The following is a 135,324-nucleotide window of genomic DNA, read 5'->3' on the forward strand; positions in this document are numbered from 1 at the left end:
CTGTAGCCCAGGTGTTAACTGTTCTCAAATTATTAAATGAATTAATCTATTTATAGCTGACATATTTCTCTCTCCCCATATATTCCCAGTTTTCCTGCCTTACATTCTTTTTGTTTTTCACTAACCACTTACGTTGCAGTAGTCATAACAATGTCCAGCCTAACCAGTACCCTTATGAAGCCTTCCCTCAGCATTCCAGTGAGTGGGAAGTAATCTTCCCGTAAGCTGCACTGTCTTGGTACCTTAACTACCCATTAGCACTATGCTAGTTTGTAATCCCCTTATGGAAGCTATTTACCCAAGACCAACTAGACTATTACCTGACATATCTGTTAGACAAACATACACAGGATTTTTAAAAATGGTCTAAGATTTAATAACCTATTAAGAGTGTTTAATTTTTTTTCTTGAGTATGAAAGTGTAGCATTTGAGGTACATTTTATGAGATCTAAGTGTGATCAAGTAAGGTATGTGGCAGTATTTTGGTAATTATAACTTGGACTGAGACGATGTACACTGTAGTTAGTATTTTCACTTTACTCACAGTATGAAAAGTGCCTGAGAGGCTTCAGTTCCCACAGTAATGATGGTTGTGGAATCTGCAGAATAACTTGCTTTTCAAGTTTGCTCTACTCAGCAGGCTAGAACAACACAACTCTGAGAAAAGTGGAACTAGCCAGGTTTCGGCACTTTCACATCAGTAACTTTGGAAGACTGAGAGAGATCTGATCAATAATGTTAACCACCACCCTGAATTTGGCCACGATTGCTGCTCCATTCTGCATCAGGATACACCCTCGGAGTCCTGAGCCTGGTGAGGCATGAGCTGTCTGGAGAAAGAAAGATAGCATGTGGGTCATGCTGATCTTCTGGAAATCCCACAGCAGCCCTTTTGGTCTAGCATATGTGATGATTTGGATTATAAAGTAACAGCTAACTCCCTAGTCCAGATTTTCCTCGAGGCAGTCTCACTGGGACTCAGTTAGGCTTGAGACTTCCTGGTGTTCAACAAATGGCATCTCTCCAAAAGCTAACACTCATGTAGGACTTGTGTTGGGCCTTCAGATGGCTTAGTGGTCTGGCTGCTCTAGAACAATTGTCTGCATCTCTAACGGGATCTAAGATTCTAATTCACAGTGACGACTGAGTTCTGATCTTTTGAACATCATTAGAGCTTGATCTTATACAGTCTAATGTTGCTGTTGACTTCCACTGATGCGCTTATTCCTCACGCCAGTAGAAAGATACGTTTAAACGCAAGCTGCTGAAATTCCAAGGCGGAGGAGGAAGGATCTCTAGGCAGGCTTCCCAGTGGCCTCACTCTGCTCATGCACATAGCGCTGCAATATGGCAGTGTTCTTCCTCAGATTCTACCACTGGATCATCTTTGAGAAAATTTTGTAACTGGCACATAGGCCATCATTGAAATTGAGCAAATATCTTAAAAGAAACTGAGATGTGGCCTCTAATAACACCCACAATGAAAATTAAATCCAAGATTTTATTTGGTACCGGGGATTGAACTAATAACCTCGTAGGCAGGCAGGTAAGGCTTATACCACTGAGCTAAACCCGTGGCCCAAGGAGATTTTACTTATCCTATAAAGGTCAGAACTGTGTGATGAAAATTGTAAGGATGAGGACATATGAAGAAAGGAGTATCACAAGCTTGAGAAATCAATTTTAGAAGTTGACTTTTCAAGCCCTGTGCACTCATTTTGTATGTAAATCAGTAAACTACAAAGCTAGAGTAACACTAGATTAATAGTTTCACTTTCTATTTTTTTTGTGATGAAATTTGGCCCAGGCTGGCCAGAAACTCCTGGACTCAAGGAACCATCTTGTCTCAGTCTAGCCCAGTAGCTGGGCCTACATTGTGCACTACTGCTCCTGTGTTTTTCCTTTTTTTGTGCTGGGGAGTGAACCCAGAGCCTCATACATGCTAGGCATGCACCCTACCTTTGAGATACATCTCTGGTGCTCTTCATTTTTATTTTCAGTAGAGACAGTCTTGCTAAGTTGCCTGGGCCACTTTTGAATTACAGACCCTTTTGTTTTAGCCCCTCAAGTAGCTGGAACTATAGGCATATGCCACCATACCTGGCTAGTTTCACTTTTTAAAATAGTTTTATGCATCAGAACTGTTGTTTAGTAATTTTATGTAAGTAAAATTTGCTTGGAGTTCTCCAAACAGTACTTCCAGTATGGCACAGATCATAGCTGGATTGTCTGGATGATGTTTTGGCTTCTAACAGTGTCACAGTAGCTTGGAAATAAGATCATTTAGTTTGGGAATTTATTAAAATATGACAGTAAAACTTAACATCTTCTCAGGATCATGTTTTATTAGTAACTGACTTTGTAACTGTCTGTGGCGGTATTAAGCCTACTAGTTCAGGGCTTTATTTATAGTTTTTGCCTGTATTATAGTAGTCTGTTTGTGTGGGTGTCTGTGGCAATGTTAGGGATCCAACCAGGAGTCTCACATGCATTCCACCATCCCTAATCACAGCCTCCCTCAGCCTTTTGGAATAGCTGTGACTATAGGCATGAGCCACTGGGCCCGATTCTCACTTGACTTTTAATTCAGTACATTTTTAACTCAGAAAATGGCTTACTGGAAGTTTCTCGTTACTAAAATAGAGACCAAACGTCAGCAGTTTAAAGTGGAACATGGATGACACCTATGATAGGAACCCTGCCAGAGCCTTAAGTATTAGTATATGTAGCACCTCGGAGCCAAAGGTCCCTAGATGAAGAGGCACAATATTATACCCGAAAGGTACAGTTTTTCCTTTGGTGCTAGGGATTGCATCTAGGGTTTCAAGCACATAAGGTGCATGCTCTGTCACTCTATTATATCCCAAATCACAAGCTTTGGTTTTGAAATGGTATCTTTGATCACTGTATTTTGTACTAAATAAGAGAAACAATTTCAATCCCTCAAAACTAGTATTCTACCAATGTAAAGAAATTACATACAGCAAAACAAAAATTTTCAGATTTGCTTCAACAAAATTTATGTGTATCAATAATTGAAGACACACACCAGAGTATTTTCAAAGATAATCTATTTCTTATTAAAATCTATTTCTTATTCAAAGTTTTGCACTTCCACTTAAATTTATAAATCTTTTTAACAAAACATTATGTAATACTTTTCACTAAGTACTCTATGTTGAAAACCATGAGAGAATGAATAGAGAAATAAAACCAAAGGTAACTCCAAAACCCATGTCATGTAAATCTGTTTCCTCTGTACTGTTAACACGTAGTAAAGTCAATTAAGGATGAAGTGGATACAATTCTGCTTAGACACTGCTACTGATGAGGATGATATACCTGAAGAGTACACCTATGAAGTTCAAACTGTATCTATATTTTGTTTGAAATGCCACCCCTAACTTTAGGAAGTAAAACTAACTTTACATCTGCCTACCAATTGGTTCTATCACTTCACTTCTAGTTCTTATTCTACTGGGAAACTGGTAAGACAAAAGTTTTAAATTTTATCAACTGCTAAGAACAACAAGGAAGAGTTTAAGGAAAGAATATATTTGAACCACATAAACAAAAAGATATTACATAAGAAAAAATAATGTAACAATTTATGTAAGTACCTAACATAAGTATGCTCTTACAACTAAACAAAGGCAACATTGGTATTGTATCTATCTATCTATCTATATATATATATATATCTGACAAGTGTGCATTAAATCTCTCATATAAAACATTTAAATTGTGGAGAATACTTTTTCAAGATACAGGAAATAACTGTTAAGACAGGCACACTTACAATTCTTATAAAAACATGCTTGCAAAGATAAAGTTCATCTGAGTATTCGTTTCTCATGTATGAAAGCTACGAAATTGTTAATCATTGGATACTGCCTTTTGTTTTTGTATAAGTTTCAACACTGATTGGTATGAATTCTGACTTACAAAATTACTATTATTTTTCAGTGTCATGCTCCATAGAGAATACATCTATTTAACATGAGATCTTAAAACAGCAATATTATTTCTATTACAGTCACTTTCTTACTTTGTTTTTTAAGGCAATATGAAAACAAGTTATTACAACAAATAGTGCTTTGGGAGATCTGAAACTTCAAATCAATGTACTCCCCATTAATCATAACTAGATTTAAGAAGCCCTAACTGCAAAGAACACAAATGTAAAAAGCTGATAAATTTAAAGATTATAAAATTGGTTTATTGTAAAAGCAATTCAAGAATAACCAGTTAAAATCTTATCCCCATGCTACCCAATACAACCAAGAAGCATTAAAACACTTTTACATTAGGAAAAAGGACATAAAGCAAGAAAGACCACATTAAGGCTGTGATTCAAACTCAAAAGGAGAAAGGACTTTTAGGTCTCTTTCAGGTCAGTACAAAGGACATTACAAGATCAAAGCACTGTGTCAGGAACAGAGTGCTGCTACAACACTGAGGTATAAATTGAGCAATAAGTCCATGGGTAATGAAGATAATATATTCTTTGCTTAATGGGTGTGTTTAAGTGACTGAAATTTTAGGAACAACTGCCTTTAATGACAGCAAGATGCAAGACAAGTATTTACTAAGGAGACAGATGTTTATAGTTTTCTATCAAGGTCCCATTAACTCTGCACAACCCACACCCACCTTCCCACCCTCCTGTTAAACTAAAGCTACTCTGCTGGATATATAAGATGCGATCTTAATTTGTATCTTACTGGCAAACTGTAGACACTCTTAAGTAGCTTTGATCTTCTGCACATTAACAACCATCACAACATTCTGTATCACTCATGTGCTCAATTTTGTATTCTACGCAGAATTTCATTATTGTTCTAAAACTCAATACATCTGCACAGTGGCCATATCCCCCTAGACTTAATTTAAGAGAAAATCTTTTTGCTGTTTTTAAAACAAATTCTGTAGAGTCAATTAGGATGAATGATGAACTTATGAATCATTATATACAATACAGTGATTGCATTATTTTTGAGCACTGTAAGTATTTAAAATAAAACTTCTTTCTTCCACTTTTGTACTCTTCCAAACTGAAGTCAAAATAATTAGATTTTATAACTGGAAAAAAAAAAAAAAAACCCACCCAAATCCCAAAAACCCTATCTTCCCAAGCTGAGGCTTTTCATAGCAGCTTTAGCCAGGAAAAGAGAATTTGTCTGTTACAAACCCTTGAAAATAAGGGCTTATTTTAGAAGCACGGAAAGACCTTTAAATCATAGAGGGGCTAGCTGGTGCCACTATAATTCACAACCAACTACTACTTCATAGCTTATATTGAAGAGTTAATTCATACTCATTTTGTTCCTTTTAAAAAATACTCTTTGGAAGCCATTATTACTTCTGTAGACACATACTCTAGTTATATCTCTTCCTGTAAAAATAAAGGTATAATCATGATTATCTCTATCTTTGCTAAATTCAGCTACCAATATACATTTATGAATCTGATTGCTTCACCAGCTAACTCATGATCTTACAGTATTCTACATGCTACCTAGGGTCAATTTTTAGCATACAAAAGTAGGAGCAAGTCTTATAAAGTCTCATCTCAACCTACTAGTATTTATTGTGTTCATTACAAATCAGAACTAAAGCTTAGAATTTACTTCCAAAACTAAGGTAAAACTTTCAGAGCCAATAGAAGGAGAACCACTATAAAGCTTACTTCTGCCATGTACATTATAAAACTGCTCAGTATTTCTATCAATTCAAATGAGTCTAAGGGGAGATTAAGCCATTTCTTGTTTGCTCCTTTTCAATTCATCAGATAATATTTATCATGGGTCCAGAGAGTGTCAAGTACTCTTCTAGACACTATCCATAGTAATACCTTTTCTAGAATACTAAACTACCTCAAACATCTGTAGATTTCCCCAACCAGTATTAAACTACTTGTGAAATATAAACTACTAGCCATGTATTCTAAATGGATACTTTCAAAGCTACCACTTAAAAAATAAATTGGAAAGTAGGGAAGCCTAAAAAAGATACATTCTGCTATCACACTATTATAAACATTATAAGTGTGTGTGAATATATAGAAAAAGCAGGTAATCAAGATTTAAATAAGATGGCAAAAATCAGGAAATATAGGTTTTACTGAACTACAATAACTTCCTCAAGCTACAACTATAAACAGATTCACTAATATAATAATTTGCCTAGGTTCTGGAAAAAAAAAATTAAAACACTCCCCAAAAGAAATCAAACAAAAAAATAAAACACCCACAAAAATGTCCACCCAAACCTATACTAGAGTATGTGGCAATAATTAATATATTTCTATGGAAATTGACTCATGCCTTATAAGTTCCTAAAATAAAATCAAGGTCACTATGTGACTAATGATAGTAATAAGAAAAACAAAAACAAAAACAAAAACAAAACAAAACAAAAACCTACTGAAATAAAACAGTCTTCAGCCTTGGTTTAAGCTATCTCTTCAAATTAGCATTAAGTATGAAAATACCAGATACAACATTTTTGGCTTGTCAGACCAGAAGGCACGTCTGCCACTAGCCAAAGGCAGCTGAAGAAACAGCTACTTGAACAAACAAAATGTTGTGACATGAAGCATTCTGAATAGCGTACAATGAACAGCGAACATCTAATTGGGCAAAAGGAATGACATCCATCATCCAAACAGGCTCATTTCCCCCAGCCTCCAAAACAAACAGTAGTTATAGTAGCAAAAGAAACAAAAAAACATCTTTTTGATTCTTTAGGGCCAACTGTGAAAGAGGTCAGCAATATATTAACAGCAGCAATGGACAAGGAAGAGCAAAATAATGGATGAGAGAATCTTGCTGGACGTTTGTTCATCTTTTTCTGTATTAGCCAGAAAAATTTTACGGGCTTATTTGGAAATTTCAGGTATACATGTCTTATCTCCTTAGATCCTTCACAGATTTAGATTCAGTCTACCTGAGGGGTCTATAACCATGTAAGAAAGCTTTCTTTATCTAGCTTGGTGGCAGCCAAAACAGACTCCATGTCATTAAGGATGTCAGAACTCAAAGCTTCTTGCAGACTGGGCATCAGCTCCTCTCCTTCTATGTTCATTCCATCTCCTTCCAGTGTTCCAAGGTCCACATTGGTTCCAGGAATGGCTTCAAGGTAGTCTGGGAATCGGTTCTGCTGTGAGGGCAGAGTGCTTTGGTTGATAGTATCACCTATTTGGGACAGATAGAGGACAAGGTAATTTTTTGAAAACCTAACATCAGAGCAGCATCATATGAGCATACAGACATGGAAAGATAAAGAAAGCATCCCTGACTCATATGGACTGATACTCAGAACCTGTTTTAGAAAACAATGCACAGATAATCAAACAACAATGTTAAATTTACTTTAACACTGCTTAGATATTCAATGTACAGCCTGCTTATTGTGTGAGGCAATGAAGTGAGTTGTGGAAAAAAAATTTCTCAAAAAAGCATATGCAGCAGGGGAAAAATGAGCCTCATACAACAGTAACACTACACTATTGACTTGCAAATATATACTACCACAATAACATTACATGTTTCATAAATGGTATAGACTTTTCTCTTATATATACTTCAGAGAACACTAAAATAAAATATTCTAATCACAGAGCTTCGCATTTACAATAACAAAACAAGCTGGCTAGAAATCCTTGAATAAATCTATCTAACCTTGTTTCTAGATTTCCAAAACTGGCTACAGAATCTTTTTGTATACTATATTAACATTTCTCAGAACAAGAGAATATGTGTTCAGAAAAACTAACTTTTTAATAAGGGTTTGGAGAACATTTTAGTAAGGATTTGGGGAAGAAACAAAGATGTGAGGAGTAAAGATAAGTTGAAGTGTCTTCTAAGAATGATTTAAATTCTCAGTGAACAGAGGAACAGTGGAAGTATCACTGTCACGAGCTGGATAAGCACAGAGACAAAAGACTTGTCAACCATTTTCAGAAGACAAGTCGTCAGCTATAGACCTAGATAGCCAAAAAGTTGCCTGCCAATTTCTATGTGGACAGTTGTCAAACCCAGGGGATCATCACCAAGCCTTTCCCACCAGTTTCCTGAGCCTTGTAACACCTAAATTTAACCAAAAATCCTTAGAAGAAAAGAATGGGGCAGACAATGTCTCACATGGAAATTAAGAATACAAATGAAAGTTAAGAACATGAACCTACAATGAAAAAAGGAGATAAAGAACTCAATTATCTTGCCAATTCACATGTTAAAATGTTATCAGTTTTATCCAAATAGAACATAACTAACCCATGATATGTAAAAACTAGGAAAAGACTTAAATTACAAATCACTATATAGAAAACAAAGAAGTTTCAATTTGTACTGAAGTTTACATAATTTCAAATCGTTTTCTTCTGATTAACCTTTGCTTCCAATATGTTGGTGGTAATATGTGACTGAATGTCAGGTTTCTAAGAGGAATTAAAAATACTAACCTGTATCCATTTCATCGACACTGTTTAGGAAGTCATCTGGAGTCCGAGGAACACTGTAACTGCTCATGCTTAGCCCACTGTCTGTACTTTCATCTCGAGAGTGATAGGTGCCACTACAACAACAATAACCGCAACAAAAGTTAAAGACCAGTGCTGGAGTGGGGAGGGAAGGGTTATAAAAAGATGTGCAATGCATATGCAACAACTCCCCATAACGAATGTAATCATTAGGTACTGCAAACTCATACTGATAAAAACTAAAATTAAAAATGAACAATAAAGACTTCAATAATAAAAAAAATGCTAAAAAATTTAAATCAATTCAAGGAAAAATAAGTATCTGCTGAGTATTAAGATTCTTTAAAAGGATTAGTAAAATTCTTAGCCTGCATTGCCTAAAACAAGTATTCTCCTTCTGGGCTCTACACAGCCCTGAACTATGAAATAAAATAGACAAGTTAATCCTACTTCAAGCTGGCAGCTCTAAGGGGCCAAGAGCACTCCAAGGTTTTTTATTTTGTGGCAGTGACAGAAAAATGACAAATCCAGTTAGTTTCCCCAGTTGACAAGAAGTTGTCTGCACAGGTACTCTCTCTGGATATCATCGGTGGGTGGGGTAAGAATGAGCAGTAGTATGGGGTTTAACAAGCTCCACTTATACCTTGTTGATTCCAATGTCTCACTGCCCAGATGATGGTAGCCCTGGCAGAGGTCAAACCTAAGTTCCTGATGGGCAGTCAGACAGGCCTGTACCAGATTCTTATTGTAATTCCTAGCTTTTGTACAGAGAACTTAAGCCAAAGAAGAACCAACCCAAAATAAAGAACCAGAATTTCTTTTTGGACTGGGCCAAAACAGATGAGTCACTGCCACTGAGATAAGAATGCCTGCAGCTTGATTTCCTTGCTTCTGTTGCTGTGGGGATGAGAACCCAGAATCCTCAGCCATACAGTTCCATTTGTAGGAAAGATCGACAAAACCAGACACTTTGTAAAAAGAAAAACATAAACCAATCCAGATTTCTGCTTTAGGCTAAGTAAAATCCCAGATTTAAATATAGCTGCAATAAATATCCTGAGAACAGTACTTCACAAATAAAATACCTTCCTCAAAGTACAAAGACATTAGCTGACATTGAGTATAAAACTGAATTTTACAAAAATCTTGGGCAATTATTTTTCTTAATGGTTTCTGACTGAACTTTAACTTTCCCTATATCACAGATGTTTAAGCAACTGTTAAACTTATAACAAAAGTTTAAGGACAACAACAAACATAAGCTTTAAAAACAAGCTTTAATTGTTCCAGATTAAAAGTTGAGTGTTCCAGTTTTCCTTTGTGAATTGTTCAATGCATTTGCCTTGTCTTCCCATGCCCTTCACTGCATATGTAACATGAGTTTACCATAAGCTTCTGCCAGATTTAGGCAAGATTCAAAAGGTTTATATACATCCAAGAAAGCACAAACTTGTGTCAGAGACCATGTGTACATCACACAGCCATGCATTAAATGCCTCAGGAAGTGGTTTGTTTCTATTTTCAAGTGTCCTGAGCTGGAAAGCAGGCCTTGACCAAATCATCTCTCTCTGCTCACTGCTTTCCAGCACAGAACACACATTAGACATCTAAGTTCATTACAGAGAAGCTGAATGTACAGTTGTGCAGAGTTTGGTCCACAGGAGATTCACAGGACATTCCTGAGGAGCATTTACAGTACCATTTTCCTGCCTAGGAATTATTCCCTCCAGATACCTACAGCTCCTGCAGGGCCCACTCACTCAGCAAGCATTCAGAGTATCTGCTACTTGATCACAGAGGCCAACAACAACAAACTACAAATGGTACTTTTAAAGAAGCTCACAACTCTGGTGAGGAAAGTGAACAAATACACCAATAAGTTATATACAGGTCTGCAGGAATTATATGTGTAAAAGGGAAAGGTTTCATAGAAGGGGAATCTGAGCTGATCTTGAAGGGTCTCAGAACAGAGGGAAGTAAAGGAACATTGCATCGATAAAGAGTTAATTCCCTGCGAAGTTAGGGGAACAAAAATGCTCATAACCTAAGGAGTAAGTGTAAGTCAACTGGTTAAGTCAAAAAGAAATTATCAAGAGTACTTTTTAAGCAAAAAATATGCCACAGTTACATGTATGCTTTAGAAACTGGGAGTACTAACAGAAATTAACTGCACAAGCTGCTCCTCCAAACAGTAAATTGACTATTTGCTACACTCTGATCTTACCCAAAAAAGCCTAACTAGTTCAGCTCTTGTTAAAAGTTTTAATAAAGAATTTGCACAAACGATTGGCAAAAGGATACTTAGCCTATTTTAAAAAGTTTAACTTCATCCTGAATCCACACAGGCCTTCATTAAAAAGGGTTTACCCTGATTTGAAATGTTCCTTGAGAAGGGAAAACAAAACAAAACAAAGTTTCACACCCATGGTTGTTCCTTATAAGCTACAGTTACCTTCAGAATTACAAGTTTATATAAATACTCTCAGTTGTAGGCCAAACTTTTAAGTATTGTGTGCACATGTCTGTCAGAAGATTAAATACAAACTTAAAATATATTTGGGAAGACTTTCAAAATAAACATTCGAAGTAGGGCACCAGTACAAGACTGGGAGACCAATAGGACACACATTCCATTGTTCTAAATATTTTTAACAGGATAAAATATTTGTTTTTCTTAGAATCATTAAGTTTTAGTTTAACTGGAAAGAAATAAAAAGGTGACACAATAGCCTTTCTAAATCAAAGTATGCTCTAAAAAATATGTTGCTTAGAAATTGGTTAAGCGGTGGCGGGGGGGGGGATCAAAACCACAAAGTATTCCATATTTTGAATGGATATTTTATAACCTAGAAGAGTGAATTTTAATCAGTATTAGATGGCTTTCAAAGCCATAAATACTGTATTTCAGACTACAATTGTCAACATAGCAGTTTACATGTAGTCTGTATGAAACCCAACTGTGATAACTTACTAAGAAGCATCCTAAGCTATGTTATTTTCAAATACTGCCAATAATTTTGATGAATTTATGAAAAAGGCACAACTTTGTATTTCATCTCCCTGAACTACAGCCCATAAGAAAACATGAGGCCTTATAGTCAGGCCTCTTATGCTGAATGGTTATGTGGAAAATTTATGCCAATGATTTTAAAATGAAATAATAAGGCTTACGATACAGTTTATTTGCTTTAACAAAAAGTTTTTCACATGTTTTCACGATTGATTTTAAGTAACAGTTAGTCAACAGTACAGGCAGAAGCAAATACGTTGTGACCAAATAAGTACCCCCTCTGCAAGTCTAAATAACTCATTTTCTCTTATAAGAGATGGCTTTTAATTCTCAACTTTTATTGTACTTGCCATTTATGGAGACATTCTAGTTTTTTTGACCCCAAATCTATTTTATTTCAAGAAGAAGAGAAAAAGGAGGAGGAATGAAGAAAAGAAAAGAAGCAAAGAATGAAAAAAGGGAAAGAAAGAAAGAAAAGAAAAGAAAAGAAAAGAAAAGAAAAGAAAAGAAAAGAAAAGAAAAGAAAAGAAAACTAAGTTTCCAAACACATCAAATCAGGGGGCAACAACAATACATACATTTAGCATTATCATCCCCAAATCATTCACCCAGACCACAAGCCATCTGCTTTTGTCCCAACAATACCAGCACAACCTTTTTCTTCACTGAGCTCAGAGAAACCCGATATCTTTTTTAATAATATACACACATTGTTACTTTCAGCTTCTTGCACTAGTGAAACAATATGATGTTTACATATGCATGTCGTATTTATGGAGAGATTCATTTAGAGCTATGGTTTCTGAATCATACAAATATTCAAAACAGCCTATGACAAACTATTGAGAAGAATAATCTCACAGCCATGAACTTTTTGAGATATTGGTCAGTAGCATTCTCACCCACCTGTTAAGAAAGGGATCTGAACTATTGGTCGTCATTGTTCGTAATTCCTGAGACATGCCGGGAGAAGACACTGGATTTTGAGTCCCACTATCCTGCTCCAGGGTGGGCAACTGGCTACGGAGCGCTAATTCCTTAAATAAACAACAAATACAAAGTGAATCAATCTATGAATTAACAAATTTATCGTCAGATTTAAAAAATAAAATGCACATTAGAGTTAAGTAAATACAAAGTTTAAGTATTAACATTTAGTTTAAGCATTAACATTTACTTTAAAGTTAATACATCTCCCAATCAGAATCAAATTCTTCTTTTTGAGACAGGGTCTCGCTATGCAGTTCAGGCTGGCCTTGACCTCACTTTGTAGTCTAGGCTGGTCTCGAACTTGCAATGACCTTCTTGCCTCAGTCTCCCAAGTGCTGAGATTACAGGTATGCATCATCACACCTGCCTTCTTCTATAGATTTCAAGTAACTGAAAATTATATTAATTGGAAGTCTGTGTAGTTTATTAAGCCAAAAATATACATATTTTGCTAGTTTTACTTTGTTATTTTCCTTACTCTGTCATATAGTCCTAAGTTCTCTCTTGGAATAAAATGGCAAGTATAGTCTTGATAATTTACTGTAAGACACCAACCTTTCCCTCCATCCCCAAAACTGTGTTGTACTTTGTTATCAAGTGTCTCACTTCAATTTCAGGTTTTTGTATCTTGAGTTGAACACAGTATGTTTTATCATCTAGCAGGGACAAAAGAGGAAAAAAAGGGGGACCAGAAGTAAAAATATGAACCCAAAGTTCCTTCACCATAATCATGTTTAAAATGTTTCAAGGGTACCCAACAATTGCTCGGGAGATTTCTACCTAGAAATGTGAGTAAGTTATGGGGCTGCTACTTTGATGATTTTCCTGCTACTTTGATGATGTTCCTCAGTGTGCATTCAGCCAGAGCCTCTACAATGGTTCCTATCACTCTGGAAAACCCTAACACCTTTACTACTACTGTGTCCTTATTCTTTACTTTTCATCTGTTTATTGCTCACTACTCTGGTAAGAATTTTCACTGTGCCTATCAGTTTCTTCTCCCTACACTTTTTTGGTTTGATCTCAAATCAGCCTTTTAAAAAAAATCACAAAGCACACTGGCCCGGCACACTTCCCTGTCCTAAGCCAGGACTGCTCCCTGCTGTACAGTCTCACCATCTCCACCTGACTCACTACCACGTTCACCACAGCATCCCAGTGTGGAGATAACCTCCTAGCTCTTTCCTGCCATTCCAAAAATTCAATGTCTCTCACGCAAAACCTGCTATTTTTGTTCAGATTTATGTTCTTCTGGACATTCCACCTCTTAAAAATAGGATTTCTTCACTGGAATGAGAGAATTCAAAGGTCTGTGAATTTGGATGAGGGAAAAAAGTTAAGAATTTAACTTTGTTAAATTTTACCTGAATTTTCATCAATAGAACAGAATGTAGATGGTGCAAATACCTTAAAACACCATACATATTCACTGTGATTGCACCATTAGTTAAGACATGCTTTCAGATAATGTCATTCATACACTGATTAAGAAGTACATGTCAAAATTTTTTATTTAGTATTCTGAAAAAGGTACCAATAACATTCCTTTTCTCCAAAATGTTATATATTTTATTCTCTCTATATATTTTTAAAAGCTTGAAATTCTAAGAATGGTTCCACAGTCCCCTTGCCCTAACAAAGTAAAGTGCTTTTCTTAAGTTATTGCATCTTACATATGAGAGAATTCTGGAACTTGGACCAGGGCCTCCTGTCATTGAACATACGTGTATGTGTTACGCCTCCAAACACGGTTTGGTATACCTTCTAGACTCCAAAGGTCTCCATTTACATCTATCTCCATCACTCTATATATACAGTTGCCAAGATCTTATTACTTGAAACCAAACTAACTGTAAAATCTTAAATCATGTTCAGGCCAATCATGTCTCATTTTCATGAACAGCATCTATCTTCTCAGAACTGTCAACACCAAGTACAAACTCGTCATAAACCAAAGCTGAAATTGCTGAATATCAAACAGTAATGATGTTGACCACTTCATTAATACATTTTAATTATTAACTTCTTCAGTCACATCCTACCAACGGGCTCAGAAATTCTCTCCCACAAATTTCATGACTTTGTTTTCTACTTCCTTTATGACTCTTTTCTAGTTAACCTTCCAAACTCAGAAGCTCCCAGACTCTTCTCTTTACTATTTTATTCTTTTAGTTTGCCTCTGATTTCTTTTCTTTTCCTTATTTCTTTTCTCTTTTTCTTTTTCCTTCTCTACAAAACTGAACTCATAATTGATCATCTGAAACACATACCGTATCTTTCAGATTCCTGATATACATACCATATAATTCTATCTCAGCCCCATCAAACTGCAACCTGAATTAATGCTAAAATGTGCCTGCCTCATTTTGATACTGAGACTGCTGAGAAATTTGGGGTGATGGAGAGCATACAACTATTCAGAGTGGAATCATTACAAATTAATGGTCTTTGGCATTGGGTGGGGCCCTGAGGAGAACTCACTGACTTTTGGAATGATGGTTCTTCTCATGTCATTAAGGTCCAATAATCCAAAGATGGCTCAGTGGAGCTCCTAAGTCAAATTTATTCCCATTTCCTACCCATGTTAAACTAAGGACAGAGATCTTTATGTACAATCTGTAACCCTGACAGTCCCTGCCACCTCTTCCTGCTCCCTTCAAAGGTATCTTCATCCACACTCATCTTTGTAACTTTTTCTGGTCTCAGACAGTAAATTTAAGAACAATTTACTTTCTTAGTGCTTGCAGAGATGCTATCCTTTTCTCTATTCTCTACTTTTGAGCATTTCCATTTTCATCTTACAAAGTTATGAGAAATGACTTTAGAACAAAGCAAGTACATTTACTAACCTATAAATCATTACTGACTTAAGTGAACTGACTATAGTTAAACTCTGTTTTTGCTACCTTAATTTTGGCACTATACTTGTTTAAAGCTTTTTTTTGAGGCAGGGGGATAGTCTCACTTTGTTGTCTATGCTGGCCTTAAACATAGTGCTCTCATCTCAGCCTCTTGAGTAGCTAGGATACAGGTGTGTGCAAGTGCACCCAGTTTTAATCTTTACTTTTTGCTTGATTTAACTACTAAACATACACTGTCAAGAGATACTGCAGAACCACCTATTCCAATTCACAGAAGAAAAGCAACTTAAGAGTGTGAATAAGAAGGCAAACTATTCCAAGTTAACTAAGGAGATACTCAAGCTCCAGCAGGACTATAGAAACATCTCCACCAGTAGGGGAGAGAACTAGGCCTCACCAGGAGGTGATCTCCACTTGGAAACCAGCACATGTACAGGACAGCCACATCCACGCCTCTCTCTGTGAGTCAGTGCCATTTGCAGACAGCAGCAGGGCCTAGGCTTTACCAGGAAGTGATCCCGGCCTCGAAATCTTTTTTGAGCTAGGTTTTATTCATGTTAAATCTGATGGCATGAAAAGCTACTTAAAAGATAGCAAGACATATCATGGTAGTCATTTTGGATTTACTATTGGCTTGTTTTGAAGTCCTTTATTGCATTGATTGTTTTGTTTTTACTGTTTCTGTTCTATACTGTTCTGTTCAATTTTTACTATGTCTAAAGATTTCTGCAGCTATTTTGAGGACAACAAGAGGCATTATGGCTAACTGTTGCTGATTGCATAAGGTTTTGAAGTCCTGTATCACTTATACTAGTTTATCTTGATTAATTTTATTTTCCTTGGTTTTATTCTCTTTAAAATTTTTTAAAATGCAAAAAAAAAAAAAAAGAAAGAAAGAAAGAAAGAAAAGAGAAGAGAAAAAAGAAACATCTTGACCAAAGATTCATACAGACTGGATTTGAGAGAATAAAAAAAAATTGCTCCTTTGTTGGTGGTGATAGGTATTAGCAACAAATCTGATGATAAAATATTATAGATATCACACTCAAGGCATTAATGTTCAGCTGACATTTGAAACATCTCATGACTATAATAAACACATCATTGCTTACACACTCTCATCAACTTCTTAACAGTTTTCCTAAGATTTGAGTAACAAAGTTGCATATGTTATACACTGATTACATGTGTACACTTCTGAAACTCCTACTACAATAATCATTTCTTAAATGTTTTCCTCCTGCTTTTTATCCCCTCTGCTCCCGTCCTTAAAAACTAATTGTGTTTTTTTGTCACTAAAGATTAGATGGTGTTTTGTATTATTAAAGTTTTCTGTAAATGGAATTACATAGCTTGTTCCTTTCTACTTAGCAATTATTCTGATGTTATTTCATGTTATAGTTCATTCCTTTATATCACTTTGTACCATAAAAATATACAATTGATTAATTACTTGCTGAAAAGATATTTTAGTTATTTCTAAACTTCAGTTTTGTGTAGAACTGTGTTCATTTCTTTTCGATACCCTAAGAATTTAAAAACCTAGAACTACTGTTAAAGTGTTTTCAAACTTCTGATTACCCATTCCCTTTCCCTTTATTATTTTTCTAAATGATAAGCATCAATTTTGTCTGAAGCTAAAATACATATTATCTTAATGTTTTCTGTTTTGGTTTGGTTTTTTAAAAGACAGGGTCTCCTTATGTTGCCAAGGATGGCCTCGAACTTTCAATCTCCTGCTTCAGCTTTGGAAAGTTAGGTCTGCAGGTGTGTGTCACACTGCACCTGGCTTTTCAAGTCTTGGCAAGGGATGCTGGGAATCAAATCTAGGGCTTTGTACATGCTAGGAAAGTTCTCTCTACCACTAAGCTAAAGATTACCAAATGTGACACAGATTATCAAAGATTTACACACTCAATGGGAAAAGTCACTACGTTTTTGTATTACAGAAGAAAATGAGCCTAAAAATACTTACTTTATTTAAAAAAAGTCAAATCTAGAAGAACCATCTGACCTTTGAAATACAGAACAGAAGCATGATTAAGTTTTGGCTGTATTTCCTGTAACTTGCTTATTTCCCCATTTTTTGAAAGACTTTCAAACTATACTAACTACCTTTGGGAAAAGAGCGGTTTAACAAACTTGTATTTTTAAATCAGTATTCTAATTTTAGATACTGTGTTAATGATAAAATAATCCAAAAACTTCTTAGAGTTACTTCATGTAATTTTAAACATGAAACATTTCAACTAAAATCAGTTTTGTTTTAGACAATCCAATTATCTCCTAAAGTTTAAGACAGCTATACTAGTTGAGCTATACTCAACTACAAAATAGGTTTTCTTATTCATACAAAATATTTTGATAAAACTATGTTTTAAGATCAGCAGCAAAAGGTCTAAACTGTTATAAAACATTCAGTATTTTATATGTATAGTTCTTAGCTTTATGTAGTAACTCACTTTCACATTGTATTACTTGACTAAGAATACAATGAATTATAAAGCTTATTCACAAGGAATCTGACAATTCATCTGTTCTTCACTATAAACAGGACAGTTTATAGGAGAATTCATTTAAAAATTATTTCTCATGTCATTCCCACTGTTTCTTCAAAATCTAAGTAAAATCTGAAGTAGGATACATCCCCAAATTACCATTCCATGTTTAAAATCTGCCTTCTTAAATATTTACCCAAGTTTGGTGTGGCGGCATACACTTGTAATTCCAGAACTAGAGGCTGAGGCAGATTGCAAATTCAAGCATAGCCTAGACAACCGAGCTGAACACTTTGAGACTCTGTCTCAAAAATAGACAGATGATGTAGCTCTGTGTAAAGGCCCTGGTTCAATCCCAGTACCGCAAAACTCTGAACAAATTAAAACAGACAACAGTTAGCCAATTATGGAATTTTGTTTTGCTTTGTTTTTTACTGTTTGGACAATTTCTAAAGGATCAAAATATCTATATATATTTATTTATTTATTTTTTGCTTCAAAAATGCACACATGGGGGCTGGGGATTTAGCTCAGTGGCATAAGCACCTGCCTTGCAAGTGTGCGGTCATGAGTTCAATCCCTGGTACCGATAAAAATGAAAAAGACAAAAAAAAAAAAAAAAAAATGCACACATGGACTTAGAAATAGTTATGAGACTTAATACAGTAATCCTTAAGATTCGGAAAAGTAATGGTGATTAGTACAATTGTTTTCAAATTCAGCGTACATGGATGTGAGTGTACATTTAACGAGGAAGAAGAGGTTACTACTGTTCTTATCCTCTAATAATTCCAAAGACATACATGAGCTAAAAAGGGACGATCTGGGGATAACGGGGTACACCTATAATCCCAGCACTGGTGGGGGGCTGAGACAGGAGGATTGCTGTGAGTTTGAGGATAGTCTGCACTACATAGTAACACCCTGCCTAAAAAACCAAAACCAAAAACAAAAACAAAAAATGGAAGACAGGGGCCAAGGATTTAGCTTAAGTTGAGTAAGACCCTGCTTGGAAAACACAAGGTCATGAGTTCAAATCCCCAGTAGCAAAAACAAAACAAAACAAAACAAAAAAACAAAAAACGGGGAGTGGGGTGGGGAGAAAAAGTTGGCCTGTTTTTCTACACACAGAGATATAATTTTCCTCCCACATTTTAAAAAGCTTCTCTACATAGCAACTATAAATATATATTTTTTTTGTCTTTTTCCTTTTTATTGATACCAGGGATTGAACTCACGACTGAGTGCTTGCAAGGCAGGCCCTTATGCCGCTGAGCTAAATCCCCAGGCCCATAGCAACTATAATTTAAAAGTCTTTCAAAGAGAACACAATGTAACAAAGTATGCTCATTGCATATGAAAATATTAACAAGAATTAATAACTGGGGAAGGGACTGTCAAGTCAACCTTAACTACTTCCTTAAAAACATTTTTATTTTTAGTAAACATCAAGCTATTTGAGAATCTATATTTATCAAGGGATAATACATGGCACACAAGTGAAGTAGATGATAACCAATTTAAGGAAGATTATCTTAGAAAATTTGAAAGCCAAATTTAGAAATGGAGAATAACTTCAGAAATATATAGCTTGTCAACAGTTTGTCTTACAATTTATGTCAGTACTAAAAATATGAGAATAGAGATTTCTTCCAGCTATTCAAGATAGGGTCCTGCCATACCACATTTTTCAAGACAGCGTTCTTTCTTTCAAGATGACAGAAAACAGAAAGACAGCTATGTGGAAATGGGAAGGGGATCTCTGAATGGGGAAAAATGGAAGGGAGGCAAAATAAAAAGGATTTAAATGTGATATGTATATGCAACAACTCCTCACAATGAATATATTCACTATATACCACAAACATATGTCAACCAAAAAATTAACAAGGTTTTTGTAATTAATAAAGTTATGTAAACATCTGGCTAATGCTTAAAAGTCTACATGCTTGTTTGAATTTCTGGTGCTGAAGAATGAACCCAGAGCCTCAGGCATGCCAGGCAAACACTCCCACTGAGCTATACACCTGGGCCCTGCTTCTTAGTGTTCTTACGTCATTTATCATATTAGCTTGCGCTTCAGGATAAAAAAAAATTTTTTTAATTGAAAAAAGTATACATGTATAGATTTCAAACAATCAGATGAACTGTGAAAAGTAACTAACATTCAAAACATGAATTGCAGTTTGGTGTTTCCAGCATTATTGAGAGTCAACACTGTTCCTAAAGATTTCTGGAATTAGAACTTTTATAATTATCTCTCAAAGTAATAATGTTACTATACCATCAGTCAAATAACAAGGACAAGCAAATTTTAATTAATAAAACAAAATAACCTATTGGGATACACAAAGAATAAAGATTAATCTTCCCTGTCTCATTTTACACAAAAAATTTTTAACATAACAATCAAAAATAAAATATATTCATGGAGAAATACTCAAGTGAGTTTAGATTTATTTTAAATAAAGACTTCAAAAGGGAGAGAGAATGTTGAAAAAAGTATTAAAAAGATTCTGAAAATAGCTTTTTTGGCATAAGCTAAAATGAAACACAGTTTAAATAGAAAAAGGAAAAAAAAACTCCAATTCTTTGCGAACTCTAAATTCAAGGGGAAAATGATGTTTGGCAGTTGTTTTTACATAGCTCTGAACAGTAGCACTACTTTGCTCTATTTGACACCTGAATCTCTTCACTACTGAGGGACAATGATGCAGCCCAAAATCCTCAACAGTAATACTGAGTTCAATCATTCATTAAACCAGTCAGTAATGACCACAATACCTACTTTTTAGTGCCCCTAAGAATGGCAACTTCATAATATTCAGAAGCTGTCAAATACTGATACAGTAATTTCTATTAAGAGAGAAACAATTTACACAGAAAGAAAAACAAGTTTGTATCATACCTTTGACCATCTAAAATTGAATTCCATTGGCTGCCTTAGATATATGTACTATTTTTATTTTGTGCCTAATTTCAAGACTTACGATGAGGACACTTGGGATGCAGTTCTGATCTAGGCTTACAAGAGAAAGTGGAGAACCTTATTTGGGAAGCGTCAAGGGAGATAGTAAAGGTTCTTGCTAGTGGGAGAGCTGCTTACCGAGAATCACTAAGAGAGGACTACTGACACACACCACGAGCCAAGCTGTACAGGTTAGACCTGATCTTTTGGTACAGTAGAAGGCAATACTAAATATTAAACACTGTTCTTCAACACAAGAAAGCAAAATCATTCACACTCAAGAGTGACTATCTTCAACCTTCAAAGAATTGGAGTTTCTCTCCAACTAACAGGCTGGAAATGTGTTCCTAAACCCACTCCAAAGGTTTCTCCAATTTATAGAGTTTGGATGTGTAAGAAAAGACATGACTAGGAAATTAAGCATGAAATGTTCACTGTCACAAAGATATTTATAGTTTCAAAGTTACTTTTGAGAACAGAAGTTGTTTTTGATATATAAAAATCATGAATTAAAATCTTAAGCTTTTATAAGAACAAATCCCAAAATTCTATAAACACATTGTAAAAAAAGTAATGAATTTCCACATTTACCTAAGAAGATACATTAAATGTCTAGGATTTTTCCTCTTTGTCCTGGGGATTGAACTAAACCATCTGCACTAAACTAAAATGCTCAATCCTTTAAAATTTTTTTTTTTTTTTTGTCTTTTTCCTTTTTATCGGTACCAGGAATCAAACTCACGACTGCCTGCTTGCCAAGCAGGCGCTTATGCCACTAAGCTAAATCCCCAGCACCTTATCCTTTAAAATTTTTAAAAATTTTATTTATTTTAAATTTTATTTTGTCTTACACTGCACTAGAACTTGTAAACCTCCTCCCACAGCTTCTTAGCATACTGGGATTACAGGTGTGCTACCACACAAGGTTTAAAGCTTTCTTTATTTTTCAGTTTTACTTTTAAGTTGCATCTCAGGATTGTTCAGGAATCTCATTCATACTGTATATGGTATAAATGATTACACAATCCCACAACAAATTTATTAATCTTACCACAGTATTTAACAGTTTTAATTCAAAATCATTTTGAAATTGGTATGTTCCCACATTCCACCATATATGAGGTCTATAAATAAAATAACAGCTTTGATAAAAGTGGCTGCTTATTAACTCAACTGTACTAAACTTCTCCTGGAAAGATTCAAAAAACAAAAATTTGGAAAACAGTGCCTGGTATTCAAATATCAAGTTATGCCTTTACACATTTTGTTCTTTTAGACCGGAAGGTGTTTTAAGATTATCCTTGAAAATCCTATTTAAAGTTTTCAATAAATGAATAAATGAGTGAATGAATGAATCAATCAACGCTTTCCTGACACTGCTAGGACTCAGAAAACAACATCCTAAAGCATGTTGCTTTGGCATGCAGAGCATTAAGGGTTTTAGAAACAAGTCTCCCACTCTCTCCTGACCTTTTTCTTACTTTCCCTTTCTCCACAAAGGTAGAGCAGAGCAAAGAGGATTCCTTTTCCTCATGGTGAGCCATAACAAATAGAACCCCTTACCCAAAAAACAAACCATAAATCTAGAAATATTAATTCTAACCTAAACCCTGCTTTTCTATAAGTGGCTACAAAGAAATTCTCTCTGACCTATCTTTATCTTGTCTGTTAGATCTTAAGAACTCAGTTCCGAATGAGGTGCTCTATAGAGCAAAAGAAGGGATCCCACTCTATATGCGGGGCATGGGAAGTGGGGTGGGGGGAGATACTACCCTGAGAACCAGATGAATCTGTCAGGTATTGCTGGGTTTCCATACCATCTAACGTTAGGTCATACTATTTTGTCCAATCAGATTCTACACGCTGCCCATTTTTCATTACGCTTAAAGCTCAGCTTAATAATTTCGTTTCTGGGGACGTTTGAGTTTTCATTTCTGAAGATTCCCAGATCACAAAATTTTAATCACATTTATTATGCTTTTCTTTTGTTACTGTTTTTTCTTATAGGGATGTCAGCCGTGATACTTAAGATGGTTGGGGAAAGTTGTCACACTTTTCTATCCTACGAAATCTACCTTAAGATACCATAGAAAACACACACAATAAGAAAAACACATACAGCTTCTTTAAATACCACCAGATTCCATGAACGCAAACTACTTCAAATTTAATATTACATTGAAAGTTCATACTTTGAACAGCATTTTCACAACCATATCAACTGAGTATGTTGACAATTAAAACTTGCTGAGCATATAGGTCAGTGGTAGAACACTTATCTAGCATGTCCTAACCCTGGCTTCAATCCCCAGCACCACAAAGCAAAATAAAAGTTACACAACAAATCGGTATTTTAACCTCCACCATACGCAACATGAATTTTAAAAAATGTTATCTCTCACTTGGTATGGTGGTGCACACCTATAATCCCATGGGAGGCTGAGGGAAGATGATCATAAATTTTAGCCTGGCACAGGCAACTTAGCAAACCTGGCCTCAAAATTTTACAAAAATTAATAAAGAGGGTGTAAGGATTTAGCTCGGTAATAAAGCACATGCACAAGCCCTTGGTACTGCAAACAACGTAAAGCAAAACAAAACAATAACAACAACAACAACAAGAAGCACAGGATTTTTACTCTAAGTTAACAAATCTGCAAATTTACTATGTTAAAATTTTATTACTTATAAGCTTCATCTTTTTCATCTTTGGGAGGTGCTGGGCTAGGGAATGAACCAAAGGCCTTGCACATGCTGAATTCACATTCTACTAATAAGCCACAACTCTGGCTTCATCTTTTCTATAGTTTTATTATTTTAAAAAAAACTTCCTGGTGATAGTTTTAATGATAGCAATTATTTTCAAATGCTAGATAATCTAAAAAGATTTATCTGCAAATTTAAGGTGTAAGATCTGAATGGGATGAAGATGATATTTTAACTTCTATCTTTGGCTTGCAGGACCTTGAATTCAAATCTCACTGGAATTAATTTCTGCTTCTAGATTAGTTTTCATTTATCATTAATAATTGCCTCCTTTGAGATATAATTGAGAAAAAAAGCAAAGAAAAAATGTCTTAAACTCCAATATTATGTTGCTCTTCTTAGTCAAATGGGTATTACTACCCCTCATTACAATATCTATGTTCTACTTTAGTGAAAATAACTCGAGTTACTTCCTTACATGGTTTTTTGATGAAACAGATGCAATCATAAGACACATAAAAAAGCTTCTTACAAAGCAAACTGATCTTTGAAGATTACATTGAACTTTATTAGCATGGTGTACCAATGGACAAATCGAATTCTGCCAAATTCCACTGATCAATTATAAAGCAATGCTCTTACTTAGTTTACAGTGGAAACAGCTACACAGAATATAAAGTGCTCTATGATTACATCTAGCTATCCAAGAAAAGAACAATTTCTTGAAATCTTTGCTCCCTATTTTTTTGTATCTTTTGGACTCTACAGATAGTTTTTTTTAAAAAAAAATCTTTAAGAATGCAATTCTTATGAGTCATACAGGAGAATCTGTGTTAGAAAGGAAAAATGGCCACAATCTTTCCATCTGTAACAAATGCCTTTACAACCCATGCTCTCTGGTATTTATCTGAGAAAAATGCCATCAAGAAACCTGAAACACCATCCAAGTGGAACTTTCCCTCTTCTGAGTTTTGGTAGTCTTCTTTTGGATTGCCCAATAGAAACAATTTCCTCAGTCTCATGACTCTGAGAAAGATTTCCAAAATTAGTCTACCCAAGTAAATAATCTGTACTATCTTTTTGCTACTGTTCAATTTATTAATTTCTTTATAACATTAAAAATGTTAAACTATACACATAAAAATTAAGACACACTTTGACACTGACAGGATGTACAGTTGAGACACTTCAAATATGGAGTAAAAAGACCTCCACACTGTCAAACTGAATACTAAAAACTCTGGGAGGAGTGGAAAGGGAGGAGACAGTGCAGATTCTATAGGACGAGTAATGTTAAGTGTCTTGGTAGAAAGATGACTCAAAGTTATACTCTGGCTAATCTTCAGTGAAGACAGGATCTTGGAATACAAGTTTCTTGCTTTCCTAATGTATTTTTTTTCCCAAATGCTAAAACATCACATAAGAGCCTACCTGACATTTTGGAGAATTTGCTGTGCTGGGATTGATATTCCGCATTGCCTAAGAGTAAAAAATAAGATGGATAAAAATTACTTTAAGCCACATGGTTTGGCTATGTAGGCTGAGTTACAAATTGTATCCAGACATATCACCATAGCACAGAATTCCCAAGCTACCCAAGAAGCAGCAGACTGAGGAAGACAAAAGCCAATGGAGTCACCATGTAACAAAACTGAAACCTCAGCAGTGAGGATAGGACAGCATAGAACTAAAAATTTGGTAACAGTCAGGTAGGTTCTTTGCATCTAAGTATTAGATGAAATAAGTAACATTTTGATGTCTCACTGATAAGAAATACTGTCAAGGGGAGAAGTTCAGAGGAAGCCAAACAATTTAAGGTGTACTGAAATTACATTGACTGCTAAAACAAAAACAAAAGCAAAAATTCTTAAAACTAGATGATTAGTATGAAATAGAGCAGACCTGTCACTTCAATATAAAAGACAACACAATAGGCAATAAAGAAGAAACAAAGAGGTTACCTTTAAAGAAAGTGAAGCTATTCTGTCCAGGACCCATCACCCAGAGTAAGAATGAGAATAAGATTTAGAAAAATTCTTTAGAATGAAGAGTTTTACAAGTAGCAGCATTTTGCCCACCAAAAACAAACAAATGAAAACTAAACAAGCTGATCCATGGTATAGAACAAATTTTAAATCACTTTAAAAACATCAAGACCTTAATGTTGCCAATTAAATAACTTTTCTTCTTAAGGTTTCTTGATTTGGGTAGTTTTGAAATTGAGTCCTGAATTTTCTTAAATCAACTTAGTCACAACAAAATGAAAGGCAAACAATGAAAACAGGTCTGTATAAACATATTTTTAAATGCTTTATTTTTTTCTAGTAGCCACATAACTAAATTACTGATGGTGCTTTCTTATTCTGACAATAGTTTTATCTAAGTAAAAAATACCTTTCCTCTTCATTTGTTAGAAAGTCAGTCAGATGTACAATAAACTGTAATAACTATGCTGCCACTTTCCATCTTCTTTATTCAGATGAAGAACCCTCTCTTTCATGTATCCTGGCATCACAGGCTAACACACATCTCCTCCACCAGAGCTGACATCACCCACACTAGAATTACACTGACAGTGCACAAACAATTTGAAGGTGAGCCTGTTTGAGATTCCATGAATGTATTTAATGTTCATATTCCAAATCAGAGTTAAAAGACATTAATGATTTTGTGTACATTCAAATGACACTTTTAAAAAGTCTTAAAAAATGCATCAAATGTAGAGTACAACTGATTTTTATGTTTTGTTTTATTTTTTTTTGTCTTTTTGGAGAGGGTCTCACTATGCAGTTCAGCATGGCCTTGAGCTCACTTTGTAGCCCAAGCTGGTCTCAAACTTGCAACGATCCTCCTGCCTCAGCCTCTTAAGTGCTAGGATTATAGGCTTATGCCACCACGCCCGGCACAATTTTTAAATGTCTATATTCACTATATTAAGATTCAATGGGGTAAATAGTATAGATGCACATTATTTTTGTCTGTCCACAATATTTCTAGGGAGGAAAAATGAGGTAAATAGGAAAAAGGACATCTTATTTTCTTCCAGTATACTTTGACTACTGTTTGTTTCTATTATCTATTCAAATGTTTTTATATAAAAATTGAGAAGTATGTAAGATCACATCCTTAATGTCTGAACATTATCTTAAATATTCTGAAACAAGATAAAACAAAAATGTTTAGATGACAGATCATCTATTTTTATTTAACATAACGACTAATGAACAGTACTTTCTAAAAGAAAAGGTCTTTACTGACTCTTAAGATACTCCCCTTGCCTGTAAGAATAAATACTTATAAGGAAGTAACGCTGCTCACCATGCTAACCATGCTGGGGTCTGAACTCAGGACCTTGCACAAGTCATGCAGGTAATTTCAAGATGGCATCACTTAAATTTGGGTATAACTCATATTATTTGGGTATAACTCATATTTTGAGAATTAAGATTCAGCAATACTAAAACATATTTGCTACTGAAGAAAAATCATACTGGTAGATCCGTCCCATACACAAATAGTATTTAAAGGTGTTTTTCCCCCAAATGATGCTTTAGAATATCCCCACTAGCAAGATACTCAGAAACATACGATTTCACGTACATTTGAAGCAGCATTCTTGCTTCCTTCAATTGTGTTCAACTGCCATGACCTTGAGTAAAACAGCTCTTTAACCTATGGATTTTATAAGCGATAGCCCACATGATCAATAGCCAATCAATCAGACAGAATGCTTGTGTCACTCTACTTTCAGAAAAACAACAGTCCTCTTTAACTAATAAGTGCTAAAAGAAATTTATGCAACTAGACAAAGGAAAATAAACCCCCAAAAGTAGAAGGCTGGTTTCTAACCTGTGGCCTCACCTGCCGAAGCAGCTCTTGCTGTTTCAACCGAAGTCTTTCCTTCTCCATCTGCAGTTGTTGGAGACGCATCTGCTGTTGTTGGTTGGAGTTGCTACTACCCATAACACCTCCCTGTGGGCTCTGGGGGGCTAAGGGGGGTGGCTGTTTTACTGGAGCACTTTGACTGATTCTCTGGTTCATGGCTGAAATGAAACAAAGAGTCATCTTTAAAATCTAGTTAAAAAGAGGGATGATTTAGTTATTAGGAAGCATGTTTCATGCAGGTTTTTGATAATATGACTAAATATAACCTAAAAAATCCACCATCAGTATGATGGTTACTTAACTTCTTGTCATCACTGTTAGAGGATGAAAAGCAGTAATAAAAGGAAAAGCTACAAGAAGTATGAAGTGAATAAATATCAAGAAAACTAATACCAATTGGCTTTGAAGGAAGGTGGGAAACCGAGTGACAGAAAGACTGAGTTCAAAACAGATGTTCCTAACTTTTGAGGTGTGAATTATGTAAACAGAGTGGTACGTCAGTACTTATTGATTCTACAAGGTGCTAAAACCAAAAAACCATGACTATCAAATTATTTTGACTGGAAGGGATATACAGTCATGAGGCAATTGACAGCAATAAGGTCTAGCTTCTACCAGGATAAGATTTTCATGTCAAACACATCAAGTACCAATTAAGAGTTTCAAAGCAACTGAAAAGAAGGTAATGACAGTACATTATTTTTTTTCAAATTACATACATGACTTCATCTCCAAAAACAACTGCAGATATATTCTGACTTTCTAACAAATGTGCAGGAAAGGTATTTTTTTCCTTGGATAAAACTATTGTCAGAATAAGATAGCACGATCAATAATTTAGTTATGTGGTTACTAGAAAGAATATATAAAATATTGAGTAGGAAAACTCATTAAAACAACCCTTAGTACTCCATCTTAGTATTACTTTAATACAGCAAGAATTATAATACAACTTAATTAAAATGATCTGATGTATGTCTATATCGAATGAGTCCACAAGCATCTGATACTTGTCTCATTCAACACTACTACATACAACATACAGTCTGGGTAGTCAGTTCTTTTTATTTGAACATATAATATACTATCTTCATACGAGAAATGGAGTAATTTTTATACTACTGATCTTTGACCACTGATACAATTTAAGAATCTCACATCAGACACATTCACCATTTTAAGTTGAAAATTCTGGTCACCATTTCTCCTAAAATTTTCAAACAATACACACTGACATACTGCGTATTTTTTAAAAAAAACCTAGGCTCAAAAATGTCTTCACATAAATTTAAGGAAGAAATAGCATCAATCTTGCAATACTAAAGTACAACAAAGAAGAAATACTCCCAACACTTAGGAAGCCAGACTAAACTTCGTAATTTACACAAGGACATCTCTCTCATAAACCTTGTTAAGTAGTACTATATTGACAGTATTTTAAATTACTGGCAATCCTTGTGATTTTTTACATTTCTCCTTTGTAAAAATGGTGGCTGCTTCCTGATGGCTACAACTTACTGAGCAAACATATAAGTCTTTCCTAATCAATGTTAACCACCTCCTTGGGCTGAAAACACCACCCAGCGATACAGTGTGCCTAGTAAGCACAAGGCACAAGCACCTTAAAACAGCAAGAAAGGATTCTTCTTGCCTTAGAGCACTGCCTCAAAATATTTCTTCTTTGTCTGCTGAATTTCTTAGATTGTAACCTTAGACACACAGACAATACCTTACTGATTTATAAATCCTCAGTGCCTAGCACCATGTCTGATAAGAACTGTTCTGAAAAACACTTCACTGTTTTTATTTTGAATATTCACTCAGGCAGAAAATTAAGACCAATACATCCAATCCTGGCCCACAGACTGCAAGCAGCCTTGGACAGCTGATAATATGATTCTTTCTACAAGACGATATACTTTTTAACATCATTAAATGATTTCTCATGGTATTTTTCACAATTTGAATGCATGGTGCTCAAGCAAAGACCAAACAGGTAACCATGGAATGCTTGCAGGGGAAGGAGGGTACAGGGCAATGCTAACTCTGCCTCCCACAGATGAAACCAGCATTATTCCAACATGTCATGTGCTTGCATTTAACTTTTGTCACCATATCTAATATAGCCACTAGTGGTAATCTGGTGTTGGTTGGTTTAAAAAAAAAAAAAAGAGAGAGAGAGAGAGAGACCTATATTACTGGGAACTTACATTTGGTGAAGTATCAGTCCATCTACCTCAAGAAAATTTAAGCACAAAAGATTTAAAAAATTATCTTCTGAGGTGTGAATTACACAAGGCTCAAGGAGTGGAATCATTGTCAATTTAGCAGTTCCTTAAAAGTATGGCTAAAATGTTGAAAAGATTTTATAATTTGTGAAATAAAAATCAACGTACTTATCCAGTTAGAAGAAAAATTTGTGTCAGAACTTTAAAATGAAAAACAGCTCACAGATTAATCATTTTTGTGGTTTGATTCATTTAAATAAGTTAAATATACATCTTCAAGGTTAAAATCAACATACCTGTTCTGTTTCATACCATAACAATGCTAGAAATGAAACAAGTTAGGATGATTTCAAAATACGGCAAGTATTTTATGTATTTTGGTACACTGGCTAACCACAATTCTGTAAATACAAAAAAAAAAAAAAAAAAAAAAAACCCACAAAAAACAGCTTTGTCTTCCACTGTAATACAGGAATCTGAAAATAGGTTTCAATACTTCCCCCCAAAATCATTAATTCTTGGTATATATGCAACTCCAACTCCATTTTATTTGACAAAAATACAGTCCTTGCAGATTTTCAAATGGGATGGCAATCAGACAAATGCTTTTTGGCAGTTGTTTGTGAACAACTACTTTCAAGGAAGACACACATGAAGAATAAAATTATAGACACAATTTCTGAAGAGCGACTTGAAAACTAAAAATCACAACATCTACAGAACTAGACATTGACATATTAACTTCACAAAAACAAGGTAAACAAAAAACCCCACTAGATTTATATTTATTTTCTTCTAAAAACGCTGATAAAAAATAAAGGATTTTTGTGATCAGCATGTATTAACTCTGTATTAACTCTATGCAGCCCTAGACAATTTCTCTTCACTCAGGGGATCTCAGACAAGCCAAAATACTGAACATGGGCTTTATGATAATACAAATAGGTAGGTATCCTATTTCTCTTTAGATTGCCCAACTCAGCCGAGAGTGGTGGCACATGCCCGTAATTCTCGCACTTGGGAGGCAGAGGCAAGAGGATCACAGTGAATTTGAGGCCAGCCTGGGATACATAGTAAGTTCAAGGTCAGTCTGAACTGCACAGCAAGACTCTGTCTCAAAAACAAAAAAACAGAAACAAAACCAAAGACAGACTGTCCAACTCTTCTATGAGGTCAGCATAACACTGAGACAAAACCATTAAGAAAGAAAAATTACAAATCTCTGTCAGAAGGCCTTAGTTTAATTCAACCCAATCTACTCATTAAGATAAAATGATGGAATTATCAAGCACCTCCTTTTTGTTCTTAGCTTTTCCCCTTCTGGTTTTCTTTAAATTTCTTTTTCTGACTTTTAGGTTGAACTGACTTAGTTTAAATCCCACCAGGGAGGATTTAAATCATGTTTACCTTTAAACCTTGCTTTACCAACACACGACATATTCTGAAATATTGTAATTCATGAATGTCCTATTCCAAAATTGATATTAAACAGTACCAATTTTGCTTTATTTTTATTCTCATTCACTTTTTCCTCCAATTGCTTGCAAATTATTTTCCAATATTATAGCCTTTTGCCCATAATTTCAATGTATCCTACAAAACCATTACAGTATCTTTATTGTCAGTATTTGCCAATTCATTAATATCAAATGTCCACCCCGTTTATAATTCTATTATTAATGGAATTACTTTTTACTGTGGTTTAACACAAAATCCAAACAAGGCCCCTAAAATGTATTTGATTCAAGATCTAAGTCTCTTCAGAGGATACTATAATATCACAATGGGGGCTGGGTATTCAGCTCAGTGGCATGGCGCCTGGTTGTAAGTTTGTGAGTTTGATCCCCATACTGATTTAAAACAAAGCAAACAAACAAACAAAAAAATCACACCAACAAAATAAAAGACCTATTCAAAAAGGGTAACTGGAATGAATAGATACACTTGTACAAATGGTCAATAAACACATGTTCAACATCTCTAGTCATTAGAGAAATACAAATTAAGGCAACACAAGAAAGGTTATCATGAAGCAATCAAAGAACAAATACTGACAAATACTGTCCCTATAATGTCTCAAGTAGTTGGGTGGGACTTCTTCACAGGTGGCTCAATCTGATCATGGTACAATGCTAAGATTAAAAGGTGCTAGGATTATAGAGGGATGATTACTAAATCAGTCCCCTGACTGGATTGGCATTCCGTTTGTGGGGGAAAATTTTCCTTTTACACTGTCAGCAGGAATGTAAAACTAGACCAACCACTATGGAAATCAGTACGGAAGTCCCTCAAAAAACTAAAATCCGAAAGTCTTAAATTCAGGTATTCTGCTTCTAGGTATCTTTCAGAGTTAAAGAAACCATACTACATCGATACATGTATACTCATATTTATAATAGTACAACTCATAATATGTAAATCACGGAAGTGTTCTCTATGCCCATCGCAGAAGAATGGGTCAAGAAAATGTAGCATTTAGACACAATGGAGTACCACTTTGTCATTAAGGAGGATCAAATGAGTCATTTGCAGGAAAATATATGCACCTTAGGAACACAATCCGAAGTGAAATAAATGACACAAAAGCCTAGATATTGCATGGTTTCTCTTACATGAAAAATCTAAAACACAAAGAACAAAATAAAAGACAACAGGAAATAGGCACATAGATCTTTTGCAAAAGGGAAGATAAAGAGATGGGAAGGGAGAGGAAGAGAAGGGAAGAAGGTGAAAAAAAGTTTAAGATGTCTTATATACATGTAACAAATCTCCATGAGGAATTTAGTCACTATATATTGCACACATGTACCAATAAAAGATGGTGTAAGTTAGTAGCATGTGGCAACTCTTTAGAAATGCAAAACTGTGGGCCCTACCCCAAGGTAAAGAAACTGAGGATGGAATCTATTAATCATGTGTTTGTGTGTGTGCCAGTGCGCGTGCAAGCATGTCAAAGTCACTAAAGACTGAACCCAAGGCCTTCACACTGAACTACATCCAGCCCTGCTGATTTTTAAAATTTTGAGACAGTCTCACTAAGTCCCTAAGTTGCCCAGACTGGGCTCTAAATTTGTGATTCTCCTACCTCAGCCTCTCAAAATGCTGGGAGTTCAGGCATTTACCATCACACCTGGCCTAATTTTGAAAGTAGATCTTTGTAGTACATAATGACATTCATCATAGGAAGCTGGTATATGTATATAACACATCTTAATTCTTTGTCATTCCACTTCCCTCCCCTCCTTCCATTTCTTGGTCTCCTTCCCTTATTAAGGTGAAAGGCTCATCTCCCTTTTTCCTATTATCTACTTTTCTTTTGCCAGTTTATTTATATTTGGGGTTTCTCCAATGAAACAAACTATATTATATTTAAGCTTGTATATTGGTTGATTTCATGTACCAGTATGGTGACTTTCTTGCGAACGACCCAAATTTATCCTTCTTTATAGCAGAATGTTTATGTACAGATACCCCATTTTATTTATCCATTCTTGTGTTGTTGGACGGGCCACTTTGAAGAGGTAAGCTTTTGAGTTGTGCTGCTATAAACATGCACACCTGGCCTCATGTGTTTCATAAGAGCTCCAATAATTTCTGATCAACTTTCAAGTATTTGAGAATCTTTGTTTCTCCCTTGTTTTTTTTTTCCCCCATTTGCTACTTATTTGTCCCAACAGAATAAGTCAGAATTTGCTGATTACATCTTCATTGTACCAATCAAAATGTTTCTGTGTACCTCAATGTATCTTTAGCAATTTAAATATACAGACGGGTGACCAAAACTTCTGGCAAGAATGCTACATTGACAGTTCTGTTAAGTGATGCACAAGGTATCTAGTCTTCAAGGATGGATCAGTGTGTACAGATGTGGTAAATCTATTATATCCACTTTAAGTTGCCTTTACCAAGGATTTTTTAGCAGCTACTGACACACCTCCTCAACCCACTGCTTATTAGGGACTCCAAAATGGTGTGATTCTATCAACCCTTCACAGGTTTTACATTTAGTTCTACAGGAACTATCTTACTCTCTTTTCTTGTACTGCAACAAAATACCCAACATTCAAACTTAAATGGGGAAAGATTTATTTGGCTTACAATTCATAGATTTCAGCCCATAATCAGCTAGCTCCAAGGCAGGGTGGCATATGGCAGAGGGATACTAGTTCAAAGTTGCTAAGCAGGTAGCAGGAAGGAAAGGCAAGCCTCCTTCTGTCCCTTATATTGTATAACCATCTACCTGGATTAGAGCAATGACAAAACAATCCATGGACTGATTTAGTAGTCACCCACCCTTAATCCTAGCACCTTTTAATCTTAGCATTGTACCATAAGTCACACTCTACATTTAGCCACCTCTGACTACATGAGACATTATGGGAACATCTAGACACAGACTATAACATTCTGCCTGGGGCCTCCCAAAGACTCATGTGCATTCCTTTAAGCAAAAGGCATTTACTCTAAGAACTGGCAAAATCCTAGCAATTTCAGCACTGCAGCAAAGTCCAAGTCCCAACCCAAGTCTCCTCTGAGATTGAAGGCAAACTCTTAGCTACCAGCCCCAGAATAAATGAAAAGAAAGTTAAACACTTTCAACTTTCACCAGCACAAGATAAACACTACCATTCCAAAAGTTACAATAGGGGGATACAAAAAAATGGGACCAAAGAAAATCCAAAATCCAAATTATAGGACGAACATAGGTCCTGTAATTCCATGTGTTGCATCTAATGCAATCTGTAACAAGTTGTGAACACCAGAGGGATTGGGAAGCTCTACCCCTAAGGCACTGTCTGTGCTTGTAGCTCCCATGGATTTTCCCTGGGGACAGCTTTCCTTCCCTCCTTGTAGTTTTCCTCAGATGACCTTTCTGGTTTCTCCAAATTTCTAGGGTTTCCACCGCACCTTTGGCTTCACATTCTGCTGTCTCAGGCCTTCTTGTGAGAGCTGGATGGAAGCTTTCCCAACCCAACAACTCCTCCATTCTACCTGCACCTAAAACCATTGTCATGTGAATGTTGCCAAGCTCTGCTGCCAGCTGAAACAGTGGCCAGGCTTTCCTCTCTCTTGGCTGTACAAGTCAGATGCCTAGATCATTGAGCACTATGAATCCAATTCTGAGGAACAAATTCCTTAGGCCACCATCATTCTGGATCATGGTGCTCTGGGGCTTTCTTCTCAAAGCAGTTTTGCTGGCCATAGTGGCACTATAATCCCTGTACTTTGGAGGTTGAGGCAGAAGAATCATTGCAAGTTCAAGGCCAGCCTGGGCTTCATGGCAAATCTGAACTTCATAGTGAAAGCCTATCTCAAGAAAAGACACAGACGCACACACAGTCTTTTACCACTACAATTTTGAGGCTATATACACTGGGCTGGAGTCCTGCAGCTTCTTGTGATGCTCTCAGGCTATCTGCTTTATTCTCCTGTTCCTTCACACAATCAAGATCTCTGATCTGTCTTTATAGTCCACTACTTCACTGGCACTTGTTTTTTAGCCAAACCCAAAATATCTTAAATCATTCTACTGGGATCTCTGCTCTTCTCCACATACACATGGCTAAAAGTCCCAAAAAGAGCCATGCCTCCACCTCAACATTAGACTGTCTTCAAATTTCTTTTGCCACATTAGTTAGTCCATCAGCCTTAATCTCGGTCTCAGGCAAAGTCTCTGGACATAAGCAAAATGCAGAGGAATTTTGCAAGGCCATGGCATAACAGACATCATCTGGAGTCCCACAGTCAAGAAGTCCTTTCCAGCACAAACTTCTCCACAGTAGTCTTTACCACTATCACTTCTGTCCGCATTCTGGTCTTCCGAGTTCTGACCAGCATCTCCCATCAAGTACAGACGAAGGTGTTCCAGTTCTACTTTCTCAGCTAGTATTTCTTAATCTTTCCAAAATCTTGCCACAAGCAAGCTCCAAAGGCTCCTGAACCACAGAGTCAGGTACAATCACAGTAGTGATACCACTTCTCTGGTACCAAATTCCTACTTTTCTTGTTGCTGAGATAAAATACTCAACATCCAAAGTTGAAGAGAGAAAGGTTTATTTGGCTTATAGTTCACAAAAGTTTCAGTTCGTAACAGGTGGGTCCAAGGCATAGTGGCTCATGGCAAAGAGGCAACAGTTCATGGCTGCCAGAACGTAGTACATCAACAAGGGTGGGAAAGACATGCCTCCTCTTGTTCTTTATATTGTAACCAGTCTACTGGGACTAGGATGGTACCAATCCAATCAGGGGACTGATTTGGTTATCACTTACACTTAATCCTGGCACTGCACCATGAACCAATACACACTCTTATGATTCTTCCACCTCTGATTGCATGAGGCTTTGTGGGAACATTTAGACACAGTCTGTAAACATTTTTCCTAGGTAGTTTGTAGGGGTTAAGATCAACGTTTGATTGATTCTCACCACATATATAGGATGAGTTGGTTCCACCGTATCCTCTAACAGCAGACAATAACCATGTTTTATTTAAAAAATCATATTACAGATTTTTAAAGTGTTTATGATGTTTTAATCCAACAGAGCTATTCTGAACAACACTCAGCACCATTTGGTCAGTGAAAGTCCTCTGACTTGGATTCTTCTGCTTTGACTATGATGCAAGTAAGAGGGTTGATAACCTTGCTTGCTTTTAGTCATGAAAAGCTGTTCCAGGCTGATTTTATATCTTCCTTCCCCCAAAGTTTAATCAGTCAGTCCTTTTTTTTGAAGAAGTCCTGTTTCTTTTAGTGGCAAAGGGTAGAGACATATAAAAATGTATCTTTGTCCCAGTAATATTTTTATTAGTGATGCCTTCAGATTAAACATGAATCTTTACATACACAATGTTACCAACTCCTTCAACCCACATACATTGCCCTAATAATCATCATGCAATTTCTACATTTAGTTATTTTATTTCTGGATTTTCTATTGTTAATCTAACTACTCTTATACTAGTACCACAGTACTGCTTTTATATGTGTTACTATACAATGTATGTATTTCTATCAGCAAAACTTTGATTTTCAAGTAGCTGGTAAAGCAAACCATGTTTTTAAATTGACTTTTAAATTATTGTCTTGCAATTTAACTGCAGTATAGTTACAAGAATATGGTTTGCACTGTACTGATAGTAGAAAATGTGTGACTTTGTGATTTGACGAGCAGTAGATTCTTGTGTTTCTAACTAGACTGGGGCCAGGTCAACTGTTACATCTGGTTTCTACAATAGAGACTGTTCCTTTTTCTTTATCTCTTTCTATTCTTAACACTTCTAGTTCCTGATATCCTCAGAAGCTTAATCTGAATGGTCCTCAAACCTGGCAGGCTCCAGTACTACCCTCACTACTGTGTGTGGTTTCATTTTCTGACCTATGAAAATTTTGTTTTTAAATTTATGAACCCAGTTATGTCAGCTATGCTTATCCTGTTTTAATATTTGTCTGGAGAAGAAACACCAAAATACTATGTACTGCTCAATCTTATTTTAATTTTTTATATAGTGAAATAAATGAATCATACTTACTGATTAGAATTAAAACTTTCATAATTACAGTTTAATATTTTAGAGGAAGATAGAGAAAACAGCTAATAACTTCTGAGAGCTAACATTTGACAAACACAAAAACAATCTTACTTTAATAAAATGACCTGTCACCAACACAGATGAACAATTGGCAGATACACCGTAATATAAAAAGCATGGATTATAGAGTCAAAAAAAACTTGGTTAGATTTGGGCATATCAATTAAGTAATTCATTTCATTCTTATATTGGGGATTGAATACAGGCAGTACTAAATTATAGTCCAGCCCTTTTCAATTTGAGACAGGGCCTTAATTAAGAGTGCCCAGCTGGCCTTAAATTATAAGATGCCTGTCTCAGCCTCTTTAGTAGCTCGGTTACAGGCATGCACCACCAGACTTGGTTTAATCATTAATTTACTAACATCTCCTTTCTAGAATTAGTATAGAAACGGAGTATTCTAGACCTGGAGTATTCTGTAAATGTAAGTCTTCTCCTTTCTCTGGTTCTTTCTAAACCATCAAACTACTGTATCAATCCTACTCATAATTCTCTCCTCCTCACATCCTTCACTCCTCCTCCCACTTTATCATGCCATTCAATGTTTTGGTAATCCTATGATTCACAAAGATATGCAATAAGATTTAAGTGGAAAAAGGTACACTAGAGTCTGAGCTAGGGGGTTCCTTCTTTTTTTTTTTTTTTTTGGAAAGTATGTTCCTGGCATTTCAAGAGAGCACTCAACATATTCATATAAAGGTAATTTTATATACTGTAGTATGTTAGGCAAATAATAAATTGGGGGACTGATCTCAGACTCATCAAGTATAGTGAAAATGTTATACACTAAGGCCTAGGGTAACCAGCTATCAGGAAAAAAAAGTTTTTTAGTCCAAGCAAATTTTTTTTAAGCCTAGAAAATAGTAATTATTAAGTTGAAAAGTGCTGAAATTATAAAATATGAGATTTAAAAAGATTCTAGAGCTGTTAAATATTTCATGTATTAAGAAACATTTTAAAAAGCTTTTGAGCTTTCTGCAGTAGGCTTTTACTATAACATTTATTGTTATTTATAAAATGACATATACCTGATGAAAACAAATTAAGACGATAAAATTGCATGACAGAAATAAACATCCTTTGCTTCTAACCAGTTTCCCAGAATTAGATACCATATGCAGTAGTGATTAATGACAACTGCTATTACTGATGGCAAGCTGAATTAGTTGGTAAGGTATTTATGGGGTGGGGGGAATATTCCTGGAGCATCACACCCAGAACCTCACACATGCTAGACAGGCTGCTGTATCACTTACAATTGCTACCCTCACTCCTGGTAGATCTTTCACAAATTTAAGATGATGACTACTCAAATCCAAGGAACTGAGGGGGGGAAAGTAGGATAGCAACAGGGAAGAAAGTTAAAACAGTCCTCAAAATTGAACAAACAAGTCCAAAATATGCAACAGAAGGTCTGGTGACTACTGAAGCACTTTGGGTTGTACTACCTAAATGTTGTTACCTGTGGAATCAAGCAGCGCTACAAGGTTTCCATATAAAGAGCTCCCTTAAATAACCAATTCAAACAACACTGTTTTGACTACTGAAGCTGGCATTCATTCTTCTCCAGAAGCACCCAGTTCTTCAGCAGGGGAGTATCTTAAGCATTTGAACAAAGCACAGAGCAGTGCACCCACATGGGGTGCAGCACAGACCTCACAAGTAGGCAAGAAACAAAACAGGCTTTGTTTCCAGGGGGAAGGGGGCAGGGCAGTTAGAAAAGGAAAGAATAGAATTACCAACTTCTCCTTCCCTCTGCAATCAGCTATTTAAACACCAGTGTTTCCAGTTTTATTACAATTTCTGAAAGATTAAGAGAAAAAAACTGTACAAAATGTCAGAATTTTAAAAATTATATCATTTAAAAATTCAGAGTATGAATGGACCATGAAATAGTAACTGTTTCACTGAAGAAATGAGTCTTGACAGCTTTATGGTAGCAGACCAACCACTCTGCAACTGCTGAAAAAGAAGACTACCTTCCCAAACAGAAAAGTCAGTCATCTCCATGTTTCCACACCTAAGTTTGAAGCTCACAATTTTCAAACTTCAGATAATTTTTAGATTTACATAACTTGCTACCACAAAATCTGAGACTACTACAAAGTATTATTACAGATTTGTTAGTCTTAAAGCTCTGGAACAGATTCTAGTAGCTTATTAAATACAAATTTAAAATTAGAAAACTTTACTAAAACTTTAAACAACTCTCTCAAAACAAAAGCACTGTTTCACGTTTTTTTATTAGTGCATATAGGGCATACAAATTAACAGGTTTCATTCTGGCAGATTCGAAAAATGAGCATAATATGCTTTGTTCATCCTGCCCTTGTTTCCCGTCTCCAATGTCACTTCACTTTTGGCACAGTTTCAATGTATATAGTACTTCTTATTTATCCAATTCTTGTTGAAAAAGCAATGCTTTACTACCAATACAAACTAATGGTCCATCTGTTGGTCTTAAAACAGTAAACACACACACACACACACACACACACACACACCATCACTACATGATCTAGAGCAGCAGAGAACCTTTCAACAATATTAAGAGCTAGCTATGGCACATGTGCCATAGGTTCACCACCACTGGACCTAGAAAACCGATCATCTACAAACTTTGCCATAAATTGGCACAATAACATACCTATGTACCTAGCACTTTACAATGCTAGCTTCTCATTGCAATTACTATTTGATTCACCACAAAATCTGTTTCGCAAAAGTAGTGATAGCCTCACCCTAATGACTGAATACATCTTTCTTATCATTATGTTTCCCAGTATTTTAACTTAAGCTATGCACTGAAATGATAATTCCATGCCTAAGAATGTTTTTTGAGTTGATTCACATGCAACACAACGAACATTTCAGTAGTTCTTAGTACTATGCAATTTCAGAACATTTTCATGACTCCAAATCAAACCCTATTAGGTGTTTACTTTTTAGTATCTGTCCCCACAGTCCCTCTGGCAACCATTCATGTTTTCTGGTTCTATGGATTTGCCTATTCTGAAGATGTTACATAAATAGAATCAAACAACATGGCCCATTTGAGATGGGCTTCTTCCACTTAATCTAGTATTTTCAATGCAGTGCTGTAATCAGATACAGGTTTTTTTGTTTGTTTGTGATATGGTCCATGTATATAGGCTGGCCTTAAACTCAGCATGCAGTCCATGCTGGCCTGGAACTTGCAGTTATCCTCCTGCTAAGATTGTAGGTGCTAAGACTGTAGGTGAGTGCCACTACACCAGGTTGAACCCTTTTTAAAATTGCAAAATATTCCATTTTTTGCAAAAACATGTTTTATTAGTCCATTAATTTATGGACATGTGGATTTTTTTCAATTTCTGGCTATTATGAATAATACTGCTGTGAACATTCATGTCCGCGTTTCTGTGTGGACATGTTTTAGATTCTGCAGATACACCAAGGAATGGAACTGTCCACCATATGAGGATGTTACTGTCAACTCTAAAACTATCAAACTTTTCCAAAATGGCTGTATTATTTTTTAATTTCACCTCAGCAATGTATGAGGATTCTAATTTCTTCACATGCTGGTCAACACTGATATTATCTTTTATTTTTTTCCCATCCTAAGGTGAGTAAAGTTAATATCTCGTTGTGGTTTTGAATTGATTTACCAATATCTGGTAATAGTTCACTCACCAGGCAAAAAAGTAATGTCTCCTCAAACTTTGTACTTTTTTCTCTCCTAAGCCCTAACTCCCAAGCCCCCAACATTGGGTTACAGTGTGTGTGTGTGTGCGCGCGCGCACATACACACACACACACACACACACACACACATATATACGTATAAATATATATTTGCTCAAAAATACTGACAGCAAATATCAAGTCAGGTCAATCAGATTTCTTCTTCTTTGACCTGTCTATCAAAAGGTCGGTACAAAAATTCATTACAGTGGTATTTTTTCAAACAATTGTGGCTAGAGCTTTAAAAAAAATTCCAACAGAACATTTTCTCCTTATCACTCTATTAAGCACTTTGCAGCAGGACATGGGGTTGTAGATGAGGTGAGGCATAAGAAGATTTCTCACAGCTTTTAGCTGTTTCCAGAACACAAGCACATTTCTTCATAATATGAAAATAAGGTTTAGTCAGGTTTGGAATGTTAAATTGCTTTAAAGAAAAGAGGAATAATATATCTGCCACTACAAATTCATTTAGATTATAGACTAAACAAAGCCATTAGTTAGTTTTATTCCTAATTTCACATAATTTATTACTAGAAACACTTTCATTGGAGGAATTTATAATTTGAAAGATACACATAATTTAAGGGTTTGGCTTTTTCTCATCCTTTTCAATATTCCTCCTTCAATAAAGCATTCTTAGGCCACCCAGAAAGCTGTTTCCTTGGCATTGCACCTTGTTCATTACCCCTCATTGTATGGAACACACATGATGATAATTTATTTACTTCTTTAGTGGTGTGTACCTCTTCCACATCGTTAACACTGTGTCCAGCATGTCTCTGACATTGGAACATTTGTTGAATGTCTCAAGTTCGTATGCTGCCATTAGAAACACAGGAGAAAATAAATTGAAGCAAGATCAGAATAAGCTCTGAAAGGACCTCAGCAACCAAAACAGCAGAAAAAAATGTAAAACAAAATTTAAAAATAGGAACCATTCTTCTTTTATGTCATTCTACTTTTAACAAATTTGACTTTTCCTTTAGGAATTCTATTGATTTTTTCTTTTTATCTGAATCTCTGCAATAAAGGTTTAAGCAACAAATGACTACTCTTCCCTAGCATATTTTAAAAGATGTTTGTAATTCACATCAAACTAAAATAAATACAACTTAAAATTGTCTTTTAAAAAGGAAGGGGCTGAACGTGGTAGTGCATGCCTGTAATCCCAGCGTTCGGGAGGCTGATGCAGCAGGACTGCTGTGAGTTCAAGGTCAGCTTGGGTTATAAAGTGAGTTCAAGGCCAGCCAGGATTACGTGGTGAGACCCTGTCTTAAAAAGAAAAAACAAAAAACAAATAAAAATAAAAACTAAAGAGTTATGTGTGTATGTATATGCATTGATGGTATGGGCTTCAACAACACACAGACCATTAATTTAAATAATCAGCGACTACAGTGGCATTAAACTTTCAAGTTTTAAAAATCCTATATGAACAGTTTATTATATAACAAAGACAAGAACATTCGTCAACATATAATCAATTATTTGGATCACTGAATTATCCGTCCAGTAGAAAATACGTATTAATTTGCCTTGATTATTACACCTTGTATCTACTTGCCCTTGTTAAACACTAGAGAAACTGTTTACCGTAGCTGATAAACTATTTTTGCACTAATCTACTGAATTTAGAATAAATTTCAAAAACAAGTAAAACTAAATTGGGTATAGTAGTGCACAGTTGTAATCTCAGCATTCCTGGAGGCAGAGGTAGGAGGAATACCAATTTAAACACAGCCAAGGAACTTAATGATCCTGTCTCAAAAAATAAAAAATTAAAGGGGAAAAAGTAGAATGCTAGGGACATGGCTTAGTGCAAAGAACTATGGATCCCTAGTACTCCAAAATCAAACCAAACCAAACCAAACCAACAAAACACCCCCAACAAACAACAACAACAAAAAACCCTACAAAGTTCATGTACTGACTTTTTGTATTCACTCAAAAATCATATATAACAAAACAGTCATATAAGCAGTTAAAAAACTGTACTGGGGGTAACTTAGTAAAAATCTGTGACTGTATATCTTAAACCAGGCTTTACTTATTAGCACACAGTATGAAAACCGAGCTTCAAATTTTCTTATATCAGATTTTTATATCATGGTAAATTTTGGAGAGTTCTAAATTTTAAAAATGAAAACACACCAAAAAAAGTCCATCTCTAAAGCAGTAAAGTTGAACATGCCAATGATTCTGGACAGTGTGAACACAGCTTAACAACTGGACTCAGCACATCCCTCTGCCTAACCAGGTTTGTTTGCCTGGCCATATCCTCCATTTGTTAGGACTTATCTTTAAATTAAAAGACTGAGAAATTCATCTCCTCTTCAAAAGTCATTTCCAACTATAACCACAAGACCAAAGCTAAACTTCAACTAGTACAATAAACACAATTCAATGGTTTCCTCTGAAACCTCAATGCAATTAACAAGCCTACTGAGAAATAATCTTATGCAAGAATTCAAAGGAGTTACTGAATACTTACAGTAGTATACTGTATTCAGCCACTAAAAATTGTTTTAAAACTACCTAGTCTAATTTGGTCATATTTACACTAATTGAATTAAGGTCAAGAAAAATTATCTTCCTGAATCAGTTGATTTCTTTGTGATAACAGGACAACCAGGGTCACCTTTTCCCAATTAAGTAACAATTCTTGTTTCTATATCATAGTTCGATTCAATATGAGACATTATGAAACTACCATATGGAAAACAGAATGCTAACCTTTACTACAGATTTGAAAACTGGTCTTTGGGAGAATATACAAAATGCTAGGTCAGAGGAATGACTTACCTAGTTTTCTCACTGGATAATGTACATATAAAACCCCATGGGCATTCATGCTTAAAGAAGCATTAATAAGATGAAGGGCATCCAGAAGAAGTGAGTGAGTTGTTTAAGAAGAGAGAACTTTCACATTCAACATGGGAAAAACTGCAATTAGAAGAGAATATTCAAAGGATGGGTGCTGTATCCACAAATGTGAAGGAAAGTAAATTTCTGGGTAATAAAGGGACATAAACTTTCTGGTCATTAGAATTTCCTTGAATAGAACAGATGGTCCTGTAACGCAGGAAGCCAATCAAGAGAAAAGTGACTAAGAAGGTGATAGCAATGAAGAATAACTAACTGCATAGAATAAACTGCATTCAAGCAGATAGTTTTAAAATCCATTCCAATCAGAGATTTCATAATTCTCTCCTGTAATTAGAAACTCATTATCATTGGATAATTCCCTCAAGAAAAGTCACAATATAGGATACAGGTGCATTAATCAGTGTTGGCTTTTCCCTCTGAAATTCCCATGCATCAGTACTGGTGTACAAAGATAACTACATGCAATCCTAGTGTCTTATAAATTCTAGGCCTCAGAGAAATCTTGATTTTGGTCCTGTTATTAAACTATATAACCTTGGATAAGTTATTGTTGCCCTAGACCTCAGAGGAACTCAGGTTTGGGGAATATTTCTTACCCCTCTCAGCTTTGTTGTTGTTTTAATATGGTGATGGTTAGAGAACCATAATTACTTGGGTGGCTCTATGGCGTTTAGTGAGCCAGGAATTTAGCAAGTGTCCTGCAATGCCCAGAATGCTAGCATCCCTTTCAATCAGAAATGAGATTAAAGATAAACTGCTTTTCAAGTCAAATTCTGTGGGTCTAAAAATCAGTAATTTTTAGTCAGCAACAGTTCTTTTTCCCTAAAACAGTGAAAACACCTTTTTTTCACTATTCTCAAGTTTATAGACTATAACCAAATATTGACAGACTGGGGTGAAATTTTTTTTAACTGGAAATTAAACCCAGGGCCTCATTCCAGTTAGGCAAGCATGATACCACTGATCTATGTATCTCCACAGACAAGGTCTCCCAAAATTGACTAATAAGCTGGCCTCAAATTTATGATTGTTCTGCCTCACCAAGTACAACAGCTGGATTTACACATGTGTGCACCCTGTCCAGCAGCAGGAAGCATTATATGAAAACAAACAAACGATACTCATTTTAATGCACGATGTCAAGAGATCTGTACAAAGATAAAATTCAAATAACTAGATTTTCTCTACTCTAGACACTATTTAAAAAGTAACAGTTTCTAAATTAACAGATTTAGTTTCTAAACTCTTTGGTGTTTTTTCTTACTAATACTGCATTAATACTTAACAATTTATTTAGCTGGTCATCAGGTGCATTTTCTTTTTAGGTACTGGGGATTGAATCTAGGGCCTCAGGCTTGCCAGGCAGAAGCTCTAACACTGAGCTACATCTTTACCTCTCATCAAGTTCATTTTTATCAAAAGTAAAACATTACTTGTAATAGCTACCAAAAATATTGGACCTTTCAGAAGGAAAAAGTTAATGAATGTCTCAGCAGTTAAACTGTTTAATAGGTATTAATCAACACCTCAGTTTTAACTGCTTTTGACATTTCCATACACAAAACTATAGTTAGGAATAAAGGATATTCTTTCTTTACCATATCAGTATTGTTTATTATTTCTCTTAAAACTCACAGGTATAATGCCTGGCTCCCCCTCAAATCTCTGGTTTCTATGTTTTCTTTCCATTAAAGCCTGGGTTTAATGGAAAGAAAGATGCTCCATTCATCATCCTACCTCATCTCTTCAGTGTTGGCATGACAGGTCTATGTCACTACACCTGCCTTATAATTTTTTTTAATCTTGAAAAAAGATAATTTCCCTTGTTTTTGTTAGAACATTAAATACTTCATATAACTATACTATATAAAACAATAATTTTATAGTGCAAAGTTAGTATTTGAGGCTCTGATACAAAATTTCCAAGAACAAAAATAAGTCTCTTATACATGTTTATATGAAATAATTTAAAGGTCCACATAATACTCAAGGACTCACATTCTTGAATAAACACTTTCTTAATATGATTCCTTAAAAGGCAAACAATGTAAGACCTTTCCCAAAAAGCTCAACAAATATTAGTGCATTTATACTGCTATTTGATATTTTTTATAAATTTTTAATAAATTCTCTAAAATATAACATACAATTTTTAAATGTTAAAGAATAAAATCAGATAAAAAAGAACCAATCCCCAACAAATTAGTATTTAATTTCTTTGTATTACAGAGACGCATATATTTCATTCTAAGAGGCCAAAAGACACATGTTGATGTAGCTAAGAACTGTCAATACTTTAATACATTTGGAGAGTATGAGAAAACAAACTCCAAATCTATGAAAGCAGTAATGCTCACCATTTATTTGTGTTCGCATGGCTCAAAGGGTCAGCAGTAAGGGGACAGTTTATATTTCTTTGGCAGAGATAAATATAATCCACTATATAGAACTTCATATTTCAAGGAAAACTTCAAATCCAGCAGCTAACAGCTTGTCTCTATTTGCTGTCACTGTAGATCAGAGAAACCCACACATTTTTTTCTCCCTCCCCCCCTCCCCTTCAGATACACTTGAGCTCACTGACTGAAAAGGTCTGGAACAGATTAAAAGTCGGGCCACAAAATAAAAAGCTTTGGCGTGTTGTCAAACTGGTCTGGAATACACATACACAGTGGGCCCCAAAAGGGAAACTAAATGCAGTAACAGAATTTCATGAAACTTTTTTGGCATATCTAATTGTGTTTTGTGTGTACCCATGCTGGAGGTAAGGGGAAATTTTTGTAAAAGAAACCCTTATATCTCAAAACAAAAGACTAAGCTATAGGCAGCCATCAGCAGACCTATATAAGATTACAGCAACACTTTCTATTTTACTGTTTTAACTGAAAATATCTTTTTTTAAAAAGTATTTTTTAAAAAGCTTTGCTTCCTTTTTTGACCTGTACAATTAATAGTTAATCACTATCTTTCATAACCGTGTGTATGTGTAGTTCTTTAAATCTCAAAATGTAGACAAGTAGAATTCATTTCATTAAATTTGATTAAGGAAACATGACTGTTATGGTTCCAGTCCGCATAAATGGCAATATTTATTAAATTTTCTAGTACTTTGTTTCTTATTTCAACCACAAAGGCTTATTCAAATATTAAACACAATCTAAAGTTGCAAATTATTAACATGACACATTATTTTAACACCCAAACAAGTCTTGAAGCTCAAAAGGCTGGCAGTCAAGCCAAACCAGGTATGGGTCAAAAAAATGACAGTCTCTGCCCTGACCCCAGCTTTGACTTTACTTTTGAGTAACAGAGGGTTCAATAAGTTCATAAAAATGACCAGTCAGGCATTTCGAGGTAAATCTTAATACTGCTTGCAGTTTTTATGTTTTTCTGGTTTTTTTTTTTTTTTTAAAGGTATACATAAGACACAGGAGAATTGTTCGTAATGTTCCTGGCAGGGAAGTTATTTTACCCAGCTAGCTCCAAATAGCTTTCTTTTTCTTTCTTCCCCAGGGTTATGTTTTCATGGCATTCACAGAGTTAATTCCTCTTTCCCGTAAGGGCCCCACAGTTGTTGTTAGGTCAACCCCTGTAAAGCTTCAAAGGTTCCGGCATCCCCTCAGTCTGACCTACTCAGTGATCTGCACATTGTTTTCATTTAGTTGCATCTAGTCCAAGATGAGAGCTTCAAAACCACAATTATTTGCTTCTTTTTAAATTCATTTTCCATGACTTTAGAAAATTATCTCAGAAACCCAACTGAAGAAACTGAAACAGTGAAAAAATATGAACAGAAAGACACTGAAATAACTTGTATACTCTTTATCAAAATGTACACATTTGGGAGGGAAGCATTCTGTGCAAATGGTGATTTACTTAAGTAACTTACGGAGGACTAAGGTTTACTTTTTGTTGCCTAGATAAAAATAAAGGAAGGAACCCTTTAAAAAAGGCCAACAAGAAAAGGTAAAATGCTTTCCTTAGACTATTCCTAGGATGACCCTCTCCCCCCAATTTAGACCTGTCCTTTTTTTTTTTCTTTTTCCTTTTTTATTGGTACCGGGGATCGGAACTCACGACAGCCCGCTTGCAAGGCAGGCACTTATGCCACTGAGCTAAATCTCCAGCCCCTCCCCCCAATTTAGAATGGGAAATGCTTAATTCCCAAGCCTCCGGTGGTGCTCAGCATTCTCAAAAGCTAAACACAAGTAGACCTCAGATCACTGACAAAAGCCAGTGTTCCACATTTCAAATGCTGCACGACAGCCTGATTATTATCATTACAGCTAAAAGATCATTTTTCAACAAGGTCTCTGTGCTTCTCCAAAATGTGAAGTGGACAGTGATTCTGGTTCGTCAGCTACTATAACATAAAGTTTAAAATGAAAGATAAAAAAAACAATACTGGGAAACAATGGGTAGGCAGTTATATTTTAGTACTATGAGTCAATATAATTTTATTTAAATGTGTTTTCTAAACTCAAACACAAAAAATAATAATTAAAAATGTCAATAAAGGTTTTGAGATGAACCTTTACCAAAACGAGGGTCAAGTCTTGGGTCTAGCCAAGAAGTGGTCTTGTTCTTATGGTTTATATAGTAAATTTCTCCGTCCTGAGTCATGGCTTGTTCCCATCCATCAGGGAGAGGACCTACAAACACAGGAAAAAAAAAAATATCATGGTTGATTTTGGTGTACCTAAAAAAAAGTAGGAGGGGTGCTAATTTAAAAAGAAATTACATCTTGACATAAAACTATTCATTAAAACAGATTTAAGCCCATGTTTAGAGAAGGTAAATCCATATACCTGATTCTTCTCCCCTAAAAAGAAACTGCCAAATAATAAAACAATTTAGCATACCCAAAGACACAGGGGCCAAGTCATATTTAAAAAAACTTTTGCAAGTGATGACCCAAATAATTAACACTGCTAACATAAGGAAGTGCCACAGTTCAGGGACTTATCCCCAATTCTATTTTTCAACTATACATCATTAGGGACTTCAAGATTCTTTAGAAAGGAATACATGCAAGTGTTTCAGAACAACTAAGTATCATCAACATTCTAATGTGACTGGATTACACTTACACACACACAAACAAAACTGTAATACAGAAAACCACAGTTTAAGCTTATTTTTAAAGCAGACCATAAAGTATAGGAAGAAAGGATTGTGAATGACAGTTTTAGCAGTTTGAAAGAGAGCACAGTAAGTGCTAAAGCTGTTGGAAGGCAAATTTCTTAAAAACAAAGAGGAAAACAAAACCACTTCAAATCTACAGAGTAAGGGCATCTGGGAGATATAACTAAAGAATATGGTCAGTTCTAAGATTTTCCTACTCTCATAAGACTCTAGAAGCCAGACAACTGGTTTGTGGTGGTAATAATAAAGGAAAAAAAAGTCCAGAGTAAATCATTAAAAATATTTAAACACCTGTCTACAATGAAGCAGAACCTCAAAACTGAATGCTAATGATCGGCTATTATAAGTACCCTTATTTGTAAAAATGGCAAAATTATAAGATGCATCCAAAAATACCAAACTTTAAAAATTCTAAGATTCTAAGGTACCATATGACTATACATGGTAATAAACAAATCAACAACAGTCACTGGATGTCTTAGGGAGACCCAACAATTCCACAACACTTTCATTATAGGTTTCAAACCTGCTTGAGTATGTGGACTTTGTTTTGCAGTAACCATGATTAATCTTAGGGTCTTGAGCATGTTGGCCAAGCATTCTACCATTAAAGGATAACTCTGATTGTATAGCGTTTTAAAATTACCTCAATTTGCATCTTAGCTATGTATTAGTAAGACCCACAGTTAATATCTTGGATACAAATCAAATCTTTTCCATTTGTTCATCCTGAAGATTCCACTTCTTTCAGCTCTAAGAATTTATCCATTGATATCAACTCTTCTACCTAACGTCCACAAAGCTTTCTTCCTTAGTAAGTGACCTCCCACTTCTCTTTACTCCAGTATCTTCTATATAACAGCCAGTAGGGTTTTTCTTCTTAAAAATACTATTCCCTACCTCTAACCCACAATGCTGGAGATCAAACCCAGTGCCTGGTGCCTGCTAGACAAATGCTCTACCTCAGAATCATGTTTCCAGCTCTAAAAAACTTTCTAACAAACTTTTGTATGTCAGTTATTATCTTACATAAAAATCCACAGTGGTTCTATTTGCTATGCACCATTTCTGTCCCTATTATGCTGATAAACATAAAATTCACAGAGGTTTGGGGCTGGAGATTTAGCTCAGTGGCTTAAGCGCCTGCCTTGCAAGCAGGCAGTCATGAGTTCAATCCCCAGTACCGATAAAAAGACCAAAAAAAAAAAATTTTTTTTTTTAAAATCCACAGAGGTTTAGTAACTTACCTAAAGTAGACAGTACATTTCAAGCCAGCATACAAACCTAGGTACTACTCTCATGTCAAGTTTTTGTTTTAACCCATACAATATGCTGCTTCATAAACATATAAATACATCTCCCAAATTTATGCCAGTGTTTCTACATATATTTGCAAGGAGGATTTATAACTTTATCTCTACACCCAAGTTTTAATTAAATAGTGTTTCTTATATTATGATCAACAATCAGAAACGAACTTCTAAATGTGTAAGTTTTGGAAATGAACACATAAGACAGGCCCAGCACAAATCAACAGTCCAATAACTGGTGCTTATTTTGTCACTATATCTCCAATTAAAGAATGACACATATCAAATACATCTCAAACAATCACAGTAGTAACTTTATAAGCATATAATGTATGCCAAAAATACGTGCCATACAAAAAAGAACACTTTATGTATTCATTGATGTCTTTAACACTTTGTGGATATAAATAGAACATTAAGTAGAAAAAGATACGCCCAAAATGAGATGGCTTCTTTACTTTGAAGGAACTGCTGATCAGAGACAAGGAGTAGATTAGTACAAATTTAAACAGCTTTAAGTAACTTTGCACCATAAAGGGATCACTTGTAGCTGAATCAAAACAGAGAAAACTAAAAAGAAACAAGAAGCTTCAAACTTGAATGTCAAGGAAATAAAATATAAATTTAAGTTTACTCACCCCCTGCCCCACCCCCCCCAAAAAAAACCAAAAATCCTTGTCAAGTGGTCCTGGGATTCACTGACCTGATTCTTGATTCACTGACAAATACGGATTTCTTTAGCTCTATTTATATTCTGATCTTGGTGTATTGTAACTTCTCTAAAATGAAGTACATACATGAATTAATTTTACTTATACAAAATGATCTAAAACAATTTATACAAAACTTATCTATTGTTAGGCACCAAGGGAAGTTTAGTGTTCAATCTATCAAGCCTTGCATATGTGAAAAAGGCACATACGTGGCCATGTCTACTAGAATAAGATGAAGAAAATGGAACTGTCAGAAGGACAGTCATCAAAATGGTAGTGATTTTTTTTAATACCTGAATGTTCCAAGTTAGCATTCTGGAGGAAATCAAAATTGTCATCTGTTCTCTAACAACAGGGTGGAAATGAAAGCAAGCATCTAGAGATAGGAAGAACTGATATGACTTTTATCAGCCATTTATAGCTTCAAACCATTTTTAATCAAGAATATTTCATTTTCTTAAAGAAACGAAGATCTCTTTCTTTGTGTTGGCAGAATATTCTCTTATACCTAGGTCACAGCATTTATAATATTGTGTTAGTTCATTACGTGTGTTTTCTGTGTGCAATTCCTGAACACCAGCATATATGTGATGCATTTTTCCCCATATTGCCTCGTGTGCTGTCTACTCCTTAGAAAAATGTGGAAATGTTGGCTGACATTTATGTAATCAAAATAAAACTCAAAGTTCTTTATTAATGCTTATGGAATAAAAGATTCTATTTCTTCTGGCAGGGGATTTAGCTCAGTGGCATAAGCGCCTACCTGGCAAGCGCATGATCATGAGTTTGATCCCCAGGACCCCCCCCCCCCAAAAAAAGATTCTGTTTATTTTATGTAAACTAAATCTATTACTTTACATCACCTAAACTGAAGATCAGGCACAGGGATATATCAAATTCTTTCATTCAACAAATATTTATTTAGCTCCTATGTAGTCAAGTACTTTTTCAGGCCTTGGAGATACAGTAATAAAATAATCTCTACTTCATAGAACTTATTATTTTCTAGCCAGAACTAAACTAATGATAAACAGAGAAAAAATTAAAGCAGCACGAACGCAGGAAGAAAATGCACAGCTATGGCAGCATTTGAGAAATGATCTTTACATTTAGTCCTCAATACAATGCAAACTCAAACATGTAATGATCCAAGACATAGACAATGAGGAAACCAGTCACTGTGAATGGGGCAGAACAGGTTAATACATGCAGCATGGTGGCACATGACTGTAATTCCAGCACTCAGGAGACTAACGTAGAAGAATTAAAACAAGTTCAAGGCGAGCCTAGGCTACACAGTGAGAATTTGTCCCTAAAAACCTACAAAACAAAAACACAAAGCCAAAAACAAAAAGCCCCACAACTAGAAAACTTTTTATCATTTCAACCCATAAAGAAGAGCTGAATGGGTAATATTCACAAAAGATTTCTGTTACCAAAGAGTAGTAAAAATTCCTCCAAATTGATGGATAATCTGTGGACAAGTCAAAACAGGCAACAAACATCCATTCCACTTCACTTTTTTATACTCTAAAGCTAGGGCTTTAGCCGTCAAAAAGATATAGGAGTTAAAGGATGGCCTCCCTTGCCTGATCCTCACACCAAAGCTTTGCAGGAAGATGAGAATAAAACAGGCCTTGCATCAAGAAGGGGGAGAAAAAGAGGCCAGCATTTCAGTGACATGTAAAGAGGGTAAGAAATCTGAATTAGGAAAACCAAAAGACAGTGGTAGGCTACAATTAAAGTAATTCATAAATATTCTTGCAGAAAGTAATTTCCATATAAAGCTTTACTAACACTACTTGAATTATAACCTATCTACTGTAGCCAAATAGTAACCTGAAATACTTTAAAAACAAAGAAAATACTCTGGCAGTAATACTGAAAGTGATGCAACGTTAACTTCTTGCTATTGCCTAAGGACTCTCTTGCATTAGTAATGACTAAAACCATCTGCAATGGCTAATCAAACGAGAAAGTCTGGATTAGCTACATCAAATTAAATGATCAACCTCTCCCTCTTACCAGCCTCACAATTCAGAAATAAAGAAGTCACCCAGGACACTGAACACTTACGAAACACACCTTGGTGAGTGGTTCAAAATACAAGGCTATGCAATTTTCTTATAAAAATATCCTTTCTTATAAAAAGATCCAATATCCTTTTCAAGGAACCTAATGCTAAAATACTGACCAATTTCCATTTTGAAATTCCATTATTTTGTATTGTAGAATCACAAACTTCCTACAACATGCAAAATACCATACTAAGTTCTTTGCAGGCAAATATTAACTCACCAACCCCAACAACACAGGTACAAGTGTTATCTCCACTTTACAGAGCAGGAAGCTAAGAAAAGTTAACTTATTCAAGATTACTCAGTACAAGCAGAGCTGATCTTTAGACCCTGAGTGTTTAGCTCTCCAGACATGCAAGTATGACAAATAGTAATCAAAAGTTGTATGTTAAAAACTGTTCTCCTTCTGGAATCTTTTTTTTTTTTTCTTCCCCTGGTACCGGGGATAGAACTCATGACCACCTGCTTGCAAGGCAGGTGCTTATGCCGCTGAGCTAAATTCCCATTCTGAAACCTTCTTAAAAATCATCTGGCTTCTGTTGTATTTATACAGATAACATCTCTTATCTTTAATGCCTTTCCACCAACTGGGTATTGATATGTCATAAAACATGCCCCCTGTATTGTGAATTTTACCTAAAATGCCGTTTCCATTTATCCTTCAAATAAAATTAATGTAACCTCCTATTTGCAATACTAAATTGTAGCTGTAATATGCTCTCAATTCCAACATTAAACCCTGCGATGGACTACAAGATCATCCTGTCTCATTTTCTCTGACTCAGTTCACAAAAGCTCAAAGGCAAAAATCTCAAATTTTTAGCTGTTTTTATGTTCTACAGTGATGTATTGCCTGGCAATGTGTAAGTCCTGAAAGCATCCAGAACCTCAGGTTCTACCCACTCCTCCATGGTCATTTCACATCTTCCACTCTGTCTCCTTTCAGGAACCAGTACTGTCTCCCTCCCTCCTCCTGGAGGACCTTCACTTTGCACAGCTAACACCTTCTCATTCTCCCCCAGTCTGAGTGCCAAATTCCTCCTGATACCTGGCTAATATATAATTTTTCCTCCTGCTTCACCAGGTTGCTTTCTCTTTGGTAAGATGATTCCACCACTTCAGTGATTTAGTAACCTACTCAGCATCAGTCCTCTCAGGAGCATGCTCCTGCCTTTTCAGTACCTATCACTGTCACACACCTTGCATCTTCACATACGTTCTCAATGTGTCTGCTCCTAGCTTACATCCTTCACTGAAATTCTACTCTATCCTTATGTATTTTTTTGTGAAGTTTTTCTCAATTCTGTCCCCTTAATAGGGTTCTTATCCACTTACGAACTGCAATTAAACTTGCTTTGATTTCTTGGCTTTTTATGACATACTGCTTTCTGCCATGTGGTTATGGGAATAATTTATCATTCTTCCCTAGAAAACAAGAGAGTCTGCCTTCCTCCTACTTTCACCTCTAGTAGGTATATATGATTTTATTGTTCAGGACAAGATAGCAAACATTTACAGAAACCACTGCCAGGTTAGTTTATAATACTGCTTTGGTTTACATACGGCACAGACTTGTATCTTTTGAAATATGGAGGAATTAAAATATTTTCACCTAGGACTTTCACAGTTTTGTTTACAAAACTTTACACAGAAGACTTCCACAAACATAAATATCTATAATTTCTATTCTTAATCATGTAAACTCTAAACAACTCCAAATAAAATTTGCTCACACTACTAAAATTTTTAGGTAGACACAAAGGAAGAAACTATCACAGAAAAATATGAAAAACTTTAAAAATGGTCACTAATTGTTTGGTAGCCTCTATAAACCCACAAAACACAGGACAGTAAACATACTTACTCAAGTAAGAAAAATCTACAAATCAAGTTTTAGTAAAGAGATTTCCTCTGGCTTCCACAACATATCCCCACTACCACTACCACCACTGTGAAAGCTGACCTAAAGCATGCAGTTCTAAGACATAGGACAACTTCAGTGTTTCTGTCCATTTTTTATTCCTTTTTGAGACAGGCTCCAGCTGTTTCAATGGATGAACTGAGAAAACTAAAGGAGAAAGTGCTTTGCATGGGGAAGGGATCATTGTAGATGTCTAAAAGTCAACTTCTCCTGTTACCTGGAATAGCACTATTTTATCCTAATACCTTATTTAGCTTATTAAATTCATGTTTAATAGTAATAAAAAGGCAAGTTAACTAATAAGAAAATGAAATATTTGGATTTCACAAATCATATGATCAGATACAGAAAAAGGAAAAATCACTGGTAAGGATCTCTAGAGAAGTCATGTTTTTAACACTGTCCTTATTAGTAATTTCTCAGACACGCTAGTAGCAATTCTGATTAAAGTTCAAATGATTACGTATTTCTCAGAATAAAGCTAAAATTCTTAGCTTAACATACAAAGGCATTCTGAGGATGCTTTCAGTCTCATTCCCCTACCATTCTACCAACAAGTTACACAGGAGTTTTAGGCCTCAGTGACTGCTACTTTTACTGACCCTTTCCTTCACCAAACTGAAAGTCCTATTCATAGGGTACTTAGCCATCTATTCTCACCACCTGCACTGCTAGCCCTCTGGTCATCCTCTTCCCTAGATTACTACAAACGTCCCCTATTAATTTCTCTTCTTTACCTTTCTGTTCAAAACTTACAAGGATTCATGCAATGTAGTATCCTTGCTACCATTCACTGATTATTCCAGTGGGAGGACCATTGAATGAGTTGGGTCATTCACGGAACATTCTTTCCCTTTCCTTAAGTACTCCCATGGCCCTTACCTTCAATTTGTTCAAAGTAGCATCTCTCTATCCCAGCCAATCACTCTAACCCATAACTGGTTTTACTTTTCTATGTTTAACTATCTGAAACCTATTTTATTTATGATCTATATTCTCACAATTTAGAACAATACCTAGTACACATGGTAAGTATTTAACACTGGTTGAGGGAAAGAATAAACATCTGACTCCTTAAAAAAATTCTCCTATCCTATTCCTCCATCACTGACTCAACATGGTTCCTCCTACTTTTTCAGCATTCAGTACTTACATCTGCTACAATAGTCACTGTTACATAGAAAAGGTCTGTCTCGACTCTACCATCCTAGTTGTCATCACAGTGCCTAGTAGAAGTAAGAGTATTTTGTTGTTATGAATACTTTCAAAAGCAGAAAATACAAATGTGTCAGGATAACACTATGAGCCTGGTAGAAATCATTCCTGTTTGTGATGCTACAGTTGAGACCAATTTCCTAGAAGGCCAAATATATGCTCAAAGAGAACCTTCTAACACCTAACTCTTCGGTACAATTTGAGCCTCCTAGATTTTATCTAAATGAAATAGCTTTAGAGTTTTAATAAATATAGTAAGATAAGTTTTCTTTAAAGTTTTATTGAAGCAAAAATAAATAGAATTTAGACTTCAGGCTAAAACAATCACCTTTAAGATTTTAATCACTTTTAATTAAAACTTCAACTTTGCTAAGTATATTGCCCCAGGCCTGTAATTCCAGCACTCAGGTAGCTAGAGCAGGAAGAATGTGAGTTTCAGGCCAGCCTAGGCTACACATATAAGTGAGATACAAACAACAACAAAAAAACTAACCTACGGCAAGTCTTACAACTTTACCTATTTTTATTAACATCAAAAGAAAACTCATTTTGGAGTATTCTGACTATTGCTGCTGGATGTAAATTACATTTATATTACTTATATATGGTAGTTTCTGGTAGCATTTTAAAAGAATCTTTCACACAAATATTCCCTCATGAATCACAAAATTATTACAGCATAGAGTAACCAGAAAGATTTAGAAAGCAATGGAAAAGAAAATCCTGTAATATTCTAACATCAAGAGAAGAAATAAAACAGGCATTTGAGTCAATTCTTAAATATAAATTATCTTTTCATTCTCTAAAGTTGAACAGTTTCTAAAATCTACAAATAATTGCTGAAGAGTTGAACACAGACATTTGTATTTTTTAACTCCTATTATTCAACAACACATTTTAGTAAGAAAGGTCACTAGTGGCAACAATACTCATGCTTCTAAAATTTTTACCTTATATTCTTTAACAATATTCTTTTACTCTTCTAAAATAGACTACTTATTAAAACAGAAGTCTGTGCTTTTTTTTTTAGGTTCAGCATTTATATTAAAATCTTAGTAACTTTCAGAATTCAAAAACACTTTAGTTTCAAATACTTCTAATACACTTTTAAAAACATTTGTTAGAACTTATCTTAGAGTTTCTACTTCATTACTCTTGCTTTAGAAGCTAACTGCTAAAAGAAAAGAGATTTTTTTTTCTTTCTCAGTTCCTCTTACTCTCTGTCACTATCTCCTTCCAAGGGGAATGAGTGGGGGGTGGCTCGTAAATGCTGTCATTGAGCCATACTCACAGGCCTTCATTTTATTTTTATTTATTTTTTTTAAGGGGGTGCTGGGGATTGAACTCATGACCTCACGCTTGCCAGGCAGGCACTTAAGCCACTGAGCTAAATCCTCAGCCCCCCGGCCTTCATTTTAATTTCCCTGAATTTATAGATGCAGAAGAAACCCAAAAATTTAAAAGAAAAAATATTCTCAAAAAACTTGGTATAAAAATTTAAGAACATGGGCCAGGGGTTTAGCACAGTGGCATAAGCGCCTGCCTGGCAAGGTCAGGAGTTCGATCCTCAGTACCCCCATCCCCCAGAAACAAAGGAGAAATACAGTCTCAGCCTAGCCTATATTTGATGACAGCTTAAACAGTGTGGTTTAGATTTTTAAACTTATTTTGAATCCAGTAACTGTGACTATCAATCATTTTAAAAACTTCTTAAGGTCACATTTATATATCACATATGCAAAAGACTGTATCAGATATTGGATTGTTGGTAATAATTTTTAATTTTGTTCCAGTCACATTACCATGTGATTACATCATTTAATCTTCACAACAGCTTTTTTTATTTTTATTTTTTAGTCTTTTTTGGTTTTATCGGTACCAGGGATCAACTCACGACTGCCTGCTTGCAAGGCAGGCGCTTATGCTGCTGAGCTAAATCTCCAGCCCCTATCTTCACAACAGCTTGATGGGTTCAGTTTCCACTATTGTTACTTCATTTTACAAGTGAAGAAAATTAGGCACGGTCAGACACAGTAATGGAATCTCAGGCAGTGACAGCGAAGACTTAAACCCAGGTCCACCTGCCTCCAAGGGTCATTGGTCTTAATCCTCATTCTAAACTATCTCTCCTAAAGCTGAAGCTTCAAAATTTATCAGTTATAACATATAAAGTAAGAATTTAACATCTTATCAATTTTGCGACTTTTCACAATCTATATGTGCTTCTAAAGTTAAAACCTTATTTCAGTATTTGCCTGTCATTTTTCATGGTAAAAATGTCTTTCCTATTTGTTGTTCTGTGCTTTGACAGATCTCACAAAACAGGAGTAACAAAATGACAGATGTAAAGCAGGTTTACACTATTCATTTGGCTTCTGAAATCTACCTCCTCTTACAATGCAAGTGTTAGCACATTCTTCTAACATGCATCACTTTTACAGGTATACAGGGCATTTTTCCTCACCCATATTGAGGTAATTTCCTAGGAATTCTATGCAGTTTTTCATAACAGAGAAATCTGAAAGTACTGCAATGGTAAATTTGGTGATTAGTCAAATAAATGCCAATGATTTCTATGTAAATGCCAGTAATTCTAAAGCATAAAACCAATAGATGAATCCTTTAAAATATACCTGCAAAAATGCATTTTAGTTTTGCTCTGTTACCAAAGGTTTACTTTTAAAAAGACAATAAATGGGTTAAATAATTGTTTAATGTATATGAAAGATTTTATTTTTTGAGGTAAGTCTTGGTATCTTCCGTAGGCTGACCTACTGAGTACCTGTGATTACAGGAGTACAGCACCTCGTTGGTTTAATTTTTTGTGATCCTGGAGAGTTATCAGATCTTGGGCATACAGTTATTTCTGAATCATCACAGAGCATACTTCCGTGATTTACGATTCATTAATTAGTGTAAACACCTACTAAAAAATTTATCATACAAATACAGATAGCTTAAACAGTATCACTCTTCTCTCCCCAAACCCTTACTTTTAATGTGAAATACAAAAATTCCTAAAATGTTTACTTAAATCTCAGTGTGAAGCAGTACTTACGTAGATTCAATGGATGCATCAAAAAGTTACTAATGCACTATAAATTTATCACTTGCACTAACAAAAACTTCTAAAGGACAATCACCAAGTAAGTTAATAGGTTCATACATGCAAATGTTGTATTTTAACCTAGAGTACAGGAAAACATAATCATTGTATTAATTAATTATTCAAATCTTTCTACCTCCTTTTAGTTTGCTAAGGCTGTGAAGCTACTCAGGAGCTAAAACAAGAGGATCACAAGTTGTGAGACCCTGTTTCCAAAAAATAAGCAGTTGAGGATATAGCTCAGTGGCAGAACATCCTTGGGTTAGACTCTCGGTACTGCAATACATACATGCATACATACATACATACACACACACACATACACACACACACACACACACGTAAAATTAAACTTTCAAGAGTCCCCTTTCTCTTTTATTTTCTTCTTTAACATCTGTTCACAACATAATGTTGTCATTTACCTGTTAATTAAATGATAAAGTAAAATAATACTTACAAATTAATACTTTTCAGAGGATGTAAAAAGCCTTGCCTGGTACACTTGTTTTTGAGTAATTTCTCATTTACACATATTTGGAAATTTGGAAATTTCTCATTTACACATATTTGGAAATACAAACCACAGGTTTCTAGTAATGAAATACATGATTTGAACCTCATAGAGTAAGTCAGAGCAGAACACAAAATTCAAATTTTGAATAAGGACATTTTTTGGAAACATTAAAACCAGGAAGTTTTGTTAAAATATTTAGTGATAAAAATATAAATCATTATTTAGCTTGATTAACCCAGTAAAATACTTCAGTTTCTCTTTTATCTGAAGGGTTCACATGATGAGATTCAGAAGGCATTCACTTCAAGGTGAAAACTTTATGCAGACAGTCTGTATACAGAGTAAATACTCTTTAAATTTACTTAAATGTCTTTACAACACTCCTTCACTGCCTCTAGGCTTTAAACATTCTTTAAAAGATTAATTTTTGAGTGCCAGGCATTTAGCTCCGTGGCACAAGCGCCTCCCTGGCAAGCACGAGATCCTAAGTTCGGTCCCTGGAACCAAACAAAAAATTAATTTTTAAAGCACAGAAGGGGGTCACCTTTGCTGTTTTTTTTTTTTTTTTTTTTCAAAGAGGTAGTCAGGTTGATTTTATATTCTAAATAATCCTTGACCAAGGGTAAGATCACTTTTTCTTAAAGGTGTTTAGGAACATGTGAACGAACCTCACTAAAAAATAAATAACCATCATGTGGTATAGCTGCTCTCCAGAAAAAGAAGTCCTTACAGTGAAACTTGACTAACATGTTTTTATTTATGGTTGTAATTCTATGTGAAATGAGGTATATCAAGATTACAGTGCCCATGGGGTGCAGAGTACTGTTCTGTGCTACAGCTCACACTGAGCAGATATGAGGCTCTGGATTGCATCCTCAGCACCGAACAGATTACAATTACTTTCTGTGATATTCATTCCAAAGCTTTTCAACACCATGTAGATAGAACTCCTCTTTATTCTTAAACATCTAGTTGAAATGAAAAACACAAAGGTTCTTGTAATTCAGAAAGAAATTTATACAGATAGTATCAATAACTTTATTAGCACTTGATCTGACAGTTATATCTCCATTTATATTTTTGTTACAATATTCAGAATAATCTAGGCTTATGTTTTTCTGATTCTAGTGATTTTCATATACAGTTGGCACCCATTATTCATGACTTATGCATTCCTGGATCCAACCAACAATGCATGGGAAATATTTGAGGGAAAAATTGTGCCTACACAATTATAGATCTGTCCATTACTACTATGCAAACAATACAACTAATTACATTATTTTTTAAAAAATCTACAGAAATCTTAAAAGTATACAAAACTATATACCTAAATCATAAGCAAATACTGTACCATTTTACGTAAGTCTTCAAAAGTTATAGATTTTGGTATCCACAGTGTGAGGGGAGTTTCGGAACCAATCGCCTGTCTGTACCAAGCGAATGACTGTATACCCAATGTAACAACTAACTTTCATTTTCAAACTTTTGTTAACTATATTACTTTAGGGTCAGCTACTTGAGGTCATCACACTTGTCAGCTAGCCTCTTCCTTTCATAACCTTAATCACACTGACCATCTCTATTAAAGGCAAGGACCAAGTAGTCTCTAATCACTTTCCACTCCTTAAAGGACATAGTATTTAATTAGAAATAAAGCCTCTTGACTTCCGGGAGAACATGGCGGACAGATAACAGCAACTACCGGAGGCTCTCTTGAAAGACTCGGCTCAGAAGCCAGGAATGGTGCGGACTAAGGAGACATAAGCAGGTGGAGATATGCTCCGCTGACTCAGGAACGACCTGGGTTGAGAGAAACCTACTTGGAATGCATTCCTGGTGCTAAAACAGGAACAGAAAAGCCTCGGTGTGGAGGCTGGACCCCGCGCCATTGTAAGCTGCGATTTGGGTTTCCCGCTGCGCTGTGGCTGGCTGCCTCTACAGTGGCTCGGCAAGGAGAGAGACGCGCAGAAGCTCTGAGAACGGCAATCTGCGAACGGCAGGGAGGCGTGCACTGACTTGTGGTGAGGTGAGTGAGAGAAGCTGACACTCTACCACAGTTTGACTCCAGCGGAGGACTTTCTGGGTCCGAGCAGTCCTGCGGGAGCAGGGCGTGGTGGCGACTCCAGCCACACATCCCCCTCTCGGGCGAGATTGGTGAAAAGTGCCTGGCCTGCGTGACGCTGCCGGCAGACCTGGTAGGCTGTCCCAACCCAGATCCCAGAGCCTGACAGTGGCCGGGAGGGGAGACGCGTAGGCTGCCTGGTCCGTAACTCCCTGGTGCGCAGCGGTGAGCGGGAACACCTAACTGGCGCAATTCGATCAGGCTGTGGCTGCCTGGGAGAGAAGCTGGGCCTCTTATATAAGCTTGCATATATAAGGAACAGAGAAGAAGAGGCAGCATGGGAAGAGGCAGCAACAAGAAAGGCTCCTCGGCCCCCAATTCTGAGAAACAGGCAATAGCAGACACCGCACCAATATACATAAGGCACCATATAGAGAGCCTCATAGACCAATTCAGGAATGAAGTTATCAACGACCTGAAGCTAGAAGTATGCAGAATAGTTAGAGAAATGCTAAGTACCACCCAAGAAAAAACAGGCAGTGGAATGGAAGAACAGAAAAAAAAGGGAGAATTGTTTGATGGAGAAAACAGAGAAAGCATAGAATACGTGAAACAGGTTCAAAAGGACTACCAAGATACTAAGAAGTCTATAGAAGACTGGCATAACAGCTTGAAAGAAACTAAGGACAGACTATCTGAACTGGAGGGCAGACTTGTAATATGGGAGAATGAAATGAAAAACTTCTTAAAAATAACAAAGAAACAAACAGCAATAATACAAAGACAAGAAGATGATAAGAGGATCCATAACTTAAGGATTAAGAACATAAAAGAAGAAGTAGGGACACAAACAAGTGAACTACAAAAGCTACTCACAGAAATAATCCAGGAGAATTTTCCTAATTTAGCAAAAGGTAAAGATACTCAGATGTATGAGGCATACAGGACCCCAGCTACCTACAACCCAAACAGAGCAACACCCAGGCATATAATAATAAAAATTCCAGAAATTCAATACAAGAACAGAATATTAAAAGCTGTAAGAGACAAGAAACAGACCACTTACAAGGGAACACCCATCAGAATTACAGCAGATTTCTCGGCACAAACCATCAAATCACGAAGAGCGTGGGGGGAAATAATTCAAGCTTTGAAAGATAATAATCTCCAGCCAAGATTGAGATATCCTGCACAACTGTCCCTGGAAATTGATGGAAAAACAAGGTGCTTCCAGGATAAAGAGGAACTGGGCAAATTTGCAACCACCAATTCAACCCTACAGAAAGTATTGCAGGATATTCTAAAAAAAGAAAAATACAAAGAACCCAGAAATAGTGGCGGGGAGGCCACAACGGATGGAGCAGAGAACAAAATGAAGAAGACGAACTGACAGCTACTGACAGAAAAAGAGCTCAACAGAAATGAGGCAGAGAAGATTGGATGATAGGAACAGCTATTTTGGAGAAAATGACATCTTAATAGGTAATACTGATTTAGTATCATCTTGTTTTGAAGTCTCATCTAGCTTTTGTCCTTCTGTCTCCAATGGTCTAAATAGGTTGTATCTTACTGGATTTTATTATGTACGATAGTATAAGCAAAAACCTTGTAAAGACAAGGAGATTATACAGAAACCATTATTCATTTTTTGTTAGTCGATTCTAAATACTCTGTAATGCTGTCATTCTCTTGAATGGTTTTACATTGTTTTGATATACTTAATGCTACAGTATACGAAGTTGTACTCAAGGATTTCAAAGAAAGAGACAATATGGTAACTACTTTTAGGTTAGGATTATCTGGTGGTGAAACACTATTCTGCTTAAATGGTTATGTTTTGATCTGCGCTGTTTCGTTGTTATGCCCTCTTTTATCTCAATCTCCACTCCATTATTTACTTTTTTATCTTTATCCTTTTAATTAAAGGAAAAAAATAGCAGGATATATTATAGTAACCCACTTTGACTTTTCATTACCTTGATTTAAAGCCCTGTATTACTCTCACCATCTGGTTTTTAACTGATGTTCCCCTATTCTGTTTTGCTGGATAGTATCAGGTTCGAAAGTTTAGGCATCAGCTGTGAAGATAATGAGATTCATTATGACGCCCATTGTTGTTGATTTTTATCTACTTTTGAAGACCTACAATGTCTCCAATGTTTTGGTTTTGTCGGTTTTATTCTTTACTGTTTTGTTCAATTGTATTATAACTAACGATATAGGCAATTCTATTAGAGATAGCGGGAGGCATTATGGTAACCATTGTTGATCACCTTGTATTATGTTTTTACATTATCTATTATGTCCACCCTTTTGACTTGACCGATTCTTTTCTGTTATGTCACATTTGGTTTTACTCTCTTCCAAAAAAGTAATAAGAACCGTGGGAGCAATGAAACCCAAAATGTGTAATAGTCATGGTACAAAAGAGAGGAAAAGAAAGTGCTCCAAACTATATAACTGCATGTATATTTAAGTGTATAAGATAGAAAATGATATCACAGAGTTTTATTGGATCAATGAACAGAACTGTTTGCAGTAGCATTGATGGAATGTCCACTTTACAAGCTTTAATTTTGTGACTTGAACAATTATTTCTAAGATGGCAATATGTAATCCATTAACTAGTGATTTCCTACTGTTCATTTTTTTTCTGTAAATCTGTATAACTTGTAAAAAAAAAAAAAAAAAAAAAAGAAATAAAGCCTCTTTCAACACCACATACATCTACCTCTTTGTGAAGAAGCAATTTCCTAGTACACGTACTAGTATTCTTAAATAGTTTCTCTAATACATATCATGGCTTGTACCTAGATGTCTCCCCAAAGACACCTGTGCTCAGAGGTGGGGCTATTCGGAGGTGGCTAGATCTAACATGTGAATATGGATTTAGGGTGTGAGGTAACTAAATTAGTCTACTGACTGGTTCACCACAGTTCAGGGTATGGAGAACGAGAAAGCTCTAGGTATTGGTGGCACTATTTAAGCTTGTAGCCTAAGCAAAGTAAAACACAAAAGGAGGCTCCGCATTTTCCTTGCTGCTGCCTCCAACTGAGCCTGCCGTAGATTGTTTTTCCTGTGCCATGCCCCTATTCCATGCCTCTCTGCCCTGGATCCCACTACATATAGCCTGAAACCTTTATAAACTATAAGCTAAAACTTTTAACTTGTGGGTATTAGGTGTTTTGTCCCAGCAACGAGAAATGAAGTGCATTAGTAGGCCCTATCTCAATTTGTCTGAAGCTTTATTCTGTTGTTTGTCCTATCCATGGCTCACATACTGATTGGGAGGATGCAATCTAAATGCCCATCACCAAAATCTGAATCAGTCTGCTATCACTTTAAAGTAGTAGTTGGGGGACTGGGGATTTGGCTCAGTGGCATAAGTGCCTGTCTGGCAAGTACAAGGTCATGAATTCAATCCCTAGCACCAAAAAAAACAAAAAAACCCCACAAAACCCAAAGTGTTACTTGGGGACAGATACTCAAGTGTTCTGATATACAAAATGTGATTAATAGCAGTTAATGGCCATGGTAAGAGTTAAATGAGCCAGGTATGGCGGCCCATGCCTATAATCCCAGCACTTGGGAGGCTGGGGCAGGCAGATAGTTGCAAGTTTCAGATCAGCCTGGGCTACAAAGTGAGCTCAAGGCCAGCCTGAACTGCATAGTGAGACCCTGTCTCAAAAAGACCAAAACAAGGGGCTGGGGATTTAGCTCAGCGGCATAAGCACCTGCCTTGCAAGCAGGCGGTCGTGAGTTCGATCCCTGGTACCAATATAAAAAAAAAAAACAACAAAAACAAAAAGACCAAAACAACAACTACAACAAAAAACTGTTAAATGAGATTAAGTCCAAAATGACCTTTAGACAATGCCTATACAATACAAAACTTATTCTTGTTACTATTTTTTGCCACTATTTAAATGTATTCAAGTCTTTTTGGACATTGCTTTTCCCATTTCAGTTCTTGCTACCAACTCTATCCAGAACCCTGTCATCATAACCTACTCCTAACTCAGCAAAGTTGTGCTTCTCACCAATCCCGGTTCCTGCCAAAGTTGTCTCTTGTTAAATACATCTCTCAGTAGACATGCCTACTAATTTATATTTAGTGTTTAAGAACATATTTTACAAGACAATTAATAACACCCACATTATTTTTAAATTCACTAAAACCAAAAGGGATACATGCTTTCAATTTTAAACATAAGTTTGAGCCCAAATTTTCATTTTCTCAGGCCATAAAAAACAAACCAAAGACAATGTTTCAAAACAATCATAACCCAGTTATAGACAAAATGCCTAGTTTTCCAAAGTTTAAATTTGTGATTTGTTACTGATTTCCTACATATACTTTCGGATGGAGTAAAACAAAAATAATGTGAACTGTCATTTTTGGACCACAAGTACAAGGCAAATTTTACAACTTCCATTTGAAAATTCGGAAATTAAAAAATTAAGTTGCCAAGTATTAATACTAATTAAAATACTTACATAAGTTTTTCTCTTAAAATTTTTTAAAGATTTAAAACAAACTGTTACATATAAGCAGATTTTGAAAATATGCAAATGAATTCATATTAAATTCTCTGACATAAATTCTCATGAAGAGTAAATTTATGATGAGAAAAGCTCAATTATGACTACTGCTTTTTTCTTCATTTTCACCTCTTAAATCTTTAGAATTCAAGTTTTCGATGGATCCAAAATAAGAGCAAAAATATTGGGTGTGGTGGCCCAGCCTGTAATCCTAGCACTTGGGAGGTTAAAGCAGGAAGATTGTTGCAAGTTTGAGACCAACCTGGTTTACAAAGTGAGCTCAAGGCCAGCCTGAACTGTATAGGGAGACCATAAAAGAGCAGAGTTACAAAACAGCAGCAATATTCCCTTACACATATATCATCTTGAGGACAGCACATTTCAAATTCTGTGAATCCTTTCAGTCGAAGGGACCTCCTGACAACAATATCATCCTCCCCACTACCAACAGTCCTTCACCAAGGCTGCTGTTTGGGAAAATCTCAAGTGGAGCTCCTAATGTTAATATTATGGCCACTTTTTGGAGAGTAAATGGACAGGCTATGAAGGAGAAAACCAACAAGACTACCAAAGCTGCTACATAGCTCTTGGAGTATAAGACTAAGTTTGTCATCAAGACGCATAAATGTGGGTCTATCAGATCCACATCTGATTCTAGAATATGTCTACTGATGAATTATTAATTATAATTTTTATGAGCTTTATTATAGTCAACAATGAGTACTTAACAGAAAAAAATCACTATAATAAAGTACTGAGTTTCTAATATTGTTTATAAAAAACCATTAAAATTTCCAGTTTTGACCAGTTTTTAGTATACAAAGTCTAAATAAATTCCCATACAATCCACAATGAAATTATCAATAGCACTCTACAAAAGAATATTTACTTCATATTATCACACTTACGGCAGTCTGAACAACTGCACAGTAGATAATCATGCATCACTTCTATTGATAGCACATGTCTTTTGCTTTCCTGGTCTTTTGTATAGGACATCTCAGTGGTCTTGCCGTTTATAACTACACATGTTATACAGTGTGTAGTTAATAGATGCATAAAATATCAAAATAAATACTTAATATATATTGTGCATTCAGAACAGACATCAACGTTTTTCAGATCAGATGTGTACTTCCTTACAAATCTAAAAGCTAACATGAAAAATAAGTTCCTATATGAACTGTAATGAAAATACTAATGAAATTCTACCACAAAAATAAGCTTTGCTTCAACTGTCACACCCAGGAAGTCTTCACATGTGACAAAACTGTATATTCTATATTTAAGTATGGCTTACCCTGATACAGTATGTTTTATTTTCCTGTCCTTTGTTGTAGGGCACAGTTGACACCTTTTTTTGTTTTCCTGTTGTTGTCATAGGTCTTCGTGAAGCTGCGCCTGCCATGTTCACTTGTCAGCTCATCAGTGTGCTCCACAATTTTTTTAGTTTAGTTCCTAGCCAGGAACATATTATGTTTCCTTTGCTGTAAATGATCTCCTATGAGCTCTAGTCCCAATCCTTTAAGAAAGATTCTCCATGATACTTTACACTTCTTGTTTTCTTTGTAAACTATCAAACCATTTATACCACACATTTAGGGGCCAGTAAGACACAACCATTGGCCAATACTTTTTGTTCCAAGTGACATCACAGTTGCTGCATAACTCTTCAACATCTACTCCACGTTTGGGTTTATTGTTGAAAGTTTCCAACTCAGGCTTCCGTTTTGTTGAGGTTTCCCCATCAATATTTCCATCATTGTGAAATGTTGACATGAGCAGTACCCGTTTGCTTTTCTTTGCCACATACGCAGCCAATGTTATATCTTTTTGAAATTTAAAGTTTGTGCTATACCATTACCTGTTTTGAAATTGCAACGTTTCATTTGGAATTTCTCATTTGTTACTGTGCATAGTTCTTGCACTGGTCAATTTGTACTATTATCAAGTGGAAACTGGTAAACCAATTGTCATACGTCACATTCCCATTAGTTTGGGAAATGGGAGCAACAAGCTTGTACACATCATCATTCAGTTTATTACTACATAAGTAATGATCTGATGGCTGAGTTCCAGGAGAAATATTCAAATTGAAAGAGTAATAAGTCTTCCTACCCAAAGGAAAGGCAAAGGCATACATTTTTATGCCATATTTTGACCCACTGATTTTCCTTAAGTCTTTGCCATTTCTGCAGTCATAATGAGAAACCTGTGCCAGATACAAATGTGTTCAACTAGTGAGGTGTCCTAACAAAAACACTTTTGAAAACGGCCACTGGTGTATACAGAACATTTTACTTGAATTTCAGCCTGTTTTTTTTTTTTTTTCCACAGCATCTTGTAGCATTTCATCTATTACAATTTCCAACACTGGTGGTAGTGATGGCATTGCATCCAATACATTTCACCCCTGCCAAGAGTTTTACTGCATTTTTGGATCTGGTTCTAACATTGGATTGGACCATTAGGTTGTGTGGCCATTTTGCAACACTTTTACTAGTGAAATATGTACTGATACTGCTGTTTTCTTTTGCATCACTCGAATCAAGGTCTGCATTCTCTGTGTCTATATCAGTCAATTCTTGCTCCATTTCACTGTCACACGAATTTTAGCTCACATGGGCCAACGTCAAAATCATCATCATCATCCACTCATACCACTATTCTGTTATAAAAGCATGTACTTTACTATAATGGAACATTTCCATCATTCATACATAATAAATTTGATGATTCACTTTTGAACACCTTCAAAACTGATTAAATCTGGTTTTTCATGTGCCATTATATGGAACTGAGCTACTTCTATTAGAAAAGTCAAAAGAAAACTTTAACAGATACTGGAGTAGTGTGAGTCTGTTGGACCCTCTGTGATGCTCAGGTACACATATGTAAAAACAGTTGGAGAGAGAATAAAGGTGGGTCCAAATCTCATTTTTACTCTTTTGCACACATGCATGCCCCTTGCCGTTTGTCATACCAAATGGGTAAACACATAGATTGCTTCCTGTATCCCTCAGGGAAAGGTACTAAGAGGCACAGCTGGTTATCAGAATGCTAAAGTACAAATTTACAGTAGCAAAGTAAGAGATGGGTCCATTGGATCCAGGTTTATGTCAAGCTGATGCTCTGAACGATGGGAGAGGGATCAGAAAACCAGCTCAGATCAAGACATACTTTTTCCTATAGTACACATCTTTTCCCTATAGTACACAAAGACGTGTACTATTAAAGTAGGAAGTGGTCTGACAGTATCTAACTGATTATGGAAGATAAATTAAAATTTCACTTAGTACTTACTCTATAATAGAAATACAATACAAGTTATGTAACTTTAATTGCTGCTTCTGTGTCATAAGGAGCACTGACTGCTATATACCATTATATAGATGGGAAAATCTGCAGACCCAAGTAAATTGTCAAATAATTGAATCTGCAGGGTTTTAAATGGTTTATCTTTTGTGAATACAGGAAAGATGTGCTTAATAACATATTAGACCTAAAAGTAAAGTTTATTGGGTTTCACAAGTTACCACCTCTCAGGTACAGTATTTCTAGAGCAGAATAAATATCAGTTTTAAAAGGTAGGTTAAGAACACCATAGTTTGGAGTCTAATACTCCCATGAACCAGGAATGTGATAAATTATGGTTTCTTCTGTTGGGGAAGGTCTACCATAGACCAGTTTCCCATCCAAACCACAAAAAGAGGAGGAAAACTTCAGCTGAAGACCTTAAGCAAGAAAGCAACACAATAAAACACAGGATTTTGTCATGATTAACAAAATCAGAAATCTGAAAACATTTCAGAGCCAAATCTTTAGTAAATTTCAGCTTTTAGTTACTGGACCATTTATGGATTAACAACTCAAGAAGGCTATCAGATATAGCACGTTATTTTGAAATAAAATGCCTCCAAATGAAATTGCATAGAAAATTAACACCATTTACATTTCTGTTTCTTTTTTAAAAAATAATAATCATTTTCCATGAGTTTTACCAAAGCATAAGCATTACTATGTAGGCTAATTCCAATGTCTTGCTCACCTGAGGCTGAGTTCATCAAATTCTGCTGCACTGGTGGACTGGTAGGGGCTGTAACATTCATCTGAGAGAGCATGGCCTTCCTGGGGTCCTGCCATGTTGTTGTCTGATCGATGTGACTGAGACAAAACAAATCACAGAGTTAGGTAACTTTGATGTCCTAAAAGCAATTGTCCTTATCAAAACAGAGTAGCTATGTAGGTTAATGATCACAGGACGCTGAAAGAGTTCTGCAAAAGCAGTCAATTCATCTCATAGCTCCTAAACTTTCTGCGCAAGACGTAGTTCACCATGCAATCATTCAATGTTTACCTCTTAGATCTTTCAAGTGCAAGGTTTGAAAAACTTATGCATGGAAATTTAAGTGAGCAGAAACCATCTTCACCTAATAGGAAATTATTATTCACCACTAACTTAAAAGATAAAATGTAGTTTATAAATTAATCATCTAAATAGTAATAGAACTAAAACTCAAGATTTCTGAGAATCACTTACTTTTTCTTCTAGATCTAAAAATGCCAAAGCATATCAATTTTATGTCTAAAACTTCTTTTTTAAAAGTAAAAGACAGGAGGCTGGGGATTTAGCTCAGCGGCGTAAGCACCTGCCTTGCAAGTGTTCGGTCGTGAGTTTGATCCCTGGTACCAATTTTAAAAAAAGAAAAAAAAAAGTAAAAGACAAAAAAATCCAAGAGATTTATCGTAACATATACTCAGAAGCCAAGACACAATTTAAAATGTCATCTATAAGTTTTCAGTGTCTCCTAGGAGTTCAACAGGTCTCTACACAAAACCTTTTGTTAACTTTGTTATGTCTCTCTCTGGCTTTCCTGAACTGAACCCAGGGCTTTCACACTGAACCACATAACAAGCCCTTTCTTGTTAATTATTTTGAGAAGAACTGTTCCTGAGTTGCCCAAGTTGGCCTCAAACTTGTGGTCTTCCTGTGTTGGTCTCTCAAACTACTAGGAACACAGGTGTGTGTTGTTACTAGACCTACCAACATTTTTTTGACATACTAATAATACTGCAAAACATATGTATGCATATAGATTTCTACATAAAACTGGGGATGAAAACAGCTTAAGGTTATATGAAATATAAAACTACAAGACATCTTAAACAATGTAGTATACAAGCTTTCAATAAAACATTTTCTAGCTAAATTTCATTGTTTAAGTGAAATCAACACTTAATGTATAAAGATATCATTATACAAATAAAATTATATGAACAATTATCCAGAAGAAATAGCCAGATTACTATTCAAAAGATTTATTCATAAAGTTCTCACTATCATTTTTATTAGCAAAAGTCTGAAAAACAGAGAAGATTAAATAAACGTGGTTACATCTGTACTACTATGTGCCCATAATATTTCAGAAGAACATTTAATGTGGAAAATATTCATAATGTAGCTTTTATAAGTAGGCTATAAAAAGTTTATATAGTACACAAGGCTGTTTTTTAAATGTGTGTGTGCAGTTAAAGTGTATGGGAAGAATTGAAATTAAAACTCTTCACAATAAAATTTCTAGATGACTTAGAATGCTGCTAAACTTATTACTGAATAATCAAGAATTTACACTTTAAAAAAAGAAACAGAAAATGGTTAATTTTTAAAAAGAAATCCTACAAAATATTTTTTGTAGCTGTCTAACTTTTAAGGCTGAGTTCTCTTTTTCTCTGAATCATCCTATGACAGCCATGTAAACAGTCAAGACCTAACACTGTCATTATCCTGAAATGAAACTAGAATGTCATCTCATCAACAGGATAATGGACCCTAACTTAGAATTTGCCTCTTCTTATTTCTTCAGCAAACAGAAAACAGATGAAAATAGAAGGTTTAAATACTTAGAAATGATAATAACAATCTCACTTTAAAACTATTACAGAACAAGCATAAATGTGAAGAAAAATGTTCAGTTAGTGCAGTATATTGCCACTTATCAGCACCTCTTGTCTTACCAGTGGCTGTAACTAATCTGCAGTAACAACATTAGCATCTGCTCAGGTCTAGACAACATGTGCAATATTTTGTTCAAGTTTTGCTAAGTACCTTATTCTAAAAGATCAAGCCTTCACCAAATCCAGTAATGATTTATTCTCCTCCCTTTTCAATCCTCCACATGTTCCATCCGTTCTGGTACATATCACTTAATAGTAACAAAGTGTAGGCCTCTCACCCCCAACCCCAGTGCTGGTGACCAAGCACGGGGCCTTCTGCATGTTGGGCTAGAGCTCACTGAATTATACCCAAAAAGGCCTCCTTCCCGTTTTATAAGTAAGTGACTTTCCCCCCAACTCTTATGAGTTAGCCATGAAAGAATGCATTATCATTCCTACAGCTGAAGTCTAGTTTTGGGGAGGTAAGACTTCAGGTAACACTTAATGTTCTCGTATTTCCTCAGTAATTTAATGATGGTGACAGTAACTCTTATTACTCCTAAAGTCAGAACCCTTGCATGTCAGGCCCAGGTTTGAGTTTCATAGGATTATACCATATAGGAGGATATTAAACTAAGTATCTCTGTATACTAGGGCCTTAGTAGATTATGCAAAAAGGTTTTTTAAAAATCTTTTTATGCAGTTCAGGCTGGCCTTGAGCTCACTTTGCAGCCCAGGCTGGTCTCAAACTAGCAATGATCCTCCTTTCCCAGCCTCCTGAGCCCTGAGATGACAGGTGTGTGCCACCACGCCTTGCTTGCAAAAAGTTATTTTTCCAGTGTTTCACTTCTACCCTTCCTATCCTTTTTTGTATTTTTTTTTTTACATTTTTTAAGCCATCAATATGAAACATTACATTACCTGTCAAAAGATACAAAAGTCAGAAGGTGACACTAATGCTGGACACAAACTTTGTTCAAAGCTGCTACTTCCCAGGCTCAATTGCTCTGCAGTTAGATCACAGGGTTTATCTTGGTCATAAATCCAATTGTTGTTTTCTTTCCAAAATAACAGCAAAGAATTTATTTGCATATCTTAAGATGTATAATTTCAGATTTATCTGCCTGTAGAAAGTCCAGCAGTTAAGACTATCTTTAGAACAAGTCGAACTAATTATTTTCTTTTTAACTTTGAAAATATTGTTTTATGAGACAAGTAGTAAACTCAGAGTAGGCTTAGACAAACTGATACTTTAGAAAACTCCTTTATGTAAAATCATATACTCTAATTCTTTTGAAACAAGCAATATATTACCAAAGGCTATATAGTTCCTCCTTATAAAACCTTTCCCCATCTAGCCCACAAAGCACTTAATTTCTACCTAATTCTTTAAAGACCCAGATACCTCCTCTTAGAAACTTCCTTGGTGAAAAAGGCAGGCAAGCAGATAAACCTACAGTGTAATAAAACCTAGTCCTGCCAATGGCAATCTGAATTGTGCAGCAAATTTGACCATTCTCCTACATCTTCACTAAACTGATACTGATTTACTGAACTTCTCAGTGTTAATAGGATTATATTCAATAGCTTATATAAAAGCCAAGCAGGCCTCAAATGATTTTCCCAACTTCATTCTTTTGCTAGCCCAGTATTTAGAATATGAAAAACTTCATGGTAGATGAGCCACGAATATATTAAGAATAAGCTAAGAGTTCAAGTAAGAGAAGATTCAGGGCTTTAGGAATTTAAAGAGGAGTTTGATTTTCACCTGGTACAGTAAGAGATAAAAAGATGTAGTAGATAGGCAGTACAGGTTTTGTGGGTAGGAAACAGAAACAAAATGTTTCTGCACCGTTAGTTCAATCTACACAGAGCTATCAGCTTAGAGCTAAGAAAGAACTAGAAAAAGAAACTAGCAAATGTAGACATACTGACTAGAGAAAAGCAGCAAAATAATTGAGTAATAAAAAAATTAATGTAACCAAATGTCAAATATTAACTTTTGGAAACCTCCCTGTACAAATAAGTATTTTTTAATTAAACCACAAGATAGTCAACTCTGACAACCTAAACCAAGAAAAGGAATAAGTAACATTTCTTAAAGTAACAGCCAAAGTCTATCACAGAAACTTAAGAATTCTTCAAATTTTTGGTTATATATTTTTTTCAAATACTGAGTCCATAACTTACATATGTTGATCCAAGCGAACTAAAGAAAACAAATTTATTATTAATATCAATGCTGATAGTGTAGCAAAATTAGGAAATCTCAAGGACTAGATAACTTACAACTCTCTAATATCCCTGTTGCTCAACAAGTAGGCCTCAGGGTGCAGGACTGACAACACCTGGGAGCCTGTGAAGCTTCAAAACTTCAAGAACTATCAACCAAGAATGAAGATCTGCACCTTAACAAGATGCACATGCATTTGTATGTGCACTGTAGTTTGAGAAGCACTGTCACAGACCCTTGAGATTAGACCACATAACACTGTTTTTACGGATGGGGGGGGGGGAATCAGTGGAGAGTAAACATTTTGTATACACAAAAAAATATGGTTTAAATATCATACATAAAGGAAAAAAACCAGTAATTTAGGGTGTATATAATGGTTCTCCTCAATGCATAAAACAATATTAAGCAATATTAAGCAATCTTGCTTAATATTTTCAACTAATACCAGTAAAAAATGAAGCTGTTAGAGACACACCTGTTTTATCTCCCCTTCATAACCCACTTTTGAAAATGTTTTCCTTTTAAACTAAAAAACACATAAAACTTCCTTTTCAAAAAACTCCAGCAACATTATCTTAAACTATCTAGTCCACTGCACAGCAAACTATAACATTCTGTGTTGCTAATTGGCCCCAATTAAAAAATCTAATAATATAATCTACAATTATGGAATAGAAATACCTTACAATGCAGTCAACAACTGTCAAGGTTCAAGACTTTCTTTTTGTTTTTCTAAAGAAAAAGCAGGATGGGGGTTAAGAAACTTTAGGGCAAGAGTGATCTGCAATGACATTAATAAAATATCTTTTGTGAACTCTTCTTTGCTGCCTAGACTGAGAACTCATCTATATTAAAGGAACTGACTGAAATTTTGAATTCTTCCCAATAAAATTATACACAGATAAAATGACAGAATTCTGTGCTGCTGTTATGCTAGTGACATCTGTGCCAACAAATCACCTTCATTACATAAGAAAAGTGAGAAAATGTATACTTAAATAAATGTAAGATCACAAAACAAGTACTGGATATAATGAGAAACCAAGCAACCAAACCAAAGTTTGTTTTTATTAAGATGACTTGGCTTTTAGGAAAACAAGATTAAAACTGCAAAGTGAAGAATACAAAATGGGTATGAAGAACACTTTAATTTTAAACTTTTATATTACTGTCAGGCCCTGAAATTACTATAATGGCAGTATGGGGAATAGGCAGTCATCCCAGATTTACTGCTCACTTATCAAGCTCATGTTTGTTGTGCAAGTGTTATTTATAGAGTCACATGCTAGGGGCTGTTCCCAATCCAGCTAAAACTACAAGCTTAATTGACTCTAGGAACAATGATACATTGTTCTATCTAATCCTTCTACAAGCTACAATTTCTAAGCCACAAGCATATGGCCTTTTACATTTGTATATGACTATTATGGACCATTTTTAGAATGCTCAGATGTTAAGATATATGCACACATTTAGAGTTAACAGTCTCTGTATCACCAGAAATTAAATTGAGATTTAAATAAATGAACTTCTGCTAAAAGCTGTTAAAACCATTAAAAATTAGGAACAAGTATGGACAAAAGCAAATAAAAGCAAATGGTGTCAATTAATTATACTCCTGCAAATTGTATAACATGTTGTAATCTGACACTACAACCTTAAATTGAATAAAATTAATACTAGCTCACAAGCAAGAAATCAATTTAAGTCCAATGTCACCGTGGTGCCATGTAAGAGTGACATGCTCTATGCATCTCTTTTTGAGGATGAGCATTCTCTAAGGGAGGAAGGTAAGGATGCAGAAGCCACAACAATAACGCCAAATTCAAGTGAAGACTTCATGAAACACTATACAAAACTCTCAGTATCAAACCCAAATGGCTTTCCCCTGAAATTATGTTCAATAACGTTCTTTTCACAATGCCATAGAGATGAAACCATTTGTCTATCAAAATTTAAAAACTGTACTTGCTTTGTTCTTTATGATATAGAAAATGATGTCAACATGGTATGATGCAATATCAGAAACCAGAATTCAAGCTTTCCAATCCCCCAAAATAGAGTTGACTTATGGGGGAATTTTTTTTTCAATCATAGTTAATCATGACTTGACTGGCTTAGGAGAGAGCCTAGGAGATTAGCAATGTATAAAGCACACTTCTGGGTATGCCTGGGTAAGTTCTGAGGAAATGACCAAATCTGCTATGCGACCCCTTCCTCTGGCAATCTTTCTCTCTCTGCTACCTTTCTCTACCATGCACTTCCATCATGATGATTCTGCCTCAGAACCAGCAGCCATGACTGAATTCTCTGAAACTAAGCCAAAATAAAACCCTTTTTCCTCTAAGTTGACATGCTCAAGAGTTTGGTCACAGCAATGGAAATGACTCAACTCCCCCTCCCCGCCCATGTCCACAAAACAGTTCCTGAAACAAACAAACGGTTTTGAGAACTTAACTTTCAGAAAGTCTACCATAAACATTATCCAAAATATGGTCCTTTAACAAGTGGTATAATTTTAGAGAAGGTTTGAGATACAGCTAACTGTTCAGCATTCAGTAAGCCCCAGGTTCTATCCCCTCACACAATTTGCTCCACCTGCCAAACAAACTTGTGTGACTTGCTGAGGTTTCTTTTATTAATACATGTTTGCATGCGTACAATGTTTATAGTTCTTGTGTGAGTTGTAGATGTACATAATACATCTTAATTTGTTTTTACATTAACTTTCTGGGCTCCTACTTTACCCTGCCATCTGTTAATCCCCTTACCACTCCAGAAAGCTATGTCTCCCTGCTTCCTATTGCTTTTGAGTATTTCTGAATAAACTGGAGAACTGACCCAGTCATCTTAGATCTAAGATCCATACAATACTCATAATCGAAGATCCATACAGTAAGTTATTTACCCAAGAGAGTCTGATGAGGACTTCAACCACTTCAAAAGGTTGTTTTTTCATAATCCATTGTTCTGCTTGCACGGAAATCCTGAGCAAACACTATTTAAACAGAACTACTATGCATCAGGAGGCAAAAAGAAGTGAGTTTTGATTAATAGTTTAAAGACTTTAACAGTATTATTTTTTCATTTTACAATTGTCAGTCTAGGGGCAGGAGAAAAAAGCTGTGAGGATGACGAAACAAACATGTCTACCAACTCCAATCTCATTTGCCATGTCAGGGAAGATCAGAAAGGAAGACAGGTTTAGGCAGTCACACAATGCCACAATCAGGCTCTAAGGCTACATCAGACACCAGTGGCTTCCAAATAAGGATCTGTTTTTCTTTTGGCTCCTGTCTACCGAAAGGGAATCCTATATAGCAACTGACCTGAGACTATCTTAATTATATATTTATGATTACATTGAAGTTTTCAACTGTTAACAACACACCATGGCTTTAGCAGGTTAATGTAGGGTAAGTCTAACAGTCTAAGAAAAAATTATCAAATGGTGTTATCACCAGAAGTAGTCAAGAAAACTCACTTCTAACCCTAACCCTAACCTACTTCTAGGCAAGAAGGCAAATGCCCATACCAAAATAAAGCAAATAAAGAATTTTAAACAGAAATAACTACCATACCTATTCATTTTGATAGAAATAAACAGAAAATGATTCTTACACATTTTCTTTACCATTTGCTTTCAAGAATAATTGGATAACACTATAAAACGTCAATACTCATCTAGAGATACCTATCAAAGCTAGAAAAATAACAGAGAGATGCCAAGACATAAAACAATGAACTTTCACATATTCTACATAGTATTTTAGGATGAAACAATATAATACGTATCAAACTATTGAGATGGACTCTATTAAATAAATACTAACCAGAAAGTCTTAACTAAATGGTATATAAAATCTATTTTAATGTTTTATCAGATATCACTTTAAGGGAGTAATTTAAAAAGTTTGATAATGCTTAGAAGAGCTTAACAATCCGAAGACACAAAACACAGGTGGAAAAATCAGATTTACTTAAGAAATTATCCAATCTGAGTCAAGTCATTCAGCTTTTCTGGGGCTCAGCTTTTTGCAGCTGTGATACACAGTCTGCCTACACGAAAAAGGACAAACTCAGACTCACCTTATAGACTGTCTGCTGTAATTCAACAAAGCATTTAGCTACACATCTATTTTAAAATTTAAAAAGTAGTACCTAACATCAGTCAGTACTGGTCAGCCTTTTGGCTCAAACCTGGAACTACAGCCATTCATTTTGGGCTACAGTTAAGTTTTCTACTTTTATCAATGCATCAGAGTATAGCAAATTATAAATAACAATTAAAGTGATGGAAACATTTAGCTAAAATAAACTTACTGATGATAAATAAGCACATTTTACTCAGAGAGGACTACCACAAATACTAAGGTGTGTTGTCAGATCTTTGTATTTCATGCATGGAGAGAGGCTGTGGGATTCTTTCAGTCATGGCTGAGTAGCCATGCACGATTCCTCCACTCAATGAATTTTCTTTGTATGATCATTTCACATTATCTTTAAAACAAGAGAAAGGGAGAAAGAGAAAGGGAAAGGAAAACGGGAAAGGGAAAAGGAAAAACAGAAAGGGGAAAAAGCTAGACATGTATCCAAACCATCAACTGTAAATTACAAATAGATTGGGGCTGGGGATTTAGCTCAGCGGCATAAGCGCCTGCCCTGCAAGCAGGCAGTTGTGAGTTCGATCTCTGGTACCGATAAAAAGGAAAAAGACAAAAAAAAAAAAAAAAAAATTACAAATAGATTAAATGTGTGCCTTCTGTTTCCACAGTTTTATGCATTTATGAGGGCGAGGGGGATCAAATCACTTTATAAATTTCCTAGTTCACCAAAATCAGAACATTTTCTTAGGCTAAAACCAGGATTCAACTTGCTTTTGTCAACTACAACTGAGATATGAACCTATCATAAATGAAATTACAACTTTCTTCTTAGAGTCTTTCAAATAAACAACTATGAAATTCAATCATACACAACACAATATAAAATATATAGCTTTTTGTGAAGGGGATTTTTATAGATAACTGGAAGTATTACAAATACTCATAGTCATGGTCATTAAAAAGAAATTAATAGTCGGGCGTAGTGGTACACAGCTGTAATCCCAGCAATCCACAGGCTAAAGCAGAAAGTTTGAAGCCAGCCTGTGATACTGTGTAAAGTTTTGGTCACTACTGCTCAAGACTGACATAACATCATTGTTGTACAAAGATGAGCCATGAAAATGGCTTAAGGTGTAGAACAAAGTTTAGGACTAACTGAAATTGGAAACTCTCAGCTAATGAAGATGAAGTTAGGTGGGTGTGGTGGTGCACTTTTGTAATCCCAGCACTCTGGAGGCTAAAGCAGGCAGATTATTGCGAATCCAAGACCAGCCTGGGCTATAAAATAAGCTCAAGGCCAGCTTGAAACGCATAGTGAGACCCTGACTCAAAAAGAAGATGAAGTTAAGCACAGATGTGATTAAACCACTTGGACATGAACACTCTAAATAATTCCCAAAATATAAAATATCCTTGCGAGGCACAGCAGTACTCTGGGAGGCTGAGGCAGGAGGATGGCAAGTTCAAGCTCGGCCTAGGTAAATCATTTCAAAATAAATAAATAAATAGGTCTGGGAATGTAATGGAGTACAGAAATTCAGGGTTCAACACCCAGTACTAAAAAAAGTTTTTAAAAAGGCTATGGCCCCTCCAGGGGAAGAACCACCAGTGTCTCCTGAGCTCTGTGTCATGCTGGAACTTAGGATGCTGGGAAACCAAGCAACCAGTTGACCTCCCTGGTAAGCAATAGTGAGCCTACCAGTGCACGGGCTGAGAGTGAAACATCCCACTTCCCCTGGCCCCCCACCCATTAGTAAATGGGAACCAGAGATCTGAGCATCTCTTGGGAGGTTGACCATATGCAATATAGCAAATAAGGGGAACTTCCTTCTACCACCTCTTTGAGGCAAATATTTTTACTATTGGTTTGTTCTATTCGGATTGATGATACTGCTTTATTCAATATTGTTTTGATAAGTTCTATAATGCTCTGTATTTCATTTTATTTTGCTATACGTGATTGAAAGAACAACCATTGGGAAGATAGAGATATACTGATATGCCAGTTACCTGTGGTGAAGTTCTGTATCAATTTCACTACACTGTCTCAATTGGTTTTATTCTGTCTTGTTCTGTGGTATTTTACTACCTTCAAAAAAAAAAAAAAAAAAATATATATATATATATATATATATATATATTCTAAATGGTTAAGAAAAAATTCCCTCACATGTGAAAGAAAATTTCAGCCTACTTTTGCTTACACAGGATTTTTGCCTTTAATTGCTCTTAAGCCTTTGAAGGTCAGCTCACATGTCCACTCAGGCCTTACGAGATCGAATACTCCCTCTTCCCAGAATCTTTTAAAGAGCTACCACTATGCTGGAGGATTATACACACATGTCTTTTAATGCCCACTATACCATAAGCTCATTAAGGCCAAGAACTCTCCACATATAACATACATTTATAGTATTTTAAGAAGACATTCATGAAACCTTCCTATACATTTATGAAACTCTATGAAGTTTAAGGAATCATTGAAAAACACTATACACCACAGTAAATATTAAGCCAGAGAATACAGCTAAGGACCTGACAACTTTATCAGTATTAGACCAAACTGATTTCTACTAAACACATCATAACAGATGTATAAATTAGAAATACACTTTATTGGAGCTGGGGATTTAGCTCAGTGGCGTAAGCACCTGCCTTGCAAGCAGGTGCTCGTGAATTTGATCCCTCGTACTGATTAAAAAAAAAAAAAAAGAAATACATTTTATTGAGTAAGTTTTTATGTGGTCAACTGAATGGCATCAGGCAGAAAAATCCAGCACTTGTTAGATGAATGCCCTAAGATTTCAGAAGTCTTACCCAACATACTTATGCCACAAATTAGTAAAATGACAAAACTGACTTTTTCTTATATAACCGCAGATATTTAAATAAGAACATAAATTTCTGTGTTTGATAAAGGTGAGGAAGGGCAATGGGAAAAAAACCTGCTAGTTCAGAAAACCTTTAAAACCATGTAAAAGCCACAAGAAAAGCTACTGTATACAGTACAGATCCAAAATCTCATTCATCTATTTCAAAAAACCTAGTGACCATTAGTCATTAATGAGCTTTTTTCCTCCAAAAATTGCTACAGTAGTTACAGTGTGTTACTGACACAATCATTAAATCCTATTTCCTAACATTTAGTGTGCATTAGGTACAGGGGAAACAAAGACAAACTAAAATATTTCAATTTCAAACCCGAAGCCTACTATAGGACAACTGTTTGATACAGCTTTTCTCATCAACTAGACTATCAAATTTCATAAGTAAACTGTTTATCTTCCGTTATGCTGTGCCAAGGTACAAAATAACAAATTCAAGGTATTGGTTAGGTAAGAAAAAACAAAACAAAAATATGCATTAACCCCTTATCTGAAGTTTCACTTTCAATGGTTTTGCTTACCTGAGATAAATCAGTATCAGCATGGATCCTTCAATGATCTTCCTTTTGATATATGCTAAGGTCTGTATGGCAGCTATCCTTATCTGAGACAGCTGCCTAACAGGCAAGTAGTAATATAGCATGTCTACACTGAAGGCACAATTGTTATCTTGGGCAAGAAGGACTTGAGGGAGCAAGAGATTTCACTGCACTACTCAGAATGACATGCAAATTAAAAGATATGAATTATATACTTCTAGAATTTTTATTTACTAATTTTGGACCAGCTGATCACAGGTAACTGAAACAGCAAAAAAGCAAAACCATGGATAGAGAGGGACTACTGCAATAGCGTAACAGTAGGTAAAAATGTCTGTATCATTTACCTTGCTTTGTTATCCTAACACATGAGCACTGTGTCATCTCAATCACACTTGTAAGGGTGAGTATGGTACAATGAGGTATTTTGAGAGACCATATTCATCTAACATTACAGGGTTGTAACTATGATAAAAATATAGTTGTAATTAGAATATTAATTACAGATAAACTCTTATGTGCCCAATCTATAAAATTTTATGAAAGCTATGCATGTATAGGAAAAAATCTATTATATATAGGGTTTGGTATTATCCACAGTTTCAGGCATCCACTGGGGAGGGGCCTTATAATGCATTCCCACAGAAAGGTGACTACTCTTTATTTCCAAGAGGTGCTGTTAAAGGTTTCTCTTTAATTACAAAAAATTAACAAAACTTCTACTAATTGAAACAGACCAAAAATACATTAATTACTCAGATATGTTTCAGGCTAACCTGAATCCTCTGCATCATTTTAATGGCTTAATCTTTAAATGGCTTAATTTGGTGATTAAGCATGAAGTTATTTTTTTTGAATTGCTGCAATCAAAGGACAAACTCTATATAGAGTAACAATGTTAGTTAGAATCAGAAGAAAAGTTGAGGACCATCTGACCAACTGCTTTATTTTGTAGATTAGAAAGTGAATGGATAGAGTAGATTAGAAAGTGAATGGACAGAGTCAGGGATATAGATCAGCAACATAAGCACCTACCTGGCAGGTGCAAGGTCCTGAGTTCAATCCTGATACAAAAAAAAAAGGAAATGGGTAGTCATTTAACTAGGTGTTAGCAATGGCCTTACAACAGGTATCTTCTGACTCACAAAGCAGCACATCTTTAGGCAACACTGAGATTAATATCTCCAATCAATAATTGTGGCTACACAGAACAGAGTGAAAACCACACGGACGCTGCCTTCCTGACACTTGCTCAACTGTAACACCAAAGTTACTAGAAGAAGTATTTACAACTGCTCTGATACCAACAACTCAGAGGGTGAAACATAATTCACAAGAAAGCCATTTCATCAACATGTAAGAATCAGATTAGTCAGGTGACAGATGCTTACTGAAGATAGTATGTGAACCAGATTGAGTACAACACTTTACTTAGCCAGGTCATCAGTAACGAAGAAAGTATACCCCAAAAGCTCCTTCCACAGATAAGGGACCTCTTCATTTGGAAGCGGTATTTATCATCTACTTCAAATTATGAAGGAAATACTCAGCAATTATGTTGATACCTTTTCCATTTAATACTGGACACAAAAACTTTCTTTAGTACTGCCACTGGCCTCAGCTAAAAGGTTATGACACACTACTTAACTAACTTAACTGAGCACTCTTCTTGACCATGTGTATATATATAGCCCAATCCTCCCGCACTCTAAAGATGAAAAGGTTAAGATTCATGACAGCCATTCAACCATGCCTACTAGATGGTAGAGGCACAACTAGACTTTAAGTCTCCTGTCAACCAGCTTCATATGATGACATGTTGAAATGGCAATAACAAGAGAGATACATCCAGGATGCTTAAATTAATAGCAAGAAAAGAACACCCTAGGAAAAAATGCATTATAAATGAGAAAAACATTTAGTTACCCATCCAAATAGTTTCCAAACATAACCTAGCCCATCCTAAAATACCGTACAGAAAAATGCTGTTCATATACCATGTCTATTGAGATGTTCAAGGCATGAGAGAACTTCCTGAATAAGTTTTATAGGTTCAAAATTTCTCATGGATCACAGAGAAAGAGTTCAAACTTTTCACAATGATTACTAAATTTAGCTTGAAGTTTAAGACTTAACAGACGTTTCTCCAAAGACACACAACTGGCCAACAGGCACCTGAAAACACGCTCAACATCACTAATCACTGGATAAAGGCACATTAAAACCACAAATAAGGATAGGTACATCTCAGTGGGACAGTGATTGCCTAGCCTGTATCAAACCCTAGGTTTGATTCCCAACATCACACACCCACACACACACACACTCACTCTCTCTCTAAACAAATACACAGAAACCATGAGTTACTACTCATAGTGCCTACTGATCAGAAAAATATAGAAAACAGAACTGCCAAGGATATTAAGTAATTACAGTCTTCATACACTGTTGGAATGTAAAACGGTGCAGAACCATAGGAAATGATTTGGCAGTCACTCAAAGAACTAACATTAGCCAGGCATGGTGACACACGCCTATCTAGCACTCAGGAGGCTTAAGCAGGAGGATCACTGTGAGTTCAAGCCCTGCCTCTATTACACAGTGAGTACAGGTCACCTGAACTACATCCTGAGATCCTACCTCAAAACAAAAAAAAATTACCATAAAATTATCATATGATCTAGCAATCTCTTTTTTAGGTATATATCCCAAAGAACAAAAAGCAAGAACTCAAAGTTCACAGAGGTATTACAAAAGCCAAAGGTGAAAAAACAACTCAAGTAATGTCAACAAATTAATACATACACAAAATGTAGCAATCATATATAATAGAAATTAGACATAGACTAAAGAAAGCTTATTACAAAAAAAGGACAAGTATTATTACCCTACTTATATTAGGTACCTACAACAGGAAAATTAATAGAGACAAAATAAAAAATAAGTCACCAGGGACTGGAGAAAGAGGTACAATGAGAAATTATTAAGTACAGAGTTCTTGTTTTGGGATGATGAACCAATTTCTGGAAATGGGTATTTGTGATGCTTGGATAACATTGTGGACATACTTAATGGCACCAAACTGTATAGTTTTATGTGATACATATATGTATCATATATGTAATATATCACAATTTTCTTTAAAAAAAAGTTAATCATGTATCATACATTTTTTTCCCTTTACAGCACAAGATCTGATAAAAATTCTTCTAATGTGCTACTCAAACACATTTTAAATCTCGTCTTTCAAGAATTCAAATCAGATGAATTAAAAAAGTTAATGTTTTTAACTTAGTAAGCATAAGGAATATTCAAAGAAAATCAAAATCTCTATGTAATTTCAGTTGACTTCATAAAACCACTTCTTTCCACTGGAAGATGTGGGCCCTGGCAACTACAAATAAATATAGCAAGCACACAAGACAGGAGAAATTTCTGATAAACACAGGCACACAACAATGAATACTAAACTAAAATGAGAGACAGATCACTTTATGAACAATTAAGAATGAGATGTGCTCCGTTTAAGCAAAGGCTTCTGGCTTATTTCATACTTCAAAAGGCATAGCTTCACTCGGAAAACAGGATGTATCTTGAGTACAAGCAAAGTATAGTACTAAGCAGTACAGAGTGAACGACTGAGGGGTCCTGTAATACTCCTACATAATTATTAAATAAACAGAGGCTAGTAGGTTAAATGCTCCCTAATGTACCAGGCCCTGAGTTTGATTACTAACACGGTAAAAAAAAAAATAATAATAATTAAGTGAACATATCCTAAATGGACTTCTAAGCCATAAAATAAACCAGATATGGTGACACGTGCCTGTAATCCCAGCACTCTAAAAAGATGAGGCAGCATAACCACAAATTTGAGTCCAGCCGGGGCAACTTAGTGAGACTCTATCTCAAAATAAAAAAGTAAAAAGGACTGATGATGCAGCATGGTATTAAGGCCCTGGGTTCAATCCCTGGTACTTAAGAAAAAGAAAAGAAGAAACTAAGACTCAAGTGCAGTCCAATAGATTTTGTGTGAACTAAAATATAAATAGTAAAAGATACAATGCTTTTCTCTTGAAGATCCATCTAAAGAGAAAGGAATATTTGAGAGAAACTATTAGATAACCGAATATATAGTAACCCTTAAATTAGCAACAAAACCTGCCTATAATTAGATTTTCTACCTCCACAATTTGCCATGTCAGGTAACTAATCACTATGCTATTATTTTAAAAGCTCTCAGCCAGACATGGTGGCACATCCCAGTAATTCTAACACTCTAGGAACCCAGGCCAAGGTCTGAACCCAGCATGGGCAATTTGGTGAGATTCTGTCTCAAAATTTAATTTTTAATCAATGGCTAGGGTATAATATACCTCAGTGTAAAAGCTCTAGGTGCAAGATCCTGAGTTCAATTCTCAGCATGACAGAGAGACTGACAGAGGACATGCACAAGATGGGGGGTATTGCTCACAATGTTCTTGACAAAACGACAGTTGAAATTACATTTCAATAATTTATAGTCTGTCTGTCTGTCTTTCTTTCTTTCTTTCCTTCTTATCTTTTTGAGACACGGTCTTGCTACACAGTTCAGGCCAGGTTTGAGCTCACTTTGTAGCCCAGGCTGGTCTTGACCTCATAACAATCTTCCTGCCTCATCCTCCGGAGTGCTGGGATTACAGACATCTGCTACCGTGCCTGGCTTTATGCAATTATTTAATGAATGTTCCTGACACCAACTATTATAGGCAAAGTCATTACTGTGGGGTGATAAGGGTCCAGAATAAGGCAGACTCAGTTCCTGACCAGTGTGCAAAATGTCAACACAAGGACTCAGAGCACATACAAATTTATTAATTTAGAAACTGAAAGTGACTTGAAGATATTCATTTTTCCTTTCCCAGATTAATTATTCCCACTTTTCACAATAACAGTATTACATCATTTATGTGTTTATTTTTTATACCAAGCAATAACAAATTTGGCTAGCCATTTTCAAATATACCTTAGACTTGTTTTGCACTGTCTCATAAACTGCCGTCTTCAAATGCTGTTAAGCCCGATTCTCTCAAACAAAATCTGTGTCTGGTCTCTCCCATCTCTTTACAACAATAAAATTTGGCTTTTCCCTTCACCTACCCCTGTCTAAACACTCATTTGAAACCCTGTATCTCACCAGTTTTTTTTTTTTTTTTTTTTTTTGTCTTGTAGATATGTCATTAATTTCTTATCTAGTACTTGGGTCATAGTCACATCATGTCTTGTCTTGTATAAATTATATCACTTCTTTCTGTTAGCCCCATAGCTCTTTCAAACTCTGACTCCAAAATACACCCATTTCAGGAAGTTGTAAACCAACTCCCCCAACTAGTAACCTACTAAGTAAATATGCTCAGGCTCTATAGCATTGATGTATCTTTAATTTGCTGCTTTGTAGTAACAATCTCCAGTTTTTCCCAAAGTGGTCACTTTAATAATCAAAAGGAACTCAGACCTCAAAATGTAATTAAGTAAAAACTATAAAACAACATGTAAAGAGGTAAAAGACAATATATTAGAATGCCACAATGATAATTAAAAAGTTATACTGAAATAGACTCTACTAGATGCTGCTAGCAGAAAGGCAAACAGTGTAACTTCACTGGAGAGTTGTTTGCAATATCTAGACTATAATAAAAACCTGAAAATATATGGTCAATATGTTATCAATTCGTGATAAGATAATCAACTACTAATATGTCCTCTTGGCCTTATGTTTTTTAATCCCTTCAACAGTAAACCTGTATTACCTGTACTATTTTAAAAAAACACACAACCTGTATTGACTTTCAAAAATGGATTGATACAATGACATCATGCAGAAGATGAGTATAGCTGCTTCAGACATTGCCATGTTGTCCAGAGAATATTAAGATACTATTTTTTAAAATATCAAATAAATACTTCATAATGGTTCCAGTGCTACCCAAATATTGCCACTAATACTGAGTAGTATTAACTTTCAAGGCATCCTTAAATCTGTCACATTAATGCCATCAGAAACCATCCATGTGTGACACTTAACACACAGGATTTATGGAACTAAATGAACCACTGCTAAATCAGGGAGGTCTTAGTTGTAACATTCTGTTTTTTTAGGGGCTAGGATTTAGCTCAGTGGCATAAGCACCTGCCTTGCGAGAGCACAGTCACGAGTTTGATCCCTGGTACCGCTAAAAAATAAAAAAAAGATTAGATAAACATTCTGTTTTTTTCAGTTCTTATCTACAGGACACAAGATTTTCCAGAACAATTTCTTTTCCAGAAATGTAAGCTGTCATAAATGTGCACTCACTTCAGCTTTCAAACCAATGATCTTAAGACTCTGGAAACATTCTAAGCCCCATATATTTACAGACAAATCAATGTTTACTTATAGCACAGAGATCAAAGCTACAATCTTTCTTCCAACTCACCAAAAAATACCAAAGTTCTCCAAGTCTAAGCATACTCTATAAATTTCATGTTATGAAATGAGTTGGAATTTAAGATTAAAAACATTGGAAATTCCTGAGTTCCACTATAGACTGTATGGTGCTAATTATTCTCAATAACCAAGACAGTCATAAAGTTAGTACAGACTTAGAATACACACAAAAATGCTTTTAAAATCTTTTCTAAACCTTTACTTTTTATCAAAATTCCATAATCTACTTGGGTTACTTCTAAAATCAACATAGCAAACACTTTTGTTCTTTTCGGCACCAGAGATTGAACATCGGATCTCACACATACTAGGTAAATGCTCTACCACATAGCTACATCCCAGGCCGACTTTTCTTCTATTTTATGACTATTACTCTAATTTCTCTATTAAAGGATGAGTAAAGTCCACAGTATGGTTGGCATAGTAACAATGTGACTCCAATTAAATATATATTTACATACAAATAAAAGATTTGAAAATTTCTGACCAAAGCTGTTAAATGTCATTAAATTACAAAATAAACAAATAATCAGTGATTTTTAGGACATTCTACTGGCAGAAAAAGGAAGATTGGCTGGGCATGGTGGCACATGCCTGTAATCTCAACACTTTCTCAACAAAAAAAATTGCTGGGAGTTTAAGGGCAGCCTGAGCTACAAAGTAAGTTCAAGACCAGCTTCACTATAAAGTGAGAGCCTGTCTCAATAACAAATAAAACAGGAATGGGGGGGGGATTTTCTAAAAACCATAAAAAAAAAAAATACAAAGGACTGACTTGCTTATTGAGAAGTCACTCTTGAGGGCAGAAATCTCATTTTATGAAGCTGAATTTGATTATGTGCCCCTTGCTCAATCAACTGCTGAAGTTATCTAATCTCTTTGATCTTTATCTTCTCTCATCTGTAAATAAGGATAATGTGTACCTTCCTAAAGGGTAGAAGATGCTCAGTGTTAGTTCATTTCCTACAAAGTCTGGATTTCAGCAATTCATTTAGTAATTTCTAAAGACCAAGCTGACCTAGAAAGGCTGGGCCTGGTGGCATACACCGGTAATCCCAACACATGGGAGGAAGAGGCAGGAGGATTGCAGTGAGTTCAAACTGCACAGCAAAACCTTGTCTCAAAAAGATACCAAAAAAAAAAAAAAAAAAAAAAAAGATCTAGAAAGAACCTTTTATCAGCTGTCATAAGACTCCTTATGTATATATGTTAGAGCTTAACTTTACCTTGTTTATCTTTTGACAGCAGACACGTTCAATCCCTGGCCCATAGTAGCCTGCACTGCTAGTAATGCAGCCACTCAAGAATGTAAAATTTTAATACTATTATGTAATTTTTTTGGTGATATTTCTCATGACTCACTTGAGCTGTAGTTGAAAGTAGAATGCAGACAACACAATGCTGTGTAAAAGGTACAGTGCAGTATACCCCCTGAATCTCCCACATGTATCATGAAGAAGAGGCAGCAGAAGGTATTACGTGTAAGTGGAATTTCATTTCCAACACACTAGAATGCTCTAAAGAAATTACTTGCATTTTATCTCCCCTACTCCCTATAAAGAAATTCTTGCTCATCCATTTAGAACACATAGAAAACCAGTATGTATAACTAGGATTCTCACCATTACTGGAGGACACCATAAGCACTGTGTTGAACTCCAATAATTAAGCAGAGAACTTCTATTCTTAGGAAACAGCAGGGTTTGGTTTAGTTGGTAAGATCCTGACCTCTGGATCGAGAGGTCAGTCTCACATTTCACATGTGAACTCCAATTTACAACTCTTGCTAACACTCCTGTAGAAGAATTCAAGAGGCATTAAATGACAGACCGATCAAAACCAAGTATCTCAGAAAACTTCAAATCTAGAAATATAGAAATAAAAATATAGACATACTAATCCTTTTAAAATAAAGGCCCTGCTTAAAAATAGGTAAGGAGAAACACTGTGTGTGGTTTGGGCCAAAGGCAGGATAAATGAATTCTAGTTGTAATACATTGATCTATGTTTTAAAACACTGATCTATTTTAAAAAGGGTATGACAATATCTGTACTATAAATGTAAGCATCTGGTGTCTAAAATTTCTATTAAATAATTTTACCTCACAGGACAGTGGGCTAAAAATACAGGAAAATTTCTCACAGAAATGAGAGGCCATATCAAGTGATTTCATGTGGACAATCCACAAGCACACAACTCAGACAGGGTGGCACCAAGTGATTAACAGCTCTCTACAAAAATAGATAAATAATGTTGCAATACATGAGCTCCCATCATGAAATACTAGGCTGAATTCCTGAAAGCAGAAGCTTATTCGGTACTTTAAAAATAGGAATCCAAGGAAAATCAATAACTCACATTTAAAGCTCATATAATGGGTGATTTATTTTAAACTATACCTAGAGGTCCTAAACTTAAAATTTTCTTAAAGTATTTTTCTCTATTTAAAATTACATGGAAATAATTTGGTCCCAAGATCATGACAAAAACTATGTAATTGGAAATAATTTTATACATGATTGAGCATATATTTCTTTACGTGCAAGTATTTTTTCTAGAATACAAAGATTTTTCAATTTTCATTTAAAATAGGCTTATTTTGTGCCACCAATTTCAGTATTCAAATAGCCTTTGTTATAGACTCTTATTCACAGGTCTGGGAGGTATCTAGCAGGTTGTTCTCTTAGGCTTGCTCATCAATGGCAGGCTGTCCTCTACAAATACTGGCCAGTCTCCACATTTTGTTTAGTGTTCTTTCACATCTTTATGATGAAGCCTGTTTTATCTTAATTAGGTACTATGAAAACAATCACTCTTCTTGCTCATCTTTTCTAAAAGTGAGAAATACCAAGTTCCATTAAGGAAGGCTATGATAAATGACTGCTAATTTAGATTTGCTATTTTCTCAGTTATGAAACAGAAGCCTAAATAAAACCTTCATCAAATTCTAACTTGATACGTAAGTACTAAGAAATAATTTGCTCAATTAAAATACTGATTCTCAGATAAAACAAGATGGACATGTAATATCTACTATAGTGCCTACACCATGTGATCTGCTGTTACCAACACACCAAGCTAAACACTGGGCGTGGTAGCACACACTTGTAATCCCAGCATTTGTAATCCCACACTTGTGAGGCAAAGAGATTCTTGAGCTCAAAGTCAGCCTGCACTACACAGTGAGTTCAGGCCAGGCTGAACTACACAGCACTCACCAAAACAAAGCTAAATTATGAAAGACAGTTACATGGCCAGTACTGTTTAGGAGTACTCATGTACATTATTACATATATGTGTAAAATAATAGAAGGAATTTAATTAAATCAGCAGCACTTATGTGTTGAGGAAGGATTAGTGAGAAGGGTTGGGGTTCTGCCTAAATTCAGTGACTGCTCCTACAGCCCTCATAGACTGACACGTATGTCTGATGACTGGGACTATATAACAAGTATATGCTGAATGTGAAGTAGTTTTAATTCATTCAGTTACTATTTGATAAATGGACATATGTGGTGGGAGTTTAGCTCTGTGGAATAAGCACCTGCCTGGTAAGTGCGAGGTCCTGAGTTTGATTCCCAGTACTAAAAAAACAGAAAGAAAAAATGGACATATGTATCCGAGTCACCTCAGGACCTCTGAAATAATCAGTAGCTAACTGGTCCTTTGGTGCTACTTCTTCTAAGGAACCTGATGAATTTAATCCCTAGACTGAACACTAGCTCAATCTAAGTAGTACTGTGAACACTAAATGAGTGTGAGTGAGACACTGAGAAATTAGATTTAATTCAGAAATATATTTAATTCAGTCTATAAAATCTTTTAAAAAGAGACAAAACTAAAAATATTTAGAACCTTTAAAGGCTGAAAAGAGGCAGTCACCAATTCCTAGATCACCGATTCCTAGAAACTGCTCATGCTTTGCAATGTCACGGGCCGAGATGAACATGTGTAAGTAACTTTACTTCTCTAAAGCAAATTCCTAATCTATCAAGACAGTCACCGATGAAGAGGATTACATGAACCAAGCATTTAAGATATGGTTTCTTTCATTCTAAAGCAGCAATGTCAAATGCAGCACAAAAACAAACGGCATGATCAAAAGTTTCTTTAACATCCAAGACTGAAAATTTTCCTAACCACAAATGGTTTTCTTTGAAACTCAAAGTATAAATCATGAACTTACAAAATATTAACATTCCTCCACACTTTTGAATAAACAGTAAACAATTTGCTTATCAGCTATAATGGACCTAAAGTAAAACATTATAAAGAACAGATCCTAAAGGATATGGAAAGCATCTGAATGCTGTTGCTCCGACATCAATGATTAGCTCTTCTCTCAGAGGGCTATAAAAGGCCTTCTTTGCTCTGGAGATGGTAATTTTCTCTGGGTTTTTGTGTTAACAGAGGAGGTACAAATGAGAATCAGCTTAAGCTTAAATCTCAAGCTTGATTTACTTTTTTAACAGTTTGAGAGTAAATCACTAATAATATGTTACTATTTCCTTAAACAAGACAAGTTCTTCAAATCAGTTCACATTCTTACTAAAACCACAGTAAAAAGCAAACTTTTCAAAGGTAACCCCTATCTTTTCTCACTTTCAGCCCCATCAAGTCCATCTTAATTTTTACCTAAGCCATGAAATGTCATTGGTGAAGCTTTTATTTTTCATTTTCCTCTACAATACCAATTAAATCACAAAAAGAAAAGCTCTTCTTCTAAAAAATTTCTACTGGCAACATCTTTTTGCTGAAGGGGAATATTTATATATTGTACAATATACTTTATTATGAATGAGAAGCACTATAAATGTGCTATAAAATCAGAAAATATTTTACTAAATATTTATGCAGACAACTCAACAGAAAATATTTCATTGATTTTTTTTTCCCATAGCATTTGACCTGGAAAGGTTCATAACAAATCATGTATTTCAATCCACTGACTTTACAGATGAGGAAACAAACACTCTACCATTAAAGCCAATAAAATCAGCCACACTATTAAACATCTATTATAATGGTGAACTCAATGATCCCTGCAATATCCAGTGGAACAGACAGGCAGGCAGCTAAAATTCAAATTAAGAGGGAAAATTTTTTTTACTAGATATAGAATTACTGAAATCACAAGTTGTTAAGTTATAAAACCATTCGCAAAGCAAAGTCAACAAATAGTTTCCGTATAGAGTAAAATCCTACTTTATCTAATCCTACCCTTCTTTCAAATACAACCAAATACTAAACTCCTCTATAAACCTCCATTTCAACACAGACATTTTCTCATGCCACTTCTGTTTCATCCAATTTGGCTCCTAATTAACTGAGGATAAGAAGTGCTCTGCCCTCAACCCCATCCTAAAGCTTTGAGCACAATGCCAAAGTTCTGTGAAGACACTAACAGTCGAAAACAGCTCAATAGATTTGAAAAGATTGAACATTTAAAAGCAATTTTCAAACATATTTTTGGTGAGCATGTTTTCTGCGAGCTATTCCTGTGCAAGTTTATGACATTAGCAGTAAATCCAAAGCAAAAAAATTGTTCTTCTAAAACACTATGATTCAGCATTATGAAGTCTAGCAAAGAAATTCCTTCTTCCTATGCACATGGTTCACAAAGACAGGTCCAACTGTAAGGCAGACTTAGGGTAGGAAAAACTTTGGAAGATTCTCTAGGGAATTAACAAGTGTGCTAAATTTTAAAGCCATTTGTATTTCATTACGTAGCTCCTGGAGCAGGAGTGAAGAAGGGTCAGGTTAAAGATAAGGCAGAACATCTAAAGAGTGGTCCTCAGAAAACACCATTTTGCTAAACTGAAATTATCTCAATCTCAATTTATGACACAGAACTAATAAAATTCTCAATTATAATTAACAAAGTTAAATAACTCACAATTTCATCCCATTTTACTGTCAAAAGGATTATTCATGCATTAGGGCGCCATTTTTAAAAGATCTAATAAATCTGGGGGCATCCTACAATGACACTTTTTGTTTTACTTTGTTGCTATCACAGGTGTTGAGGGGGGATTATAAAATCACACCAAAGAAATACATATTTTACAGATAATGTTCATATGACTAAAAATAAATTTAAGTGTCTTAGATTACAATAGTCAAATGTTGGGGCTGGGGATTTAGCTCAGCAGCATAAGCGCCTGCCTTGCAAGCAGGCAGTCGTGAGTTCAATCCCCAGTACTGATAAAAAGGAAAAAGACCAAAAAAAACCAATAGTCAAATTTTAACACTTTAAAAGAGTTTGAATTAAAAGCCGTTTTGGAGGGTGGAGTATTTAGGTAGAGTCTTTCTAGTTTTTCAGATTAGCCCTGAACCATGTAGCACAGACTAATCTCAAATTCATAGCGATCCTCCAGGATTACAGGTGTGTGCCACCATGCCTGGTTTAAGAGCAGATTGCAATCCTTATAACTCATTTTATCTACTGCTGCTTCTCAAAATTAAAACTGTAGCCACTGTAAAATAAAACAAAGCAAAACCACTATTATTTTTAGTAATTAAAAAAAAATTCCTGTAACTAAATCCAGAACAATGAAAAAAATATAATTTTAAAACAGGATAAAGAACATTATGCCACAACTCTCAACATTTCAAGATGCTATATAGAAAAGCAATATTTTAACAGGCTGACAATAGAGAAGCGGAAACCGTTACTAATTTTACTGAGTACATCCCAGTTTTTTCACTTATGTGCTGATATCTAATACAGTAACTTCCCAGTCATATTCAGATGAGCCTATTTTATCTTTTAATGACAAAAAATATAAACATTTTATTTTCTATCACTACTTTTAAAAATTAAAACACTCAAACTCCTCTCCCCAAGTATTTTCTAGGTCAATTCCTTTAATAAAACAATCCAACACCCGCTTTTTGAATTTAAGCAAAACTGGTGGACTGGTTCTACATTTGATAAGATGACTAGATTCTGATTAACTAAGAAGGGAGTAGAAGACAGAGAAATCACTGTATCATTAGACACATGAACTATTTCCTGCAAACCTCGAAAATAACTTACATCCTACAACCACTTAATCTAGCAGTTAACAAGATAGTTTAGCATGATTAAAAACCTGCTCTTCAAAAAGTGGACAACTAACAAAAAGTGAAGAAGGCAAACTTCACAGCAGTAATTCTAAATTCTAACTCCAAACAGGCTGCAGGGAATGGGCCTCAATGACTGCTGGCCTACAATCACTGACTTGCTCAGCAACTTTGCTATAATGGCTTCAAATTGCAGGCCTGAGGAAATGCGCCATAAATAGCTGCTCTTTTTTCTTACAAAGCCTCAACATAGATCCAATACAACTCCACTACCAAAAATGGAGGTGGCACCATAGACTTCTTTTTTTTTTTTTTTTTAAAGTCAAGAAGACCAGGGATATACTGCTAATCGCGTTACACATTACTCATTTTGGAAGTATGAATCACAGTTCTAAAATCTGATTCACTGTTTAAATCACATTTTAGTTAACAAAAACTAACCATGAATTAAATCATTTTTTGTTATTACTTAATTTCATGAACAGGAAAAAAAACACCTTGTTTTTATATGCAAATACGCTTAAGATTCAGAATTGAATGTCTGAGAATGTCTCTTCACTGTTTCCCAGTGAAGTATTACCCCTAAAGGTTCATTCAATAAGAAATCTACAAATTTGGACATGCTTGGATATATTTAGAGAAAACACTTTTAGGAGCAGAAAAAAATGTAAGCATAAATAATCATTCTAAAGTCATTGTAAGTACCCACACGTCCTGTGTTACATTATGTATATATACACACACATACGATAATTCAGGTAATTTACTAGATTACAAATTAATCAAAAAAACTAAACAGCCTATTAATAAAATTTAATCTGTGGGGCTGGGGATTTAGCTCAGTGGCATAAGCACCTGCCTTGCTTGCAAGCAGGCGGTTGTGAGTTCAATCCCCAGTACCGATAAAAAAAAAAAAATTTTAATCTGTAAGTAATAATAATGAACACTTTTTTCAAACACTTCAGGGAGAAGAAAGCAACTAAGCAATGAAGGAAGAAACAAGAATTTAAGGTTTCATTTCTACTACAACTGTTTCCATGTGAGTTCATGCCTAAATTAGTCTAAAATATGTCAGGTTTGTTGGTTAGTTATGTAAAACATCAGAGTTGAATTTTAGAACATAATTACAACTGTGTATCAATTAGAATTTATGTTCTTAAATATAGATGAATTACAACCAAAAATTCATACTCTACCCAATCTATTGAATGCTCTAAAATAGACTGACCTGATGGCATCAATACAAAACACCTATCAGAGTACACAATTTGTAAGAAATTAGACATTAAATTTACCTTTCAACAGTATAAATTGTTTTCCATTTATATTATCTTCTACTCTGTTTTTAGGTTCCAAATAATTCCTCTACAGGAACTTCATTTAATGAAACTTTCAAGTGCAGTCTTTTTCAATTCCTCTGATCAAGTGGCAGAGTCTATTTCACAGTCCTTTGAATCTTAACTGACCTTGTCACTTGCTCTGGCCAACAGAATGTGACAGAAGTAACATTGTACAATGAGCTTCCACCACGATCCATTTAGAAATGTTCCAACCAACACACAATGAAAGAGATCATATGCATAAAGGACTGAGAATCACCACCAAGGCCCAGGAAGTTGAAAGGAATTTTAGATCTTCCAGACTCAACTCAACTGCCAGACACAACTGCATGAATGGCCCCAAGTAATCAGCAGGCCAAAGAGCTCTGGTGAGAAACACAAAATGGTACAATCTTGTTTTATGTCACTAATGTTTTATACGTAAGTTAATGAAGCAGTAGATAACTGCTTAGAACTTGATATAACTCTTTCACCTCTCCAAAATTTACAAGTTAATTTTAAACTGCTATGTACACTTACAGATCTCTTAAGGTCAATGATAAAGGAAAAACTCCATAACAGTAGAAAACAAAAAAGCACATAGGTATGTGTGTGTTAATATTTCAATAACATAAATCTTAAAAAAATCAAATTTACCTTGCCTTTCCCGTGATCTTACATTCAGAGGTGAGATTAAGAAAAGCAGGAGCTTCCTTTTGGCTTTTGTTCCCCACTACCCTCACACCACACCAGGGAATTGAACAAGACCCTTGCGCTTATCAGGCAAGTGCTTGAGCCACTGAGATAAATCCCTGGCCTGCAGTAACTTCTTTTAAACGGTGATATTTGTCATATTTTTTTTCTTCAAACTTTCATCATGGAAATTTCAAACATACAGGAAGATTAGAAGAAATTTAGGATCAGCATCTATATATTCATCATCTAAATTCTATACACATTTTGATGGATCTATTACATGTACTTAATTTTATTTCCATGATTATTAAAATAACAGAGTGTTTAAATATCCAAAACTTTACAGTATAATGTTAATATAGCAATTTCTCTTTAGAGAGACTATTATTCAGTAGTTTCTGCACTGAAAACTTTGACATGATAGCTAATCTCTAATTCTGCTTCACAGATACTGCCACTTATTTTACACAGGAAAGTTTAGAGAGTTAATGTGATAGGAACTGTTTTCAATTCTGCTCTAATTCCAAGTTCTTTTATTTCTGTAAGTCTGACATTAAGCAGGGGAAAAAAAAGAGATGTTCATAAAAATCTTCACTGATTTGAAGACTTAATAGTGTAGAGAGCCAATTCTCCACATTCATAATTTATAATCTCAAAATTTTAAGAGGTCCTGTGTAGCATTCGATAGATCAATTTTGAATTTCAGTACAACAGGAAAAAATTAGTCATAGCAGGGCAGTAAAATGGACTTTTTCTACTAATAAGACATATTCTAATGTTCTAACAATTACCACAATTATACTGGCAGAAGGATGGAACAAAATTAAACAGAAGAGTAGATCTATGTGTCTATTATGGACAAGAGGCAGAATCCCTTCCAGAAGTAAAGACTGAACTTTTCATGATACAGTTCTAGGAAACTGGATCTCCATTTGAGAGAAAAATATTAACTGGGGCTTCTGAATTCATCTCGTTTATAAAAAAAAAAGTCAATTCCATATTAAAGATCTATATGTGAAACTTTTTAAACACAGAAAAACAGTTCCATATCCTACAACTTAAGAGACATGGGAATGATTACTAAGCAAGCACAAATCATACAGGAAATGGGGATTCACTGGCAATCTTAGCAATGTAAGTCAAAACCACAATGGTGACGTGTCAGTATAAACACACAAAATAGTAGTGAAAATAGGCACTTTTTTTTACAGGCTTTTTTTTTGGGGGGGGGCCTAGAGATCAAACCCAGGACTATATGTGTAGTAGGCAAGCACTTTACCAATTAACTACATCCTCATTGCAAGTGGTGGAATTTTTAAGTTGAAGTCCATGATCTCTGACCCAAAGCAGTATCTTTCTTCATATACAACCTAACTCTTGTACATATACAAAGAGAAATTCTTTCATAAGTAAAAGAATATTCACTGTATCATCATTACATAATAACCCAAATAATCAAGAAGAAAATGGATTGCTGGGCATGGTGGCACGCCTGTAATCTCAGCATTTGGGAGGCTGAGGCAGGAGGATTGCCACAAATTTGAGGCAGCCTAGGCTACAAAGTGAGTTCAAGGCCAGCCTGAATACACAGTGAAAACTTGTCTCAAAAACCAAACCAAGGCTGAGCGTGGTGGCATATGCCTGTAATCCCAGCACTCAGCAGCCTGAGGCAAGAGGATCATTATGAGTTCAAGACCATCCTGGGCTACAAAGTGAGCTCAAGGCCAGCCTGAATAGCACAAGGAAAAAAAAAAAAAGAGGAAGAGGAAAATGGATTAATTTATGCCCCAGTCATAAAAACAGCTAAAGAAAATAATCTCTTATGACAACAAAAACAAAATACATTCATATTCATGAGTCTCACTTAGTAGATAAAAAGAAGCAAACTATAAAAACATTTACAAGGGCTAAGGGTGTAGCTCAGCGGCGTAAGCACCCCTGCCTGGCAAGGGCAAGGTCATGAGTTCAATCCCCGGTACCAAAAACAAAAAATTTACAGCATCATTTATTTAAAATTTAGGGAAAACTGTCTTAAGAACTGTAGCACATAAATACTACTTCTCTGCTATTCCTCCCACTAAAAGTCTAATTGCTATGATGTAAGTCTATGTTGGTTTAGTCACTGACTGATCAGACCAACAGAACTGGTCTGGCTTCAAAAAGTCTTTAGCTTCTGCCCAAGCTTCCTGGTATATTCTATGTACCTTCAGCTGCTGTTTAAGAAATCCAACTCCCCCAAGACCTAAACACTCAGAAGGTCATGTGCTGGCACTATGGTAGGTGAACCCAGCTAAGCCCAGCCTTTTGGCCATCCTCATCCAAATCCAGGGGGAGGGGGCTGGGGATTTAGTTCAGCGGCATAAGCACCTGCCTTGCAAGCAGGCAGTCGTGAGTTAGATCCCCGGTTACAGATAAAAAAGAAAAAGACAAAAAAAAAAAAAATCCAGGGGGAGCCAGCTTTGGACCCAGTCTGTCAGGTGAACAGCTTCAGCTGTCTTGACTAAATTCTTGACCTACAAACTGAAATTGTTTAAAATCAAGTCTTTGCAGTAGTATTAGCTAACTGAAAGATGTAAAAATGGAAAACTAAAAAGTAAAACAAAAGGGAAAAAATTCTGAATCTTATGATAAAGTAGTTATCCTTGGATAAAGACAAAATAATATGCTCTGTGAGCAGCACATAGAAGGCCTTCTCAGTAATTAGCAATATTCTTATTAACCTAGTGATGACGTGGGTACTTTCATCATAATTATTCTTTACAATAGCAGGACCTGGTGGTGCATGCTGAAACTACATAGCAAAATCCAGTCTCAAAAAACTGATGGAAAAAAAGTTTTATACATTCTTCTCTATATACATTTAAAATTGTTCACAGATTAAAAAAGAGGGCATGCCTATACCAAATCAGGACAAAATACACAGCTCTAAGTTACATGAAAAGCAATATTGAGATGTAAAAAATTGAACTCTCACATTATACACACATACACATACTACTTTAAATATATGTAAATATTTTTAAATCAAGAGTAATACATGAACAGTGACATACTCCTGTAACCCCAGCTACTCAGAAGGCAAGAGGCAAGAGGACTGCAACTTCAAGAGTAGCCTGAATTTAGGTAGATGGTCTCTAAAAATAAAAATTTTTAAAGGACTGGGAGTATAGCTTAGTACTGCCTGGATTCAATCCTGAGTACCACCAAAAAACAGAAACAAAGTAGTAATATGCAAGTGTGGCAGTAATGTACTAGTCTGGTACACTGGCATGAGAAAATAAATAGTTTCTGCCACAAAGCAGTGCCAAGGGAAGTGAAAGACCCTTGACAATACTATCTAAAGATCTGCCCTCCAAATACAAATTCCATAATGTAAATTTTCTTCAGTTAAGACAATGTTGCAGATTTTATGCTGAAAGTAGTGTCCTCATAAGGACAGACACACTATTCTTGGTCATGTGAGCCCACAGCAAGACAGCACCTACCTACCTATAAGCCAAGAAGAGAGGCCTCAATGACCCCTATCTTGCCCGCACCTTTATCTTAGACTTCTGAGCCTCCACAGTTATAAGAAATAAATTTCCAGTTATATTCATAGCAGGACTGTAATTCTCATGTCTTGCTTCAGAGTGGCTTGAACCACCAGCCATCCATGTCCCATCACTGTCCCATCAGGCAGTTTTTTATGAACCTTATTCTATTAAGACTGATAAAAGTAATTATATCCATGTACCACCAATGGCGCAAGCTGCCAGATGGGACAGTCACACATGTACCACTGGTCATTCAAGAGGAGGGGAACATGGTAAAGCTTCAAGCCAAGATAATTAGTAACAGTAATGATCTGCATGTGACTTACAATAAAACAGTTAAACAGCAACAGCTAATTAGCTGCCAATTAATTTGATTTTGTAATTATTAATATACATTAAACTCCTAACTTCTTTCCAAAAAACAATAATTAAACTCCAAGTTTTGTTTTGGTTTTTTAAAAACAGGCTTTCACTACATATTCCAGGCTAACCCTGAACCTCAAACTCTCGGCTATCCTCCTCTCTGGGCTTCTAGTGCTGGGACTGCAGACACATGCCACTGTGCCTTTATGTTTATGGACAGAACTGATTGTTGTGTGTTCCATCAGTTTTATTAAAACATTCCTATCACTGAGCAACATCCTCAGCCCAAGCTGTGCAAATTCTGATCTATAGTATCATAGACACTAACTCAAAACTGAGAAGTAAGCTACACAAAAGGCAAGCTTTGTCCTCAATGTCAGCAACAATAATATTTCTGTATCATTATGAAGGAACTGTGATTATTTTTTCATCCCTAAGAAGAGATCTGGAACGAGTCCTAACAGGAAAGTCCACACACCCTCCAGCTAAGAGGGGTTAAAAGTGATCCTATGACATCATTTGGAGTCCCTCCAAACTACATATTTCAGAAACATAACCTATATCAGTCTGAACATGTGTAGAGGAAAAACAGAAACATCTGTATTTGGATAATTCTGCACCAATTTTTTCCCTAATCTTTAAAGAAAGTTACCCAGGAAAGGTTGGTAAATTTAAACTGTGACCCTATCACTGGTAAGGATTTGTTAGTTCTAGGCAGTCTCTAGAATGTCCACTTATTTAGCTTTTTCTAACCTTGGTTATTTTAAACACACTCCCTTATTCTACATGTTAAACTAAAATTTAGGAAATCCATTCCATCTTTCCCTACACTATTCAATTTTTTAACCCCTTTTAAGACTTAAGTACTCTCTTGTTTTGGTTTCGGTAGCATATAACTCTCTCTCTAGAACACTAGTGTGATTTTGCTTTGTTCAATTAAAAGAGTTTACAAACATTTTTAAAGGCTTGCTTCCTCTCTCCTCTTTTCCTCTCAATCTCCCCAACAGATCCCTACAGGTAATCAATTTTTACCTAAACCTGACACCTGGGCTTGGTGGCACATGCCTGTGATCACATCCCAGGTTCAACAGCCAGCTGAAGGTATATGGCAAGATCCTATCTCAAAAAGAGACGGAGAAACCAGACAGACAATCAGCAAGAAAGAGGGGGAGAGAGGGAGAAAGACAAGACTGTTAAAACCACATGCCATCTAGAAAAATTCAACTTTAGCTCAACAGTAAGTAAAGGATCCTAACACATCTCAGTGACTACCTATTTTAATCAATCTATCTTAACCTGAACAAAATATTCCTGAAAGTCTATCTTAGTTTCTAAAAGTGCTCTAATGATCAAAGGTAAAATATAGGGGGAAAATCATTATTTTATTTTACTGAAATAATGTACTAAAAGCTAAGCGTAAGTTACTTTTCTGAGCTATCAAAGAACACTTACCAAGGAAAGTAACAATCAAACTAAGATAAAAATCAAGGGGGTTGGGGAGACCAGAGAACATGGCGGACAGACAACAGCAACTACCAGAGGCTCTCTGAAAGGTTCGGCTCAGAGGCCAGAAATAATGCGGACTAGGGAGACACGAATCAGTAGAGATATGCTCTGCTGACTCAGGAACGAACTGGGCTGAGAGAATCCAACTTGGAATACAGTCCTGGCGCTAAAATAGGAACAGAAAAATCTCGGTGTGGAGGCTCGGCTCCGCGCCATCGGAAACCGGTTTGGATTTCCCGCCGTGCGGCGGCCGGCTATCTCCACAGCGGCTCAGCAAGGAGAGACGCGCCGAGCTCTGGGAGCGCCGAGCTCTGGGAACGGGAGAACGGAGTCGAAAAAAAAAAGGACGGACAGAGGTGTACACGAAAACTGACTGGTGGTGAGGTGAGTGAGTATCTGACCCCCCACCACAGTTTGACTCTAGCGGAGATCTCTCTGGGCGCCATTCCCCTCTCGGACGGGATTGGAGAAAAGTCCCTGGCCTGAGTGACGCTGCTGGCGGACTCTCTAGGCTAGACTAGCCTAACCCAGATCCCAGAGCCGGACGATGGCCCGGAGGAGCGACTGACTTCCGCGTAGGCTGCCTCCTCCGACTCCCTGGTGCGCAGCGGTGGGCGGGAACAACTAGCCAGCGCAATTTGATCAGGCTGTGGCTGACAGGCAGGGAAGCCGGGCCTCCTTTGTAAGATTGCATTTTATAAGGAACAAAAAATATGGGGAAGGGAAGCAACAAAAAAAGCTCCTTGGCCCCCAATCCTGAGAAACAGGCAATAATGGATGCCGCACCAGTATACATTAAACACCATATTGAGAGCCTCATAGACCAATTCAGGAATGAAGTTATCAATGATCTGAAGCTAGAAGTATGCAGAATAGTTAGAGAAATGCTAAACACCACCCAGGAAAAAACAGATGGTGGAATGGAAGAACAGAAAAAGAGGGGAGAATTGCTTGATGGAGAAAACAGAGAAAGCATTGAGTATGTGAAGCAGGTTCAAAGGGACTATCAAGAAATTAATAAGTCTATACAAGACTGGCATAACAGCTTGAAAGAAACTAAGGACAGACTATCTGAACTGGAGGGCAGACTTGAAATATGGGAGAATGAAATGAAAAACTTCTTAAAAATAACAAAGAAACAAACAGCAATAATACAAAGACAAGAAGATGATAAGAGGAGCCACAACTTAAGGATTAAAAACATAGAAGAAGAAGTAGGGACACAAACAAGTGAATTACAAAAGCTACTCACAGAAATAATCCAGGAGAATTTTCCTAATTTAGCAAAAGGTAAAGATACTCAGCTGTATGAGGCATACAGGACCCCAGCTACCTACAACCCTAACAGAGAAACACCCAGGCATATAATAATAAAAATCCCAGAAATTCAATACAAGAACAGAATACTAAAAGCTGTAAGAGACAAGAAACAGATCACTTACAAAGGAACACCCATCAGAATTACAGCAGATTTCTCTTCACAAACCATCAAATCACGAAGAGCATGGGGGGAAATAATTCAAGCTTTGAAAGATAATAATCTCCAGCCAAGATTGAGATATCCTGCACAACTGTCCCTGGAAATTGATGGAAAAATGAGGTGCTTCCAGGATAAAGAGGAACTGGGGGAATTTGCAACCACCAATTCAACTCTACAGAAAGTATTGCAGGATATTCTAAAAAAAGAAAAATACAAAGAACCCAGAAATAGTGGCAGGGAGGCCACAACCAATGGAGCAGAGAACAAAATGAAGAAGACAAACTGACAGCTACTGACAGAAAAAGAGCTCAACAGAAATGAGACAGAGAAGATTGGATGATAGGAACAGCTATTTTTGAGAAAATGACATCTTAATAGGTAATGCTGATTCAGTACCATCTTGTTTTGAAGTCTCATCTAGCTTTTGTTCTTCTGTCTCCAATGGTCTAACCAGGTTGTATCTTATTGGATTTTGTTATGTACGTTAGTATAAGCAAAAACCTTTTAAAGACAAGGAGATTATACAGAGACCATTGTTCTTTTTCTGTTAGTCAATTCCAAATACTCTATAATGCTGTCATTCTCTTAAATGGTTTTACATTGTTTTGATATACTTAATGCTACAGTATATGAAGTTATACTCAAGGACTTCAGGGAGGGAGTCAATATGGTAACTATTTTTAAGTCGGAAATATCTGGTGGTGAAACACTATTCTGCTTAAAAGGTTATGTTTTGATCTGCCCTGTTTCGCTGTTATGCCCTCTTTTTCTTTTTCTCAATCTCCACTCCATTATATACTTTTTTATTGTTATCCATTTAATTAAAGGGAAAAATATAGCAGGATATAATATAGTAACCCACTTTGACTTTCTATTTTCTCGATTTGAAGCCCTGTGTTACTCTCACCATCTTGTTTTTGACTGAGGTTCCTCTATTCTGTTTTGCTGAATAGTATCAGGTTCGAAAGTTTAGGCATCAGCTGAGAAGATAATGAGATTCATTATAACGCCCATTCTCGTTGACTTCTATCTACTTTTGAAGACCTACAATATCTCCAATGTTTTGGTTTTGTCGGTTTTATCCTTTACGGTTTTGTTCAATAGTATTACAACTAATGATATAGGCAATTCTATTAGAAATAGCGGGAGGCATTAGGGTAACCATTGTTGATCACCTTGTATTATGTTTTTATATTATCTATTATATCCACCCTTTTGACTTGACCGATTCTGTTCTGTTATGTCACATTTGGTTTTACTCTCTTCCAAAAAAGCAATAAGAACAGTGGGAGCAATGAAACCCAAAATGTGTAATAGTCACTGTACAAAAGAGAGGAAAAGAAAGTGCTCTAAACTATATAACTGCATGTATATTTAAATGTATAAGACAGAAAATGATATCACAGAGTTCTAATGGATCATTGAACAGAACTGTTTGCAGTATCATTGCTGGAATGTCCACTCTACAAACTTTAATTCTGTGACTTGAACAATTATTTCTAAGATGGCAATATGTAATCTATTAACTAGTGATCTCCTACTGCGCATTTTTTTCTTCTGTAAATCTGTATAACTTGTACCCTTCACTGTTTTTTTTTTTCTTTTCTTTTCTCCTTAAATAAAAATTTAAAAAAAAAAAAAAAAAAAAAAAAAAAAAAAAAATCAAGGGGGTTGGGTATTTAGCTCAGCAGCTTAAGCATCTGCCTGACAAGCATGAGATCATGGGTTCAATCCTCAATACCAAAAAGAAAGAAAGAAAAAAATCTAGTTACATACCTCTTGGGATTAACTATGAAAGTAGTGAAAATTACTGAACCAATTCAGATATGCATAAATATTTTTCCTATTATCATCTGTATTAATAAAAGAAAGAATACAGTTGGTCATGGTGGCACACACCTGCAATCCCAGAATGCAGGAGGATTGCATAAGTGCGAGGTTAGCCTGGGACACATACATAGTGAGTTCAAGGCCAGTCAGCACTACAAAGCAAGATTCTGTGTCAAACAAGTAATAAAAAGAAAAAAGAAAAAAAAAAGAATTTGGAAATGATATATAAGCATATACCTCTAGTCCAGAACTGGCGAACCTACGGGACATGTGCTTCAGCTTGCTGTTTGTTATCGCTGAAAGTTCCAAAAGGTCTGCCATCACTGTCTCTGCTCCTAAATACTTTTCAAAATCCAAAACCCTTGAACAAATTTCTAACACTGCCTTGTACTGACTATGGGAAACAGTAGATCATTGCTTTAGGAAAATCTAACACATGAAAATATAAGATATTAACAGTTAACACTAAAAGGGACAAATATAATTTGATTAATCAACTGTCTGATAAAGGCATTTATTTAAAAGATTTCAGAAAAATTATCTTGGAATAGTTAAGCCAAATCATATACAATTGCTAATAATCACTATTTTAAACTTAGAAAACTGTCAACTTTATATAGCTAACCTAAAAATTACAAATGAGATTTATTCAGCTTATATAAGTTTTCTTTAAAAACCTACTGCACATGCCTGGCCTGGCCCAGGCAGGAGATGAAATGTCTGTATTACAGACAAACGGATCCAGAGGCCCTGGATTCAGTCACCCAGCACAGCCAAGAGCAGAGCTGAAGCCCATGCTATTCAGCTCTACAGCATGAAAGTCAGTCTCAATATCCTCATCGCTAATGTCATCTCCAGAGCAGAACTGTACATTTTTGAGAGAAGTAGTTATCCGAAAAGGAAATAACCAAAACACTGACTAAAGGGCCCCACTACTTCAGGGCTCATTCCATGTATTACTCTAAGATAAGCCCACTTAGATAAGGTGGCAGCAAAAGAAAATTTCAAAGGAAACACCCAGTATAATATGCTCAGAGAGATATTCCATTACTGTATCCATGAAATAAGAATAGCACATTACTAAAAATAATGAATAATCAGCTCAGAAAGGAGCCACTAGAAATTAACAATGATAAAGCGTTTTGGAAGAAAAAAAACTACAGAGTCAAAGAAATCTTCCAACAACACTAATAAAAGGCTAAGTGAAATAAAATAGAAAAGATATAAAAATCAAAGAATGATTCTAACTAGCAAAAATTTTAGAAAGAGAACAGATCAACAGACTGGAAGAAATAATCTAGGAACTAAGTGTTTTTCACAACTGCAGGATGGTTGGGGGAAATGCACTGAAAATTTTTAAAGGGGCATCATTCACCCTGAAGACTTAAATTTTCAGACCATTTGTTCTTCAAAATGAATTTTAAGGTTCCACACCAAGGCATATATGAAAGATCAGAACTCTAAAAACAAAATACCAGAATCCTTGAGGAAGCAAACAAAGGCTAACTGCCCAACAAAAAACAAAAACACCAACAAAAAACCTAGAAGCTAGAATGAAATGGAACATATCCTTCAAAATTCCAAGCAGCAACAAACAAATAAAGCTGAATTTTGCCTTTAAATGTTAACAGGTAAAGCTATTTTTACACACAAAAGGTATCAGTGTAGTTATCTCCCATGTACTCTTTTCTAAAGGATGAGCAGACTCTTTAAGTGTGAACTAATCAAGAAAGAGAAAACAATGAAGAGTGATGCACTCTGTTGTCCTCAGGAGTTCCAAGAAAAAGAACAATTACATACAGGACACAGAGTTTACATTATTTTATGATGATCACCCAAAGTTAAATACATGAAAGTTCAAGAAATTTGTTCACAAAACTAAAAACCTAGAAAATCCAAACAACGGCCTAGATCCACCAGCTGAAAACCTAGAACGCATAGCAATGGCCACCATGAGTCCAACTCGAAGTCTAAAGCCCAGGACAATGACTCATGCTAGTGTGCTTTAAGGATATGCGCTGGGAAGGCCCAAAGATCATCAGCAGAAGCTACAAAGTCTATGCCACCAAAGTGAAGAGTCTGTGCTAGTAGGCTGAGGGATCTACAGTGTAGCAAAGAAGTGATACCCAAGGATCAGGGCTGCCCTGAAAAGTACCACAGCCATCCTCAGTGACAATGAGGTCCCAAGCTCCTGGGAGAAGAACGATTGAGTACATACCTGGAAGCCAGCAGATAAATTCCTCCTGGAGATTAAACAACATACATCTTCCCCTTTGGAGCTAGAAAGCTATGTTCAACCTAAGAACCAAAGTTCTCTCAAAGTGAGCAATAGCCATTTTCATTGACGAGGTCCGGAGCTCCTCTGATGATAATCGCCAAATTCCTATCTGGGAAGCCAGCAAGACAAGCTCCTCCAGAACCAATGGCTCCAAACAACAACACTTACAAGAGAACCCATAATGCCTCACCCTTCCTCTCCACATCTCCTTTTATGCTGGCAACTTTCCTGTGGGCCGTCTACACTCAGCACCGTGCTGATTTAATTCAGCTGGTCTTAACTTGACCACCGGTTTGCAATCCATAACATACTCTCAGAATGAATGAAAGCCAAGAGTCATTCTGGTGTGACAACTGTGAAGTATGTCCCAGTGGCCTGCAGCAGGGAGTACAAAAGCCTAGGGGGGGTGGCGGTGGGCATAGGGGTAGGGGCATGGAAATGCAAATTTAAAGGACATTTAATAATTCCAAGAAAAGAGGGATTCTGGGGCATGAAAGAAATTCAAGAAATGGCAATATAGCTTATTTTATGAATACAGAATTGTAAAAAGTATCAGAAAAAAAATGAGAAAGGACTGGAGGCTGTAAGCTAAAGCTTTTTTTAAAAAGTAGGTCACCACTCTTTTTCTTTATCAATCTTACAATGTACTGAAGAATCTTCTAAATTGAAATACGTAAGTTCCTTAACACTGCATTCACACTGTGCGTTTATAAATTGGAAAACTAGACTGGGGATACAGCTCAGCACCACAGAGCCTGCCTGGCAAGCATGAGTTCGATTTCCAGTACCAAAAAAAAAAAGGAAAACAAGAATCTTTACCCCTTCTCACTGAGAAGAATCTAGATGATTCCTCTTTTCCTAAATTTTCTGAGTTTCTAATGAAAAATTGTTGCTGTTACAACAGAAATCATATATCTTCATAAAAGATACCCTTAAATCAGATCTATGAAAGAGGAAATAAGAGTGAGAGAAGACAGTAATAAAACTACAGTCCCCTTCAGGATATGTGATTACCCACTTCAAACAACATGCGAATCTACCAAGCACACAGCAGAACTCTCTAAACCCAAATCAAATAGTCTATAGTACATTTTCATGTACACAGCAGAAATATTTCTGCTATGGTCAAATACATTCCCTATTTTTAAAAAATCCAACTTCAATTTAAGCTAAAAATTACAACAAGAATAATGAACTTTTAACAAATGTCCCCTCACCCACTTTCAAGCCAGCACCCAGCTGAAGAATCTGATATTCTCTGGTGACCAACATCCTATGAAGAGATACAGAAGCTCAACAAAGACAGATGAAGTGATAGCTCTAACCACAAGTAAAGCCCTGAAAATACCTGGAACAAACTCTGATATTTTCTTTAAAGAGAAAAAAAACAGAAAAATCAAGAAGCAAACAATCAAAAAACAAAAGCAAAATGACAACAACAACAAATAACAGTGATGTAGGATTTCAAAACAAGAAAGGAATTTAACAATGGTGGTTATATTGCATAGTTATCTTCAAAACAGTTGCTTAGGTTAAAATCTAGTATTTTAATAGAGACTTCTATTTCTGTTATTTTGTTAATTCACATTATTGGGACAAAAATGGTATATCATTTGATACACTGCAGACTGCAATACTCATGCTATGAGGCAAATAAGGACTAAACTACTCACCACTTTTCCTGTTTAGAATATCAAGGAGAGAAAAGGACTTGTATGAGTCATACCAAACTTCTTTGTTTGCTTTAGAAGGGGTCAAGCCCTACATAAATAAAAGTGCTTCCATGGCGGCAATACTTGTTCCCAGGAAACTGTGCCATACTACTTGAGCAACCAGAACCCTGAAGCAATTCTTCTTCATAAAAACAGCAAAGCCCCTTTCATGGCTTAAAGTTCTGATTAATTCCAGAATCAGAAGCTCTTTTTCTAAGAAGTATATCACTTAGTAACCACAGTTATAGAACAACATGCTTCATGCTTCTCTAAGAGGTTCCTTTATACAATGCTGCTCAACTATTAATCAACTTTCAAGCCACAATTAATGGCTAAATTATACTATTTACAGAAGGTAGCAAATTAAGTTTGCATAATTTTCAATCTTAAATGATTTTTAAAATTACTTCACACTGATTTGTCCTAAGTCTACACCCAAAAATCCATTATGTAAACTTTACCTCTCACCAAAAGGTAAAAACGGTAACGCAGTCGTGGCAGCACTACTATGTTAGGATGCTAACTTATTTTTTTTAACTACAAAGTAAAATATACTTTTTCGTACTACTCAGGAGAACTAATCTCAGGGTTTCAAAAAGCTAGATAAATTTCAACAACTCAAACATTACCCTAGAAGTTTTTATTTTGGTCTTTTGCGTTTTAAGTGAAGCTTAAACAAAGGATGAGTATTTTCAATACTATGTTTTAAAGAAAACTATCACCTTGGATCAACAGTTTATGGAATGAAACATCTAAATTTTTAATAAAATATCTTTTCTAGTTCACACCAGAATTAGGTGCCCATTATTTTCTCCAGGGAAAAAGTTAATCTTTCCGTTCTATTTACCCTGTCACATCTACTGTCTTCCGTCTGTTTTTTTTCTGCTGCTGGTAAATACCGCTCTTCTAGCATTTTTCCATCTAAATCACTGGAGCACTGCAGGTCATTCTTCCCTGGGATACCCACCCACTGAGCAGAAGCAAGCCATTTTTTCAGGCACACTTTTATCTTCTCTTTCCACAGTCTCAATAGCAAGACAAACATGCACAGACCGGCCCTCCCCTCAAACAGAGAAATAGTCTGTGACTGCCTTTTGAAATCTTTTGTTGTGTGTGTATGTTTGGAGGTTAACCACCATTTAATGGCAAAATCACAAACTTTTCATTTTTTATATGGAAATCATTTGGGTTACATCAAGTATACCAAAAAATAAATAAACAAATAAATAAGCAAGGAAAAAACCCCAGCAAAGCCTTATTCTTTTTGAAACTATTCCTTTTTAAAATGTGTATTTTTATTACAGTAGTGTGCACTGCATATGCTATGGTCTTCTACTGGACAAGTGTTTCAAAAGAAAACATATAACATCAGTTTCTAACAAAAAACAGTTTAATTCATTTCCTTTAATTGATACAACTGTGCTGTATTTAGGGCAGTGGAGCATTTATTTCTAAATTATTGTAACCTATAGCAGAAAAATACATTACATCCCTTTCTTTTTTTTTGTACTGGGGATCAAACTCCCAACTTTACACTTGTCAGGCAGGTGTTTATGCTGCTGAACTAAATCCCTGGCCCCTGCAGCAGAAAAATAAACTATTGTATTCATAGTGATCAATCATATCAGCAAGGCAAATTCATGTACTGTTGGTATATGGCTGAGCTATATGCCAAAAAAATCTTTTTTAAACTATCAATCAAGATACTCAACGAACTTCTAAACATATCAAGCCATAAGAAACCTTGGGTCTTCAAGGATTAAAAACATGAAGGCCAGCTGTTCAGAAAATGATAAATGGAAATACAACAAAACTATCTTTTAAAAATTACTAGAACACTGTTAATATAAATCTATAAACTTGTTAAATAACCGAATCACATTCTTGAAATCAAAGAACACCATACACTAGGAGTTCTTTGTACATGGTAACAGTTGCAAGGTATCAGATTCAATAAAATAAATCTGAGAAGTAATAACACTCCTTGTAACCAAGAATATTATAGAACGCTAATTCAGGAAGTTATTTAACAGCATATTAAGAAATAGGAAGTTGTTGACCAACTACTTGAAGAACTATTTCCTGTAGGAAAACTGTAAGGCAGTTGTAGGCAGAAAGTCTGAGTTGTAAAGAAAATTCTATCTTTAAAAAAAACTTCAAGTACTATGTTGAAGAAATTAATTTCAAACAGTAAATTCAGGCAGATGTGGTGCCTCATACCTGTAATCCCAGCACTCAGGAGGAGGCTGAGACAGGAGGACTACCATGTAAGGCTAGTCAGGGATGAGTTTAAACCCAGCCTAAACTTACACAGCAAAACAAAGCAACAAGAACAACCCCAAAATAGTAAGTTTAGTAACAAAGATATTGTATGTACTATCCAAAGATCACTTTTTTTGTGTACACCACTATCTTCTCAGAGCTTTAACATGTACTGATGATAAAATGTGTTTATGCAATATTTTGACCACATCATTTGCCAAGATTAAGGTGTAAGTCTTCTTCAAAAAAGATTCACTGATACACAGAGCTTTAAAAATACCAATTATGAAAAATTCAGGCCCAGTAGCATATACCTATAATCTCAGCATCTGGGAGGCTGAGGTAGGATGATTCCAAATTGGACGTCAGCACTGATTACATAATGTTCAAGGTCAGCCTGCGTTACATAATGAGAACCTCACTCAAAAACAAATGACTGAATGAACTAAATTATGAGCTGGGTACGACGGTGCACACCGTAATCCCAATGTTCTGGGAGGCTGAAGCAAGAAGAATCCAAGTTCAAAGTTCAATCTGGGCAATTTAGCAGTGTAAGACTTACAAATAAATAAAAACAGAGCTGGGAATGTAGCTCAGTATGAAAGTCCTGAGTTCACTCTCCAGTACCAAAAAGAAAAAAATAAAACTAATGATTCTATATAATCCCTCCGTAATTATGCTGCCTTCAACCTGAAAGACAGACCAACTGACTTCAAAAATTCCATCTACAAGGCAATAAGTAGTTGTTTCCAAGTTCAATATTTTTTTTTTTTTAACTTTTTTTTATCAGTACCGGGGACCGAACTCACAACCGCCTGCTTGCAAGACAGGTGCTTATGCCACTGAGCTAAATCCCCAGCCCCCAAGTTCAATTATTTCTAAACTTTCTCTCAAGTTATATTATCTTACATGTTTAAACCTTTTTTTTTTTTTTTTTTTCCATTTTCTGTCTTTTTCGTTTTTATCAGTACCAGGGATCGAACTCATGACTGCCTGCTTGCAAGGCAGGCACTTATGCCGCTGAGCTAAATCCCCAGGCCCATGTTTAAACCTTTTATAATCAGAATTCTTCCATGCCAAATATACATCTCAATAAATGATATACTACTTTGTAACTTAATAGTTCCAAGTATATAAAAAGACATATCAGTGAAATGAGTGTGTAAAGTACACAAGTACTTTAAATTTTCATTCTGTATCTACCTGTCAGCATAAAAACGTTTTCTGGCACCGGGGATTTAGCTCAGCAGCAAAATCTCATGAGTTCAATCTCTGGTACCAAAACAAAACAAAAAAACCCCACCAACATTCTGGCAGTATCAACATAGCACTAAAAGCTTACTTCACCATCTTTGACCCACAGTCAAAATAGATACTGGTTTGGGACATAGCTGGCTCAGTGGCACAGTGCCTGCCTGGCAAGTGAAAGGTGATGAGTTCAATTCCCAGTAACCTTCCCCCAAAAATGAAAAAAGATGCTGAATTTATCTGTTGAGTATGCACACACAAAAAATATAACTAGGTTATTTATGAAAACTATATAACCTGTATGGTGCAAGTAGCTAACTACTGGAGAAGTTGAACTAATTTATTTTGTAACATTTCTCCAAATTATATTTTTTTTTTCCTCCTTGAAGCAGGGTTTCACTGTGTACAGTTCAGGCTGGCCTCAAACTTGTAATAATCCTCCTGCCTCAGCACACACATCCAACTTCAAATTGATAAGATTCATAAAACAGATACTTTTTAGAAAAATATGAAATTATATAAGCCCTCAACAACCATCTTTCACATACACTGCTTAGAAGCTTTCTGTATATATGAATCTGACAGGTACCCACAAATCCATCTCACCTACTTTTACTGCCCAAGATTTATCTCTCAAGGAAAGCTTTTTTTTTTTGAAAAGCATGAAAGAAAAAGTTTCACAGAATCAAAATGTCATACTTATGACATAATAAGCCTAATCTTACTTCCAGATGATAATACCTCAAAAATACCGAAAGAACAATCCTGTCTTATCTCTCTTCTTGACAGTGTTCCCTTTGCAGGTAAAGTTCTCCCTGCTCCTACTATATTCCTCTTAAGGCGTAATTCTAATTTTGGCCCACTCTACCTTTAGGTGAGTGAGCTAAATGGGGAAAGTATATGGCCCTTTCTTCAATTCATTCTTACACCAATATTTAAGAAAAGTATTTCTTCTCAAAGGAAAAACCATTGGAAACTTTTAAAAGCAAACCCAGAATGTTTATTTCAACTTTAAAAAAAAAATCACTCAAAATAACAAAAACCAGGCTTTTGCCATCTACAAGACACAAGAGACCAAGAAAAACTTAAATGTTACTCTGACTTTTAGCTAGGGCATCAACCAAAGAAAGAAGGCAAACAGGCTATTAAGCTGTTCAAAAAATTTTCCCTGGTCAGCATGTGACCCAGCAGGGAGAGGTTCAAGAAAGTACAGCCTTTCTTTTTTCTTCCTAACAACCTGGTCTGTTTCCACTCCTTTTCTCTTCAAGACACATCCCTCACAGCTAGCAGCTCTTTCAATCATTTACTTTGGACGTCTGCTGGAGAACAAATGATCTTGCTCATGCAGATGAGTTTGCCAGACTTGTGTGTACTTTCCAGTCTCTGGGCCGTTTATTGTTCTGGTTGAAACCTGACCCTTTGAAATGGATACCAGGGCACCAGAAGACAAATTAAAAAAAAAGAAAGAAAGAAAAAGAAAAAGCTAAAGAAAAGAGGAAAAAAATCTTTTCTTTTGCTCTTCTAAATAGGCTTGTCACAAAATAACAACCCACCTTGAAAGACAGTTATTATGAAACACATGAAGATTCACACAACAAAGTGTCATTAATTGTATTAACTGATCTAATAAATGTTACATTTCCCTTAAGAGAACACTGCGGGGCTGGGGATTCAGCTCAGCGGCATAAGGGCCTGCCTTAAAAGCAGGCAGTCGTGAGTTCGATCCCCGGTATCGATAAAAAGAAAAAAGACAAAAAAAAAAAAAGAGTACACTGCCTACAAATCTGAATCAAAACAGGATTGTTTTTCACTTTATTATATCAACCTGATTAAGGATTTAAAAATAATTTTTATTTCTGTCTATAATAACTAGTTTTACACAGTACATTGTACACACTTGATACAAACCAAGTCACAGAAAATTAAAAGCCTACCTATAATTTCACAAGTAGAAGGGATAAATTTGCATTTAGGTCTTTTTGGCTTAATGTCATTTTTTGTTAGGCAAAAGGCCCTGTTTTCTCAGATAATGTTCTCCTTTGAACATCTAATAATTTGAAAGTCACCACTGAGTGATCGTATATCCAATCTAAAAGTTTCTATGTTTTTCTTTATATTTGGGGAAAAAATTGATAAATTGTATCAAACTTCAGTTAATGTACTTATAAATTCATAATTTAAAATATTATAACATTAGATTTCACCGAGAGTCCTACTTGTTTTATGACTCTTCTCTACCAATAAAACATTTATTTGAAAACATATAGGAGGGCTGGAGATACAGCTCGGTGCTACATTGTGTGATTAGTATATATGAGGGCCTGGGTTCATTATGTAGTTCCCAAAAAAGGAAAAAAACCTAAGTAGTACCACATATACTCCATATAACTATGCCAGTCCCATAATTCTTACAATCTAAAAATTCTCACAGTACTCTTTCTGTGTTGTGCTATGCTAATTAAAAAGATCTGGCACAAACTCCAAATGAGACAAATAGCCACAGAAGATAAAGGAAAAGTTTCTGAATTAAGAATCAATCTCCCAGGGACTGGGGATTTAGCTCAGCGGCATAAGCACCTGCCTTGCAAGCAGGCAGTCGTAAGTTAAGATTCCTGGTACCGATAAAAATGAAAAAGACCAAAAAAAAAAAAAAAAAATCTCCCACGGAATAGATGGGGTAAAAAAAGAATCAATCTTTCAAAACATAACTCTCACTAGCAAAGGTGTTTAAGTATTTGGGATTGACAGCAAATTGAAAAAAAATTACAGAAAACACTTGAGTTGAGAAAAATATTAAGTATAATATAAAAACAAACAGTATTCTATATAGTGCCACTTGAGTGTGTTTTCAATACACATTCTTAGATAACCACTTCTCACAATTACTTTCACTTACTTTAAGAAGTATCTCTGACCAGAAGATGTCTTGGCCATCTCCCACCCTGCTGGCAGAGGTACATCATCAGGTATCTCAAAAGAAGATTGGCGAAGGTGTTGAGCAGTGGGTGTAGCTGCTGGGCCAGAGACTACTCCAGTGGGGGTCAATGTCCCAGGAGAAACAGCTCCCAGCTGCAGGGACGCAGGAGAGGAATGAGCTCGAACATGCTGTGGAGTCAGGGCTCCGGCTGTGCCTGCATCGGTACTGGCCTAGTGGGATTAAAATGGAAATGTATAAAACAAACAAAACATTTTGGAAAATGTATCTCCAAACTGCTTAGAAAGAATTTCACTGCAACCAAATATCTAAGTGCTACTCACAAATTTCACCATTTAATATTTGACACCAAAGAACATCAGCTTTTCAAGTGGATCCTCCCTTCAACCCCAGTACTGGAGATTAGATCCAAGGTCTTCCCAATGAACAACATCCCCAGACCTTTTTTTAAAAAGACAGGATCTTGCCACCTTTTCTGGACTGGGCTTGAATTTTTGAACCTCCTGCCTCAGCCTTCAAGGGTGCTGAGATTACAGACAGGTACTGCTGCACCTGGTTTTAAATTACTTTTAAATTATATAATTTTATTTTTAGTTATTTATTTTGACTTTTTGAGACAAAAAGTGTGATTTGTCTCACTATGCAGTTCAGGCTGGCCTTGAACTCACTTTGTAGCCCAGGCTGGTCTCAAACAACAATCCTCCTACCTCAGCCTCCCACGCATTGGGATTGCAGGCATAAGCCACCACATCCGGTTTAAAATATTTAATTTTAAAGGGAGTAAAAAGAGCAGAAAATAGTGGGGCAGTGATGGTGGTGATGATGGTGACGGTCATGATGGTGGCAAATGCCTGTAGGGTTCCAGTTACTGGAGAGGCTGAGGTGAGAGGATCACCTGAGTCCCGGAGTTCAAGGTCATCAGGGAACCATAGTGAGACCCTATGTCTCACAAACCTTAAATCATGTAATTTTAAAACGTACTGTAAGCAGGCTGGGGATTTAGCTCAGTGACCTAAGTACCTGCCTGGCTAGCACAAGACTGTGAGTTTGCTCCCTGATACCACTAAATAAATAAATGTACTGTAAACATTGATAACTTTATGAACAGTATGCCTAAATGAGTTTGTCTACTACAAACTAGAGATGTCTTCCACACTTTATGCAGGCAAGTAGTATAGAAGGAAACGAAGGTTCTTAGTAGTAAATAGAGGATAATAAAATCTAATTTCTAGAGACCTGTATAATGGCATCTGTCTGTAATCCCATCATTTGGGACACCAAGCCAAAAGGCCAGCCTATGCTACATACTGAGTTCAAGGCCCATCTTGAGCTACATAGGGAGAACCTGTCTCAAGAATGCAAAAAAGTAACATATTAAAAAAGATGAACTGATCGCCGGGCATGATGGCTCCCACCTGTAATCCCAGCACTCGGGAGGCTGAGGCAGGAGGATCATTGAGAGTTCGAGACTAGCCTAGGCTACAAAGTGAGCTCAAGGCCAGCCTGAACTGCACAGCGAGACCCTATCTCAAAAAGACAAAAAAAAAAAAAAAGATGATAAACTCCCTGTCTCAAAAAGACAAAAAGAAAAAAAAAAAGATAAACTGGGTCTAGAGATACAGCTTAGTGGCACTACGTCTGCCTGTCGAGTATGTGGTCATAAATTTAACTGCTGGCACCAAAAAACAAACTACACCTATAATCCCAGCACACACAAGGCTGAGGCAGGAGAATCAAGCCTGAGTTATATAGTGAGTTCAAGCTAAACTACATAACCAAACCCTATCTTCAAAAAAAAAAAAAAGTAAATAAAAACTAAGTTTTAAAAGATCAAGGCAGGTGCTACAGGTATAGCGCTGCGGTAGGGCATCTGCTTAAACACAAGAGCACATGGATTTAAAGCCCACCACAAAAATAAGTTAAGAGGTCAAGGTAGTGTGGGTGCTTTTCCAAATTCTAAAAAATGTTTCAGGTATAAACATAACCCAAAAAATTACTATATATTTTTTAAGCAACTTTTAATGTCAAATCCTACTCATTTTTTCCATGAACAAATGCATGCATCAATAAATCAGTCATCACAAAGTGTACAACTTTTAATGAATTCAAAAGATTCAGAACTGTTCAAATATTGTCATATAAAAAATATAATGGAAAATCAAAAGATGTAAGTTAAATTACAACATTAAGAACTGACATATAACTATTTCAACTATGCAATAGCAGGGGAAAAAAACTGCATCATCAACTTCCCACCAAGGAAACTAAGTGTGACACTTAACAAGTATGGTAACTTTGTGAAACCATTTTCTCTTTTGTTAAGATGGATTTGTCATGATGGAAAAAGGAGACACTTAAGAATTAACAGTAAACAGTCTGTGGGCAAGTACTCCCCACTACTCCCTTCATTTAATTCCTTTTTAAAAATCCTTTATTAGAAGCCAGGAATTTAGCTCAGCGACACAACTGCCTGCATGGCATCACAAAGTTATGAATTCGATAGCCAGTATCTTCCCCCCAAAAATTCCTTTATTAGAATTAGTTTGGCTGTCTAAAAAACAGAATTTTCTTGATTCACACAGAAAAGGAAACCGAAAGTGCAGTCATCTATGCCTTAAAGCAAATTCATGTACATTTTTGAGTTTGAATTAGGAAAATCATTAGCAGAAATAAGCTTTCAGATGCACAGTGCCAGGTGTGATACTGCACACTTGTAATCCTAGCATTTGGGAGGCTGAGGCAGAAAGATCTCCGCTGAGTTCAAGGCCAGCCTGAACTACACAGTTAGACCCCTTTTTTTTTCTTCTGTTCTTAAAAAGATAAAACCATACACATTTTTCAAAATTCTGGATATAAATTCTCATGTATCCACATATTAAAACAGTAGCAACTTTTCAGTTGCTATTTTTCTTTTTGGCTTACCCATAGTACAGGACGTGGAGTTCAATCTCCCATGTATGTACTTTCAAAGCATATTTAAGAAACTAGCAGCATCACTGGTCAACAAGATGCACGTCAATATACATTTACCCATAATGTGCTCAAAAACCCACTTCCATGGGTAAGAGAAAAAGTATATGTAAGTCCTAACAATTTGAGTAAGTTAAGCAAGCAACTAGTTTTTCCTTCCTCCTCTTAACCCGGGTTTTTGTCATCAAGTTAAGTGAGCCTTTTTTGAGTTCCAACCCCCTTCCCTATCACGAACCTTCAAACTGGAGGGGAAATAGGAGTGGGGGCAGTAACTCTTCTTTCCACTCAAGTTACAGCCCGAGTGGGCAAATACACAGCAGTATTTGGAAAACCAATTAACTTTCGGGCAAGCTTTCTTTGCCGGTTTAGCCCGGAGCAAGTTTCTAACAAAAGAGATGGGGGTTCACTAAAGAAATCTAGGACACATCGGAATGTTAAGAGTTTCATAAAGTTTCACTTCCACGTTGAATCAAATTGGCAAAATAATCGAATGTTCTGTGTGTGGAAAAGCAGCCATGTTCATATGCTCAACAGGAATTAAAATGCAATGGACATCCTAGAATTAGTCACCGCTTCCCAAACATTAACTTTTAATCACAGTTCAACTAGGCAGGACGAGGCCTATGAGTCAACCTGCAGTGTATTATCAAAGGCTTGCGTTAAAACCTCGGTACGGTAAAGCGCAACTCAGTTCCTGCGCAACCTACAGATGTGGCTAGTTTAAAAGCATTTCAGCAGACTGTAAATAACAGCTTGCAATTGGGAGGCCAACACGCGAACCCACTCAGTTTGATAAGAGCAACTGTGCCCAAATTCCGAAGCAGAAGGAAGCGCAGGGACGAAATGAGACCATAAACAACTTCCAGGAAAGTCTGTGCACGGAAAGCCCGAATCCAGTGTTCTCAACGCGCCTGGGCCGCGAGGAAATAAATGCTTTGGGGCGGGGGAAGGGTGGGAAGGAGCAAGAAAACTAAATGGACCGGTTCAACCCCCACCCCTAATCAACACTGGAAAACAGGAGAACAATTATTTGACTCCCCAGGAAACTGAAGTGGACCGAGAGGCCCCGAAGGAAAAGGTGGCCGAGGGCTCAACTTCACAAACTCCGCCGCCGCTGGCGAGTCACCCACACACGGATGCCAGAGGTCCCCCTCCCCCTCCTCTCCCCTCCCCTCCCCCAGCCCAGCCCCCGGAGCGAAGGTGCGGGGCGCGGAAGCGCGCGCATTGTGCGACCCCCCGCGGCTCGGCCGCCTCCCCACCCCCTTCCTTCCTCCCCCGCCGCCCCCTCGGCTCCCGCCAACCTCTGAGAACCCCAGGAAGAAAGAAAGGAAGCTGGGGAAGGATGACCCCCGCCCGGGGTTGCGGCCGCGGAGAGAAACTCCAGCGGGGAAGAACAAATCTCAGCTCGGGACTCGGGAGGGGAGCGGGGCGGGCGCCGCGACTCCCCCAGCCCGGCCCGAGCGCCCCGACCCGGGCCGCCAGAGGGAAGGGGACGAGGACGCCGGCGCGGTTACCTGTCGCGAGTGGGCTTTGGGCTCTGGCGGCTTGAAGAAGGAGTCGGGCAGCTTCCGGAGCCTCATGGGCACGGTCTGGGGCACGTTGGCCGTCTTGGGGTTCATGACGGCGTTGAAGAGCGCCTCCAGGTCTGTCTCCGAGTCCCCCCGGACGTGCACGATCTGGTGGCCGGCGGGGGGCGGCTGCGGCGCCGCCTGGGACGCCGGGGGAGCCGGCTGCCCGGGAGCGGACGGCGGGCCCTGGCCCGGAGCGGGCTGCGCGGGCGGCTGCCCCGGGCCCTGGGGCGCCGGCTGAGGCGGCGGCTGCTGCCCGGGATCCATGGCGCGAGCCTCCCCGACGCGCCCCTGGCCAGGCGGGCGAGGGCTCCGCCCGGACGCCGCGCTCGACGGGCTAGACGAGGAGCGGGCGCGGCGCTGTGCTCGCTCTCGGGGCCCGGGGGCTGCGCCGCGGCCCCGCAGCCCCCGCCCCGGCGCCTCCGCCCCCGCCGCGCCCGCGCCCCGGTGCACTCGTCTGGCGGCTGCGCCCCGCGAGCGGCGGCGAGAGGCTCGGACGGCGGCGCCTCAGAACTTTAACCTCAGCTCCCTGGACGGAGGCCGGAGGACTCGCCGCTGCGTCTCCCCTCCCCCTTTCTCTTTTATTTCCTTTTCTTGTTCCTTCCTTCCTCCCTTTCTTTTCCCTGGCGGCGACTGCGCCCGACTGAGACAGAAACTCGCCTCCGACGCCAAAACTAAAGTTGAGAGAACCGCCCGCCCGAGTCGCGGGCCGGCTCCGCCTCCTCCCGGCTCTTCCTTCCTCTGCGCGCCCGCCCGCGCCGAATCCGCGTCGGCCGCCGAGGGAAACTTTCCCGGCGAGTGGCTGCATTCCTGCAGACTCCGGCCGGGCGCGCGCACGTGATCAGCGCCCTTTTCCCTGCTCCGCCCGCACTGGATCGCGAGGCTGCGTGCTGCCGCGCACCTCGGAAACCCGGAGCTCAGGAGGCCCCGAACCCTGGTCCTCGAGGAGGAGACAGTCGCCCTTGGACTGGCGAGTCCTTCCACCACGACGTGGTCAAGACCGAAACAAATCCGTAGTGGACATGAAGCCCACTTACACCGTCCCCACGGAGTGCCCTGCGGGCTTCCGGCCTCCGGCGTAGTTAGGAGTTAAGCATTGATGCCATTAACAGACATAGCCTTAATAAAAGACCATTTTTTTCAAAACATTAACTTTAGTACCCTCCCCCTCCCCACCGCGGACCGCACTGGGTATTGAACACAGGGCCTTCACGCTGAACTACATCCTCAACCCTTGATGCTTTTTTAATTTTTCAGACAGGGTCTTAACTAAATTACCCAGGAGGGATTCAGATTTTCTGCCCCCCTGCCTCAGCAGCTTCCAAAGTATTGGGGTTACAGGTTTGCTTACTATGTGAAAAACCACTTGCAAAGAGTAAATGATTACCTGAAGCTTTGACATTAGGTGTGTGACTCGGTGTATCTTACTAAAAGAAATAAGAAAATTGCCTTCTTTAAAAAAGTGAAAGTCGCATTACCTTTTTAACCAAATGTGCCACATAGTCACTAGAACCCTCATCCAAAACAAAACAAAAAGTGCTTAATATAAGTTACAAGAGTTTGTACTTAACTTTTTCATCCTGGCGGCAGAGCTGGGTATCCTGTGCTTAGCTATATCGATGCCTGGCATGAGGGCAAACTTGTGGATGTGGATAGAATGCAAAATGAGTGTGTGCAAGGGTCACGTTAGGGACCCTGTTCTCTGTGTGGCAGTGTTTTACAGGGAAGGAGTCCATTTGGAATCACTCAAAAAACTTTTTAATTATACTTTTTTGAAAGCATTATTGGGGCTGGGGATTTAGCTCAGCGGCATAAGCGCCTGCCTTGCAAGCGGGCAGTCGTGAGTTCGATCCCCGGTACCGATAAAAAGGAAACAGCAAAAAAAAAAAAAAAAAAAAAAAAAAAGGAGCATTATTAAGATATTCATTTATTATATAGTTTGTCCATTTAAGCAAATGCGTGTTTTTCAGCATATTCATAGAGGTGTGGGACAGCACTTTGATTTAAATTCCACTAGAAAGTAAAACTCACTACCTCTTTCTAAAAAATACCTGGCTTATTGTTTTAATGATTTTATAAGTAGCGCTCATAAAATAGAGGTGTAAACAGCGTTAAGCAAAGAAGGGACCCCTGTGCACAGAAGTTAATCTTCCACTAGCCAGGATATGCCTGGGATAATCCCAAATTTAAATCTGTATCATTTGGAGAAGTAAATCTGACGCATACACTTAAATATCACATGCTTTCTCTTACATGAGAATCCCATTATATCAATAAAGTGCAAAATAAAGGATAGAAAATTGCAAGATGAATTTTTGGCATATGAGAAAGGACAGGGGGATAAGATTAAAAGGGGGGAGGTGTTTGCCTGTACTGTGACACAAATTAATCATATGCATATATATGTATGTATGTATGAAGGGATCTACGAGATGCAAGGAGTGGTTGAAAAATGGCATATACAGTACATACACCAACACCCCACAATGGGTGAAATCATGTGTTACAAATATAGTGATAAATAATTTTTTTAAAGTTATCACTGAGTAGTAGGCTTGGGCCAGCAGGCTTCACACACTGCAATATTCTAATCAATTGCTCTGAACTTCCAGTTTCCTGTCTGTGTAAAGGACTTGGTGTAAAGGAACCTTAGGACTGCTTCTTGGATTCATTCCCATCTCTGTCCCCAAATGTCAAGTGCATTTAACAGCATACTTGTAGGTTCCAGAGTTGCAGAACCTTGTTCCACCATTTACTAGCTTTGAGACATTGGACAAGTTACTTAACATTGGCGTCAGGGGTAATAACACCTACCTCATACATTGTTGAGGCATTAAATGAGTCAATGGATATAATGTGCTTAAACCAGTTTTGACATAAGTAGAAATTCTTAATAAATGTCACCTATCATCATTGTCACATGTTTATAGATTACCTCACAAGTAGTGATATAGCCTCTCCTTTGCAGGGCCCTTTAAAAAAATGTTTATATATATATATATATATATATATATATATATACCCCTTAGGGGCTGGGAGTGTAGCTCAACACCTGCCTGGCAAGAGCAAGGTCCTGAGTTCAATTCCTAGTTTTTAAAAAAAATTCCAGAATAAACTATATTGTCCTTAAATTCCCTACGTGCCCAGCCTGGCCTTGAATTTAAAATCCTTCCACCTAAGCCTCCCAAGTGCTATATTACAGATTTGTGCCACCATGTCCAGCTGCTGGGCCTTTTCTAATCACAACTTCAGGATTCCTGTTAGTACTGCCTTTCAGTTATTGCATCCAAACAAAACCTTTGGGCAAAAATTAAGCATTAAGAACTTCAAAGCAAAGAAAACTTAAAGAACTACAGTGACTGAAATCCTGGGGTTGTATGGGAAACTTCCTTAACTAGAGTACTTACTACTATGAACACGATAATTAAAAGTTTATGAAGTAGCTAAGACTGTTTTGTTGGATAATTTTTCACCTGCCACTAAATGGAGAACAAAATTACCTTGGTAATTGGATTGAAGGCTTTTGGAGCAGTTTTATGTTCTGTAGGCACATCTGTGTCACCAACCAAGATTTTGTAACTTGCAGTTCCTTGTCTATAAAATTTCAATCATTGGTTAGTAAGGGATAAAGAAAACATGTATCCAATCCTTTGTCTCCTTTCTTCCTCAACTGCCCCACGGTTTAGAACAATTGTAAGTTTAAGGTATCTTGAAATGGTGAGGCATCCTCTCCACCCAAAGGTCCGGTTTTATTGTGAATTGTTACCAATGTCTATGTGAGTCACTATCCCAAAACAATGGTCTTATTATTTGATCTCTGAACTACAATGGACTCTTGGTCTGTTCTTCACTCTAGCCACCTGCTGCTGTGTCCATACCTTGTTGGCATATTCATTCAGAATATTTCAGGGGGCTGGGGATTTAGCTCAGCGGCATAAGCGCCTGCCTTGCAAGCGGGCAGTCGTGAGTTCGATCCCTGGTACCGATAAAAAGGAAAAAGACAAAAAAAAAAAAAAAAAAAAGAATATTTCAGTTGTAAAATCAGTGTTATACCATTCTTGGATTTCATGTTGTTCTGTTGTTTCATTACGTGTACCTCATTTATCATTAACCTCACCCTTTCCTGATTTCTTTTCACTCCTCTGTGGTTTGAATGTTTGGTCCCTCCAAAATTCATGCTCCAACTTAATTTCCAGTGATTTAGTTATAAAACAGAGCCTTTAGGAGGTGATTAGGTCATAAAAGTGGCTTTGCACTGTGTTTGGTCCTTTTGTCCCTCTGTCCCTTCTACTTTTATAAGGACTGTCTTCATCCCTTCCAAAAGATGCAATAAAATGCCATCTTGGACATGTAAAAACAGTTCTCATCAGACACCAAATCTGTCAGCACCTTGAATTTCACAGCCTCCAGAACTGAGAAATAAATTTCTACTATAAAATACCCGATCTGTGGTATTTTGTCACATTGGTACAAATGAATGTCGCATCCTTGTGGCTCCAGCTTAGAAATCATAATCCATTGCTGAACCTTGTCACAATCTTTTATGCCCTCAAACTCATTGTCCTATGTATTTTTGTTTGTTTGGTTTTGGTACTGGGCATCAAACTCAGGACCTTGTACCTGCCAGGCATGTGCTGTGCCACTGAGCTATGTCCCCAGTCCCATCCTATGTTTTTTTGTTTGTTTTTGGTGTTTTTGAGACAGGGTCTCGCTATGCAGTTCAGGCTGGCCTTGAGCTCACTTTATAGCTCAGGCTGGTCTCGAACTTGTAACAATCCTCCTGCTTCAGCCTCCCGAGTGCTGGGATTACAGGCGTGAGCCACCACGCCTGGCTCATCCTATGTATTTTTATGAACTGGATAAATCCAGTTAATAATCTTTTTCTACTCCAATACCAGCCCCCACATTCCTTAAAAATTTCATTAGTCAATCTTTCTGAATTTTGTTTAAGGGTAGTTATGCTACCATTCTAGAGATATGCCCATAGCATATGATTACAAGAAGTTAAATGTAGAACTTTAAATTTTGTCCCATCGCAATTACAAGTAGCACAATTGTGAGTAGCACAATTATTTTGGATTTTGATCACCATGTGTTAAAAAAGTAGTGATTTGCTAACTGTAAACATTTAAAGCATATCTTGCTGAGAAGTAAAAAGAAATAGTCCCTCTCTCAGCCGCTAGGAATCCTGTCTCATCTGGATTCTGGGGACAATCAAAAGGCATTGCACAGCTGAGGGGACTGGTGCCCTTCCACATCTGCAGTCTCCAGCCAGGTTTCCTTGCATCTGTGGGGAGTCTCTTCTTATAGGAAAGAGCTGTTCTAAATAATCACTCTCCTTATGTTTAGTCATCATCTTGCATCTCTCAGAAACTGATATCTCCAGCAACTCAAAGACAAAGAGATCACCATGCACAAAAGCCCTGAAAGAGCCCCCTTGAACTTACAGAAACATGTCTACATGTTCACAAGGCTTTCCCTATACAGGGACATAACTGTATTTGAAAAAGGCTATCCTGTAGCCTGTTGTCCATTTCTTCACCTTTTGTACATTCACCTCAACACATCTACACTGAATTCTACTCTACTCAGTCACCAACCAAGCACAAACACATCCAAGCCTCGTACTTTCTGATTTACCATCTTAGCTAATGGCATCACAATCTATCCACGTGTTCAAACCAGAAAAACTGGGTGTTCTTATAATCAGTCCTGTCTCATCATCACTTATATCCAACCTGTTACTAAGGTACATTAATTTTCTTTCAGATCTGAAAATCCACCATCCAACTCTGTGGCTATTTCTATTTCTACTTTACTTCCCGCCCCTTTTTCTAGCACCTGCAAAAATCATGTTCCTCCTTCTATTTTTATTTGGCTCTGTCAGGCAGCTATTCTGACATCAGGATGATCTTCCCAGTATACAAGTCTGGAATTACCATTCAGGACAAATTTAACCCTCCTGCTATGACACGTCCTTGCTTCTGTCCTCAACTTACCTCTTTTCACTCTCCTGTGTATTCTGTTTTCCAAGGCTACTGAATCACGTGTAACTTGTGTAAGCCATTTTTCCACTCACCCTCCTGTCTCTGCATATGTAAATGCTGCTATTTGGAACCTGTCCCTCTTACTACCTCCCCTGTTTTCCTTGCTACTCACCTGTGAAGACTTACCCTCCAATGGGAAAGCCTCCTCAGCTCGCCCCTTCTCATGGCATCCCCACCCCCATAGTAGGCAAGATGCTTCACCTCTGAGCTCTAATGCAATCTGGCCATTGCTTTTATCATGGCATTTACCATAGTTTGTCACAACTGCGTGTGTGTCTGTGCCCCCACCTCTCCCCTGAGAACATCTTTCCCAGCTTTCCCAGCTATTTCAGTTTCCCTCTGAGTACTTCTGCAACAGTGTCTCCCATCTCTATACCTCCATGCCAATAATGCTTGACAAATAATGAGTGCTCGATAAATACAACAAAGTAGGAGGAGAGGTAAGGAAAGACTCCAGGGCCGGAAGTGAAAACTAGTTTGACATCAACTACTACTACCTTGATTCTAATTTTGAAAATTCAGTCTCCATAGACCAGACAAATATTTCTACACCATATGCACATAAGACTTCAAAAGGTCACACTAATGAACTTTATCTGAATTTAAAATTCTTGGTTTTGCAATGATGAGGATTGAATCCAGGAGTTGCACATACTAGGCAAGTGCTCTACCGGTGAGCTCTACAAGTGCTCTCCCTGCTTTCAAATATTCTTATTAAATAAAAGCAACAGTTAATATTGTGCCAGAGACTGTGCTAAAAGCTTTAAGTGCATTATCCTCATTTAACACACAGCTCCTGAAATTAAAAATTAAAAACCTCTTATACATAAGGAAACTGAGGCACAGAGAGCTTAAATACTTGCTCAAAGTTGTATTGCCTGCACATTTCAGAGCTGAATTTGAACCTAGTTTCTGGTTCCAGAGGTTAAACCCTCTTTCAGTAATACTGTGTGTAATTGGATGGATTTCAAAACACTTATCGTAAATTTATGCGTATAGAAGGATAAGGTGGGGCTGGGGATTTAGCTCAGCGGCATAAGCACCTGCCTTGCAAGCAGGCAGTCATGAGTTCAATCCGTGGCACCAGGCCTGGGGATTTAGTGCCTGCCTTGCAAGCAGGCAGTTGTGAGTTCGATCCCCGGTACCAATAAAAAGGAAAAAGACAAAAAAAAAAAAAAAAAAAAAAAAAGAAGGATAAGGTAATGTAGGAATCCTATTATTTAAGGAATAGAATTGTATTTATGTATGTATTAACTGTTGCATGGTTTAAGGTTATGTAGATTGAAGGTTAAACATTAAAGACAAAATTGTATGCTCTCTAGAAAATTAGATTGACAAAAAGCCTTCATTTCAAACAAGATGTCATTTAGAGGAACATTACTGGATAGTTTTTAGAGGTTTTTACACTGTACAGGATATAGATGGCTTCTGTTAAGATCCAACTTAAGAATTCATGGGAAAAAAAAGGAATAAACAGTTCTGGCAACTATAGGTGGGTCTCGTGAAGCTCTGTGTTTTGCTCTAATTACCTTTGAGGTAACTGTTACCCCTCAGAACTGATTACTATTTATGAGTTCCCCTACTCTGCCAATCCACTACTAGCCAGCCTTTCTTCCTGCTAAAACTGGAGAACTTTTTCCTTCCTGTATTTTTCATGATTCGTCCATTCATGGCGTTAGCACCTTCAGAGCATTTGCTTATTCCCTTCTAGTCCTGGGTCTTTCTACTATTTGTCTAACTACCCGCCTACTACCTGGATAAAATTAATATGAACCAGTGTGACAGTGCACAGCTGTAATCCCAGCACTCAAGAGGCCTTGCAGGGGTTTGGGAGCTCAAAGACAGGCTGGACAATTTAATGAGTTTGAGGCCAGCCTGGACTACATAGTGAGACATTGTACAAAAACCAAACCAGTACAAATTGTTATTTATGTATGTATTTATTTATGGTATGCTACTGGGGACCAAATCTAGGGCCTCATTTAAGAGAAGCAAGTGCTCTGCTTCTGAGGTACAGCCCAATCTTTTTTTTTTTTTTTTTTTTTTTTTTTGAGGCAAAATCAATCTCATGTATTTGCCCAAACCGGTCTTGAACACCATGATCCTCTCTGAATACCTGGAATTACAAGTGTGTGTCATGGTACCGGACTAAATTACTGATATTATTTAACAGGTAGTTGATGGTAGAGTTGGGAAAGGGGTTTGGCACACAGCCAGATGTTTGGAGACAGAAGGGCCACACAAGCTATTCTGCTGGAAGGTATTGCCACCATTCCTGGGGAGCACCTTTAACACATACCCCATTATTTTCAGATGGTTCACAATAAGAAGTGTTTTTTTTTAACCTCAGCCATACCTATAATACATCTAAGCAAATAAGAAAACTACACAAGGTCATTTGATTATCAGTTTTAGAGAATAATTTCTAAACACTTTAGAGATTCATACGTACAAACAAATATTTTAAAAACCATAACCATGTTCACTTGCATTTAGTTGTGCAGTGTCGGTTGGCATAGAGATCTGGGCCTAGAAATGATATGAGAAATGTACATGACAATAATAACTTTTAAAGGGCTACCATGTCAGCATTTTACTTAAGCTAGCTTCCCTAACACTGATTTGTGGCTTTAATATCTGTGAGATCTGTTTTGATACATGTATATCTTCAGCATGACGTGTCACAAAAAATGTTTTAAAAACCATTACATTTAAAACTAATTTTAAATATTTAATGTAACAAATTCTCTGATAGTGTCTCTTAATACCTAGCACTGTATCCTAATTTTCTGTTTGATAAATGGAGAACAGCTGGATACCATTTCTATCAATAACCTCTCACACACTTGAATGTAATTATTAAGTCTTCCCTGAGTCTATTTTTCCTAAATAATTTCAGTTCCTTAACCTTTACTCAGTCTTGTTTCTCAATGCTTCAATCATGTTTTTGCAGTCCTCTGAATCCTTTCCAAGTACTCCAAGTTCTTCTCTAGTTGTTAATGTCACAATATATGCTATATATAGTCCCAAACTGCATTTACTTATACACAATCGATTAATAATTGTCAAGGATGTCTATATGGAAAAGTATATCATTTAACATTCTTTAACAATGTATTTTCTTTTAGAAAATAAAAATTTGAACCTTTATGTGCATGCAAATTTGTTGTATTAGATTGGAATAACAGCATTTGAAAACTAAAAGCAAAGGAGAGCATTGAACCCAATCATTCTTCTTTACAGAAGAACTTGAGGTCTTGTTTAATTTATCCTGTCCAATATGTAGCCATTAGCCACACTAAAATTAAAAATGCAACTCCTTAGGAACATTAGCCACATTTCAAGTGCTCAATGGCACGTACATAAAATAGTCTCTTCATCACAGAAATTTTCCCTGGGCAAAGCTACTGTAAATGACTTGTTCAATACACAGCTGTTCGGCGGAAATGCTGAAACTCCAGTTCTTGGCCCAAAGATATCTCACCATAAAGATATTCACTGAGTTTGTGTGTAAAGCATTTGTTATTGGTATAAATTCTGACCAGTAGGTTTTAAGAAGTAAATTACTTTAAATAGGAGTGCTGCTATATAGAAAAGGATAGGTGATTTGACCTCTTTCCCTATACCCTCCAGCTATTTAATGCAACTATGTATGTAAATTGTGCATATTATTACTGAAATGTTCCTTTGACCTTCCCAGAGACATCAGACACTTCTCAGATCACACTTCAATTTCTATAGCCAATTTCTGGCTGCACTCCCAGGTTCTGTCCAACTTTTCCTGCTCCTATCAATCTTCTATGACTCTACCCACTTTCCTCAAGTGCCATCCACTCATCCACTCATCCACTCACAACTGCAACAGACCCCCACTGCGTTTCTTATACTAACAGTGCTTCACACCACTGTGACACTCTCTCGGGGCTTCCACGTGCATGATCCTGTTTCACTTAACTTCCATCCCTCTACCTAGACTTCAAGCCTCCTATTAACTGTTGCCCTTCTATTTCATAGTATAAGAAAACTGTGTAACAAAGAAGAAAAATAATACACACTTTATCATTGAAAAGACTGTATTTTGTGAAATATTTTAAAGAGATCTCTCCTAAAAATTCTAAAACTAGGAACTGCAGTTTCCTTGACTTCCCCCTTTCAACCCATAGTTAAATAATGTGGGTTTTGGGTCAAAAAATTCATCTGGAATGCATCTATTTCCCTCCATATATTAGTTTGTGAAAACTATAACTGAGTGGCTTACACAATAGAAACACAATTGATTATTGTCAAGGATGTCTATATGGAAAAGTATATCATTTAACATTCTTTAACAATGTATTTTCTTCTAGAAAGTAAAAATTTCTAGAAAGTCTCTTCTAGGCTAGTCTTGTAGCCTAGAAGTCAGGGATCAAGGTGTCGGTAGCCCTAGTTTTTTGAAGACTCTTTTCCTTGGTTTGTGCATGACTGTCCTTTTCTACATGTGATATTTCCTCGTGTCTGCAATGTCCTTTGTGATTCCTCTTATGGTAGATCCAGTCAGATTATATATAGATCTAAACGACCTCATTTTCTCTTAATTACCACTTTGAAGACCCTATCTCCAAATACAGTCACCTTCTAAAGCAATAGGGGTTAGTACTTCAACCTATAAACTTAGGAAGGACATACTCCAACTTCACCAAAACTATTTTGCCAAACCACCCTCATCTGTGTCAGATCAAGGTGCCAGTTTCCTCACTTCCACATATTCTCTTGAATCCATTTACTATGTAATAGCTATAGTGATCTTTTGATCATGTAAATAGCACTCCTTACTTCAAAATTTAACATGGTTTCCCACTGCACTTACATTAAATGTCAAATTTACTTCATTGGCTTACAAGAGATGAGTGATCTTTCTATTTTTCCAAATTCAATTTGGGCTACTTTTCGAGATTTGGGCCACTTTTCGAGATTTGGGCCACAATCCTGAAAGAAGAAGTCTTGAATGTCATAACCTGAATGTTGAAATCCCTAAAATCTAAAATTCATAAAGCCTAAGTCCCAAAAGATCAAAATCTCAAAAATGTATTCCTAAGAAAATTTTTAAAAATTTTAAAAGACATTTATTTACATTTTTTAAAGGGGATTTGCTGGGAGTGGTGGAACATTTCTGTAATCCCAGCACTTGAGAGGCTGAGGCAGGAACACTGCCATGAGTTCAAAGCCAGCCTGGGCTACCTGGTGAGACTCTGTGTCAAAAAACAAAACAACAATAATGACAAAAACAACAAAATAAAGGGGATTTGAGAAACATATAAAACCACAGTGAAATACTTCATAGGCCCCTATACACAGGAAAATAGGAAATGAAACAGGCACACATATATTTGTAGAGCCCAGTGTGGTAGCCCATGCCTTAATCTCAGCACTTGAAAGGCTGAGGCAGGAGGATCACAAATTCAAGGGTAGGCCTAAGGAAAAAAATTGTAAACAAAAATACTCAAGTTATACTAAATATAACTGCATAACAGGTATAAGCAGACAAATCATATTTATGTAGAAATAAATCAAAACTTGAAACAAATGCATACTACTATAGTTGGTAATTGTAGGCATCTAGATCTATAATTCAGGTCATCTGGAATACCCTGATGGACAACCTAAGTCCTTGGACAAAGGTGAGCCAAACCTGCTATGGATTATCACCATAAATGCAATTGCACAAAGGGTTGTCCAGACACTTTATCTTTGACAAACATAGTACAAAAACACTTCTCCCTTTATAAAAGTGTTTTCATATGCACACGTGTTCTACCAAGCTGCAACTTTCATGCATACAATCCCCAAACACAGTAATTCCTTTCCTGGAATTTACTTTGTTATCCCTCTTTAACAGCCATTTTTAAAAAATGGGAATTTGCTTTTGGAATTTGGGCTACAAGGATTTCATTATTCAGTATTTTAGTCTTTCAAGATTGGTTCTGATCTTTTCAGGTTTCTACATTCAGAATCATGGGACTCAGGTTTGTGATTTTGGGGATTAAAATTGGTACCACATTTTTTTGCATATGCTGAAATTTTTCTGAACATTTGTATGCTTAAGTATTATTACTTACCTACATGAGTCTTCCCAGACTAATGTTTCCTAGCGAAATAATAATTTATGATTTTTATACTTTAATGTTTTTTGCTCACTAAATTTCTTAGAAGCAGTGATTGTATGTTTTGCTCACCAGTATGTCTCCAGGCTTAGTGTTGTTATGACACACAGCAGATGATTCTTCTAAGCAGATCTGTTGCTCTATTCAAGAAAGTCTGTAAGCCCACATGCATTTCCTACCTTTAGAGCACAACATGGGACATTCTGTCAAGAAACTATTCCTTCTCTGAGCCAGTTCATGGCTGCTGTTTCTTTTTAAATGCACCTCAATTCCCTTCTCAAGGAGGCCTTTCATTATAAATCATCCTTGACTCTAAAGTCTCTATTGGTTCCTTTAAAGCTTCAGTGATATGCTTAAACTATTTCCTCTTAAATATTTGTAAATGTAGTTTTATTCTACAATATATTAAGGGAACAAAGTATGCTGGTCAATAAAAGAAAGATTGAATAAATGTTAATTTGCATTGGTGTAGGTGGTTTCTATTTACTGTTTCTCTCAATGAATCTAACAAATGAAAAAGACCAGGAAAATAACTGACAGATTCTTAGTATTTGTTAAAGCTCAGTGAACTTTTTTTCTCCTTACATATACCTACACACATAAAGGGGAGAGGAAAGAGGCAAAGGAAGGAGTGACGAGGAGGAGAAAGAGTGCCCAACAGAGCGAGCATGAGAACTCCTGAGGAACGTAGTCTGCCTTTCCCCAGTCCTTAACCTGTGCCAGGTGAGGAGGTTAAAGACTTACACCAGTGGGTGTCAGGTATACCAGCTGCTAAGAGTTTCACAGTTGGGACACTGCTGAATGTGATGCTAAATGCAGCTTTTAGCACAAATTAATGCAGCTTTTACTGAAAGAGCATACTCCCTTTTTATGCTTTTCTTTGGTCTTGTCATTTAATTTTCTCCTTTTGTCTCTCACGTTTTTTATTGAAACAGTATAGAGTAAAGCAGTGGTTTTGAAACGTAGGGTTGCCCTCCAGAATTATATGCGTGTTCAAGAAAATATACAAAATAATGCTCTATCACATGAAAAAAATCAAAGCAACTAAAATAACACCATTTCAGAGTCATCAGATTTTTAAAAATTGTACACTTGGTACAATTTGTGTTGGCTAGAGTGAAAATTCTTATACCCATGGTAGGATCATAAATCAGTGCAAACATTTTGGAGAACAATTTGTCCATGTCTAGTAACACCCATTTGTTGTTCATATCAGATAATACTGCATGAAAATGAATGGGTATTCTGATTTTTCCCTGAATATTTTAACCAACATCTAATATACAGGACAAAGACTAACTTCTGTGAAGTGTAAGGTTGTGGGTTTCTCTGGGAATACTCAGACATACGAAAGTTTATTCTTGATTTTTCCCTTCGGTGTACCCTTTCACACCTGTTCCTTCACCAACTTTCCCTGAGTTCCAGATCCTCTTTGAAGAGTTTCCTGATTACCTGACTGAAATGTTAGCAATTACAGTCTCTGCTAGGCGTTTGATACTTAAGGGCTATTTTAATACTCAGTAATATTAACATTTATGAGTCTCTTAGGTCTCTAATAAGACTTGAAGTAATTGGGTATTGTCTCTCACTGCACTTAATCACTGGCACTGGAATATAAACTCCTTAATACAGAAAATCTTGTCTTTTCCCCCTGGCTTTCTGAGACAAGGTCTTGCTTTGTAGTGTGGGTTGGCCTTGAACTCACAGTGTTCCCAGGCTGAACTTGAGGAGACCCTTCTTCCTCAATCTCCTACGTGCTTCGAT

General features: G+C 36.5%; 1 protein-coding gene across 12 annotated transcripts; it reads right to left on the reverse strand.

Moving 5' to 3' along the window:
- Window positions 1-4,194: 4,194 nt before the first annotated feature.
- On the reverse strand, window positions 4,195-121,657 carry Yap1 (Yes1 associated transcriptional regulator). 12 transcript variants are annotated; one of them, XM_063256170.1, is made up of 9 exons: window positions 121,320-121,657; window positions 116,797-117,047; window positions 70,490-70,605; window positions 48,371-48,484; window positions 27,378-27,559; window positions 24,948-24,995; window positions 12,400-12,530; window positions 8,466-8,578; window positions 4,195-7,197 (listed from the first exon to the last, which is right to left on the reverse strand). In XM_063256170.1, the coding sequence occupies exons 1-9, from the start codon at window positions 121,638-121,640 to the stop codon at window positions 6,959-6,961; spliced, it is 1,515 nt and encodes a 504-aa protein (XP_063112240.1). In that variant the 5' UTR covers window positions 121,641-121,657; the 3' UTR covers window positions 4,195-6,958. The 12 variants fall into 12 exon arrangements, with proteins under 12 accessions (XP_063112240.1, XP_063112238.1, XP_063112239.1 ...); XM_063256168.1 differs by having other exon boundaries at window positions 27,366-27,559; XM_063256169.1 differs by having other exon boundaries at window positions 48,365-48,484.
- Window positions 121,658-135,324: the final 13,667 nt, after the last annotated feature.

This window comes from Cavia porcellus, unplaced genomic scaffold (assembly GCF_034190915.1).
Source record: "Cavia porcellus strain 051 isolate PalLab524CR breed Dunkin Hartley unplaced genomic scaffold, mCavPor4.1 scaffold_9, whole genome shotgun sequence".
NCBI lineage: Eukaryota > Metazoa > Chordata > Mammalia > Rodentia > Caviidae > Cavia > Cavia porcellus.

Excerpts from the sequence above, each read along its gene's own strand:
- Yap1 (XM_063256167.1), bottom strand. The coding sequence starts at position 121,640 with ATGGATCCCGGGCAGCAGCCGCCGCCTCAGCCGGCGCCCCAGGGCCCG. Across the intron at positions 27,560-48,364 it reads TGACCCTCGTTTTGGTAAAG|CCATGAACCAGAGAATCAGT; the intron begins GTTCATCTCAAA and ends GTTTCATTTCAG. Across the intron at positions 12,531-24,947 it reads CAAATTCTCCAAAATGTCAG|GAATTAGCGCTCCGTAGCCA; the intron begins GTAGGCTCTTAT and ends TGTTTATTTAAG.